Source organism: Salmo salar, chromosome ssa18 (assembly GCF_905237065.1).
Source record: "Salmo salar chromosome ssa18, Ssal_v3.1, whole genome shotgun sequence".
Lineage (NCBI taxonomy): Eukaryota > Metazoa > Chordata > Actinopteri > Salmoniformes > Salmonidae > Salmo > Salmo salar.
Window position 1 is genome coordinate 20329713 of NC_059459.1, and position 144179 is coordinate 20473891.

Genomic DNA, 144179 nt, shown 5'->3' on the forward strand with positions numbered 1-144179 from the left:
TATGATTTCAAAGCACATTGTTTGTTTGGTCTATTAAAAAACTAATTGTACATCCAAATATGCACAGATTTGTTGGATAAAAATAAACTGCAGTTTTTTTAAATTATTTTTTTCTTCAGTTAGACGTTTTCTGTAGCACAGTGATACACAGCAATGAAAGTTTTCCGTGACTCCACACCACCTCTGAAAAACAGCTAGACTGCCATGTTCTGAGTTGGTTTGAGCCGATGACAATACTGTCATTCTTGAATACTTCTTAACACAAGTCGTTCCTATTGTTTTCCTGGGATAATTCACCCAAAATAAACGTTTACATGATTTTCTACTCAATTTATGTTGCAGAGGCTTGGAAGGAACTTCCATGCTAGGATATACCCTGTTGAGAGCCATTTATTAGAGGTCCAAGGAAGCTAATGCCAGCCAGAGGCTGCTGAAATGAATGAAATAACCAAAATATGCACAACATTTAAACTGTCTAAGTCAAGGTTAGAAGAAAATCATGTACATTTGTATTTTGGGTGAACTCTTCCAAATGTAGGCCTAAATACACATACACAGAAAATTGGCAACATACTCTAGATGTTTCTTCCTTCAAATCTACAAAATATATCCAAAATGTGCCTATTATGTGCATATCCACATGGCTTATTGGTTGTCTATTAAAGCTGTACACTCACCTGTTCTGCAGGAGGAAATTCAATGGTAAAGATTGCCTATACTGAGATTCATGTTTTGTCGGATGAACCAATGACGCACTGGAGGAGGCTATTTTGAAACTCTCCAGTTGGCTGGGTAACTATTCCATATGGATTTGGCAAATAATGATACTGCCACTAATTCATGTTGATTAAAAATAAATAAACAAGTTTAGATATTTAATGCGTTTTTAACGTAATTCATGTCCTACACACCCCTCCAATTGCCACAATCACTTTCTGTCGGGCGCATGTTGTCTGCTGTGCAGCGCCTCCCAACTGGTTGTTGGTCACTTTGACAAATTCCTGGACGTGAGCAGATCAGCTTAAGCGACTCTTGATTGTAACGGTAACGCAGTGAATATTTCATAAGTTGATCAATCTACTACCACCGTCAAACGTATTTTTATTTTTAACATATTTGGCAACAGTGCGTTGAAAACCATGGTCGTCTCGGGGTCAGTTTGGTGTTGGGCTCTTTTGACTTGCATTTTAATCTCTTTTTACAATATGTTGACGGCATACGCTGAAATAAGTTGGCCAGCGAGTTCCACGACGACAAACGTTTGGTTTAACCGTAAGGATAAATTGCCTTTGGAGCTTCGCGCAAACCTAAAATCCACATGGGTCAAAGTCCCAAAGTATATCGACAAGGAATCCACATTTTCCAGAGCTTTTAGAATGGAAACAGTTGATGGAAAAGCCGCAGTTCCAAAAGGTGAGGAGAAATTGCCAAAGGACTTGGACGGAGTTATTGGGAAAGTGCCACCAGACGCTGTATCTACTGTCAGAGATAAAAAGGCGCCAAACCGTTCCAAGCATTTTACTGCTGACAGCAAAAAGTCTGACAGTTCCTTTGAAGGTAAAGACGCCACAATTGCTTCGAGTAACCGTACGAGGACAAAGCGAAGCACATCATTTGGCGAATATTCGGACAGGAGTCAAATTGGAGGTCCTGGTGACGCATTTTCAGCCGAGAAGCTTGTGGAGCCTTTACAAGGCGTTTACAGTCCGAGGACAGAATACCGACGAACTGGGGAGGACGCAAGAACTAGCCCGAGGCAAAGTGAGCCGCTTCTGGTTACCTCCACTTTCCCTCTGTCCGGAGACTCTGCGCACAACCAGGCAATGGGGCACTGGGTTGGAGAAAACAGCAGCGTGAGTTCAAATTAAAGTTAATAATGTACATAATCACTGTATTTCAAATGGTGTGCATTTCTAAAGACGATTTTTTACTCAAACTTTTAGTCTTTTACTCAATGCATAACCTGCAGTATATTTCAAAAGCCTAGCGTTCAAGCTGCGCATCATTACGCACAGCTTTCTCACCCCGCGCGAAATAATGCATGCTTTTATTGTCAATTAAACTCAGATGGAGCATTTATTAATGTATAACATGTCGGTCTCATGATTGAGGTTACTTTGCTTTATGGCTAATTAATTATTAGTGCACAAGGGCAGACAGTGACCTGTGAAACATAGTCCTCCTCCTTTTCTCTTTTCAGCAGCTCATGTCTAAGACAATACAACATGTAAAAACTCAGCTGGTGATACAGCTCACCACTATAACTGGGCCTCTGTTGCCTCCCTGTTGTGCAGTCTGTCTCTGCATCTTCTCTGCTGTCTGTCTGTTCTGTCTGTCTGTCTGCCTGCCTGCCTGCCTGCCTGTCTGTCTGTCTGTCTGTCCTTCTCCTTGTTCTCCTCTGTTGTCACTCTGTCTGTATGCTTCACCTTGTACTCTGTCTGTCACTCCTAAGTGTTAATGGCTATTACATATAGAGCCAACATATTAAGAAACTGGCAGTACATCTGTGTCTCTCTGTTTTCTTCCTACCTCCACTGCACTCACCTCTGAGCTGTCTCTGCTAAGCCTAGCATCCTTTCTCACATCACTGGTACCAGAAGACCAGGGGACCACACTGCCTGTACTGGGCCCAGCAACATCCGAGTTGTGAATTAATAAACACATTTATTAGATAAAGACAAACAATTACTAAATAAATGCCTAATAGATGACCATTGGCCCATAATACCTTAGGAAAGCATACCCCCCCCCTCCCATGCTAAGGGTTAATTACTATTACATATATAATATAGAGCCAAACTATCAATAAACTGGCAGGACATCTGTATCAGTGTGTGTGTTTCTCTCTCTGTTCTCCCTACCTCTACTACACATGACTGCTGCAGCAGCAGCTGAGATGTTTGTGCTGCTAAGCCTAGCATCACTGGGACCAGAAGACCAGGGGACAACACTGCCTGTGTGGTGCCCAGGAACATCCTAGGGTAACACTTTATTTTAAGGTCCATATTAAATCATTTATAAGGTATTATAAGGCATTTACAAACCGTTTGCTCATCATTCATTAATCATTGCTCGCACATTTGTAAATGTTAGTAAGCTAGTTATTCACACATGTATATATATTTCCTTAAACATCCTGTGTTTTGTGCTTATTCTTTTACCAAGTACTGCAGGAATGTCTACCAATGGCATGCACAGCTTTTTTGGGGAGAAATTACACTTGTCACTCAAAACAGTGAAAATAGCACTCACTTTAGATTAGGGACTGCAAAAATACTTTACTAATTATTAGTAAATTGTATATTAATGTGGTAGTAATGATGAATAAATGATGAACACACAATTTATAAATGCCTTATAAATGGTTTATTATGGACCCTTAAAATAATGTGTTACCCATCCTAGTTGTGAATGAATAAACACATATATTAGACAAAGAACAAAATCATTGAATGAATACCTTATAGATCACCATTGGCTTATTTAATACCTTATAACAGTATAAATACATATTTCAAATTAGTGCCTGATGTGTTCCCCCCTGCCTACTTTGCTAAGTGTTTAAATGTTAGGCTACATACATTCAATAGAAGAAAACAGCGAGAGCGAGAGAGACAGCCAGTTCCTTAATGCTTTGGCTGCAGCCAATGGCTACATTAAAGAACTGGCAGTCTCTCTCGCTCCCTCTTTATCTATTTTATTATATTGAATTCAATATAAAACCTTCTGTGTTTGTCATAGAATGATGCCGGAACTAGTTTATCCTCTATGGGCTAGGTGGGACGCTTGCGTCCCACCTACGTAACAGCCACTTGCAGCCTGTGGCGCGATTTTCAAAACCTTAAAAATCCTATTACTTCAATTTCTCAAACATATGACTATTTTACAGCTATTTAAAGACAAGACTCTCGTTAATCTAACCACACTGTCCGATTTCAAAAACGCTTTACAACGAAAGCAAAACATTAGATTATGTCAGCAGAGTACCAAGCCAGAAATAATCAGACACCCATTTTTCAAGCCAGCATATAATGTCACCAAAACCCAGAAGACAGCTAAATGCAGCACTCACCTTTGATGATCTTCATCAGATGACAACCCTAGGACATTATGTTATACAATACATGCATGTTTTGTTCAATCAAGTTCATATTTATATCAAAAACCAGCTTTTTACATTAGCATGTGACGTTCAGAACTAGCATACCCCCCCGCAAACTTCCGGGGAATTCGCTAACATTTTACTAAATTACTCACGATAAACGTTCACAAAAAGCATAACAATATTTTAAGAATTATAGATACAGACCTCCTCTATGCACTCGATATGTCCGATTTTAAAATAGCTTTTTGGTGAAAGCACATTTTGCAATATTCTAAGTACATAGCCCAGGCATCACGGGCTCGCTATTTAGACACCTAGTTTAGCACTCACCATAATCATATTTACTATTATAAAAGTTTGATTACCTTTTGTTGTCTTCGTCAGAATGCACACCCAGGACTGCTACTTCAATAACAAATGTTGGTTTGGTCCAAAATAATCCATCGTTATATCCGAATAGCGGCGTTTTGTTCGTGCGTTCCAGACACTATCCGAAATGGTAAAGAAGTGTCGTGCGCATGGCGCAATTCGTGACAATAAAATTCTAAATATTCCATTACCGTACTTTCGAAGCATGTCAACCGCTGTTTAAAATCAATTTTTACGCCATTTTTCTCGTAGAAAAGCGATAATATTCCGACAGGGAATCTCCTTTTCGGCAAACAGAGGAAAAAATCACAAAGGCGGGGCGGTCGGGTCACGCGCATAAGCCCAGAGTCCCTTGATCGGCCACTTGAGAAAGGCGATAATGTGTTTCAGCCTGGGGCTGGAATGACGACATTCTGTTTTTTCCCGGGCTCTGAGCGCCTATGGACGACGTGGGAAGTGTCACGTTAGAGCAGAGATCCTTAGTAAAAGATAGAGATGGAAAAGAAGTTCAAGAAATGGTCAGACAGGCCACTTCCTGTAAAGGAATCTCTCAGGTTTTGACCTGCCATTTGAGTTCTGTTATACTCACAGACACCATTCAAACAGTTTTAGAAACTTTAGGGTGTTTTCTATCCATATGTAATAAGTATATGCATATTCTAGTTACTGGGTAGGAGTGGTAACCAGATTAAATCGGGTATGTTTTTTATCCAGCCGTGTCAATACTGCCCCCTAGCCCTAACAGGTTTTTAGCGGATAGATTTCCCGTGTATGTCACGGTAGTCGTAAGGAGAGGACCAAAACGCAGCGGGAATATGTACACTCATCTTCTTTATTATGGACAAAGAAGGAAAAACCCCAAACAAACACGTATACAAAACACAACGACGAATAACAGGCCGGTAAGGCACAAAGCTATACACAGCACAATCTCCCACAAACTAACAGGTGAAAACAGGCGACCTAAGTATGACTCTCAATCAGCAACAACGATGTACAGCTGTTCCTGATTGAGAATCATACCAGGCCAACACAGAAATACAAAACTAGAACAGCCCCTTAGAAATACAAACACAAGAACATACCCAACACCCCGGAACACATAAATCAAATACCCCTCTGCATTACACACACACCCCAAACCACCTAAATCAACTACCCCCTCTACATCGACACTTACACCAATAAACTCCAGAAACAGAAAATATCCCTCTATCTAAACACATACACAAAACCATGAAAACAAATACCCTCTGCCACGTCCTGACCAAACTACAATAATAAATAGACTCCTTTGCTGGTCAGGATGTGACAGTGTATGCGTATCTTTCTGCAAGAAGTGACAGGCCTTTCAGCGAATGAAATAGGCTGGAAATATGCAGGACTTTCCAGCCTCCAGTGGCGGTGGCTATGTTCTGTAATTCAACAACAGAGTCACTTGTTACTACAGCTCCTAAACTAAGACCCACTCGCTGGCTGAAGAGACTGAGATTTAGAAGCGAATAAACTTTAATAAAACAATTCAATTACACAGATTGTCCTCGAATTGACCTTTAACAGAGGATTATTTAGCAATTATTGTGCATTAATTCAGTGTTTGATTGTAATACATAATGACTGGTATTTAATAAAAAGCAGTAGCACTGTATGTAATGTCTTACACAGTAGATGGCTATTGGGTTATGTGTTATAAAAGAAAGTCTAATGACTTTTTAAGTTATTGCAAGTTAGTGCCTGTCATATTTGTTTCCCGAATCCCCCATTCTCTAATTAGGCCTAAGTGTTAATTAGCCTACTATTTCATACAATATTCAGCCAAAATGTTAACTGATAGCACTAGGCTTAATCTGTGTCAGTGTGTGTCCTTCTCTGTTTTCTCCCTTCCTTGACTGCACTGTAGCAGCAGCTGATCTGTTGGCGCTAAGCATAGCATCATTTCTCATCACAGACACAGTCACAGCACTTGCGCCAGCAGAACCAGAACCTTTAGAAAATAAGTTAGTTAATTTCACACGTTTAGCAGCGTCTGCCTCAAATTACTTTTTTTGGTCTGTAATTTTTTCGGCACCACCTTTCTGTTTTATACAATCCAGGATCTGGGATGACTCATGACAGAAAGTCAGATCGGGTCTTTTTGCTAATGTGAATTTTTGCACGAGCTCAGCTTAGCCAATCAGAAAACCAGAATGGCCCATCTTGGTAGGGGGGGGCAGCCATTTCCCACTGATCAGGCAAATGCTCAAATATATTATTATGACAACAGAAAAATGGGCAACTTTTTTAATAAAAACTCTTAACAGGCCCATGGGCCGCCGGCTGTGTCCCTTTTTTTGTTGTTGTCAATTTTGACCAGCCCACCCAACAAAAAGATGGTTCGGCGCTTCTGGAATTTGCCAGTATTTCCAAATGGCCAATCCGACCATGTTAGTGCGTAATTATAGAAGAAGGGTTCAAATCAGCAAATGTGATCGTACCTGTTGGAGTGGACTAAATGGGTAGGCTTTTTGTAGGTGTTGTCTGTGAAGTATTGGTATTTCCATGAAAAAGGAATGAAGAAAATGTGTTGCAAGCATACAGTGAAATATTACTCCACACAACTAAAGCTCAGAATGAGCACTGCGCCTCCAAACAAATGACAAAGTAATCCGTTCTTGGCACTGATATGACTATTCTATCTCATTCCATTATAGAGAAAAACATATTCATAATAGATTAAATACTCTTATACACAACAATCTGCACAGACAACAAACAAACAAGGGAGAGATGGACTGGGACCAGAAATTGGTCCTGGCATTTCTAACACCCTGGCCTATTTTGTTTCCTTAAGGCCCACATTATTAGCCAGATAAGGATCATTTTATGCAAAGAAATCCAAGTTACACAGGCCCACTGGGCTAAAAATGAAGCAGCCCATCTGGCATTTTCCCAAAAAGCCAAATGACCAGTTCGCCCCTGGGCTGTAGGCTATCCAGGGTATACTCTGCGGAGCATTTTCAGCTTTTTACAATTAATTTAATACCTCCTTTGTCCATGGGATTTGGCCCACTGTTGTAAGTTCAAAATTAGTCCAAGTGCCAACATCAGTAAGGTATGGCAATAGTGGCAGTAATCATTGTGGTCTAATCTACACTGAGTGTATAAAACATGAATAACACCTGCTCTTTCCATGACATAGACTGACCAGGTGAATCCAGGTGAAACCTATGTTCCCATATTGATGTCACTTGTTAAATCCACTTCAATCAGTGTAGATGAAGGGGAGGAGACAGTTTAAAAGAAGGATTTTTAAGCCTTGAGACAATTGAGACATGAATTGTGTATGTGTGCCATTCAGAGAGTGAATGGGCAAGACAAAATATTTAAGTGCCTTTGAATGGGATATGGTAGTAGGTGCCTGGCGCACCTGTTTGTGTCAAGAACTGCAGCGCTGCTGGGTTTTTCATGCTCAATAGTTTCCCATGTGTATCAAGAATGGTCTACCACCCAAAGGACACCCTGCCAACTTGACACAACTGTGGGAAGTTGGAGTCAACATGGGCCAGCATCCCTGTGGAACACTTTTGACACCTTGTAAAGTTCATGCCCCGACGAATTGAGGCTGTTCTGAGGGCAAAAGGGGGGTGCAACTCAAAATTAGGAAGGTGTTCTTAAAACCAGTTAAATGTAACTAAATGTAATCAAAAATGTAATCTACATAGTCCCCCAAAGTAATTATTTATCTTGAGAGAGCCATAAACAATAACTAGCAATACAGCATACTCCAAGAAAGGTAAAAATTTCACCTTTCTGGTACATTTTTTTGGGGTGTAGTCACTTTTGAGGACACATGCTCAAATACACAGTAAAGATACGATAAAAATATGAAATATTTTATATGATGTCTTTCCTATACAATAAAACTGTATGATTAAGGCCTGAAATTACTTATAGGCTTTCTAAATATATCACCTTCCTTATAACTGTAAAATATATATTTGTATGTTTAGTGTTAGAGAAAATTTGCATATTTACTAAAGATCTCTCTTGATGAAAACGTCTGCCCCCAACACTGTGAACGACTCACATAGCTGTAGCTTGGCTTCCTGAACTTGTTAGGAACTCGCCTTTCATCACATATTAATATTGTCCCTCTATGACAAACAGAAAGTGTTTTTTGTTTAAAATATATGAATTATCTTAGATTACTGGCTATAAATTGATCTCTGAATGTGCTACTGCGACGAAACCACTCTCTCCTGCTACAATACTTTGCTAGTGGGCTCCCGAGTGGTGCAGCAGTCTAAGGCACTGCATCTCAGTGCTAGAGGCGTCACTACAGACCCTGGTTCGATTCCATGCTGTATCACAACCGGCCGTGATTGGGAGTCCCATAGGGCAGTGCACAATTGGCACAGCATCGTCCGGGTTAGGGTTTGACCGGGGTAGGCCATCATTGTAAATAAGAATTTGTTCTTAACTGACTTGCCTAGTTAAATAAAGGTTAAATAGAGCATGTGAGTAGTGTTCAGCCAGGAGTTGATGGACAGTCGGAAGAGAGCGAATGAAACGGTAGAAGGGACATCCCAGGTTCAAGTGGTGTCAGATTTCACATCCCGCTTCACACAGGCTAAATATACATACTCCTGTGTCCGTGAGAATCAGGGCTATCGCTCAATGCAATCCATTTAGATCTATGGCGATTTATAAGCAAAGATGCCGGTCGGAACCGGTACCAGAACCATGCAGGTTCCCAAAACGGGACATTACATCTAAGATGTTTTAATGTTTTTTTATTAACTGTGTGGTTCGAGCCCTTAATGCTGATTGGCTGACAGCCGTGGTATATCAGTATACCACGGGTATGACAAAACATTTATTTTTACTGCTCTTATTATGTTGGTAACCAGTTTATAATAGCAATAAGGCACCTTGGGGGTTTGTGGTATATGGCCAATATACCACAGTTAATGGCGTTGCGTCTTGCCTAAGAACAGCTCTTAGCGATGGTATATTGGACATATACTACACCCCCTCGTGCCTTATTGCATAAGTCTACTCAGTGTATAATAGGTTACCGCAGTATGTAAGTGTAGCAGTCATTGACACTGTAGTCCAAACTGTTTAGGGGTCTATTGGAACGTTTCACTTCCTGTAGTCTCATGCTTCTATGAGATCCGCTAATTCACTGTTGCTGATGGGGACTATGTGTAGCAGGTGTAGTTCAGTGAGCCACACCTTGCCTGGGTAACTTTGCCAGAGAGCTGAAGACTCATGTTAGAGCTCAGGGATATTGCTTAACCATAGCTCAGTGGGCTACCGTGGTACTGAGGCGCACATACAACCAGGGGTTGGATACCTGATTGATTACATTATACACCACCGTGGAAGGCTGTAATGAAGACCATGTTACTCTGTGAATGTTCCCCCACAATGTCTTAATGACATAGGATTATACGTATGTGGGGTTGATGACAGAATGCTTTGCGGTTATTGAATAGTGTTAGTTGAATTATTCCTGTCAGTACAGTGTAACAAATATTGTGATTACTCATTGTTATACTGCACTTGCCATGTGTTTAGGGTTAGAGTTAAGATTAGAGTTATGGTAAGGGTAAGGACAAGGGTAAGGATTACAGTTGTAAGTGCAGTGTAACAATTTGTAATTACAATACTTTTTACACTGTACTAACAGGAATACTTATACAGTAATAAGGGCACTTAGAGTTTTATCCTTCCACTCCTATAACTATATTTGTACTCCTCCCAATGACACTTCTATTTGCCTTTATCATGAATGATTTGTGTGAAGGGACCATAATGCAGAACATCACTGTGGGGCCTCAGCACTTCCACAGCACTCAGATTCATTTGGCTTCACAAAGTGCATTTAAAGTCAATGCTGCACTTCTGTTGCACGTACGCACGCAAACACACGCGCACACACACACACACACACACACACACACACACACACACACACACACACACACACACACACACACACACACACACGCACATGTACATGTACATGTACATGTACATAGGCACACACACACACACACATTATGTTATGGACTTAATCAGAGATGAAGCAGGCGGTGAATCAAATTTGACAAGCTTGCATATAATGAATTATGAATAACTGTCACAGCATAGTAATATTGAGGAGTATAGCCTGATTTGCTGTTATTGTTTATCTATTTATTTTAATTGGCGGGAGATATTATGATGTTCCCCATCTTTTTTTCACTCAAATCTCACCTTAAGTTAAATCATGATCCTTTCAACATAAAATTGCAGAGGTTTTGACATTATATAATCTCAAAATGCAACTGTTTGAATGTACAGGTACTGTATATATCCAGAGTTCTTGTACTGACACCTTGTGGATGCCAGAATCTACAGAACCTTGTTAACTAAAATATAATGTTGTCATGTGTCATCCCTTACAATGGTGCATGAGCCACACACAGGCACCTGCCTGAAGCGAAACAGATAATGGTACCATGTTCTAAGCTGAGCAAGGTGGTGAAACACTACTTAGCCGATGTCTCGTAGTGCCATTCAGACATCCATTATTTCTCAGGTGCTTGGAATGCAAAGGACTTATTACGGAGTAAGGAATCGTCATACACTTTGACGTTTTAAACATAGCAAGCATGGCTGTGTGGATTGGGGATAATGGAGTGTTGGCCTTCAGCAAGCGTTTAAAGACTAATGTTGTTCGCCAAGCTCAATCAATGCATGAGGGCTTTCGCCAGAGTTATGCTTGGATGAAATTGGTACTTCACAGAATAACTTGTCATCACTCACAAAGACAAATAATCAATTCAATCCATATTTGTGATTAGGAAAGACCAACCTCTTTCTATAGCTAAGCAATATATTTTTTGTTTGTCATTTGCTACTAAGAGTTTTTTTGTAGATGTCCTTTTGATTACAATCAAGATGGTGGGCTTTTAGCTAACTAAATGTAACCAATCAATATTTCACTGCAGGTGTTTGATGAAAATTATTTCTTAAGAATATATGAATACATTAATCCTTATTCATGAGAGCAAAACTTGTCACATATTGTTCTGTCATAAGTGTTTATCTTAGTGATTGCACAACTTGCTTTCACAGTCTGTTAGTAATGTGTGCCTGATTATTAGGTTACCACAAAATTCAAATCTCTGAAAAGTTTGAGGGGTGCCTCGAAACAGCGACAGTAATCAGAGTGAGCATCACCAAATGTGTTCAGCTAATGAAAATACAGCTTTCCTAAATTACTTATTTTCTGCATCTCTTTTTATGCTATTCCAATCCGAGAAGGCAATGTACCAGTTTTAACAATGAATCAACTTGAGATGTATTTCAGTGGCCTCTGAATTGCCTGTGCTTGCCAGTGCAGTGAAATGGGTTGCAATCTGGAGAGAACAACAGAGGCACAGTCACAGTCTTTCTTCTCCTGCTACCTGCCAGCTTTGTGCTGTTTGACAAGTCTTTCTCAGTGGCACTGCAGATCCAACTAGTGTGTTGTGCATCAGGGGCCCAATTAAATGAATGTGTTTGCCACAATGTCTAGACCAGGGCCCTCCTACCCTGTTCCCGCAGAACTACCGTCCTGTAGGTTTTCATTCCAACCCTAACCTAGCACAGCAGATCCTAATAATTAGCAGGTTGATAAGCTGAACCAGGTTAGTTACAACTGCAGTTGAGGTGAAAACCTACAGGAGGGTAGATCTCCCGTAGTGGAGGCTGCTAAGGGGAGGCTGGAATGGAGTGAAAGGAATGGTATCAAACGCATTCCATTTACTCCATTCTGACAATTATTTTGAGTTGTCCTCCCCTCAGCAGCCTCCTCTGCTCTCCAGGAACAAGGTTGGACACCCCTGGTCTAGACCTATGAGCCATATTTTTTTTCAATCTTTTGATGCATTCAGGCCCCTCCCTACCTCGTCTTTTAAGGAATCAGGTCACGACTCGCCTCTCTCACGATCAAGTCTTTTTTTCTTTAGTGGAGATGTTGATGGTTATAGCGTAAAGCGTAGTTTGGGGAAAATGCGGTGGTGTTTAAAACCTCGCCATTAGCTGGTGTACGTTAATGGATTGATTTAATTGTTAATGAATTAACCTATTACAGTTAAACAAGGCTATGCCTGCTGGGAAAGCTACTATATGTGAAATCAGGACATTTAGGCAATATACACCAGATAGTCTTTCAGTCCTTTTCAACATTTACTAACTTGGATATTTAAAGGTAATAAAGAAACAAATCAATAATTATTACCAGGAATGAATATACTAGAGGAGGTGGGTAAACACACACCCCGGTGGCCCAGTGGACTCTTTTTACTAGTGGAGTATGCTAATAGCGGTGGGTAAACACACAGCACGGTGGCCCAGTGGACTCTTTTCCTCCCAATATATGGCTTATGTATTTGTTATGATATGTGAAATCCTGTACATATTCATGAATATGCAGAGTAGCAGTACACTAGCTCATTTTAGGTTGATCTTTTCAGGGAACTTGAAAGGTAACTTACATGTGGTATTGCTTCTGAAGTGTTTTTTTTGTGAAGTATATTACAAATAACCTTCTGATAGTTGACTGATATTAACTGGGTGTCCCTGGAAGTTCATTTAAATTGTGTGTTTGGCCCCTCAGGATACTCTGAGTCCAACAGAAAAGTATCTGCAGTCTTCTATCACAGTGTTCCACATTTCTCATACAAAATGCCCTTTTTAAGATGAACGATCATATCGCTCCCCTACCTACCTACCCCATTAGAATGAAGTGATATTTGAGGGATGCAATCTTCTTACAGTACGGTCCAGTGGGAGAGAGAAGGATAAACTAAGTATGATTGGAGGCATGTAGTTGGAAAGCATGACAAGTCCTCTATGATCCTTAGGGAGTGAGAATGTCTAGGACCTGGATCTAACACTCATATTGTTTCTAGTTTTAATAAAATAGCAGGAAACAAGCTGTCCTCTCTACCTCTGTTACAGAAGCAGGATCATAATTTGAACCAGTTTGCTACAGCAGAATTGTTTTTATTATTTTGTGGATTGTAATTAATGGTAATTTTTGCGACAGTTGATAAATTCTTAGTAAGACAAAATCAAGTCTGAAATTGCAAAGTGGAAATTACAAACTTCTGAAGCCTTTTTAAATCTCAAATACACACAAAAGTTTAGTTCTCCTGCAACAGGATGCTCAAATTAAGATCCTGTATCTGTAAATGAAATAACCACTGGTGCAGTCCATGCTTGACTGCTGCTTGGCCAACTCTAGCTACATGAGTTACTCTTGACTTAACCTCATCCCTAGGATAATTGCTCTTGCACATACCAGTTCAACAGATAGAGAGCCAGCTGGTGGGCGGGAATACTATTGACCAGCATTTCTTCAATCAATCATTATGCCCCTGATTAGGTGTGTTAGTGCTGGGCTGGAACAAATCCCTGGGCATCCTTTAGATCTCCTGGACCAGGATGTTTCTCCATTAGCACTGAATGTAGTGATCCAAATCGTTTTAAAGGAAAGCGTCTGTCATAAAAACGCAAATACAAGTTAAGAGCCGATGTATCTGTAATCGGCCAATATGGAAATGTTCTGTTCTGTTTTTTTATGATGTGAAGTGTTGTAAGATGTAAGAAATCAGTGTATGGGCTGGGGTATTCTGTGAGACCAAATAATAATCTCAATTTGCCCTCTGCAGCTTTGTGTTGCCTCATCCAAACAAAGAGAACACTTTGAATTTCAGTTTCCGTCCTTGGCTGGAAACCAATAGTGATCTAGTAGCACAGAGAATTGATTTTGTCAGAAGTGTGCTTGTCCGTATGTGTGTGTGTGTGTGTGTGTGTGTGAGAGAGAGAGAGCAAGAGAGAGAGAGAGAGCGAGAGAGATGTGTCCAGCTGGTATCACAATGTATATCAAAATGAAATTATGTCTAGAACACCTCTGTTGCCATGGAGTCTGTCCATTCAAGCATCTCCAAAGAATCTAAATCTCTGCAAACAGCGCTTTCCTTTGGTATACCTTTTATCTCTCTATCTGCTTTCACGTTCCACAAAAGATACAGGATTGGAATTCATGGTTCCATAACAAAACCAGGCACTTGGATAAGCCAATTAAAACAAAACAAAAAACAGAATAGAATGTTAAGATAAAGGAATGACTGATCTCCACAGAGAGTGGGAGCCAATCTGAAAATGATTGGTTGACTTTCCTGGGGCAAAGTTCTCCCCACATCAATAAAACATAAACATTAATAAATGCACTGCTTTCGGCCTTTCCTGGGTCCTTACTTAATTTTATGTATGCAAGTGAGTGATGATATGCATTGAAATGTGTATTTACCTAGAAGGCTCAAAATAATTTTATTGCCATTATTGTTTGTTTGTTTTGGATATTTACATAAATGCAATAATGCATCATAAAAACTTGAATTTGGAATGTGCCTTTTGCGACATCAGTAGTCAAGCATTGCAGATACAGTATGTTAGAGGTTCATTGCTGCTCGGTCTCTGGTGGCTGCAGTATTTGCATGTATAGTAGTTGTTCTCGATTGACATGAGCTGCTGTTGTGCTGCCTACCAATAATGAGAGAGACGTAGGAACATTTTGTCTCCAATGATGTACCGTGATGAATCCACTTAGGGACAATTTCTCCTTCTAGTTATCTGCCTGGGCAGCATGCTGCCCTGCGGTGGATTGCTGTTGACCTAATTCTATGGGTCAGTATAGTTAACAGTCATGAAGCCAATGGGGAGAAACAACAGATATGTGGAAAATGCTCTCACAATTTAGACAGCATTGACTTGGTAATGGATGCTTAGCCTGAACCCAAATCTTGGCCTGACACTTGTGTTAGGGTCAATTACACCCAAATCAACAGATCATCTCACATGGAATTGTATGATTTGTTCTTCATTAGGCTAATGGTGGGTGAAATCATGAAACTTATGACAATGATGTCACAATGTAATTGTCACCACACATGCCTCTGGCATCACTAAAGCTGTGAAAATGAAGGACAACCAATGCCTTTTGGTGTGATATGATATGGCGTCATTATATTCCCTCCAGAAAGAGGTTTAGTTGGCAGTTGGAATCTTATTACAGACAGATGTAATTTACTATGCGAAGTATCAGGCTCCCTTGCCACTGATCCATCATAACCAGCAAAACATGAAGAAACAAATACTACACTCCTAGACTTTTTGGGATGAGGGTTGTTCGGTTGTCCCCATAGGAGAACCCTTTGAATAAGCCTTTTTGGTTCTAGGTAGAAAAAAGGGTTATCCTATAGGGACAGCCGAAGAACCCTTTTGGAACCTTTTTTTCAAAGAGTGTAGGCTACACTGTTTGGTGGACATTTTTTCATCGTCGTGTTTTTCAAAGAGGCAATTAGTTCGAACATCAGAGCCATTTAACTAAATCTATATTCCAAATTGATTCTGACTCTGGTGTTGGTCCTTGCAGACATGGCGCATTTAGTTATGCAAATGGTTATCTTTCTCCTTGATTGGTTAATTAACCTGGGATGGAGATAGTCCATGCCTAGCAGAGCCGTCGTTTGATGGGTAAATTGTGGGTCAATTGGGTTTTTAGCATTTTGGAGTCGGGCTGGAGGCATGGCATTGTTCTTTAACTCTTGTGTGGCTTCTTTGGTTTAATGACTCGTTCTACGGGTCCCATAAGGTTAATGTGTTTAAACTCACTGTAATTGAGCTTTCGACCTCTCTTTCAGTCCCCATTTTTTATTCATGATGCCACGGCACATTGTTGCTCCTCTCTTGATATTTATCTTCTACTCTCTCTATCTCTCTCTCTCTCTCTCTCTCGATCTCCCCCTTCACTCTCTCTCCCCTTCTCTCTGGATCCCCCTTCACTCCCTCTCTTTCTCTATCCCCCATTTTACCCTCTCTTCCTCTCTCTTCCTCCCTTCACTCTCTATCCCCCCTTCTCTCTCTGTCCCCCACTTCTCTCTCTCTCACTCACTCACTCACTCACTCACTCACTCACTCACTCACTCACTCACTCACTCACTCACTCACTCACTCACTCACTCACTCACTCACTCACCTATTTAGGGCTCCCGAGTGGCGCATCGGTCTAAGGTACTGCATCTCAGTGCTAGAGGCGTCATTACAGACCCTGGTTTGATCCTTCTCTCTCTGTAAGATCCACTTCCGGCCAAGTTTCAGCCTCCCGGTTTTTGACTCAAATGTCTTGGTACTTGGTAAATTTCATGATGCCGTTGGCAGTGGTGGAAAAAGTAACTAATTGTCATACTTGAGTAAAAGTAAAGATACCTTATTAGAAAATGACTCAAGTTAAAGTGAAAGTCACCCAGTAAAATACTACTTGAGTAAAAGTCAAAACGTATTTGGTTTTAAATATACTTAAGTATCAAAAGTACATGTAAATCATTGTAAATAAGAATTTGTTCTGAACTGACTTGCCTGGTTAAATTAAGGTTAAATAAAAAATGATTGCTAAAATATACTTAAGTATCAAAAGTAAAAGTGTTCCTTATATTAAGAAAACCAGACGATACCATTTGTTTGTGTTTTCAATTTACGGATCACCAGAGGCACACTCCAACACTCAGACATAACTTCCAAACAAAGCATTTGCGTTGGTGGGTCCGCCAGATCAGAGGCAGTAGGGCTGACCAAGGATGTTCTCTTGATAAGTGTCACAAGGGTCGTATGAAGGGGAACAAGGCGCAGCGAGTATAGTGCTCATATTCTTTCTTTATTTAGAGAGAACACTCAAACAAAATAAACAAACGATGAAACAGTTCCGTAAGGCGCACAGGCTATACAGAAAACAAACAGAGGATCGGTGGCAGCTAGTAGGCCGGCGACGACGACCGCCGAGCATCGCCCGGGCGAGGAGGGGCGCCACCTTCCGTCGATGTTGTGACAATAAGTGAGTGAATTGAACCATTTTACTGTCCTGCTAAGCATTCAAAATGTAACGTGTACTTTTGGGTGTCAGGGAAAATTTACGGGGTAAAAAGTAAACTATTTTCTTTAGGAATGTAGTGAAGTAAAAATAAAAGTAATCAAAAATATAAATAGTAAAGTACAGATACCCCCAAAAACTACTTAGTAGTACTTAAAGTATTTTTACTAAAGTACTTTATTTTTATTTATTTATTTTAAATTAAGGGGTGGATCAGCTTTAATATTGAGGATAGATTGTTGCTTCCATCCATGTAATTGTCTGCATCATTTACAATCCCCCCTTTTTTTGGGGGGGGGTAAATATATATATCCATATACCCACAGCTTTTTTAGAATATACCTTCACTTTTCCCTGCAAACCCTACCACCCCTCCCCCAATTGGAGTAAACTAATAAACAATAACACTTAGTCTTCTACCTTCAGTTTATACACATTTTACAGACACAGTCTATTTTGCAATAGTTATATTTTGTTTGTTTTTAGTCCTTCCTCTATTTCTGATGTCCATCCAGTTTGATTTATATTTGTAACTGTGCTATTTCACAAAATGTCTGAACCTATATACATTTTACATTGGTTATGTTGTTGTTATTAGTCCCACCCTTCAGCTCCATTCAACCCCTCCCATCTATCTCTTAACACCATCCATTTTGGATTTCTATTTGCCATATATTTTTCAACTGTGCTGTGATGCTTCACAAAAGTACTGAACCTTTCTATTCTCATAGCTTCTACAGATTGTAAATTAAAGATAAACATTTTTGCTAAAATAATTATTATATTATTGATTGATTGACTATGACTTTTCAAATCACCCAGTATTGCTATCTGCAAAGTTAGTTCAAGGTAAATGTTGCTATTCTTCAGCCATTCCTGGACCTGTGACCAAAAATGAGCTACATATGGACAGTACCAAAATAAATGATCTAATGACTCTGCCTCCTCGCAGCAAAATCTGCAGAGCTGGGAAGATTGTATCCCCCATATACACTATTGTTCAAAATTTTGGAGTCACTTTGAAATTTCCTTGTTTTTGAAAGAAAAGCACATTTTTGGTCCATTAAAATAACTTCAAATTGATCAGAAATACAGTGAATGTTGTAACTGACAATTTTTTTAATGGAATATCTACATAGGCGTACAGAGGCCCACTATTAGCAACCATCACTCCTGTGTTCCAATGGCACGTTGTGTTAGCTAATCCACATTTATAATTTTAAAAGTCTAATTGATCAGAAAACCCTTTTGCAATTATGTTAGCACAGCTGAAAACTGTTGTTCTGGTTAAAGAAGCAATAAAATTGGCCTTCTTTAGTCTAGTTGAGTATCATGAACATCAGCATTTATGGGTTCGATTACAGACTCAAAATGGCCAGAAACAAAGACCTTTCTTCTGAAACTCGTCAGTCTAGTCTTGTTCTGAGAAATTAAGGCTATTCCATACGAGAAATTGACAAGAAACTGAAGATCTTGTACAACGCTGTGTACTAATCCCTTCACAGAACAGCGCAAACTGGCTCTGTCACACCCTGATCTGTTTCACCTGTCCTCGTTATTGTATCCACCCCCTCCAGGTGTTGCTTGTTTTCCCCAGTGTATTTATCCCTGTGTTTCCTGTCTCTCTGTGCCAGTTCGTCTTGTATGTTCCAAGTCAACCAGCGGTTTTCCCGTTCACCTGCTTTTTGCTATTCTCCTTTTTCTAGTCCTCCCGGTTTTGACCCTTGCCTGTTTCTGGACTCTGTACCCGCCTGCCTGATCATTCTGCCTGCCTTGACCATGAGCGTGTCTGCCACTCTGTACCTCCTGGACTCTGATCTGGTTTTGACCTTTTGCCTGTCCACGACCGTTCTCTTGCCTATTCCTTTTAGATTAATAAACATTGTAAGACTCCAACCATCTGCCTCCTGTGTATGCATCTGGGTCTCGCCTTGTGCCTTGATAGTACGAACTGGCCCCCTAACCATCGATAGACGCCTAAGGGAATGCAGGAGTGAGAGGAGGTCTGGTCTCGGGCACGCTCATGCACTCGCTATGGCTCGTTCAACTTCGAGGGAATCCAGATGTTTCCGAAGGCAGCTTTTCCAAGAGGATTCGAAGCCACTCGAGCAGTGTCGTGAATCTACGACGGGTGATTTGGGAAGAGCTAGGTTATCAGTTGGGGAATGCTCACAGAGGATGAATAGTAACTGTTGTCTGTACTGTGGAGGGGCAGGACATTTTATAGCTACCTGCCCTATTAGGAAACCCTTGTCTCTAGTAGGTACCAATACTATGGTGAGTCAGACTGGGAGTTCCCTAATTCCCATCACCCGCACACCCTTTGTGCTTGTGCTGTGGGGAGACCAATCTAAGTCTCTCCGAGTGTTCATTGACTCTGAGGCTGATGAAAATCTTATGGATGCCATGATAGCTTCAGAGCTTGGTATTCCCACTCAGCCTCTCTCTGTTCCCATGGATGCTAGGGCAGTGGACAACCGCTCTATAGGGGAAGTCACCCATAATACTGTGCCCGTTCAATTACGTGTTTCTGGTAACCACAGTAAGACCATACAGTTCCTCCTCATTGCATCTCCCCATGTTCCGGTTGTTTTGGGATTTTCCTGGCTCCAAAAGCACAATCCTGAGTTTCACTGGACCACAAGCTCCATCCTGGGTTGGATCCCTTTTTGCCATTCCCACTGCCTTCAAGCAGCACAGCCTTCCCCAAGTTATCTTCCTCAGGATGTTAGCAAGACTGTGGATATCTCTACTATTCCCACTGAATACCATGTAAGGCACGTGCTACTTCCCTTCCCCCGCACCGTCCTTATGATTGTGTCATGTTTCTTCTCCCAGGCACTACACCACCTCGGGGTCGGTTATATTCTCTGTCCGGACCAGAGACCAAAGCTATGGAGGAGTACATAGAGGAGTCTCTGACCACTGGGACCATCCATCCATCTGCAACTCCTGCCGGCGCAGGGTTTTTCTTTGTGCACTGACTACCGGGGACTTAAGAGATTACTGTTAAAAATTGTTACCCCCCTACCTCTCCTTTCCTCAGCGTTTGAACCTCTCCAGGAGGCCACCATGTTTTCCAAGTTGGACCGTCGGAATGCCTACCACCTGGTTCGGATACCCGAGGGGGATGAGTGGAAGACAGCCTTCAACACAGCCAGTGGACATTATGAGTACCAGGTCATGCCATTTGGACTCACCAATGCCACCGCTGTTTTCCAGGCTTTGGTCAACGATGTGCTCCGGGACATGCTAAACCGTTTTGTGTTCGTTTACCTTGACGTCCTGTTTCTTTTCTCGATCTGCCCAAGAACATGTACTTCATGTTAGACAGGTCCTTCAGCGCCTCCTGGAGAACCAATTGTTCGCAAAAGCCGAGAATTGAGCTCCACCACTCTACTATCACCTTTATGGGATAAGTCATTGCTGAGGGCAATTGTCAGATGGATCCTGGAAAGGTGAAAGCCATGGTGGATTGGCCTCAACCAATGTCCAGGGTGTAGTTGCAATGGTTTTTGGTTTTGCCAACTTCTACCCGCCGTTTCATTCGGGATTACAGAACCCTGGCGGCCCCCTCTCGGCACTCACCTCTCCCAAGGTACCGTTCAAATGGTCTCCAGCTGTCGACAAAGCCTTTGTGGACCTGAAGCATCGGTTCACAACAGCACCCATCCTCATTGTTACACACACCTCTTGGAGGAGGGAACGCAACACCCTGCTACACTCAACTCCCCGTGGAGTGAAAGAGGTATGGGATTGCAGGTGCGGGTAAGGATGACAGAGGCCGAAAATGTTACCGTTAACAGGGAATTTAATCCTTCACACGGTAATGTGGGGAAAAGGGGCTGGACGGAACCAAAGCAAAGAAGGTCAAAGAGTCCCCTCTCCTACCTTACCTGCCTACACACCACTTACCTAACCTTATTGCCACCTGGAACACTAACCAAAATACAGGGGGTGGTCCACCCAGGTCTTACCTAGTGTGCATAGACAGAGTACATACTACGGGTATATGTATGCCCGCAGGCCTCTTGCCTAAGCACTCCCAAGGTGCCTTCCCCTTCCCCTCTGGGAACAAAAGCAGAATAATACTAATGTAACGTGAACAATTTCAATAATCAGAACACAGTCCTTGTGACAAAAACATACCTCAGCAGGACCGGCTACAAAATACCATACAAAAACTGTCTGAGCAACAACCCACACAGGACATCAAAGAAGATCTCTCTCTGTGCAACAACCAACACAGGACATACCAATAAGCTCTCTCTCTGAGCAAAGGAACACTGGCTTTTATACAGCTGGAGAAGGAGTCTGTAATTGAAGACAGCTGTATCCCTTAACAAGAGGGTGGGATCAGACCTCCAATCTGCAATGGGGGACCAATCAGCTGCTTGGGGGAATCCAGGAAGCCATTTCCTGAAATACATACACATACATACAAACCCACAACAACACAGAAACTGGGGAACGTAACACTCATCCATCCGGATCCCTCGCGTCAGTTTGTGGTGGAAGTTGATGCTTCGGATGTTGGAGTGGGGGCCATCCTGTTCCAGCGATCTGCCCAGGACTAAAAGCTTCATCCCTGTGCCTTCCTGTCCCATCGTCTCACTCCTGCGGAGAGGAACTACGATGTAGGCAACCGAGAACTCCTGGTGGTTAAGATGGCGTTGGAAGAGTGGAGGCACTGGCTGGAAGGAGCAGAACAGCCATTCTTGGTCTGCACTGACCATAACAACTTGGAATATCTCCGTATAGCCAAGCACCTCAACTCCATGCAGGCCCGGTGGGCCCTCTTGTTTACCAGATTCAATTCACCATTTCCTACCGCCCAGGGTCAAAACATTTTAAACCTGATGCTCTCTCCTGTCTATACAGTTCTTCTGCGACACCCTCGACCTCTGAAACCATTCTCCCTACCTCATGACTTGCTGCCACTGTGGATTGGGGTATTGTGAACCTGGTTCGCGAGGTGCAACGCTCCCAGCCTGGATCTGAAGGGGGCCCGACTAAATGTCTGTTTTGTCCGGTCCCGGGTCCTGGAATGGGCTCATTCCTCCAGGCTGACCTGTCATCCAGGGTCCCGTCGTACACTCGCCTCCCTCCAACAACGTTTCTAGTGGTCCACAATGGTTCCTGACGTCTCTGCCTTCATCGCATTGTGCTCAGAACAAGACTCTACGGCAAGCTCCTTCTGGCCTCCTTCAGCCACTACCGGTCCCTCATCGTCCCTGGTCTCATATCTCTGGACTTTGTCACTGGGCTCCATCTGATGGCAACACTGTCATTCTGACGGTAGAAGGCCAGCATTCCGGAGTCGCCTCTTCACTGTTGACATTTAGACTGGTGTTTTGCGGATACTATTTAATGAATCTGCCAGTTGAGGACTTGTGAGGCATCTGTCTCAAACTAGATACACTAATGTACTTGTCCTCTTGCTCAGTTGTGCACCGGGGCCTCCCACTCTTTCTATTCTGGTTCGAGATAGTTTGCACTGTCCGTAACAAGTTTCAATACATTTTGGTAGCATTTCTATGTTGAAGATAGAAAAAGAATTTGGCGCATTTTTACCCATATTCCATCCAGTTTGCTTTATTTGTATAATATTACACTGGATCTTGAATAAGTTCCTCCATTTATTTTAGTTTTCCCTCCTGACTTATTCTGTGCCTGTATGGTACAGATTTTATTGCTATCTAACTGGACTGTTAGTCCTTCAATTTCCTTTGTTAATATAGACTCTTTTGATCTAAATTGCTTTTGTTTTATAGATGAGTACTGAATTGCATGGCCTCTAAAGGCACATTTAAAAGTGTCCCATACAATAAGGGGATCTGTTGTACCTATGTTATGTCGGGAAAAAGTCAGTTATAAATTCTTCTGTCCTAGTTATAAACAAGTTATCATCCAGTGGGCTTTGATTAAATTTCCAATATCCTCTCCCACGTGGAAATTCTGTAAGAGTAATATATATGCCAATTATGTAATGATCCGACCGCATTCTGTCCCCTATCAACACTTTAACTTTTGGTGCCAGAGAGAATGACATAAGAAGGTAATCAAGACGACTAGCTTGATTAAGCCTCCGAGACGTATATCTCACTAGGTCAGGGTATTTAAGCCTCCATATATCCACTAATTCCAATATATCCATGACATTCCTGATTTCCTTAAGTGCCTTAGGGTGATAGTTTGTAGTGTGATTTCCTTTACGGTCCATAGAGGTATTAACATTCCCCACCATAGTGTAGAGTTGATAAATTCTTATATATACTTTCAAAGAAGCTTGGATCATCATTATTTGGACCGTATAGGTTAATAAGCCATATATGTCTATTGTCCAATGACGTATTTAAAATAATCCATCTACCTTGATGATCTGTTTGGACAATTTAAACATTTATCATCACCCCCCAACCCCCCCCCAGTCCTTTTTCCACTAAACTTAATCTAAAATTGTTGAATGAGTTTCCTGTAAACAATAGATATTATATTCCTTCTCTTTTAGCCAGGTAAATACTGATGTTTTTTCTTATTATCTGCTAAGCCATTACAATTATAACTGGCTACACTTATTTCACCACTTAGCATAATGAGACACAAGTTTCAATTATGTTTATCAAAATATATGTTTGTAAACGTACCATTAAAAAGTAACATGATGATTGAGTGTCTATAGCTGTACCATGATATTTGCATTGCTACTAAGTAAACCTCCAATTGGTCCCCACTATACCACCCGCTAAAAGCCCTCCTTATCCCGAGTTGGGTTGTCATCCCAATGCCCGGCAGACCACCCCGGATCCCATAGCCCCGGATAGACAGGGAAACATCATTTGAAAAGAGCACACAGTGCCACCCACAGAACAGAAGCAGATCAACCGCCAAATGCATTTCCATCGCCCTCACCTTGATTTGTATTACATACAGCCATTGAAAAATATATGTGTGTACTGTATATATATATATAATATATATATATATATATATATATATATATATGTGTGTATATTAAAAAAATCCTGTTTGTCTTATTTTCCATAATTAGCTATTAATATTTGTAGTAATGTGGACAATTTATGCAAAAGATTTTACCTCTCACCAGTCTTGCCATTACCAAAATTACATTATGGCAAGGAATTATTATATTAGCAAACAATTATTGTGAATCATTGTATATTGTCCCTAACATCTTTTACTCCCTTGCAACAATTGTGGCATACACACACACCCACACACTCATACACACTCAACCCTTTTCCCCCACACAACCATAGACTCAGATTCTCAACAGTTGCACCATCCCAGAGCCCAACTCAAGAAAAGTCTTGATTTACAAATGCATATACAGTTGCAGCTGTATGAGAAGGCCTGCAAAACCGAGCAAAAAAATGGGCAGAAATGGGGAGATTTGATTAACCATAGTCACCTCCTAGATTATGGAGGTCAGATATACAGTGGGGGGGAAAAGTATTTGATCCCCTGCTGATTTTGTACATTTGCCCACTGACAAAGAAAGGATCAGTCTATAATTTGAATAGTAGGTTTATTTGAACAGTGAGAGACAGAATAACAACAAAAAAATCCAGAAAAACGCATGTCAAAAATGTTATAAATTGATTTGCATTTTAATGAGGGAAATAAGTATATGACCCCCTCTCAATCAGAAAGATTTCTGGCTCCCAGGTGTCTTTTATATAGGTAACAAGCTGAGATTAGGAGCACACTCTTAAAGGGAGTGCTCCTAACCGCAGCTTGTTACCTGTAAAAAATACACCTGTCCACAGAAGCAATCAATCAATCAGATTCCAAACTCTCCACCATGGCCAAGACCAAAGAGCTCTCCAAGGATTTCAGGGACAAGATTGTAGACCTACACAAGGCTGGAATGGGCTACAAGACCATCGCCAAGCAGCTTGGTGAGAAGGTGACAACATTTTGTGCGATTATTCGCAAATGGAAGAAACACAAAAGAACTGTCAATCTCCCTCGGCCTGGGGCTCCATGCAAGATCTCATCTCTTGGAGTTGCAATGATCATGAGAACGGTGGGGAATAAGCCCAGAACTACACGGGAGGATCTTGTCAATGATCTCAAGGCAGCTGGGACCATAGTCACCAAGAAAACAATTGGTAGCACACTACGCCGTGAAGGACTGAAATCCTGCAGCGCCCGCAAGGTCCCCCTGCTCAAGAATACATACACAGGCCCGTCTGAAGTCTGCCAATGAATATCTGAATGACTCAGAGGACAACTGGTGAAAGTGTTGTGGTCAGATGAGACCAAAATGGAGCTCTTTGACATCAACTCAACTCGCCGTGTTTGGAAGAGGAGGAATGCTGCCTATGACCCCAAGAACACCATCTCCACCGTCAAACATGGAGGTGGAAACATTATGCTTTGGGGATGTTTTTCTGCTAAGGGGACAGGACAACTTCACCGCATCAAAGGGACGATGGACGGGGCCATGTACCGTCAAATTTTGGGTGAAAACCTCCTTCCCTCAGCCAGGGCATTGAAAATGGGTCGTGGATGGGTATTCCAGCATGACAATGACCCAAAACACACGGCCAAGGCAACAAAGGAGTGGCTAAAGAAGAAGCACATTAAGGTCCTGGAGTAGCCTAGCCAGTCTCCAGACCTTAATCCCATAGAAAATCTGTGGAGGGAGCTGAAGGTTTGAGTTGCCAAACGTCAGCCTCGAAACCTTAATGACTTGGAGAAGATCTGCAAAGAGGGGTGGGACAAAATCCCTCCTGAGATGTGTGCAAACCTGGTGGCCAACTACAAGAAACGTCTGACCTCTGTGATTGCCAACAAGGGTTTTGCCACCAAGTACTAAGTCATGTTTTGCAGAGGGGTCAAATACTTATTTCCCTCATTAAAATGCAAATTATTTTATAACATTTTTGACATGCGTTTTTCTGGATTTTTTTGTTGTTATTCTGTCTCTCACTGTTCAAATAAACCTACTATTAAAATTATAGACTGATCATTTATTTGTAAGTGGGCAAATGTACAAAATCAGCAGGGGATCAAATACTTTTTCCCCCCTACAGTACCCCTTCCCCTGAAACATCCACAACATTTACTTAAGTACTTTACACCATTGGCCGTTGGCCTATTTGACCATGCACACAAATGGTGGGTTTGGACATCGAAAGAACAATGCATATGCAGAAAATACTGGGGTGCCGGTGGAGCTTTGATGTTATTGGGCTATTTTTATTCCACTGATCCTGGGGCCCTTGTTAAGGTCAACTGCGTCATAGCCACCATTTGCCTTGATGACAGCTTTGCACACTCTTGGCATTCTCTCAACCAGCTTCACCTGGAATTATTTTCCAACAGTCTTGAAGGAGTTCCTACATATGCTGAGCACCTGTTGGCTGCTTTTCCTTCCCTCTGCAGTGCATCTCATCCCAAACCATCTCAATTGGGTTGAGGTCAGGTGATTGTGGAGGCCAGGTCATCTGATGCAGCACTCCATCACTCTCCTTCTTGGTCAAATAGTCCTTACACAGCCTGGAGGTGTGTTGGATCATTATCCTGTTGAAAAACAAATGATTGTACCACTAGGCACAAACCAGATGGGATGACGAATCACTGCAGAATGCTGTGGTAGCCATGCTGGTTAAGTGTGCCTTGAATTCTAAATAAATCACAGACAGTGTCACCAGCAAAGCACCTCCACAACATCACACCTCCTTTTCCATGCTTCGCGGTGGGAACCACACATGCAGAGATCATCCATTCACCTACTCTGCGTTTCACAAAGACACAGCGGTTGGAACCCAAAATCTCAAATTTGGACTCATCAGACCAAAGGACAGATTTCCACTGGTCTAAATCAAATCAAATCAAATCAAGTTTATTTGTCACTTGCACCGAATACAACAGGTGTAGACCTTACAGTGAAATGCTTACTTACAGGCTCTAACCAATAGTGCGAAAAAAAAGGTATGTGTGTGTGTGTGTGTGTGTGTGTGTGTGTGTGTGTGTGTGTGTGTGTGTGTGTGTGTGTGTGTGTGTGTGTGTGTGTGTGTGTGTGTGTGTGTGTAGGTAAGTAAGTAAAGAAATAAAACAACAGTAAAAAGACATTTGAAAATAACAGCAGCAAGGCTATATACAGAGACCGGTTAGTCATACTTATTGAGGTAGTATGTACATGTAGGTATGGTTAAAGTGACTATGCATATATGATGAACAGAGAGTAGCAGTAGTGTAAAAAGAGGGGTTGGCGGGTGGTGGGACACAATGCAGATAGCCCGGTTAGCCAATGTGCGGGAGCTCTGGTTGGTCGGGCCAATTGAGGTAGTATGGACATGAATGTATAGTTAAAGTGACTATGCATATATAATAAACAGAGAGTAGCAGCAGCGTAAAAGAGGGGTTGGTGGGGCACACAATGCAAATTGTCCGGGTAACCATTTGCTTAGCTGTTCAGGAGTCTTATGGCTTGGGGGTAAAAACTGTTGAGTAGCCTTTTTGTCCTAGACTTGGCACTCCGGTACCGCTCGTCATGCGTTAGTAGAGAGAACAGTCTATGACTGGGGTGGCTGGGGTCTTTGACAATTTTTAGTGCCTTCCTCTGACACCGCCTGGTGTAGAGGTCCTAGATGGCAGGCAGCTTTGCCCCAGTGACGTACTGGGCCGTACATCTGAAGTGCCTTGCGGTTGGAGGCCAAGCAATTGCCGTACCAGGCAGCGATGTAACCAGTCAGGATGCTCTCGATGTTGCAGCTGTTGAACCTTTTGAGGATCTCTCCTGAGGGGGAATAGGCTTTGTCATGCCCTCTTCACGACTATCTTGGTGTGTTTGGACCATTCTAGTTTGTTGTTGATGTGGACACCAAGGAACTTGAAGCTATCAACCTGCTCCACTACAGCCCTGTCGATGAGAATGGGGGCTTGCTCGGTGCTCCTTTTCCTGTAGTCCACAATCACCTCCTTAGTCTTGGTTACATTACATTTACATTTTAGTCATTTAGCAGACACTCTTATCCAGAGCGACTTACAGTAGTGAATGCATACATTTCATTTCATACATTTTTTTTCTGTGCTGGCCCCCCCGTGGGAATCGAACCCACAACCCTGGCGTTGCAAACACCATGCCCTACCAACTGAGCTACAGGGAAGGCCGGTTATATTGAGGGATAGGTTGTTATTCTGGCACCACCCGGCCAGGTCTCTGATCTCCTCCCTATAGGCTGTCTCGTCGTTGTCGGTGATCAGGCCTACCACTGTTGTGTCGTCTGCAGTCGTCCAGAACAGCTGATGCTCTCATGCATGCCTCAGTGTTGCTTGCCTCGAAGCGAGCATAGAAGTGATTTAGCTCGTCTGGTAGGCTCGTGTCACTGGTAGGCTCGTGTCACAAAGAACTCACTAGGCAAGTAGTGTGGCCTGCAATTTATCACAATATAGTCTACTTCAGGCGAGCAAAATCTAGAGACTTCCTTAGATTTTGTTCCCCACCTGTTGTTTACAAATATGCACAGACCGCCCCCCCCTCTTACCGGAGTGTGCTGTTCTATCCTGCCGGTGCAGCGTATATCCCGCTAGCTGAATATCCATGTCGTCATTCAGCCATGTCGTTTCTCTTTGATTATTTGAGCTGTTCTTGCCATAATATGGACTTTGTATTTTACCAAATAGGGCTGTCTTCTGTATACCACCACTAACTTGTCACAAAACAACTGATTGGCTCAAACGCATTAAGAAGGAATGAAATTCCACAAATTAACTTTTAACAAGGCACACCTGTTAATTGAAATAAATTCCAGGTGACTACCTCATGGTTGAGAGAATGCCAAGAGTGTGCAAAGCTATCAACAAGGCAAAGGGTGGCTCATTTGAAGAATCTCAAATACAGAATATATTTTGATTTGTGTAACACATTTTTGGTTACTTAAAAAAAATATATAATAATAATATTTAACTAGGCAAGTCAGTTAAGAACAAAATCTTATTTTCAATGACGGCCTATGAACAGTGGGTTAACTGCAGTACATCATTCCATGTGTGTTATTTCAATGTAGAAAATAGTACAAATAAAGAAAAATCCTGGAATGAGTAGGTATGTCCAAACTTTTGACTGGAACTACAATATAAATATTTATTTTGATTTATATAATATTCCTCTATTGAACATAAATATATATTTATTAAATATAATTTACCTTTATCAGAAAATGTTGAGACATCCATGCTTTTCTTAATCGGAAAATACTAAACACCATGACTTTTTACAGAAGGGGGGTCCTTAGAGGAGCCAATGATGTGCTTTGGTGAAGTCACATCACATGCAACTCCTCTGTGTGGCTCCCTTTCTCTCACATGCAGTATAGCTAGCTAAGAGCTAGCTACTTAAATGCTCAGAAAGTCATTAAATAATCTGTACATTTCTCCTTCAATAAAAAATGGAATCTCAATCTCTGGTAAATTAAGAGTTTTATTCAGCATTAAATCAAATGTTCATGGAATTAGTTTTTAGTAAATTGCTCAACTGTGAAACTACAATTCAAGTGGGAGGGACCTGAAAGTCATAGGCAAGAGACAATGAAGGCATAATTGTCTGTAATTTTCAAGTCCTTTTGGCATGACTACTAATATGATTCATTTAAATGTATTTTTGTAAAATGGCCAGAATGAATTCTTCTTTCAAGAAAACATAATTTCAGATACTGTTAAGTACTCAAAACAATATAATTTTAATTCAAACACCTCATTTCTAGTAGAAAACACGCGTTTTTATGATTTTAGTAATTGCCGTTGTATAGTCCTTCTTCTCTCTCCTGTCTGACCCCTCTATCATCTGTCATGCACTTTAAGCATTCCCAAAATAACTTTATAATGCCATTGGAGTGACAATAACGCATTTGAACACCATTTCACACTGCCCTCTGTGAATGTGTAGACATTTATGGCCCATATTTCCCTTCCCACAAACACTTTGTGTGCCCATCCACTGTGAAGACAAAACAACATAAGAGCAAAATAATGTACTTGTTGAGTGCAACCATAACTAGCACTACAGCAATTGAATGCTTGTAGAACTAGAAAACCTAAATCAACACATTATTGGTTGAATACTGACTGTTCACCTTTTTATGTTGCAGTCTGCACTATGAAAAGTTATCTGATTTTATATATTTGAAGGATAGAGAGAGAAGGAGAAAGAGAGGGGAGTTAGAGATTGAGTGAATGAGAGAAAGAAAGGTGGGAGGACTGGCTGTACTTCATTTTGTTGTTCACTGAACAATTTTCTGAATCCGCTGAGGGACTGTCACAAGACTTGACAGATTGCATGACTGTTCAGATCATTGCATCCAAGAGACTGGCAGATCTAGACAACTTGTGGATCATTTGTCATTGTGCTGTCTTACGAAGATCATATTTTATGGTAATGTAGCAATCATAGTGCATATTCCATGCTGTTAGACACAGGTAATACATGTTGTAAGTGAACTTGAATGCAGACGTACAGTAGATGTGCCTGCAAATGCATATGATTAAAGTGCTTTTTGTTGTTATTTTTAGGTGATCCTGACCTTGACGAAGCAGTATGACTTTAACTTGGGTGCTTTCACTGAGAGTTCTCTGTGGAGGTAAGACTTCATGAACATGTTGTAATTCATATGTGCTGAACCTACTGTAGGGCTATGTTCTAAAACAATTAGGGTTGCAAAGTTACTGGTAATGTACCAAAGTTACCGGAATCTTCTGTAATTTTGGTAATTAACATGTAATCTAGGGTAAAATTTGTAATTTATGCTTGAATAACTTTAAAAAATGTATTCACATATAATATTACAATTTTTTATATCTGTGTCCATATTGTCCATACTTTTTTAGTGGATAGACCATATGGTTCAAGATAAAGTAGTGTAATTAATAAAAAATGCATGTAATCATCAATGACATTATTTTCAATTAACTGCATCTCTTCCAACTATTTACTTTTTTCAGACCTGCCACCATTTTGGAGCCGAAACATTTACAAAAAAGACATACTGACATAGTAAAATAAATGAAAGTGTGTAAAAAAATAAATAAAGGATATTGTTTGCTGAAACCCTCATAATAAACACCAATGTTATTCACTAAGTTGATGGTTTATATTTAGGATAGTGTTTTACAGCTTTATCGTTCTATTTTTAAAATAATTTCATTTCAATTTATTATTTTATATATTTTACATGTGATAAGGCCACAAACCTATTGGAATAACCCTGGATTGTAAACTGTCATGGTCAAAACATATTCATGCTATGGTAGCTAAGATGGGTCTGTCTGTAATAAAGTGTTGCCCTGCTTTCTTGATATTGCTATCAACAAAACAAGTCCTACAGGCCCTAGTTTTGTTGCACCTGGACTACTGCCCAGTCATATGGTCAAGTGACACAAAGAGGAACATAGGCACATTATATTTGGCCCATAACAGAGCAGCACAGCTAGCCCTTAAATGTACACAGAGAGCTAACATCAATGACATGCATGCCAATCTCTCCTGCCTCAAAGTAGAGGAGAGATTGACTGCATCACTACTTGTCTTTGAGAGAGGTATTGACATGTTGAAAGTACCAAGCTGTCTGTTCAAACAACTAGCACACAGCTGGGTACCCGACCTTCCAGAATTCCCGGAGACAGTGGAACAATGGTTCTCCTGTGAGGCCCCGGGTTGCCTGGGAGTCCTACCAGAGAGTAGGAAACGAAGACACTGTTGGAGAGGGAGACAGGGGGAGGGGGGGGGGCTTAGTGAGATTGAGACACTGGGCGACCCGTCCTCCATTACTGAACATACTACTCGCCAATGTTTAATCTTTGGGAAATAAACTTGACGAACTCAGAGCGAGGATCTCCTTCCAGAGGGACATCAGATTCTTCAACATACTCTGTTTTTCAAAGAGCTGTCTTTCCTCCAACATCCAAATTAATTATATACAACCAGCTGGTTTTACAGTTCATCGAGCGGATAGGAAGAGGGCTCTCTGGCAAGAACAAAGGCGGGGGGCTCTGCTTTATGATCAATAACAAGTGGTGCGACGGGGGAAACATGCAGGAACCTGAGAGCTTCTGCTCTCCCGACATGGAATACTTGGTCATCAAATGTCGCCCTTTTTACCTTCCAAGAGAGCTCTCAGTATTATCGCCATGGCTGTGTACATCCCGCCACAAGCCTACAACAAAAATGCTCTTAAAGATCTTCTTTGGACCCTGAACAAACTGGAGACCGCGTACACGGAGGCAGTGTTCATTATTGTGGGGGACTTTAACAAAAGTAATTTAAGAACCGTGCTGTTACTGTCCAACTCGCAGAGATTCTATGCTGGTCCACTGCTGCATGCCTTTTTGACATGGGTATAATCTCCCATCCTCCTTTCAGCAAATCTGACCATGACTCCATTTTGCTTCTGCCTGCCTACAAACAAAGACTCAAGAGGGAATTTCCAGTGTTCAGGTCTGTACAATGCTGGTCTGACCAATCAGAATCCATGCTCCAAGACACACCATTGGGTGCACACTGCCTGCCCTCCAGGACACCTACACCATCAGGTGCTGCAGGAAAGCCAAGAAGATCATCAGGGACCTCCCAAGTCATGGCCAGTTCTCCCGGCTTCCATCACTCAGACGTGGGTGGTACAGGAGCATCATGCCTAAAACTAACAGACTAGCCAATAGCTTCTACCCCCAGACCATCAAGCTGCTGAATAGTCACCACTAGTCAGCTACCTGCTTTCACTGACCCCTCCTGACAGATTATGTAAATAAAGTATTTATGTTTTTATTTTTATTACATTTGCAAACATTTCTAAAAACCTGATTTTGCTTTTTCATTATGGGGTACTGTGTGTAGATTGATGAAGAAAACATTTAATTGAATACATTTTAGAATAAGGCTGTAACGTAACAAAATGTGGAGAAAGTAAAGCGGTCTGAATACTTTCCAAATGCACTGTACAAGTTTTGGAGAGGTGCGGAGGGCAGGGGGCTGCCACCCTGGGCGCCAGTGAAGCAGTGGTAATAAAATAGCTGGATAAACTGTGATCGCCAGTCCAGGTGAAAAAAGTAACTCTTCCTATTCTTTCAATGCATTTTTCCGCAAAAGGTGGATAAACTATTGGGGGGAAAAGTGGGTGAACTGTGTTTTGTGTTTACCCTCCACTACACCACTGTTGGACGCCCGGGAGCTGTTGTGGGGGGTTAAGTGCCTTCTTCAAGGGCACAACGGCATCAAGGATTAGATACCAGCAACCCTCCGGCTGCTAGCTCACTTCCCCTCAGATTTTTCCCATTGGATCCGGGATTCAAATCGACTCTCTAACCACCTGCTTTATCTTAACTACCTTGCTATTGGTCAATGTTGATTTTCCTCATCCAGGAAATTCCCTGATGTTGGTTTTGATTGAATAATGCCCCTAACCATTTGTTGCAGAGCCAATACACACAGTACATGCAATAACTGCAGGCCTACCAATCCATTCACCCTATATCGTATGTTGAGTTACTGTATGCTGTCACATTATAAATAAGAATGGAATTCATTAAGGATTATATGGAGGCTGATACGGTCTCTTGTATTTTTTCCTCTCACCTTTTCCTAAGCCCACAGGAAACTCATTTCATTTTGAAAATACACCTGACAAAAAGACCATCAGTTCACCAAGCAGAGAAACTCAAATTAATTTCTGTTTCACTAGAGGCACCGCTAAGATTTACACCCGACTTGACACGTTTTGAAGGCCCATATTGTGTACAGGTCTTCCATCATCAAGGTGTCTGGTTAACAATAGCACCGCCAGTAAATTAGACTGTACCTCAGGGGATGCGGCAAGGCTCTTAGTATGATATTAAAAAAGGAAAGCATTTGAATGTTATGAAAAGAAACAGAGTAAATGATACCTGTAATAATATGATAAAGGATTTATGGATATAGCCCGGGGCACTCTGGATGGCAATGGGAAGATCAATTGGTGCCTCACGAAAGGTATCTTAACAAGCATCTCCTGCAGTACATGTTTTAAAGTAATGACTGCTTCCCTTAGTGAAGGAACTTCCCACTGTAATAACGTCATTTACGATGTCGTCTTTCCAGCTACAGTTGAGGATATTTGTCAGCCGCAATGAGGAGCTCTAAGACACAAATACAAAAGAGTTGAGGAGGAAACCTTTGCAAATGATCTCAACAGCCAATGGAATGATCCAGCTTAATGCAAAAGCAGCGATAGCAGACCCTGGGTTTCTATCCAATTATGCAATGAAATTACATTTGGAGGCGCTCAGGTAGAACTGAGAGAGACGAGTGGGTTGTGTGTTTGGTGAGTGGTAATAGAACTATGTAGAATATAGAGGGAGGGAGACATATTTACCCTTGTTATGGAACAACACTGGGAGTTGTAGATAAGGGACAGAGAACGTTCAGAGAAGCAAATGTCTTTTAATGTCTTTCATTTGTTTGTTTCTGGGGGGCAATTCAGCATAGCCTACTGTGTGGACATAGAAGCTTAAATATGTTATCTCATAAAGCGCTTCAGGGATTTAGGTCAATCGTACACTCATTCAATTAAATAAATTACCAGACAAAATACACTTCATTCACCAAGTTGAAGCACAACAGAGTTTAACGGAATTCTGAAAGGTACTTCATTATATGAAAGAATGTAATGTAATCAAATGTAAAGAGACTGTCCTTACATCTTTTTTTGGCACAAAAGGCGCAATTTAGAAATTTGGTTATGCATCAGCAGTTGTTCTCTTGTTATTTCAGTCACTAGCTCGTCACATCCAATTGGCGACAGATTTTCATGCGAATATTATAAAATGTGCATGAAGAAAATATGCAAATTTTCCCACCAGAGGTGTGTTTCCACCAATCTGACTTGTTGCAGATAAAAATGACTGCGTGATGACTAATGCACACAAAATGTCTTTTTTTTGTGTACGTTTTCATGTACCGAACACAAATGTAAAGTTCAATGTGTTTCCATCGCATTTTCAACATTTACCAATAGCTTTGTCACAAAAACTGTTGCGTTAAATAGCAAATGTGCCTACTTTGGTCTTGGCATGTGCACTCAACAGCTCGCAGATATAGTAAAGGTAGGCTGTGTGGCTAGGCTACTCTACATTATGAGATTATTATGGATAATAATATATATGGAATATATATTTTTTGTCAGCAGCAGTCACGCATCGATAATCATGTCACCAGAATAAGACCTTCAATATGTATTGGAAAGGAGCATCAAGATCACTGTGCACTTTCACCACCCTGTGAAGTTCATCATAATAAAAATGTTCTTCAGCCTAATAAACCACATTGTTTCCCAAGTCGTTGTGGGAGGACCACACACCATATCCTCGCATAACTCCAAGTTTACTTCGATATGATGGTTATTATCAATATTTGCACATAAAGGCGTATTGTCCCATCACTGCAACTCCCATATGGACCTTCCTCTAACCCGGACGACGCTTGGCCAATTGTACGCCGCCTCATGGGTCCCCCGGTCGCTGCCGGCTGCAACAAGCCTGGGATCAAACCAGGATCTGTAGTGACCGCTGCGCCACTCCTGAGGCCTATCTGTCGGCTTTTATAAAATTGTACCGAAACTTCCCGTTTTCGTCACAGCTGTTGTGATTTATTTTCATATGCTATTACTTTATTCACATAAAACTGTGGACAGAAACCATGGCAAAATGAGTAGAATTGCATGAAATTTGTTATAAATTGCAAAATTTTATTTTGTTATAAATTGCAAAATCTTCTCTCCTCCCCATGGCAAAATGTGAAAAATTGCAGGAAATCAAATCCAAAATGTTTTTCTCTCTGCTGTCAAGAAGATGGCCGCTAAAATGGCTGCATGTGTGGGTATGCTGACCTTTTTTGTGGCCCCCATCAAAGTTGCCCATCCCTGATTTAGACAGCAGTGTAACAGAGGGGGAGACAGGTAAGTTGGAGAGAGAGTCAGAAGGGAAAATGCAGGGATTGAACTCTGGTGTCCGATGGGGGAAGTACAGTGCATTCGGAAAGTATTCAGATCCCTTGACTTTTTCCACATTTTGTTACATTACAGCCTTATTCTAAAATAGATTACATTTAAAAAACATCCTCATAAATATACACACAATACCCCATAATGACAAAGAAAAAATAGGTTTGTAGAAATATTTGCAAATGTATAAAAACAAAAACAGAAATACCTTATTTACATAAGTATTCAGACCCTTTGCTATGAGACTTGAAATTGAGCTCAGGTGCATCCTGTTTACATTGATCATCCTTGAGATGTTTCTACAACTTGATTAGAGTCCACCTGTGGTAAATTCAATTGATTGGACATGATTCAGAATGGCACACACCTGTCTATATAAGGCCCTTCAGTTGACAGTGCATGTCAGAGCAAAAACCAAGCCATGAGTTTGAAGGAATTGTACGTAGATCTCCGAGACAGGATTGTGTCGAGGCACAGATCTGGGGAAGGGTACTAAAAACATTTGCAACATTGAAGGTCCCCTAGAAAACAATGGCCTTCATCATTCTTAAATGGAAGAAGTTTGGAACCACCAAGGCTCTTCCTAGAGCTGGCCACCCGGCCAAACTGAGCATTTGGGGGAGAAGGGCCTTGGTCAGAGAGGTGACTAAGAACCCAATGGTCACTCTGACAGAGCTCCAGAGTTCTTCTGTGGAGATGGTAGAACCTTCCAGAAGGACAACCATCTCTGCAGCATTCTACCAATCAGGCCTTTATGGTAGAGTGGCCAGACGGAAGCCACTCCTCAGTAAAAGGCACATGACTGCCCACTTGGAGTTTACCAAAAGGCAACTAAAGACTCTCAGACCATGAGAAACATCTCTGGTATGATGGAAGCCACATTTTACTCTTTGGCCTGAATGCCAAGCATCATGCCTGGAGGAAACCTGGCACTATTCCTACGGTGAAGCATGGTGGTGGCAGCGTCATGCTGTGAGGATGTTTTTCAGCGGCAGGGACTGTGAGACTAGTCAGGATTGAGGAAAAAATGAAAGCAGCAAAGTACAGAGAGATCCTTGATGAAAACCTGCTCAGGACCTCAGATTGGGGTGAAGGTTCACCTTCCAACAGAACAACGGCCCTAAGCACACAGCCAAGACAACACAGGAGTGGCTTCGGGACAAGGCTTTGAATGTCCTTGAGTGGCCCAGCCAGAGCCCGGACTTGAACCCGATCTAATATCTCTGGAGAGACCTGAAAATAACTGGTGCAACAACGCTCCCCATCCAACATGACAGAGCTAGAGAGAATCTGCAGAGAAGAATTGGAGAAACTCACCAAATACAGGTCTGCCAAGCTTGTAGCGTCGTCCTCACAAGACTCGAGGCTGTAATCGCTGACAAAGGTGCTTCTACAAAGTACTTAGTAAAGAGTCTGAATACTTATGTAAATGTAGTATTTCAGTTTTTGTAAAAAAAAAAAAAAAGTTTTCGCTTTGTCATTGTGTGTAGATTGATGAGGGAAAAAAATATTTAATACATTTTTTGAATAAGACTGTAACATAACAAAATGTGGAAAAAGTCAAGGGGTCTGAATACTTTCTGAATGAACTGTATGTGGTAAGAGCAGCAGCCTGGCATGTTTCTGTTAAACCACAGGCTCTGCACTTAAAAAGATATCTAAGTATTAGACTTACTCCAGCCATATCAATGGAGAAAAACTCATACTGTGTTCCTTACATGGTCTTCTTTACTATTCACAGATCAGTGGACTATGGGAGCACTTATATAAAACTGAATAAAAAGGTTGGGTCAACCTTGGCTTGCCTATACGTCTGCCCAACCAACAAGAGAAAGGTTTGTATGACATCTCCATGGTGAAGGACTCCAGTGAAAACCAGAATGTTACATGTTTATTCAGCTGTTCCTTAGCCTGGGTCACTCTCTCTGCTTTAGTAAACTCCTTTGTTTGTTGTCTCAGTAGCGTTGGCTAAACCAGAAATACTCTGGCATCCAGTGAAATAAGTAAACTGATGGTGGCTTGTAGGACCATGTTAAAGTAAAGTTTATAGAGTATTGTTGAGTAAAGACTGAAGTTTCTTGAATGATGTTAGCTCCAGTTAGAGGGACCAGGACAAGGACTCCAAAGAATATTTCAACATTTATTATCAGCATCATTCTTGGTATATTTCAACATTGTCATTCTTGGTATATTCACATTGAAGAACACAGAACACCCAGGTTAGTTCCTAGTGCCAATCAATAATCCTACCCATACACCAGTTTATACATATTTCTGCTACCTCACCATACTAACTACCCCACACTCACACTATTCTACTATACCCCACACTACCCTACTATAACTACCCCACACTCACTACAACCCCACAATGACTAACTACCTCACTAAAACGACCATACTAAAAAACACTAAGATAGTTTACAACAAGCTGTGATGTTCTGTTCAGTTTATTATTGAAAAGGATGTTGGTACATCATGTCGCTTTTACTTTAATCAAAAATGCTTTAATACTGCTGTTTATTCCTAATGCTGCACAATGACATCATGCAATCATATCCTCCGTTGAGCACTATAATCTATACTCTGTTTCTCTTCCTTTTGTACTTTAGATAATGATGCTTAGCGACCCAGAGCTGGAGCAAAGTGTACTCATCAGCTCGGATGAAGGTGCCAACTTCGAGAAGTATCCCATTAACTTCTACATGGACGGTCTGCTGTTTCATCCAACTCAGGAAAACTGGCTGCTGGCTAGCAGTCCTGACAACAAGGTAGGCTAAGCAGCAGTACTTTTATTTCCATGTTGAATGGAAAATAAGTCTTTCAAGTTGAAAGAAGTCCAAAGTTGAAAGATAGAAATTCTGTTTTGTATTTTGCTCTTTCATCACTTGTTCTGCATAACATAATTGTAAAGGTTGAATATACAGACTTGATGTAACAATGTTTGATCAAATTCATGTTTTGTCAGGTGTACAGCACAATGGATTTTGGAAGAAAATGGCAGTTGGTTAGTGAGAATGTAACTCCTGGCCGGTTCTTCTGGTATGATTTCATTCCTGCCCATGTTTGTCAATATTCATTTAGAAACACTCCTTTCGGAAACACTCTTTTAGCATTTGTATCTTATATACAATCTCATATGCAAATTAGAAATGCTATCTAGCAGCTATCTTGAAAAATGTTATGTAAAGCACATTGTCTTTTAGCCCCGAATTGGTGAAGATAAAAACAGAAACTAAATCATAATGCAAATTAATGACCAACTTCAGTGTGTGGTCAGAAGTAATTTTCCTAATTAGTAAATGGAGGTTATGTATGGATCCCTACCGAACTCTGTCAGATGGATTTACTAGTGTCTGTCAAAACAGGTCTTGACAGATTATGACAACCAACCATAAAGTGTTGGCCTACAGTACTTGAACCCATATCACGTAGCCAGGAATAATGGACTCCTCTTTCCAAAGCCCAAGAATAACATGTTGTTTTTGCTAGTTGTCATTCTTTAATTTCAAGTGCACCTACACAAGGCATATTGATGTGATGCAGTTTATCCCAGTCAGTCACGTTATGTGTCAAACCCAAGTGCCTCTCAAGCTGAAAAAGAAAGGACATTGTTTGGAGGACACCCTCCCCACATGAACAGCAAAACAATTGATGAATAAGGACAGCATGAATGGACTAATAGCACCCCACACAAGACTATAATGTGTTTGGAAAATGTATGGTTTCACGGATGAATTGTTTAACTGCTTGTATTTACTGAATGCATTACATGTTTTTGCCTCTATATAATGTTTTTAGAATAGTAACATATAATAGAGTTTACCTTTCCTTTATGTCATGTTAAAAATGAGAGAGAGAGCGAGAGAGAAAGAGAGCACCACAAACCTGAGTAATTGTGTAGTGTGGAGGCTTTCCCGCTTCTGTCTCCCTTTGTTTACGCTATCACAAATTAAGATGAATTGCTGAGGCTGGCGCAAATTGGAAGTTGGCGTACAGGAAATGGAGATGTGTTGTCTGTGCTGTAGAGCGAAACACAGAATAAGACTGTCCATCACAGGCTACCACTGTCCTCTTAAGGCCATCCCCCTACTTCTAAATCGCTCGTCTGCCCCCTCCTCTTCCTCCTCCTCCTCCCCCTTCTCTTCCTCTTCCTCATCCTCTCCACCCCCTCTTCTTCCTAATCCTCCTCCCCTCCTCTTCCTCATCATCCTCCTCCTCTTCCCCCTCCTCTTCCTCCTCCTCCTCCTCTTCCTCCTCCCCTTCCCCATTCTCTTTTTCCTCCATCACCTCCACCCCCTCTTCCCCATCTTCTTCTTCTTATTATTCCTCCTCTAAATTGCTGTCCTCCTCTTCCCCCTTTTCATTCTCCTCCTCTACCTCCTCTTCCTCCACCTTTCACCTTCCTCCCCCACTCTTGTCCTCTTTCATCTCTTTTTTCCATCAACTCTCTCTCCTATGTTGCAGGGCACAAACTGGGCTAGACAGAGAGGCAGATGTGGTCCACATGGAGACCCACATCGCCAAAGGACGTGAGTGCTGCTCTGTAGCTTGCCTCCCTCCCTCGCAGTAGCAGGACCCCAAGGACCCCTTGCTTCCCATTTAGAGCGAGGTCACTGGAAGATAAGGCTCATTCTGGGCTGCAGGATAGGTCCCAGAAGCACTGTAAAGCAGAGTAGGAGTCTCTTGACAAATATAGAGCTTTATATAATAGATTGATAGAGGTTTTTTCCCTTTAATCAGTCCCTTGTGCCCCATATCAGAACCTTGATTCTCCAAAAACACTAACACTATAGACTTTATTCAATGAAACCAGTTACTGAGATTCCTGGGTGGGACAAAATAGTATTACTTGTGTGATGTGAGAGACAATGATTGAATTATCAACACTTTTTAGGTTTTTGTCACAGTGCAAGAGGAATGCCATTTTTATCCTGTGCCCAGAAGATTTAGAATTGGTTTGGAAAGAGTAGTGCCCACTAAAGATAGATGGAAGTCCATTCGTTTGTGATTTCTCTTCATTGGTTGTTTTTTCTAGGATTGTTACTGACAACTAATCTAGTTCTCTTCTGTGTTAGGTGCTCAGTATGTTAAGTGCAGAGCTCAACGATGCACAGAATCAAACAGACAATACCTGTTCCCGGGATTCATAGACAAAAATTCTCTGGTTGTTCAGGACAACTATGTGTTTGTTCAGGTGTGTACTGTATCTGTCTATTTCTTCGGTATATTTTATACGTTCACAAAAGGCTTGTGTTTTTCTGTGAACTCTGTTCTTCTGTTGCAGCCAATCAGTGTTGTACCGTTGAAGTCTACAAAATGGCTTTCTTTCCAAACACCTGCTACACTTAGATCTTGATTATCTATTGTCCAAGCTGCCTATGATGTTGAAGGATTCTGTGACTGCTGAAAAACGAAGTGTTTTTTTTCATCACATCTTCTGAAAGGCTTTTCTTATAATTGGGCAAGGAATCTGTATGGAGTTTGGGGTTGTTACTGCCAACTAGGTTGACATGACATTGGCTCGCATTAGGCAATGGCATTGAGTGTCATTATGACTGATTTGATTTCTACAGCCTCCTGTTGCCATTGATTTCCATTTACAGCTGAAGATGTCTGTCTTTCTCTGTCAGCTTTGCTCTTCCTCCATTTACACAGTTTTGCAGCACTAATGAGGGTTTAGGTTCACCTATTGTGTAACAGTATTTAATAATATGATGTAGAAATGGTTTGCTAAGACTTACACGACATACAGTAAGTGCTCTTCAAGTGTTCTCTTTTAGTTTAGAATAAGACAGATATGTAATGTGGGGTTTATGGTTATGTGGGGCTGCGTCTTGCCTATAAAAATCACCTTTGTGAGTATGTAGATAAATGGTAGGATTGTACCAATTAAGTAAGTAAGTTGATTTGTTTCAACTATGTCAATTCAGGGATTTAATTGAAAATGCGATTAATGAACTAAATAATTCTCATTCTAAATAATTAGTAACTGTCTGGGTCATAAATTATGATCCAATACAATGCCTGAATCGAATTGGAGTTGAGATGGGATTGACCCCATCATCATAGATTTTGGTGAAAATAGCCCAGTTGGACCCAGCTGGCTTGATGCAGGCAGCCTGGTCTCATAGACTAGGCGTAACATAGTAAATTTAATTCCGGACACTCAAATTTGTATGATATGTTATGCTGGGTATGGTTACATAAGACAGATGGTTACTTAAGGCAAAAACTAAAGTAGGTTGGTTGGTCGGGGTGGATGGTGGGTGTATAACGTGAATCTCATCACGGGCAACTTTAACCTCTCTAGGATAGGTGGCACCAAATCGTCCCACCTACGTAACAGCCAGTGTAATCCCGTGGCACGTTATTCAAAAACCTTAGAAATGCAAAAACTTCAATTTTTCAAACATATTACTATTTTACACCATTTTAAAGACAAGACTCTCGTTAATCTAACCACACTGTCCGATTTCAAAAAGGCTTTACAACGAAAGCAAAACATTAGATTATGTCAGCAGAGTACCCAGCCAGAAATAATCAGACACCCATTTTTCAAGCTAGCATATAATGTCACATAAACCCAAACCACAGCTAAATGCAGCACTAACCTTTGATGATCTTCATCAGATGACAACCCTATGTTATACAATACATGCATGTTTTGTTCAATCAAGTTCATATTTATATCAAAAACCAGCTTTTTACATTAGCATGTGACTAGCATGTGACTAGCATTCCCACCGAACACTGCCGGTGAATTTACTAAATTACTCACGATAAACGTTCACAAAAAGCATAACAATTATTTTAAGAATTATAGATACAGAACTCCTCTATGCACTCGATATGTCCGATTTTAAAATAGCTTTTCGGTGAAAGCACATTTTGCAATATTCTCAGTAGATAGCCCGGCATCACAGGGCTAGCTATTTAGACACCCAGCAAGTTTAGCACTCAGAAAAGTCACATTTACTATAAGAAAAATGTTATTACCTTTGCTGTCTTCGTCAGAATGCACTCCCAGGACTTCTACTTCAATAACAAATGTTGGTTTGGTTCAAAATAATCCATAGTTATATCCAAACAACGGCGTTTTGTTCGTGCGTTCAAGACACTATCCGAAAGGGTAAATAAGGGTGACGAGCATGGCGCAATTCGTGACAAAAAAAATCTAAATATTCCATTACCGTACTTCGAAGCATGTCAACCGCTGTTTAAAATCCATTTTATGCCATTTTTCTCGTAAAAAAGCGATAATATTCCGACCGGGAATCTGCATGTAGGTAAACAGAGGAAAGAAAATAAAGCATTCGGTCGACTCGGGCACGCGCCTAAGCCCACAGTACTCTGAGCGGCCACTTGCCAAACGCGATAATGTGTTTCAGCCAGAGCCTGCCTCGATATCCTTCAGCTTTTTCCCGGGCTCTGAGAGCCTATGGGAGCCGTAGGAAGTGTCACGTTATTGCAAAGATCCTAAATCTTCAATAAAAAGAGCCCAGATGAAACACAACTTGTCAGACAGGCCACTTCCTGCATGGAATCTTCTCAGGTTTTGGCCTGCCATATGAGTTCTGTTATACTCACAGACACCATTCAAACAGTTTTAGAAACTTTAGGGTGTTTTCTATCCAAAGCCAATAATTATATGCATATTCTAGTTACTAGGCAGGAGTAGTAACCAGATTAAATCGGGTACGTTTTTTATCCAGCCGTGTCAATACTGCCCCCTAGCCCTAACAGGTTAACATTTTAGCTAATTAGCAACTTTTCAATTGCTTACTACATTTTAGATACTTTGCAACTACTTAGCATGTTAGCTAACCCTTCCCCTAACCCGAAACCTAACCTCAACCTTTTAACCTAACTCCTAAACTTAACCCTAACCCCTAACCCCTAGCCTAGCTAACGTTAGCCACCTAGCCACCTAGCTAGAATTTGTAACTATCATACATTTAGCAAATTCGTAACATATAATTCTAATTGTAATTCGTAACATATCATACAAAATGGGTGATGGACATCCACAAAATAATACATACCATTCAAAATGTAACATATCATACTAAATGGAGTGTCTTGGATTTCTGTACAGAATAATATGAAATGCTCTGAGACCAGGTTGTGCAGGGAGCTGTGGCGGTACAGATGACTTTCTTGTGACTTTCATTGCTTTGGGCAGTTGGATTTAACTTGACAAAGAGTAATGAGGTTATCGATTGGGCTACAACGAAATAAGCAGTCTTCAACACCTCTCGAATGTCTCTTGGGGGAGAAGGAACAGCCAAGTGCAACATCCTCAGAAATCTGGCCTGTGAAAATGTAGCCCATTGATTTTCGATAGATTATTCCATTAGAGCTCTAATGTAGTCTGTTTGGAGACAATCGCCATCCCTCTAGTTGATTAGAAAATAAGAAATCAAGTGGTGTGGGCCATAGAGTGGAGGGGTGGTAGTGGTACATCTAAGACATGTACAGAAGGACAAAACCATTTCTTCAGTAACTGTAAATACAGTAGTATTTAATTGGGATGTTGGTGTATAAACTTGTATTGCCTACCGTGTTGTAGCATCAAGTCCCTAAATCATACAAAAACAATTCTGATTTTAAATGTATTTCCTCATTATAATTTTTGTAAATTCTTGTATTGAAATGGCTAAACTCGATTTACCAAAACTGGATTTAAGTTGTACCTAAATTTTCACTTCTAGAATACAGTTTCATTCCAATGGTGTAGGTTTGAAAAATAATCGAGTTCTTCTGTGGGGTAAGTCAGTCCTTCCATGACCTCAAGTCAAGGTGCAGTAAAAAATGAGTGTGTTAAAATCATTGACATTTCAAATTGATTCATTCTAATGAAGGCCAGCATGCCTGAAACATCGATGGGTTTAACATACTCAATAAAATATGAACTTGACAAGCTTGCGTTACGCTTATTAGCCCACAAGAGCTCTTGAAGCAAGACGTTTTTTTCTTCCACAGGTTACCAAGTCAGGGCAGGCGAGTTACTTTGTGTCCTATATGAGGGAATCATTTAAACGAATTCAGCTACCCAAGTACTGTCTTCCTAAGGTAAGCATCAAACTACCCAAATACACCTTGCTACAGATGCAGCTACAGTTTGAGGAACATGAGACAATTTTCATTTCTGAATCCTCCCTTTACTCAGACTGCTGTCATGTTGTGGAGACCGTTACCTGCTCATCTTGAAGCACACTTGTTATTTCGCTCTCTCTACAGTATATTTCTCTCCATCTATCTGTGTGTCTATCTATTTGTCTCTACCTACCTGCCCGTATGTTCATCCTTTCACCATCTCTCGCTCCTCTAACAGGACATGCACATCATCAGTACAAATGAGAAGCAGGTGTTTTCTGCTGTACAGGAGTGGAACCAGAATGACACCTACAGCCTGTATATCTCAGACTCTCCAGGGGTCTATTTCACTCTGTCTCTAGAGAACCTCCGGACCAGAAGAGAGCCGGGCGGAAATTTACTGGTCGACCTGTATAAGGTACATCTATTGTATGTATATGTAAGACACTCAGCCTGTGGAACAACCTCCATAAGGTGCTCTTAGGTGTACCATAATACTATGTTAAGTACTGTTTGTTTAGTACCTCTGAAAGGCACACTTCCTGTGTATGATTTCATCTCCACTGTAGTTTTGCACAGTGCAAGGAATTTTCATAACCATGAAGTATTGTTTAAAATAATGACATACACTCTCTCTCAATGCGATACCTCTTTTGTTTTATCCATTTGGCTTATTGTCATTCTAGGTAGAAGGAATAAATGGCATATTTCTAGCCAACAAATTGGTGGGCCATGAAGTGAAGACATTCATCACCTATAACAAGGGTCAGACCTGGGCCCTGCTGCAAGCCCCCAACACTGATGTGGCTGGAAACAGTCTGCACTGCATCCTGGTGAGTTGAAGTTATGGATGGTGTGGTGGATGATGAACAAATTCATTCGGCTTCTGAACAAATTCATTCATCAAATGTTCCAATCCAACCAAAGCTCATTGATTTAAGAGTTGGAGTTGTTCATGGCAGTTGCTAGTCCACAAAGTGTGTCAAAATCTCCATTAACCTCAACTATTTCAATTTGCCTCTAGTAATCACTGTGCAGATACATCACCCTAATGAAAGTTACATTACAGTTAATGGCAGTTAGTGGTGTTCTGGATTAGATATGTTTGATATTAATTTAAATGATACAATCATTTTGAATGTTAAAAGCGAGTTAACATAATATGCATATATTATGCATTTCGAAAAGAATGAGAGGAATTATTGATATAACACTGTTTTTGTCTGTGTCGTTCAAATGCCCATTGTGCTCTGGCCTCCCCTCTGGGTTTGTAAAAGCTTCTATTAATGTTTCACAAAGTGGTTGAATCAGAGAGATGAGTGATTCAGATTTATCAGTAAATGAAACAAGTTTGTCAGATTTATCTTTGCATCTTGAGGATTTTTTAATTACATGGCTTTAAAATGGAAATGCCAGCTCCAATGTCCTCTGCAGGCTGTTTCAATCTGTTGGTGGAAAAGATTAAAAAAGTGTATTTGTTCCATAAATGGTCTTTGTAAACGTCCTTTTTAAATAGAGATTAGTTTGCGCAGTTTGAATACAGAGTCAAATATAAATGAGTCAGATATGGATCCGAATAAGATGTTTGATTTGATGTCTTGGTTTAGGTCTATATCTAAATTGAATCCATTGTGTTTGTTTTGGCAGCCATTTTGTTCTCTGCATCTGCACCTGGATACGCCAGTGAATCCTTACCTGCCTGGACGCATCTTCAGCATGGACTCAGCACCTGGGATCATTGTAGCTACAGGTAGGACAGAAGTAGAAATAGGTTGATAATGCCTGTTTCTGTGTTCAACCAACAAATTAGTAAAGGTAGGCACAGCTGTTAAAATAAAACATTGTGCAAACTTTTACATGTGGTAGAAATGTAAAAAATCTGTAAATGGAATACAGATCAATAAACGTGTTTATAATGAGATCAGGTCCTTCAATTTATAAAAAAATAAAAGCTGCATAGCTGTGATGATGTTATGCAGGTTTGTTTTCTTTGAAAATATGTGTCTTTACTATGCAAATATATTGGTATATGAATTCATATATTTGTTTTTGTTTTCAGGCAACATTGGTACAGAGCTGTCCTCCACTAACCTTGGAATGTTTATAACATCTGATGCTGGAAATAGCTGGAGACAGGTGAGACCGATCTGTGCCTCAAATTGGGCTCCAACTTCAGGTAGTTTTGTCCAAAATTTGCATTTTGAATGTGAACAACTTCTGATGTAAATCATGTTTATTGTCTTCTACCTTCTTTAGATTTTTGAAGAAGAACTCGGTGTTTGGTTTCTTGACAATGGAGGTGCTTTAGTTGCAGTTTCTTTAATTGCAACAGTACCCATCCGGCACGTATGGTACGTTCACTGTAATTCTACTACAGCATATGGGAGTATAATAATGATATTAACTGTATGTAAAGATGCATTATACTGTAACTTACCAGTTGAATTCAGAAACTGGTGTGCAAAACGTTGAGACTAATGCTGAAGTGCCTATTTCAGGACACAATTCATTTCATTCTGATTTCAGTTTTGGTGTTGTTGTTGCATACGATTATATTTAGCCTTTGAAATGCTGATTGGCAAGGTACGTTTTCATGGGATGTCTATCTCCAGCAACTGCAACTGTTTCTCTCACCACATCAAAACTGTCAGAATCCTTTCAACAAAAAAATGGCTGTTACCGCTTTGTACTGTTCGTGGGTATTTTCGAGAGCTTTTATGCAAATGTAGCCAAGTACAGGTTTGAAGTATCGAGGCACTTTGTTGGCCTAGGTCCTTGTGTTGTTGGAACTCTGTCACACCAGATACTTTGATGTCCCCCGCACTGAAACAGTGTCACAATCAATTAAGATCTGTGAAAGGTGATTTAAGTCCCTCAATTGTTAGAGCGTGAGTCATATCCATTTTTTTATGTTTTGTTGCCTTCGACATTTATCTAGACCCGTGAAACATTAGTTCCATTGTTGAGAGTGTAGTTGGGATAATTTCCCACATAGAGAACAAGCTGATAAGGGTACTTCATTTTTCATCTACGTCATGGTGAGAATGTACCTTACTGTCTTAAGAACAGTAACACTAGGAATTTGGACACATTTTGTTGACCTCTGTTTGTAGAAATGGTTAGAAATATTTTCTCTTAAACTCTTTTCATTGTCACACCTTACAAAGATTACAAAGATGCCATAGAGTTACGTCTTTTGGAATTGTGGTGTACTTAAGCAATAAGGCCAGTGGAGGTGTGGTATATGGCCAATATACCACGGCTAAGGGCTGTTCTTAAGCACGACGCAACACGGAGTGCCTGGATATATTGGCCATATATCACAAACCCTCAAGGAGCCTTATTGCTATTATAAACTGGTCACCAACGTAATTAGAGCAGTGAAACTAAATGTTTTGTCATACACGTGGTATACGGTTTGATATACCATGGCTGTCAGCCAATCAGAATTCAGAGCTCAAACCACCCAGTTTATAATTGTAACTATACCATTACTAACATTTTCATTGTTTTGAGTTTGCAAGAAAAGCATTTCACTGTACTTGTGCATGTGACATTAAAACTTGAAACTAATAAACTACATTATGTATTCAATCAGATGTTAATAGTTGTTGTCCTGTGTTGTGAAACAGGGTAAGTCTGGACGAGGGTAAGAAATGGGATCGCCACAGTTTCTCTCTGGCTCCTTTGTTTCTGGATGGAGTTCTCATGCAGCCAGAGAATCACATCATCACGTAAGTGGAGTCGGGATTTGGCCAACATTAAGTAAACACAGGCGTCATATTCTAGATTCCAGCTCATCTGGTTATGAGAGTAAAATAGAGTTGTTATTATGCTTGAATGGGTAAATAGCGTTTACACTTAATATCTCAATTTATAATGTTTTGTTTGCCCAGAGGTGCGATACACGCAATTGTGTTTGCATATATATTATTTTTGTTTGTGTTTAGTTTGTGCGTCTCAGCCACAGCAGCAATATACTGGTCTGAGCAGTCCCAGCATCTTAATTTTACAAGCGACAAAGACAATAAGGCTAACAACTTACCTAATGTTTTGTTTTGTTGATTTAAGTTTCACTGGACACTTAAGCCGTGTTTCAGAATGGCAGCTGATAAAGATTGACTACAAAGCCATCTTTAGCAGGAGATGCATGGACGGAGATTATCAGACTTGGCACCTACATAACAAGGTAAAAGACATATTGAAAGTTATTGATTTGATGCCAACATCAAGATGGGCATGTTTGTTTATTGTAACTGTAAACACAGCACATGAATGCATACACACGCACGCACGCACACACACATACACACACGCACACACACACTCAGCTGAATCACATTGTATATTCATACAGTATAATTTCAGACTGTTGAGCACTAAAAAACATTGAATCAATGTAATGAAATTCCCCACAGGGAATGACATGTCATGTTGTTTGATAGGGAGAGCCCTGTGTGATGGGAGAGAAGCAGACCTTTATGAAACGGAGGCCGGGTAACCGCTGTATGCTGGCCCAGGACTACTCCCGAGTCATATCCTCAGAACCATGCATCTGCAGGACATATGATTTTGAATGGCAAGTTATGGTAGACTTCCTCATTTGTTACGTCAGTGAATAGGCAATGGCATTGTAAGTGTAACCCATCTCCCAACTCTCTGCTGGACATTAAATGGAATTGTTTCTTAATTATTGTAGCCTGACAGACTTAACAGCCCTCCTAATCACACATCTAACCACCACAAATATTAGTTTGCTCAACTTTATACCTCTTCAATTCCCAACATGTTCTCTAGTTTATTGCAAATAGCCACTGTTCATGCATACACACAATCCAATTATAGTTTGAAAATTGTGAATGTGACTAACAGGCTGGTCTAATTTACATAATGTCAAATGATTTATCATCATCCAATTAATAAGTAATTAATTGCTAAATTAATTCTAAATGTCTTATCTTTCTGTCTGAAATTCTCTTTGATCCTATATGTCTGACAATAGTCATGTCTTTAGTTAATACTAGCACTAAGTCTTACCCATCGTTCAACTGAAAATACTTTTTCGTGACAGATAGGGGAAAGGAGACTGAAATGTCTCATGTTTTACAGTGATTATGGGTATGAACGTCAAGCCGATGGAAAATGTACCCCTGCTTTTTGGTTCAACCCAAGCACGGTGACAAGAAGCTGTAGCACTAGCCATAACTACCTCAACAGCACAGGGTAGGTACCTTGTAGTACTGTCCCTAATTCCTTCCTTCCTTGGGCAAAATAACATTCTGTGCTGTGATTTGATAGGGCCCTTTGTTCAGCAAATTACTCTCTCTGCATTGTGAGATTACATTAAATCTAGTCTCACTATCCATTCTAAAATGACATCTATGCTGTGAATTCAGGTACAGAAAGGTTTTGTCCAATAATTGCAAAGAGGGAGGGAAGGATGTGTACTCCCCCAGGAAACAGCATTGTTCCCCCAGGCCTCCCAGAGGCCTCAGACTGACTACCAGCCAGGGAGAGCTCACCGCCACCGTGGGCAGTAATGTCACCTTCCTGGTGTATCTGGATGATGTGAGTTTCCTCTCCCACCACTAACTGAAACTGTGCCATTACTAGCCATATTATTATTATTTAATCATTAAACTGTGGATGTTTGTCCTGGATTATCTTGTGCTTTTGAAGTGTTGGTTGACGTGACGTCCCCAGAGCCTGAACTTTTCTCGTCTGGTTTTGGGATGAAAGCACTATGACTCACTACATTTGTCTGTGTCTGTTTGGCTTTCTATCTTTATCTCTCACTTTCTCGTCTCCAGGGCCCAATTTTTCAAAAGTTATCTGATCATATTTCGGCAATCGGATAGGACTAAATGTTAGAATTGGGTTTTTACAAAACTTAAAAAGGTGATTCTGATAGGGATACAGATTTGGTAATCCAATCTCACCTTTAATCAGGGTTGAATTAAGTGTTTGTGTTTTTCAAAACTCAAAAATAGTGATTGGGATAATTTTGATGCCCAAAATCTGGATTATCTTGACACCACATGAAGGTTGGATTCAGGGTGGATTTAGAAAGGTGAAAGCCTCTACAACCAAGAAATGTCAATGCAACTAAGGTGACAAGGTTTTTAAAAACGTTCTTACATCTGATAACCAAAGTTGAATTTTGTTTAATTGATCGCAGTATAGATATGTTGTTACATTGAGAAGTTTCAAATAAATGTACTGACTTATAAGTGATATGCAGGCTCCATTATTTGTAGTCTAGGTACATTTGTTCATGTAGTTTACTCATCTCTGTTTCCCTATGACAGTGTAGAAGTAGTCCCATAACCTGCCCAGTAGATGGCTAGGTGTAGGCCTGTTCAAAGCACTGAATATCCAGATTCTGTGATCTTGATATTCTGGTATCTGGATCAGAATGATCCTATTCGATTATTTTCTGAAAAAAATGGCAAAGAAATGACCAGATTGATCTGATCCTGGATAGCAAAAAAGAGGATTACAGAATCCGGCTAATTCTGATTCTGATTTAAAAGTTTATAAAAACTGGGCCCTGTACTTCTCCAATGTCTAATCTCAAATCTCATCCCAAGTATTCCCATAGACAGCTCTTCCCTGTGAAAGATAATGCAGTGTCATAACATAATCTGTTTTGACTAATGCCTGTATTACTTCTTGTCTCCAGGGAAACTCGTTGTGGACTTATATCCAGCTAGACTTTGGGGACGGCATCACGTTCATGTACAACCTGAGCCGGAGAGGCGATGGAATCAAACACAGCTATAGAGAAGATGGGATCTTCAGAGTGACAGCACATGCAGAGAACAGCCAGGGTTATGACATCAGCTCCATGTTCCTACACATCACTAGTATGTCAATGAGAAACACTGGTTCCCTTATGTCTAATGTGGTTTAATGACTTTTCCTACCCAAGCATGTTACCACAGTAAACTACTGACACCAGCATAGATTACGGATGATCACATGTCACCAACTATAGATTGACCTACAACAACCTTTAATGGATTGAATGTTAAGTGCTTATGAAGCTGTTTGATTTTGTTGTATTGGTCAACTAACCAATTTAGTGTTCCCAAAAAGACTGCTTTCAGTTTGTATTGGCCAATGTGGTTCTCTTGTGTGCTTTGGTGTGTCTCAGGCCCAGTGGAGCGTGTGTATCTCTCAGCTCCTATTGTTGCCATCAGGAAGAAAGAAGCTAACCTAACGGCTGTGGTCTGGCCTGTCCACCACAGAACACTCACCTTCTTCTGGTGGTTTGAAAACAGCTCCGAGGTGAGGTTCCTTCACCCAATTACTCTGACCTTGAGTTTATTTGCGGAAAGTTATTTTGGTCCTTTGTGTTTTCCATGTGTGCTGGAAAAGGCAAGGTTGTGCGGTTTTCTATGCCATTCTCTTTATCTTGCGAAACCCAGCCCTTAATAACCTTGGATGGAAGCATCTCGTACACGTTTTGGAAGGAGGGCATGAACAGGATCATGGTCCAAGTGTCTTCTGGGTGCAACATACTGCAGGATACCAAGATCATCATTGTCAAAGGTGAGTGGGAAGGAGTCCTTCGAATGTCTTTATTGGTAATATGAATGTAACGTAAGTATGCAACTTATCTTCCATATTCATGTAAACACTGCCTCCTTGTTAGTGACAATGTGGATGTCAGCTCTACTCCCAGCTAGTCACCTCTACTCCCAGCTAGTCACCTCTACTCCCAGCGAGTCACCTCTACTCCCAGCTAGTCACCTCTACTCCCAGCTAGTCACCTCTACTCCCAGCGAGTCACCTCTACTCCCAGCAAGTCACCTCTACTCCCAGCTAGTCACCTCTACTCCCAGCTAGTCACCTCTACTCCCAGCTAGTCACCTCTACTCCCAGGTAGTCACCTCTACTCCCAGCTAGTCACCTCTACTCCCAGCTAGTCACCTCTACTCCCAGCTAGTCACCTCTACTCCTAGCTAGTCACCTCTACTCCCAGGTAGTCACCTCTACTCCCAGCTAGTCACCTCTACTCCCAGCTAGTCACCTCTACTCCCAGCTAGTCACCTCTACTCCTAGCTAGTCACCTCTACTCCCAGGTAGTCACCTCTACTCCCAGGTAGTCACCTCTACTCCCAGCTAGTCACCTCTACTCCTAGCTAGTCACCTCTACTCCCAGGTAGTCACCTCTACTCCCAGGTAGTCACCTCTACTCCTAGCTAGTCATCTCTACTCCCAGGTAGTCACCTCTACTCCCAGGTAGTAACTTCTACTCCCAGCTAGTCACCTCTACTCCTAGCTAGTCACCTCTACTCCCAGGTAGTCACCTCTACTCCCAGGTAGTAACCTCTACTCCCAGCTAGTCACCTCCACTCCCAGCTAGTCACCTCTACTCCCAGCTAGTAACCTCTACTCCCAGGTAGTCACCTCTACTCCCAGCTAGTAACCTCTACTCCCAGGTAGTCACCTCTACTCCCAGGTAGTCACCTCTACTCCCAGGTAGTAACCTCTACTCCCAGGTAGTAACCTCTACTCCCAGGTAGTCACCTCTACTCCCAGGTAGTCACCTCTACTCCCAGGTAGTCACCTCTACTCCCAGGTAGTCACCTCTACTCCCAGCTAGTCACCTCTACTCCCAGGTAGTAACCTCTACTCCCAGCTAGTAACCTCTACTCCCAGCTAGTAACCTCTACTCCCAGCTAGTAAACTCTACTCCCAGCTAGTAAACCTCTACTCCCAGGTAGTAACCTCTACTCCCAGGTAGTAACCTCTACTCCCAACTAGTAAACTCTACTCCCAGCTAGTCTTCTCTACTCCCAGGTAGTCACCTCTTCTCCCAGCTAGTCAGCTCTTCTCCCAGCTAGTCACCTCTTCTCCCAGCTAGTCACCTCTACTCCCAGCTAGTCACCTCTTCTCCCAGCTAGTCACCTCTACTCCCAGCTAGTCACCTCTACTCCCAGCTAGTCACCTCTACTCCCAGCTAGTCACCTCTACTCCCAGCTAGTCACCTCTTCTCCCAGCTAGTCACCTCTACTCCTAGCTAGTCACCTCTACACCTAGCTAGTCACCTCTTCTCCCAACAGGTCACCTCTTCTCCCAGCTGTCACCTCTACTCCCAGCTAGTCATCTCCATGCCATGAGGAACAAGAAGAAATTGTAAAGTCATGTCAGATCAAAAGCAATTCTGAGCAAACTGAATAATTCTAAATGGTACATTGCCACACGGAAACACTTTGTGGGTTCATGGCAGCATCCTCCATGTATCACAGATTTCTTCAAATCCCTGCTGTTATCGTTCTCTCCGGCTTTGGACGAGCACAACCCTGACATCCCGGAGTGGAGAGAGGACGTGGGCCGCGTGGTGAGGACAGCTGTATCACAGGTACAGGAAGAAGTTCCCTCTGGGACGACAGTCGATATGAGGTTGTCACGCAATGGCTTTTATGGTCTTAACAATTTCAGAACATGAGACATGATGAGGATTACTTCATTCAATGTGACATATTAAGGAAATAAAGTAAACATAGATGTTTAGTATCATGGGTTTTCCCACAATAGCAGTGTGTATGTTTGACTGTAAGACTGTTATTACAGGTTTCTGGATTTCCAGAGGAACGGCTGTTGGTATCGTTGTTTCCAGGTGTTCCAACAACAGCAGAACTATTTATCCTGCCTGAGACACAGTTGCCTGAACATGGGAAGCAGAACAAAGAGGACTTAGTGAGTGTAAGCATATTTTGCTTGACTTCTTGCAAGAGTTTGTCTTTTTGGAAATCTTCTAGAACAGATCTAATCGTCTAATTCATCTGCTCAAAATCCACATTTGTATAAACAATGGGGTTTAACTGACTTAATTGGTTTTCCAAGATAATGTTATCATAAGCCTTTATTCAAATTTGAAAAAGAATAATCTTTGCAAATGCACATTTTGGGGTGCCAAGTAATTTGTCTATTATGTCAAACAGATATCAAACCTTGTTATAAATGCCCTGAACCAAGGATTGGTCCAGTTTGAGTTGAAAGCTGACACTCAAATAATTGTTTACATCACACAGCTAACTTTGGGTAAGTTGCAGTTTTTCTTTGTCTCTTTCACAGTATAAAGTGCAAAATAACAATACATAAACAATTCAAAATACTATAACAAGCACTGTACTGACACTCAATTCACCAGCCAATGTCAACTAATGTTAACAGCAGATATTGATGGACATTTTCCATTGAATCCCTTTTATAACTATCTTATTACAGTAGAGTGTCTTGGAGTCATTGCGATCAATAATACGATTAACAACGGGTATCTTTAGTATGCACCTTGGAAATCAGTGGGGTCATTTGAATATTAGCATATCACCAAAACGTGTCGATCAAACCCACATTACTTTACCCTTTTCATCCAGCGATTGATCTGTCTTCACTTGTGTCTGCATGGAAAGGTCTGAGAAGCCTTTAAAATGCTATGGAAAGGTCATCAACTTCACTGGTCTCATCTTGGAAGAGAGAAATATGGGTTGGGAGGGGTGGGCTAATACATACTCAGAATAATACGCCTCAGCACTTAAAGCCATGACTAAGCACAAACCTTTCAGATGCATGGGGAGATAGAGTGCGACCTCATGTATGGAGGCCCTTTGTATGCCGTCTTAAAATGGAACATGACAGATACCGCTCCTTCCGAACCGCTCAGACCTAATGGGCTCATACTACGTGAAAAAATGTGAATATTTGCTGGTTTCTCCCCTTTTTTTCTCCAACTCTTTTTTTGTGTGTTCGGCATGATTTTTTTTGTTTATTAGGATCCCTTATGCAGCAGCTACTCTTCCTGGGGTCCACGCAAAATGTCCATGACACAGTACAGAACAGTTATAGACAAGAGTAACACAAAGACAATACTACATTAAATAAATGATATCAACAAAGGAATTGGCTAAAGCAGAAACTGGTCTGTCTCTGTCTTTCCCCAGCACCTCTGGTTTACTCCAACCCTATTCACAGTAGCTCAGTCATGCTGATGTTGCTATCTGTGGCGTTTGTTGGTTTAGCTGTGTTCTTCATCTTCAAGTTGAAAAGGTATGTTCTCATTATAATAATTATTGGTTGGTTATAGTCAACCTATTTTGTCTTAGTGGCATTCTTGAAGCCACATTATACTCTAAACTATTAACAAATAAGTGAAGTTCTTACAGTACTGCAGGTTAAGTTTGCATGACGTCAGTCAAGTGGTGTCTGGCTTGTTAGGAAAATCCCTTGGATCCATGTCCAGGCTGAGGAGAACCAGGAAAAGGAGCCGGAGATGATTGGCACGGTCGGGCAGAACAATACCATGTCCAAGATGAAGCTCAGTGAGTTCCCCACAGAGAAGGAACTCATGGAGAAAGAATTGAAGACCAGGAGCAGAGGTAAGTTTGACTTAGCGTCTAGAACATTAACAGACCTGCCTATTGGACCAAGGCCTTCAGAGCCAGGCTCCCAAGAACATTATCACATGTCGTAGCCTACAGTACCAGTCAACGTTTGGACACACCTACTCATTCCATGGTTTTTCTTTATTTTTACTATTTTCTACATTATAGAATAATAGTGAAGACATCAACACTATGACAGAACACACATGGAATCATGAAGTAACCAAAAAAGTGTTAAGCAAAAAAGTGCTCTTTAAAGTAGCCACCCTTTGCACACTCTCGCTTCATGAGGTAGTCACCTGGAATGCTTTTCCAACAGTCTTGAAGGAGTTGCCACATATGCTGAGCACTTGTTGGCTGCTTTTCCTTCACTCTGTGGTCCAAGTCATCCCAAACCATCTCATTTGGGTTGAGGTCGGGTGATTGTGGAGGCCAGGTCATCTGATGCATTACTCCATCAGTCCCCTTCTTGGTCAAATAGCCCTCACACAGCCTGGAGGTGTTTTGGGTCATTGTCCTGTTGAAAAACAAATGATAGTCTCACTAAGCGCAACCAGATGGGATGGCGTATCGCTGCAGAATATTGTGGTAGCCATGCTGGTTAAGTGTGCCTTGAATTCTAAATAAAATAAATCATAGACAGTGTCACCAGCAAAGTGTCACCAGCAGAGTTGCAAAGAAAATGCCATATCTAAGACTGGCCAATAAAAAGAAAAGATTAAGATGGGCAAAATAACACAGACACTGGACAGAGGAACTCTAGAATGCCAGTATCTCGGAGTCGCCTCTTCACTGTTGACGTTGAGAGTGGTGTTTTGCGGGTACTATTTAATGAAGCTGTCAGTTGAGAACTTGTGAGGCGTCTGTTTCACAATCTAGATAGTCTAATGTGCTTGTCCTCTTGCTCAGTTGTGCACTGGGGCCTCCCACTCCTCTTCCTATTCTGGTTAGAGTCAGTTTGCGCTGTTCTGTGAAGGGAGTAGTACACAGCGTTGTACGAGATACTCCGTTTCTTGGAAATTTCTCGCATGGAATAGCCTTCATTTCTCAGAACAAGAATAGACGGATGAGTTTCAGAACAAGGTCTTTGTTTCTGGCCATTTTGAGCCTGTAATCGAACCCACAAATGCTGATGCTCCAGATACTCAACTAGTCTAAAGAAGGACAGTTTTATTGCTTATTTAAACAGAACAACAGTTTTGAGCTGTGCTAACATAATTGCAAAAGGGTTTTCTAATGATCAATTAGCCGTTTAAAATGATAGACTTGGATTAGCTAACACAACGTGCCATTGGAACACAGGTGTGATGGTTGCAGATAATTTTTTAATCACACATCTTCCATATTCATGTAAACACTGCCTCCTTGTTAGTGACAATGTGGATGTCACCTCTACTCCCAGCTAGTCACCTCTACTCCCAGCTAGTCACCTCTACTCCCAGCTAGTCACCTCTACTCCCAGCTAGTCACCTCTACTCCCAGGTAGTAACCTCTACTCCCAACTAGTAACCTCTACTCCCAGCTAGTCACCTCTACTCCCAGCTAGTCACCTCTACTCCCAGGTAGTCACCTCTACTCCCAGCGAGTCACCTCTACTCCCAGCTAGTCACCTCTACTCCCAGCGAGTCACCTCTACTCCCAGCGAGTCACCTCTACTCCCAGCTAGTCACCTCTACTCCCAGCTAGTCACCTCTACTCCCAGCGAGTCACCTCTACTCCCAGCTAGTCACCTCTACTCCCAGCTAGTCACCTCTACTCCCAGCTAGTCACCTCTACTCCCAGCTAGTCACCTCTACTCCCAGCGAGTCACCTCTACTCCCAGCGAGTCACCTACGCCTATGTAGATATTCCATAAAAAATCACCTGTTTCCAGCTACAATAGTCATTTACAACATTAAGAATGTATTTTTATAAGAAACAATGTGTTGAAAATACCAAATTGTTTGCATAGTCAACTTACACACAGCTCTGACACACACACTTATCCCACCAGACATGCCACCAGGGGTCTTTTCATACTCCCCAAAACCAGAACAAATTCAAGAAAATGTTCAGTATTATATAGAGCCCTTATTGCATGGAACTTCCTTCCATCTCATATTGCTCAAATAAACAGCAAACCTGGTTTCAAAAAACAGATAAAGCAACACCTCGTGGCACAACGCCTCTCCCCTATTTAACCTAGATAGTCTGTGTGTATGCATTGATATGTAGGCTACATGTGCCTTTTTAAAAATGTATGTAGTTCTGTCCTTGAGCTGTTCTTGTTTTATGATGTCCTGTATTATGTCATTCTGTATTATGTTTCATGTTTTGTGTGGACCCCAGGAAGAGTAGCTGCTGCTTTTGCAGCAGCTAATGGGGATCCTAATAAAATACCAAATACCAAGTCTACACTGTATTTCTGATCAATTTGATGTTATTTTAATGGACAAAAATGTTGCTTTTCTTTCAAAAACAAGGACATTTCTAAGTGACCCCAAACTTTTGAACGGTACTGTATGTTGATTTGTTTAACACTTTTTTGGTTACTACATGATTCCATATGTGTTATTTCATAGTTTTGATGTCTTCACTATTATTCTACAATGTGGAAAATAGTAAAAATAAAGACAAACCCTGGAATGAGTAGATGTGTCCAAACTTTTGACTGGTACTGTATGTAAATCAGCTGTCCACACATAACGTACAGAGCAGAAGACACATTTCCATTGTGCTATGTAACATATGGACAATAAAGTTGTATTGTAAAATGCCGTAATATACATCACGCTCGTTCGGGACCAGTCAAGCACGCAATTTTATCAATTAATCACGCTAAATTGGGTAAAACAAAAAGTATAATTGAAACATTGTAATATGTTTTCATCTATGCTTGGACAGCAAGTTAAAAAGCCATAATTAGTTAGTTAGCTAACTCACACATTTTCAAAGAAATGGCTAATGCATCAAGTGAGCTGCAATAAAAACCACAGTGAAGCACTCTTTAGAAATCCGTTTTACCTTATATTCTATTATAATAGGTTTGTGTCAGATATTATGAGTTCTGTCAGAATTATGGATTGCAATGGCAAGCAATGTGTCAATTTCAAGTGTCATGAAGGCATTATCATAAGCCACTACAAGATACAGTAAGATTTACGGTGTAGGCCTACTTTCCAATTCAATCTGCACCATAAGCTCCTGTAAGCATGAAGCATAAAGGTTGACATAGGGAAACCATTTTGGGTTGTTAAAGCAGGGGACTGCTAACTGTTTTTGACAATTGTGGCACTGCAGTGGTCCTGATAGACATTTGGGCTGGAGGCTTTTTGGGAGGTCAGCACTTTGGCCAATCTTCATCTCGCAGCAGGTCTCTCCTCCAGCAGACCTTAGTGATCTGAGACAGATTGATTTCTCTTCTGTTGCCTTCCAACTTTTTATTTTCAATGGGCAGAGCAATACAGGAAATGTTATTTGTACCATTAGATTCAATGAATTGACCACCTGTTGTCTGTCTGCTAAGATCCCATGATTACTCTGATGCCTGCAGTGGTTCCTATGCTAGTTTAGTTGGTAGACGACACAAAGTTCCACAAAATGCTGCCAACATCAAAACATTCTATTATTGGGGGGTTGGTGACAATAGTGTCTTTGGGGGCACTATTCATAATAATTATACTTTGATTTATGTATTCTATCACCAGGAGAATATAGAAGAAATGGGGAGAGAGTGATCACAAGAGAATTTCCTACTTGTACTAATGTCTAAGAAATGAGATTCTGAGTACTGTAAGTACAGATTGTGGTATTTCAATGTGCCAACTTAAGAAATCTTTGTTTTCACTATTTACTTTTGTCGCTGAGAACTGCTACTAAATACGTATTTCACAAGACTTTAGAAATCTACTATATAGCAGGAGAATATATTATTTGGTGTGTATACATTATTTCAGTATTGAAGAAGTGTAATTTGACATCTGTGGATGTTGTATTAGGCATTAGAAAATGCCATTGTTGAAAAAATATATTGTGTTCTTAAGTGCCAGATTGCATTGCTAATTAATTATTTAGCTCAACATGATTATCTCACGGATGTTCTCTTGATAATGACAACTGCATCTATTGTTCTATTGCACAGGGGAGGTGGAATGTAGGTAATAAGACAAAAGGCATACTATACTGAACAAAAATATAAATGCAACACACAACAGTTTCAAATCAAATGTTATTTGTCACATGCGCCAAATAGGTGAAATGCTTACTTACAAGCCCTTAACCAATAATGCAGTTCAATAAATTACAGTACATATAAGGAATTACAGTTCACATAAAGAGTTACAGTTCATGTAAGGAAATCAGTCAATTGAAAAGAATTAGGCCCTAATATTTTCACATGACTGGGCAGGGGTGCAGCCATGGGTGGGGCTGGGAGGGCATAGGCCAACCCGCTTGGCAACCAGGCCCACCCACTGGGGAGCCAGGCCCAGCCCATCAGAATTAGTTTTTCCCCACAAGGGCTTTATTCCAGACGTAAATACTTCTCAGCACAGGTGAAGATGCCGGATGTGGAGGTCCTGTGCTGGCATGGTTACAGGTAGTCTGCAGTTGTGAGGCCGGTTGGACAGACTGACAAATTCTCTAAACAATGTTGGCGGCAGCTTATGGTAGAGAAATGAACATTAAATTCTCTGGCAACAGCTCTGGTGGACATCCCTGCAGTCAGCATGCCAATTGCACGCTTCCTTTAAAAATTGAGACTGTGGCATTGTGTTGTGTGAAAAACTGCACGTTTTAAAGTGGCCTTTTATTGTCCCCAGCAGAAGGTGCACCTCTGTAATAATCAGGCTGTTTAATCATCTTCTTGATATGCCACACCTGTCAGGTGGATGGATTATCTTAGCAAAGGAGAAATGCTCAGTAACAGGAATATAAATAAATTTGTGCACAGAATGTGAGAGAAATAAGCATTTTGTGCTTATGGAACATTTCTGGGATCTTTTATTTCACCCCATGAAACATGGGACCAACACTTTACATGTTGTGTTTATATTTTTGTTCAGTGTACAAATCAGTGTGGCTGCTTGATAACTGTAGTCTAGAGATTGTTTGAGGCTGTTAGGATGTGTACAGGTGGATACAAAACATGTAGGTCTACATTTCTTCTTAAACTGACCATTCAAAAAGCTTGGTACATTGAACAGAGTTTGTATTATTTATTAGCCTTCTGCTCATTTTACAATAAGTACAATAATATTGTTCACCTTTTCTAGCATGTCATAATTCACTTTTTAGCAGTAACATGTAAGATAATACGAAGAAGTAAGCAAGTGTTGATTATGGTGATTTTAAGATTAGTCAAAGTATTAAACTGTTTATAAAACATTTGTCTGATGGTCTTGTTGAACATGTAGCAAACGTTGCTGTAGAGCATGAGCTGTACTGTATTGTTCATTTTGTTAGCTAAGCTAATATTTTAGTTTTTACTTCACATTTCTTACTGTAAACAAAATACAATTTTCAAATTGTTCCAAATAAATGTATTTTTCTATGAAAGTATGTTGTTGTTTTTTTTTTTTACATATATTGATGGAGATGAAAACAAATATTTAAAGGAAACTAACCTTAAGTTCCAAGCTTTACGTTCTCCATAAGCACAGATTCTAAGACTGAAGTGTCTGGGTTCGCAAGACTTTAACCAAACCAGCATAATTATCATGACCAATGCTTCATGTTATTCACCATGGTTCGGGGATAGTCTACCTTATAATAACTAATTGCCACAGAAGTGATTGAGAAACAAAGCTATTTCCATTAAATAATGTATGCATGTCCTCTGTCAGAGTAGTTGTCTGTCTGTACTGTCATGGGGACAGCCTCTAACACAAACACCCCCCAGCTTCCTGAACCTTTGTTTCACTATTACCCCCAAAGGTATTGCAGAGTGAATCCTGGCTAGAACACATATTCCTTATATCTGCCAACTAAGGCTAGACATGCACACACATGGACATGCACACACACACAAACACTTCCTTGTTATTCATCATAGGCCCTGAAGTTACCGCTTTTTGCCAGAAGTATGATCAGTTTGTGTGAGATTTCATTCCCCTGACATTGAAGTAATATTTGGCTCTGAACCAGTGCATTTCTTTCTCTCCCCCCACCCCCTGTCTGTATTTCTCTCTCTTGACTTTTTTGTGTCACTATTTCAACACCATGATGTCAGTCACCAACCTCCATCATTGCCAAACAGCTCCATGACCCTGGGAGCCTCACTCTACCTCAGTTTCTCATTCCAAATTATTGGCACTGCATTCCTGTAGCAGGGGCAGATACCATAATGCAGTACTCAATGAAAGGAAACACGCTCGTCAATTTTACACTGGGTCTAACACAATATTGCTGCTAGCTATTGTTGTGGGATATTTTCATTCAAGGCGCTATTCCACTTATGGAAATCCTGCTTGACTGTGTGTTGATATCCTGGAGAGGGGATAATTAATTTGTTGAGCAGCGGGGAAAATGTGAAACTAGTCCATTAGATACACTCCAGGCTTCATTGTCCTCCCAGTCGGCCTCCAAGTATATGCAAATGAAACCTTAGAACACATTGTATGCTAAATAACACTTGTTACAGTTAAAAACAGAACTGTGGATGGTTATCTTAAAGATCCTTATCATGAGCTAATCCCAGTCCGTTTTCTCCAAGATCGCTTCTCCTCCTACTCATCTTAATAAAAGCTCAGATCTACTGTAGCTAACTCAGGTTTATCAGCATCTAAATCAAACTGTTATCCAACCAACTGTTAGGGGCAGTTGGAATAATTATTTTCCTGAACTAATCAAACAGAATATCTATAGAAATAGGTCCCGCCTCTCGCTAAATAGTAGAAAGCAGATTATTCAGTCAGCATTCCTATCGGTCCTAGACAATTGCGACATCTTTATGAACGCAGCTGCCACTTCATTAAAACCGTTATATGCTCACTACGCTTTATTACGGGCGACAATTTTAGTACTCATCACTGCATTCTCTACCAGGAAGTTGGTTGGCCCTCTTTGACGTCACGTAAGTTGATGAATTGCTATGTTTTCATTTATAAACCCCTTTTACAAAATGTACCACTATACAGAACATCATTACTAAACTTTGGAAATTCCTTTGGTCTCTACTGAGTTAGGTAAATCAGCTTTAAGTTTTCTTGCACGTTATTTGTGTGACAGTCTTCAAAATGTTCTTAAATGTGATGTTCTGGTCTCTCTAGGGCAAGTTCAGAAAGCTGATGAATGTGTTTGTTTTTTATGACCGTGTTGTTCTTCCAGCTTACATTTAGTATTTATACTGATGTGTGCATTTTCTGTAAAAGAGACCTTGGTCTCACTATGACTCCCTGATAAAATAAAGGTTAAACAAATACAAATAAAAATATAGCTGCAGATATTCTTGAACCAAAAATGATCATGTTCAATATGTTTGACCCTCTAGATCTTAATATTGCCAGTATTTTTTACATGTATTCTTTCAACTCACATTGTCTGGTATGGAAGGATATCACCCCAAAACACATCTGAATTGATGAACCGTAAGTTCCGTTTATACTTGATTCTAACATGTGTCCTTTGTCATGATATTGTCCACATTCTGATTGTGCCCACATTTTTAAACAGGTGTAGTTGATTAAAAGAAACATTGTGATCTGATTGTGATCAGATCTTCCTGACCACCTCCGGAGGTAGTCTGAAATGCATTGTGTCTGGAAATCTTTCAAGCGTAGACGGATCTGGACTGTGAAATCATCACTATCCCACCCCCTAAAGTCCTTGACAGGTGACACCATTGACTTATGAAATCTATATGTGTCCTACAATAAGTAAATATTATTTTGAAAGAATATCTGTTAAATAATTTGCATACAGGGACAGACCAGGATATCTGGTCACAATAGGTACACAGCAAATGTGTACAAGACACATTTACTACCATGTTTAAATGCCATGGCGCAGCAGTCTAAGGCACTGCATCTCAGTGCTTGAGGCGTCACCACAGACACCTTGGTTCGATTCCAGGCTGTATCACAACCGCCCGTGATTGGGAGTCCAATTGGCCCAGCGTTGTCCGGGTTTGGCCAGTGTAGGCTGTCATTGTAAATAAGAATTTGTTCTTAACTGACTTGCCTAGTTAAATAAAGGTTACACAATGGCTACAATAAGGGCACAATCAGAATGTGGATAAGATCAGGACAAAGGACATATATTAGCACCAGGTATAAACGGGGCTGTAGAGGACTCACAACACCTACTGTAGCTATAGCCTGTTTGCAAATGGAAAGTACTTTACATTTCTCCAAATACATATTAGCTGTAACTCTATGTGAAGTGAAAAACAAATAACATGAAAACAAATATGTACAGTTTTCTTGCACAGTATGCTTAACAAAGCTTAACAAAGTGTTGTTTTAGAAATGCCAAGCTATGAATAAAAACGGAATTGCTGATGTATGGTTTGAGTTGTTGAGTTCATTTATGTGTTAGTCTGTATTGAAGGAGTGTGGAGGCAAGTGGATAGCTTCTAGTTAATTTGTCTAACTGACATGTTATGCTGACAATACATTAAAAGAGAGTTTGATTCAGAACTTCTGTGCCTCTCCCAACGAGACAGCCAACCAACCGAAAACTGTCAGTCATCTCAGTCTAGCAGACTGTCGACAAGAAGGAATATTCTTCCATTTCTCAGTCCCAATTCGGGAAACGAGGAGATTGGAAATGAATCTTTCCCCTATAGCATTTTGCCCAAGGAAAGAAGTTCCGATGGTAATGTGTGCAACAATACTGTAAGTTGAGTGGTAGCATCCAGAGTTAATACCATGGCACATATCCAGTGTGAGAATAAACGTAAAGAAAAAAAAGAGCATGCAGATACTGTATGTCCCTTTCTTATGTGCAAAACCTCTTCAGAAAATCCAAGCTTTGACAGACATGAAGTCTGCATGGTAAGTCCTGAACTATAACCTCATGCAAGCCCCTGGGGTCTACCCGTCTCTTTCTGCAAGGACTGCACTCCAATTTCAGTGTGCCCTCAACTTCTGATCCAGGCAGAATCCAGCAGAGCCAACCCACTGAGCACAGACTTTCAGTTCAACGTCTAGTTTGGATTTACATTTGGTTGAGTTGTCAACTAACATGAATTCAAAGTGAAATCAACAACAAATGACACCATATCATTGGATTTAGGTTCAAAGTTGGGTGAAATGCCCTTACGTTGGTGACCATCTGCAAATTCAATCAGTTTTCCACATTGATTCAACGTCATCACAATTATTTGGTTGAATTACGTAGAAACAACGTTGATTCAACCAGTTTTTGCCCAGTGGGAAAGATCTCGTCTGATATTGATATGTACAAAGTGAAAAATTCCATCCTCTTACAACCAGCAGATATAACATAAGTTCTGTCATAACGTTGTCATAAGAATGGCTTAACACAGTCATAGATATGAACTAGCGCATGCCTTATGGGCTGAACCCAAATTTGAGAAACAAGTGCAGAGTTTTGTGCATGAATCTCAAGTTAGAACTCAGGCCAATGTGATCAAACCAAACATTCAGACATTTCTCTCACATCTCATTCAAATACAGCATTTCCATGTAGTTAGCTACTAAGTACACTTCACTTACATATCCTCCACACACCTACCACTAGAGATGAACTATAAATGGAACACTCAAATTAAATAGATTACTGTACACTACTGTTTTATGTCTTGAGGTCATATACACGACTGTAACCATCTGAGTCAAATAATCTTTAGTTCAGCAATTCTGAATTTACACTATTTCCATAAACAACTTCAATGTTCTTGCAAAAATACAAGTATTTCGATCAAAAATTTCCTTTTTCAAGACGCATGTAAAAATCTGTACAGTCCCCCCCCCAGAGTCCAGGCAAAATAGTGTAAGCTGGTCTGTCCATGCATGAGTAGAAAACACCCGAGACCATCCATTGGTTCCATGACTTTAGAGTTTGCTGGAAGTAACTGACAAAAAGATGTATTACAAGTCGGCTGTAGACTCGGAGAATTAAAACACATGGGGAGTTTCATCTGAGAGTTTGATGTCTGTGAGAGATGGCAGGTATCCTAGCCAGAGAGAAGTGACACAAGAGACAGAGCAGAAATGATATATCAGCATTAGCACACTAGCATATCTATTTTTGCATGCAAGCATATCCATCTTCGATACCAACAAATCTTGCTTGACAATGGAAAGGAGTATATCAACCACTAGAGCTCTACAGAGTCGCTTATCACTGCACTGGTACATTATTCAGGACACTAATTTATTCATAAACACAAAAATAACTGCTGTACACAATTCAATTTAATGAGGTGTATTGGCATGGTAAGGCCATCTTACAGTACCAATGCAAACCTATGGGAACATATCGTAACTTAAATGATGAAAGTAAGAACATTTTCATTTCAATTAATTGATTTGATCTACCTGTGAAAACTTTATTTTTTTAAATCAGCCAAGCATTAAAAGGATAGTGCAACATGTTGGCAATTAAGGCCTTGTTTCTACTTCCTCAGAGTCAGATGAACTCATGGATACCATTGGTATGTCTCTGCGTGCAGTTTGAAGGAAGTTGAAGGTAGTTTCTTTTATCATGTTAGCTGTTAGCAATGGCTCCAGAAACTACCTTCAACTGAATTCAAACTCTAAGCAGAGATATAACAATGGTATCTATGAGTTCAGCTGACTCTGGGTAAGTAGAAAAAAAGGGCTTGATTGCCAAAATGTCGCACAATCCCTTTAATAAAGCAGTACACCACTATAGAAAAGGTAAAATATGTGAATTTATAGCAATATCTCATCAATAAGGCATGAGTTATTCTTGATTACTTATCAGTAATTGCCCTTTTATGAAGGATACCTTACCTATGCCACGTGCATCTGGCCCTGTGTCCAAGTGCTCCAAAGAGGTCACCATGTCTCCCTCAGGATTTGGGACAGCTATGGACGCCACCGTAGGGATCACTTCCTGTTGTTTCTCTGACCTCTCCTCTGTGTATATGTTGATGCCAGGGATCTTCCTATAGGAAATATACATTGTACAAAAGAGTTAAGAGGAACAGCAAAGGAATAGTGAATATATCGTTTTCTACTTAATCCCTTCTGTAATATATCTCATAAAATATACTGTATTTACCACCAATGAGGGAAAATGGAGTAACACTCCCTGTTAGATTTTCTGATCATTCTGGGTTTCATGGGGTAGTTACAGTACCTTTTCATTCTGGTGATAAATGTTAAACTATGAACTACCCTCATTATGTCTTGAAAAGTGACAGATTCACACACTTAACACTATGAGTAGTAGTAATAATTTTAAAGCTGCAATATTGAACTTTTTGGGTGACTCGACCAAATTCACATAGTTACATAGTGAGTTATAGATCTGTCATTGTCAATGAAAGCAAGTCTAAGAAGCTGTAGATCTGTTCTATGTGCGCTATTTCTATGCCTCCCGTTCTTAAGTTTTGTTTTTGGGTCTTTTACTTTCGGTTTAGCACACCAGCTTCAAACAGCTGAAAATACAATATTTTTGGCTATGGAAAATATATTTTACAGCGGTTTAGATGGCACAATGATTCTCTACCCAATGACTTCTTGTTTTGTCACATAAATTGAAATTAGGCGAGCTATTTGAATTTTAGGAAATGGCGGTGCGATTTCTGCATAATGCACCTTTAACTTGTGGGAGAGTGTGGTCTTTTGCAATGTAATGGAAGCAGAGGATACTATCCATTTCATATGGCATTGTATGTTGTCTCAGGTCTTAACTTTTCAGCCATTACTGCTGTTGAATGCCTCAACCTGACTGGCTCTATTTAGCATTTCAGAAAGGTCAACTTTCACATTGTCAGATAGATTAATATTGATAAACTGCAGAATACTGACACCCATTCAGAACTTAGAGAATTGTTTAAACTGTAATTCCCAGGAATATTCAAGAGGATAGGAAAGAGAAGTGGCTTCGAAGAAATTCAATTGATAGGATTACTCTAAAGATAGTTAATTATATTTTGGCTCGTTTTAGCTATTGGATTTGAGGAGTAAGATGTACAGCTGAATTTGCTTAAGGATTGGTGTGTGAGAATGGCCTGAATTGACAATATCACTCTCATTTGAATCAGCTTCATTAAAATGAAGTCCGGGATACCTTACCTTTTGAACTTGTAGATAACGAAAACTGCCAAACACACAAATACTACAGACACTAGCATAATGACTGCAGCACCATTGTGTCCACTCTCACTGGTGTCCACGAGAGGAGCTTGGAAAAGAATAAAGGAGAAAAAAGGATATAGACATCAGACAAAGAGAGACATACAGGGTTGAGTCTTTTACTTCTGGCATCAAACTCCCAGGTGCTGTGAGGCTTTTCACCAGGGGTGATATCTGGTCCAGGTTTTTTACATTTTCACCACCATAGTGTAACTGAATTTGACCTTAACGATCAAAACAACATGAGTTATGTCTTTCTTATATCGTTCTCATAAAGATGTTGTGGCACTAGACTTCTCTGGGTTGCTGGTTCAAATAACAGGTGCAATATCCTGCTGTATTGGCCTTGAGCAAAGCACTTAAAGATGCAGTCCAGGATGTTAAGCTCTCATGAATTCGTAGCATATCGTACGAATTAGAATTTGTAACATATCATATGAATTAGAATTCGTAACATATCATAAGAATTAGAATTCGTAACATATCATACAAATTGCGAAAAATAAATAAATGTAATTTTTTTGTGTGTGCAATTTGTAACATATCATACGAAGTGGATGACGTAGTACACAATTGTGCACAATTTTCAGGGACCCATTTTGGCTCGTGAGCACTACTTTCAAAACTACTGGCTGAAATTATACAAAACCTTTGGAGCATCACATGAAAGGGATACTTCAGGATTTTTTGGCAATGAGGTCTTTATATCTACTTCCCCAGAGTCAGATTAACTTTTGGATCTATATCTACTAGCATGCTAGCACAGAGAGTTCATCTGACTCTGGTGAAGTAGATAATGGGCCTCATTGCCAAAATCCTGAAGTATCCCTTTAACTTAAAGATTTGCTCAGGTGTATTGTTCTTTGGCTGACCCTGTGCTAACAACCTCTCAAGTATGTGTGTGTGTGTGTGTGTGTGTGTGTGTGTGTGTGTGTGTGTGTGTGTGTGTGTGTGTGTGTGTGTGTGTGTGTGTGTGTGTGTTGTCTTGGGGGTGTTGAGACTGTTTCAACAAATATGATTACCTACTGAATATTCTACTATTTTATTCTACTACATGATAGCATCATTCCAAAATGGCCAACATCCATAACTCTTAATTCTAATGACATAGTAGTACTGTAGATAGGACCTTATATCTGTAACTGTCCTATGACCAGACCTCAGACTATACTGTGAACACAGCAGCAGACTGGCTGACCTGGAGACAGTCGTGTGGGGTAAACGTTAACCTGAACCCCGGGCCGCAGAGTAAACTGGATGAGGTCTTGGTTCAGGGCACTTAGCAGGACCTGAGAAAGCTGTGGAGGAATAAAACACAGCTCTGGTTACCAGCACCATTTCACACTCATCAATATTTAAACTTCAGTCATGAATAGTAAATACTGCTTCGTTTTAAAGAAGGGCAAGTGCTGATATGACATGGAAAGGCCTACTGTAATTCAATTCCTGTCGAAAGGCTGACAGACCAATCATAGCAATTGAAATCTTATCAGGAAAAATTGCCTTATGAGGCAAGAGTGAGTGACATTTGAAAAATGTATACTGTACAGTATGTCGCTTTTCCAATATTTTTTTTGTTTTGGATATTTTTTCAGATTAATAATATGGCAGACCACAATAAAATACATTGCCTTAAGTAACCTTCTCCTCCTTTTCTTTCCAATACTCTATGATTTCCCCTGCTTTTCACACCTAGATGAAGCAGTCATTTAACAAGAGACCAGAAAGCCTTCCCAAAGCCCATGGCTCACTTATTCCATCTTGTTCTTTCTAAACTCTTCCCATTGGTTAAAATTAGACTGCTCTACTCTGTATGAATAATTACTTTTTATTCTAGTGGCGTATCAGGGTCAGTAAATCTATTACACATTTTAATAAGCTGCACCAGACATCACGCAAGAACTCATGCATACACACATGGACACACAAACATGCGCACACACGCCATGCCACTCACGACACAAGAAGACGTGCAACAGTGAACTAAGATGTATTACCCCATTGTCTGTAAGGTCTTGCCAGGTAATCAGACAGGCTGTAGATAAATACATCCCCCAAAATTCCCAACTCAGGGTGCCCCACCACTAGTCTCCTCTATACATGTGTTCTACTACATGATGCATCATTGTTAAATACCTATTAACTCATTTCAAGGCTAACTGATCCACTGGAATTGTGTTTACTTGTTGCAACATATGCAAATATGTCCTATACAAATACGTGGATCTGGGATTGTAACAGATGATGCAGAATAAAAGTGTCTGATGATGGACTGAAATGGATATCCATTTTACTATAAGCTTGAGCTGCTGAAATGCGGATGAAAACGTGGTGTGTTTTATCAGTTCTATAGTATGCCAAGAATTATAGAGCTGTTAAACAGAGCGCAGTGCCAACATCTTAGTCATTCTATTCATTGTGATTCTATTCGAAACAAACCCTTCGATATTGGAGTGAATGGTAAAGTATAGTACGTATTAGAACTATCCACTTCTCATGGTTAGAATTGAGTTATGTGAAATAAATTGTGATGCAGATTACAATGCTGTATTGAGATGAATGCAGGTTTTCAAGGCTGAGGTTCTATTATTTTGATGGGAAGACATTGCCCTCTAGTGGTGAGAATGTGTACTGAAATGTCATTTTGTTGCACTTATATTTCGAATAAAATAACAGCAGGCTCCATATGCACGTGTGATTAAAGCAGCAAAGAGAGAAAAACTCATTATGAGCAAATCATGAAGCCACCATGATATGAATAATATAATCAAGAGGAAATGTGTTTCTACTTTGTGCTGCTAGTGATGCTGTTATTACTTGCTTGTATTGAATGTTGAGGTTGGCCTAACTTTGGCATGATTCTAGTAATGGAACTATGTAAATGAGAATAACAATAATAATCAAAAATAACTAATTAAAAACTCCTCAAAATGTGGATGTGTTTGACTATGAAGCCTGGTGACACATTACCTGCTCTAAATGTGTCCCTTTTCTATTCATCGTCCCCTCTGTTGACCTTTTCTCTGGGACGATAAACAACTCTGCTGCCGTTGGCAACCCTGGGAGCACTGACACCAGAAGCTGCTCTCCATTGATCCCTGTGACCTTCAATTAAAAAGTAATGAAAAATAAATACAATTCTGAGATCTGTTTCTTCTTTATTTACGTAAGGTTGTGTTATACTGTATAGCATTGCACTGTAATTAAGCATGGAAAAGGCTAAATTCACCCAGTTTTCTGCTTTAGATCTCATCTGACTAAGTACCAGTCACTGTCAAGATATAATGCACAAATCAGCCCAAACATGCAAGTTCCATTTGACAGTCTTTGGTAAAGGGCAGGCCTTTTAAGTGCATTTGCGCTGTAACCAGAGGTCCCCTGTCACTTTCCTGGTATAAAACGTGGTAATATCTGACAAGACAGAAGGTCAAAGTGAATGTTTCCCACTGTGAGGGGTATATATAGCTCAGTGTCCGTTATGTAACCCAATGCTCTTCTTGACATCCTGAGAGAGACAAAGGGGACTGGAAGCACTTTCCCTATATGGTGCACTCTACCTGTTATTTACAATAGGCCAAATACTTATAGGGAAATAACCTGATTTGTGGCACTTAGAAATGGTATACTGCTAGTAATGATATCTTTCTTTAGTGAATTATGTGAGGGAAGCATCATGACGTACACTTAGGAGAACCCTTTTTGGTTCGAGGTGAAACATTTTTGGTTCAGAGTAGAATCCTTTTGAGTTCCATATAGAACCCTCTGTAGAAATGGTTCTACACGGAACCCAAAAGGTACTACCTGGAAGCAAAAGTGTTCTACCTGCAACCAAAAGGGGTTCTTCAAAGGGTTCTCCTATGGGGACAGCTGAAAAACCCTTTAAGGTTCTAGATTTGTATAAGAGTGTACCATTTGCTACCAAATTGTTCGCAATGCTGTTAAAATTACTTATGAATTAATCATCAGAGATCACCAATTAGTCACTGTAATCCCAGTAATTCACTGGTAAAAAGTGCAGTAGTAGCACTGTAGAATATTTAAAGAAGGACTCACTTGGACCATGGAGTCCTTGACCACCCTACTGATGTCCTGCCTCCATTCAGCCACAGCAGGATTGAAGGCATCCAGATTAGAGGAGAATGCTAAAACGTGTGACCAGAAATATTCTACAGGAAAATACAAGACATGTTAATTGCTAATGGATACTAGATAATAAGAAAGAAACTGTTACTAGATCATAAGAGATTATAAACTGGGTGGTTTGAGCTCTGAATTTGTACTGCTCTAATTACATTGGTAACCAGTTTATAATAGCAATAAGGCACCTCAGGGGTTTGTGGTATATGGCAAATATACCACGGCTAAGGCCTGTATCCAGGCACTCTGCATTGCATCGTGTTTTTGTTTTTTTACCTTTATTTAACTAGGCAAGTCAGTTAAGAACAAATTCTTATTTTCAATGATGGCCTAGGAACAGTGGGTTAACTGCCTTGTTCAGGGGCAGAATGACAGATTTGTAACTTGTCAGCTCAGGGATTTGAACTTGCAACCTTTCAGTTGCTAGTCCAAAACTCTAACCACTAGGCTACACTGCCACCCCATAAGAACAGCCCTTAACCCCCTCATGCCTTATTACTTAATTAAACATTAAACATCTAAATTATTATAATGATCAAGTGGATGAACATCACAATCAATATTTTATATCACAGATCATTTACCACCAGGTTGTTAGAAACCTAGCTATAACACCTCAGTAATACAGAGATGAGTCATTTCAAAGACCTCACCATAGACTGCAACAGTTATTTTGTCTTGAAGGACGGTGTTGCCTACTGACACTTGTACGGTGACCGTATGAGTTCCCTCCTTGTAGAAGGTGAAGGACATTCCTCCCACTAAAGTCACGACAGGCTTACAGACATAGAAATGGAATGCATACATTTTTAATACATTTCCATTTTAGTCATTCAGCAGATGTGTTTATCCGGAGCGACTTAGAATTAGTGCATTCATCTTAAGCTAGCTAGGTGAGACAACCACATATAACAATGGTAGCAAGTTAATTTTCCCTCACTAAAGTAGTTATCAGCAAAGTCAGTGGTAGGAGGAAAAGACAAGTGCATTTTATTTGTGTCATTTTTTTGGGGGGGGGTATAGTCTTTATATGTGTATAGATTATATTATCGATGATGCCTGTACCATGTTGACTATGTTCGTTTTGTTGTATCAAAACTCAATCTGTGTCACTATAGGTAGGTTTGTCCATACAACACACAATATTACAATTCACAGTGTACATGAGGTGAGTAGAGTTCTGTAAATCTAAAAGGTTGGAAGATATAGTGGAAATCTTGATTGACTGACCTCAGTGTGGTTGTTGAACCACCAGAAGTATGTGACCGTTCCAACGTAACTTGGCTTTAGGACTGTTGATAGATTCACTGCTTTATTCCTAACAACCACAGAAGGAGCTGAAAGCTGCACTTGCTCCAGTGTACCTACAACACCAAACAACAAAACATGTGTTTTCTTTCATGGAATTGTAGTCCTTTCCTACTGCAGACACATCATTCACAGAAAGTTATTTTCAGGTAGAAATGCTGCAAAGAGCACCTGTACTGTAACTCTACAGCAAAGTAATTATATCCGTCATTCATTTCTGTTTCACTTACAAGTAACATGTAGGTATAGTAAGACTCTCTCAGAGCCCAGGCTGTTGAGTGCCATGGCAGCCACTTGGTAAATGCCCACTTTACTGTAGGTATGTTTGACCCCATCCTCTATGGAGCTGATGTTAGCGTAGGATATGGCCGTCCCATCTCCAAAGTCCACTGTTATACTTGTTGTGGAGCCATCACCCTACCAATGGAAACACATGTTTATGCCGAGATACAGTGTGCATGTTCAACATAATAATTTAAATGCACTATTTACAGTATATTGATTTCTATACCCTACACATATTCTGCCTGTAGCAATACATTGTTATACAAATGTAGGATCTTAATTTCAGCCAGTTTGCTACAGCAGGAAAATATTCATGCAGCAACAGGAAATTGTTGTGGATCTTAATGTTTTTCCTCATAATCCTGGATTATCGGACCACCATTTTATTGCGTTTGCAATTGCAACAAATAATCTGCTCAGACCCCAACCAAGGAGCATTAAAAGTCGTGCTATAAATTCTCAGACAACCCAAAGATTCCTTGATGCCCTTCCAGACTCCCTCTGCCTATCCAAGGACATCAGAGGACAAAAATCAGTTAACCACCTAACCGAGGAACTCAATTTAACCTTGCGCAATACCCTAGATGCAGTTGCACCCCTACAAATTAAAAACATCTGTCATAAGAAACTAGCTCCCTGGTATACAGAAAATACACGAGCTCTGAAGCAAGCTTCCAGAAAATTGGAACGGAAATGGCGCCACACCAAACTGGAAGTCTTCCGACTAGCTTGGAAAGACAGTACCGTGCAGTATCGAAGAGCCCTCACTGCTGCTCGATCATCCTATTTTTCCAACTTAATTGAGGAAAATAAGAACAATCCGAAATTTATTTTTTATACTGTCGCAAAGCTAACTAAAAAGCAGCCTTCGCAAATGGAGGATGGCTTTCACTTCAGCAGTAATAAATTTATGAACTTCTTTGAGGAAAAGATCATGATCATTAGAAAGCAAATTACAGACTCCTCTTTAAATCTGGGTATTCCTCCAAAGCTCCATTGTCCTGAGTCTACACAACTCTGCCAGGACCTAGGATCAAGGGAGATACTAAAGTGTTTTAGTACTATATCTCTTGACACAATGATGAAAATAATCATGGCCTCCAAACCCTCAAGCTGCATACTGGACCCTATTCCAACTAAACTACTGAAAGAGCTGCTTCCTGTGCTTGGCCCTCCTATGTTGAACATAATAAACGGCTCTCTATCCACCGGATGTGTACCAAGCTCACTAAAAGTGGCAGTAATAAAGCCTCTCTTGAAAAAGCCGAATCTTGACCCAGAAATTATAAAAAACTATCGGCCTATATCGAATCTTCCATTCCTCTCAAAAATTTTAGAAAAAGCTGTTGCACAGCAACTCACTGCCTTCCTGAAGACAAACAATGTATACGAAACGCTTCAGTCTGGTTTTAGACCCCATCATAGCACTGAGACTGCACTTGTGAAGGTGGTAAATGACCTTTTAATGACATCAGACCGAGGCTCTGCATCTGTCCTCGTGCTCCTAGATCTTAGTGCCGCTTTTGATACCATCGATCACCACATTCTTTTGGAGAGATTGGAAACCCAAATTGGTCTACATGGACAAGTTCTGGCCTGGTTTAGATCTTATCTGTCGGAAAGATATCAGTTTGTCTCTGTGAATGGTTTGTCCTCTGACAAATCAATTGTACATTTCGGTGTTCCTCAAGGTTCCGTTTTAGGACCACTATTGTTTTTACTATATATTTTACCTCTTGGGGATGTCATTCGAAAACATAATGTTAAATTTCACTGCTATGCGGACGACACACAGCTGTACATTTCAATGAAACATGGTGAAGCCCCAAAATTGCCCTCGCTAGAAGCCTGTGTTTCAGACATAAAGAAGTGGATGGCTGCAAACGTTCTACTTTTAAACTCGGACAAAACAGAGATGCTTGTTCTAGGTCCCAAGAAACAAAGAGATCTTCTGTTGAATCTGACAATTAATCTGGATGGTTGTACAGTCGTCTCAAATAAAACTGTGAAGGACCTCGGCGTTACTCTGGACCCTGATCTCTCTTTTGAAGAACATATCAAGACTGTTTCAAGGACAGCTTTCTTCCATCTACGTAACATTGCAAAAATTAGAAACTTTCTGTCCAAAAATGATGCAGAAAAATTAATCCATGCTTTTGTTACTTCTAGGCAGGACTACTGCAATGCTCTACTTTCCGGCTACCCGGATAAAGCACTAAACAAACTTCAGTTAGTGCTAAATACGGCTGCTAGAATCCTGACTAGAACCAAAAAATTTGATCATATTACTCCAGTGCTAGCCTCCCTACACTGGCTTCCTGTTAAGTCAAGGGCTGATTTCAAGGTTTTACTGCTAACCGACAAAGCATTACATGGGCTTGCTCCTACCTATCTTTCCGATTTGGTCCTGCCGTACATACTTACACGTACGCTACGGTCACAAGATGCAGGCCTCCTAATTGTCCCTAGAATTTCTAAGCAAACGGCTGGAGGTAGGGCTTTCTCCTATAGAGCTCAATTTTTATGGAATGGTCTGCCTACCAGTGTGAGAGACGCAGACTCAGTCTCAACCTTTAAGTCTTTACTGAAGACTTATCTCTTCAGTAGGTCCTATGATTAAGTATAGTCTGGCCCAGGAGTGTGAAGGTGAACGGAAAGGCTGGAGCAACGAACCGCCCGTGCTGTCTCTGCCTTGCCAGTTCCCCTCTTTCCACTGGGATTCTCTGCCTCTAACCCTATTACAGGGGCTGAGTCACTGGCTTACTGGTGTTCTTCCTTGCCGTCCATGGGAGGGGTGCGTCACTTGAGTGGGTTGAGTCACTGACGTGGTCTTCCTGTCTGGGTTGGCGCCCCCCCTTGGGTTGTGCCATGGCGGAGATCGTTGTGGGCTATACTCGGCCTTGTCTTAGGACGGTAAGTTGGTGGTTGGAGACATCCCTCTAGTGGTGTGGGGGCTGTGCTTTGGCAAAGTGGGTGGGGTAATATCCTGCCTGTTTGGCCCTGTCCGGGGGTATCATCGGATGGGGCCACAGTGTCTTCTGATCCCTCCACTCAGCCTCGAGTATTTATGCTGCAGTAGTTTATGTGTCGGGGGGCTAGGGTCAGTCTGTTACATCTGGAGTATTTCTCTTGTCTTATCCGGTGTCCTGTGTGAATTTAAATATGCTCTCTCTAATTCTCTCTTTCTCTCTTTCTGTCTTTCTCTCGGAGGACCAGAGCCCTAGGACCATGCCTCAGGACTACCTTGCATGATGACTCCTTGCTGTCCCCAGTCCACCTGGCCGTGCTGCTGCTCCAGTTTCAACTGTTCTGCCTGCGGCTATGGAACCCTGACCTGTTCACCGGACGTGCTTGTTGCACCCTCGACAACTACTATGAATATTATTATTTGACCATGCTGGTCATTTATGAACATTTTAACATCTTGACCATGTTCTGTTATAATATCCACCCTGCACAGCCAGAAGAGGACTGGCCACCCCTCATAGCCTGGTTCCTCTCTAGGTTTCTTCCTAGGTTTTTGGCCTTTCTAGGGAGTTTTTCCTAGCCACCGTGCTTCTTTCACATGCATTGATTGCTGTTTGGGGTTTTAGGCTGGGTTTCTGTACAGCACTTTGAGATATCAGCTGATGTACGAAGGGCTATATAAATACATTTGATTTGATTTGATTTGATTTGAAATGTGAATTATTAGGTGGATCATAACTAATGGCCATTTTGGGGAAAATCGATATTGAAATTTCAAGGTGGAAATTACAAACTTCAGAATCCTTTTTAAACCTCAAATACATTACAAGTTTAAGTGTCCTGCATTGCAGGAAAGTTCTCCTGCAACAGACGGATCATATTAAGATCCTACATCTGTACGGTATGTAATAACTGTTGTATGACAATGGCTACAAGTGTTTGACAACAAACATCAAGGCTCTTAGATAAGGCCTATGAACCAACAAAATGTACAACATGATGCACTGCTGCTCATCTCAATCCATTGGTAGACGAATGAGTGTAGATCAATGTGTATGTAAATGTATTTTGTGCAAATGCAAATTTGTTTACAACCCTGTTAGTGAGCATTTGTCCTTTACCAAGATAATCCATCCACCTGACAGGTGTGGCATATCAAGAAGCTGATTAAACAGCATGATCATTACACAGGTGCACCTTGTGCTGGGGACATTAAAAGGCCACTCTAAAATGTGCAGTTTTGTTACACAACACAATGACACAGATGTTTCAAGTTTTGAGGGAGCGTGCAATTGGCATGCTGACAGCAGGAATGTCCACCAGAGCTGTTGCCAGAGAATTTAATGTACATTGCTCTACCATAAACCGCCTCCAACGTCGTTGTAGAGAATTTGGCAGTACGTTCAACCGGCCTCACTACCGCAGACCATCTTTATGGTGTCATGTGGGCGTGCAGTTTGCTGTTGTCAAAGTTGTGAGCACAGTGCCCCATGGTGGATGTGGGGTTATGGTACGGGTAGGCATAAACTACAGACAACGAACACAATCGCTGTTTATCGATGGCAGTTTGAATGCACAGAGATACCGTCACGAGATCCTGAGGCCCGTTGTCGTGCCATTCATCCGCCGCCATCACCTCATGTTTCAGCAGGATAATGCACAGCCCCATGTCGCAAGCATCTGTACACAATTCCTGGAAGCAGAAAATGTCCCAGTTCTTCCATGGCCTGCATACCCGCCAGACATGTCACCCATTGAGCACGTTTGGGATGCTCTGGATCGACATGTACGACAGTGTTTCCAGTTCCCGCCAATATCCAGCAACCTCGCACAGCCATTGAAGATGAGTGGGACAACATTCAACAGGCCACAAACAACAACGTGATCAACTCTAAGTGAAGGAGATGTATCGTGCTGCATGAGGCAAATGGTGGTCACACCAGACACTGACTGTTTTTGTGATCCACACGCCTACCTTTTTTTGTTACGGTATCTGTGACCAACAGATGCATATCTGTATTCCCAGTCATGTGAAATCCATAGATTAGGGCCTAATGAATTTATTTCAATTGACTGACTACCATATATGAACTGTAACTCAGTAACATTTTTGACATTGTTGCATGTTGCGTTTATATTTTTGTTCAGTATAGAACCTAAAAGGGTTCTTCAGCTGTCACCATAGGAGAACCATTTTTGTTTCCAGGTAGACACCTTTTGGGTTCCATGTAAAACCCATTCTACATGGAACCCAAAAGGGTTCTACCTGGAACCAAAAAGGGTTCTCCTATGGGGACAGCTGAAGAAGCCTCTTGGAACTTTTCTTCTATGGGTGTAGCTTTCAATAGTTTGATTAGATCTCTAAGAAATATGCCAGGCCATTACCTCCTCCAGAAACACCAGGAAGGTCACGTTGTCCCCCAGGGTGGCTGTGAGTGTTCCCTCACTGGTGACCAGCTGCAGACCTCTGGGGGCCTGGTGGGGACACCTCTGTCTCCTAAGGCGGTACTTCCCCAGGGTTCCCGCAGTGCAGTTATTGGACAGAGCCTTACGGTATCTACAACATACACAGATACAGACAGAAATAACTAGAAGAAATAAAACAAGGAAATACTCTGTCTACTTTACTGAATTACTTTAAATGGAGAAGGATTTACCATACCCTGTAGAGTTTAGGAAGCTGTCCCCGGTGGTGCAGTCTCTGGACACGGAGGATGGAACAAACCAGAAGGCAGCAGTGCATCCTCCATCACTCTGCCTCTCAAAGCCATAATCACTGTTTGGGGTGGGTGAGAAAAATCAATAAGCTACAGGTCGAGGTCAGTAATATGGATGAAGTATAGAAAGTGGATGTCTGTTTTCAAGGTTCATTTGTTTTATTTCCTTGATTTTTAACACCAATCATTACTTAGCTTGATATACTGTTATGTTTGACGTGTTCGACATCAATATCACCATAAGAAATTAAAATGTCTAAATACACTACATGACCAAGAGTTTGTGGACACAGTTGCTCGTCAAACATCTCATTTCAAAATCATGGGCATTAACATGGAGATGGTCCCCCCCTTTGCTGCTATAACAGCCTCCACTCTTCTGGGAAGACTCTCCACTAGATGTTGGAACATTGCCACGGGGATATGCTTCAATTCAGCCACAAGAGCATTAGTGAGGTCGGGCACTGATGTTGGGCGTTGAGGCCTGGCTCGCAATTGGCGTTCCAATTCATCCCAAATGTGTTCGATGGAGTTGATGTCAGGGCTCTGTGCAGGCCAGTCAAATTCTTCCACACCGTTCTCAACAAACCATTTATGTATGGACCTCGCTTTGTGCACGGGGGAATTGTAGTGTTCTATTGGCAACGCCAAACGCAGATTCGTCTGTCGGACTGCCAGATGGTGAAGCGTGACTCATCACTCCAGAGAACGCATTTCCACTGCTCCAGAGTCCAATGGCGGTGAGCTTTATACCACTCCAGCCGACACTTGGCATTGTGCATGGTGAGCTTAGGCTTGTGTGCGGCTGCTCGGCCATGGAAGCCCATTTCATGACGAACACTTGTTGCGCTGACTTTGCTTCCAGAGACAGTTTGGAAGTCAGCAGTGAGTGTTACAACCGAAGACAGATGATTTTTACATGCTACGCGCTACAGCACTCGGCGGTCCCGTTCTGTGAGCTTGTGTGGCCTACCACTTCGCGGCTGAGCCGTTGTTGCTCCTAGACATTTCCACTTCACAATATCAGCACTTACAGTTGGCAGCTCTAGCAGGGCAGTAATTTATGAATTGACCTGTTGGAAAGGTGGCATCCTATGACGGTGCACAAGTTGAAAGTCACTGAGTCACAGTAAGGCCATTCCACTGCCAATGTTTGTCTTTGGAGATTGCATGGCTGTGTGCTCGATTTTAGACACCTGTCAGCAACAGAGGTGGCTGAAATAGCCAAATCCACGATTTTTTGTACAGTATATATAGTGTATGTTTACTGGCTTTGGAACTCTGTAAGAAAATGTTATATAAACAAATATCGTATAAACTTGATTGATGGGCAGATGTCAGTGAACCTTTCAAAGTATGTTAGCAGGAATTAAAAGGTTTGCTCCAGTAAACAAATGACAGCATATTGATGAGTGGAGTGCAGACCCTTCATCAAGACCCACAAGCACACACACACAAAACACACACACATACAGCTCTTCAAATTCTGACATTCAAGCACACTCAACATCCTGAGACCTTTCTACATGCATAAGCCTCCCCTATTTTGTGGGTGGAATAGATTCTACTTTACTGAGTATGAGTTCACTGAGACCATCATCAGGTAATGACACAGGAGGTGCATTGTTTATACCTGAAAACCTGTTTATACCTGGAGCTAAACGCGTCCTTCATCCTGATCTTGTCCTTATCTTGTCTGTTTACACTTACACTGAGTGAACAAAACATTAAGAACACCTGCTATTTCCATGACAGACTGACCAGGTGAATCCAGGTGAAAGTTACATCAATATCTTATTGATGTAACTTCTTAAATATACACTTCAATCAATGTAGATGAAGGGGAAGAGACAGGTTAAAGAATCATTTTTAAGCCTTGAGACAATTGAGATATGGATTGTGTATGTGTGCCAATCAGAGGATAAATGGGCAAGAGAAAAGAATATGTCAAGAGTGTGTCAAGAACTGCAACGCTGCTGGGTTTTTCAAACTCAACAGCTTTCCATTTGTATCAAGATTGGTCCACCCCCCAAGGGACTTCTAGCCAACTTGACACAACTGTGGGAAGCATTGGAGTCAAAATGGGCCAACATCCCTGTGGAACGCTTTTGACACCTTGTAGAGTCCATGCCCCGATGAATTGAGGCACAATCAGAATGTGGACAAGATCAGGACTAAGGACGCATGGTAGCACATAGTGTAAACAGGGCTTCTGTACACATAAAGTGGTCCTCGACTCTCAGTCTACTCCCTTTTAGATTATACAGTTCCTTCAGAAAGTTTCAGACCCCTTGACTTTTTCAAAATGTTGTTACATTACAGCCTTATTCTATTTTCATCATCAATCTACACACAATACCCCATAATGACAAAGCAATAAATTGCACTATTCTCGAGGTAGGAATATCACAAAAATATGATCAATGGCTCATTCGAGAGAAGACAACCTCCCGAGTTATGACATTGGCCAGTATTGAAATCTGACATGTAAGATAGAAGTTTTCGCGACCTAAAAGTCGTATTCCTATTAACCTCCACTGTAGTGAGAGCGACTTTACCACAGTGCTACGTCATACCGACCAGATTTTTGTCTGCTTGAACGCCAATAACTCAGATACACATGAAAACATGACATGACCCAGGGAATCAATAGAACATCACTCAGAGATCCACAAAAACAATAGAACATTCAAAGTGGGTGAACCTTTCCTTTAAGGCCGAGTTCAAATGTCAACATCAAAATCAAAACAATTAGCGCACTGCCTAAACGGCCGACCGGCAAAGCAAACTGTTTGCACTGTCTCTGCTCTCTGCTTTCTTAAAGTAATAGAAAGGCACAGGCTTCTCTCCGAGCGATGCTCCGCATGGTCCTAAAGCCAGCTACCCAATACGCTAAACAGACATTGAATTTTGATCGGGATTGGAACAAATTTAAACTGCTTTTTTTGAAGTCTCCTTTTACATTTTTGGTCTTGAGTCGACTGCCATACCCTGCCATACTCAACTGATGCCCCTGTTTAGCTTCATCTTGCTAGCTATCTGTATCTCATTTGAGTCATTTGTATTATTGGGAACTGTTTATCTTGTCTGTTATTACTAATTAGTGTCTTATTCTAACCTGTCATGTATTGATACCATTCTTGTTTATTTTTTCCTGACACACAGTATGGATATGGAGCTTGTATAAATAAAACACAGTTTAATTGGATAATCATGGCTGAATGATATGGCAAAGACGTCTGAACATTTAAGTTAACCTGCAAGGTTATAGAGCTTTATTAACTGAGGAACTGCTAACGCTCTCTAACACAATCTACATATCTACAGATGTAGGATCTTAGTTTGATCCCTCTTTTGTTGCTGAGAATTTTCCTGCAAAGCAGGAAATGCAAACTTGTAGTGTATTTTATTTTTAAAAAGGCTTCTAAAGCTTGTAATTTACACTTTGACATTTCAGACTTGATTTACCCTTACAAAAAATGGATCAACCCCTACAAAAAAGTCCATTAAGTATAACCCACATAATAATTCACATGTCCTGTTGCCGCAGGATTATTTTCCTGCTGAATTAAAATTAAAATAATGATTCTACATCTGTACACGTACTCACACCAGTCATGATTTCCAGAGGCACCATCCTCTACTTCATGGTCCTTTAGAGCTGGATTGAGTAATCACGCAAAAATATGGAAGCAGCACGTATGGACACACCTGACCCATCTGTGCGGCCCTGTATTCTGAGAGAGAGACATTCCCCAGTACACCTGACTGACTACGCAGTTGAATACCTCGCTCACCAAGATCAATGCCTAGCCTCAACACAGGCACTGCTCTGACAAGGACGATGGAGTAGTTAAGCAGATATACTAACAAAGAGCAGTGTGCCCAGCTCCAGATCTAGTGCCCACTCGGTGAGCCAATTCCCAGGCCTTTCTAACCTCCAAGCAGCTATGTTGGAGGAGAAAATAAATCTCATGGAGCTTCAGCTAGATGAAAATTACAGTGCCAACATGGATTGTGAAGGTTTAGACTCCCAGGCCAGAAAAGCTCAGCAGTAAATGGAACAAAATCTGTGGCTCCAGGAGAAAGCATAAATAAAATAGAGAATGAGCTGGAGCTATTCAAGCTCGCCTCATCTTTCCTTAACGATGAAGAGGAAGATGATACCTCCAGGAGCACCTCTCCAGCACTATCTGACGGGTCCCTCCACACACCTTGTGACACCTTTGTGCCTTTCCCACCAGCAGAACAGGCACCACAGGCAGAACAGGCACCTCAGGCAGAACAGGCACCACAGGTAGCACAGCGAGACACCAACCTTGAGGAAATTTGAGCCTACGGTGAATCATATCCACTTCTCCCTGCCTATCCATGGTACCCTGGACCAGCAACTGGTTACTCACCCCGCTCCAGCATGGTTCCACCACCTGCCCCATGACCAGGTATGAAACAGCTAATTGCCTCATTATACAGCATCTCAAAGTCATCATTGCCCCATTTTGAGAGCGGAAGAGAGAGTGACTCAGAACAGCTACGAGCTGAGATTTGTTTCCCATGTCAACCCGCTCTTGAGCAAGATGCCACAGGACTACCAAGATTAATTTGTGGAGTACAGTTTTGACCACAGTATTGGACAGGCCAAATGTACGCCTTACCTGACTTGACAGCCAGGATCCAGAAGAAGTCCAAGGCTAAGCATATATCATCAAGCAGAGATGTGGCCCTCTACCAATGTGACAGTTAAGAATGACCAACATGCCTCCACTAGACCAAAGGAGAGAGCCGCTTCAATCCTTAACATCAGTGAATATCCAAGCTCCTAGGAGCCTGCTCAATCCAAGACCCCTTCCAAACCCTAGCCATTCTCTCATCACTGTGACAACACGTAACAAAATCTCAACTCATGTTCAGAGTTCAAGAAGTTGAACACAGGACAGATTGTTAAATGGATCAAGGATAAACGACGGTGCTGGAAATGTGGACAACCCCATAAACCTGATGCTTGCACCCTCGAACGACCCAGCCATGCAACTAGCAGCGCCTAACGATCTTTCACGATTCCTTCCAGCAAAACCAGAAGAGCGTTCTTATGGGGAGTGTCCCTACTACAAATATGTACCTAGACAGACCCAACAGATCACAGAAATGTATGATGAAGGTTGTGAAACTTCTCCTTCATAATGGAGATAAATGGTTACCAACAGTCTGCAATTGTGTTATTGTGCTCCAACGGCGCCTTTTTAAATTGCAGCTAAAAGGATTAATAAAGACTGTATGGAATTGAATTGAATGTTAAATAAGCGACAGTAGCAGGCAGTAGGCTCCTCACCACTCAAAGTCAGCCTCAGTGCATGGACAGGAGTCTGACATCTGGGAGATGTACTGATCTTTGGTTTTGACACATCTGGCGTCGGGCTTCAGATTCTGGAAGATTCTCTTCACTCCCATGATGCAGACTTTACCCTGTGAGAAATAATGCATTATTTGAATAATTAACTATTAACATTTCAGAATTGACTTCCTTTTTTATTTAACGGCTTCAAAGGAAAGACACTGATTGATGGAGTTAAAAAATTCATTATAGTACATGAAAATGTGTATAACTTATACTTTGTTATCTGGAAGTTAATACACAGAAAATAGCCATAATATTCAGACAAATTTGAGATAGACAATTGGGTGAGATAGGACATGTTTATCTTAATTCTGTCAATGTAGAAGAATAAGCTTGAGCAGATGTATTCCGTCGAACCAAGGTCCCCAAAGCCATTATAAATGTATCAAAATGGTTGCTCTTACGTCATTGTGTAACTGCCAGGTCTGATAGTCGTCTGTGGTGCACCTTCTGTTGAAGATGGGCCTGAAGTCAATCTTGACGAGCTGCCATTCAGAACGATGGCTGAAATGGCCAAATATTCTGCAAACACAAAAAGTCAGGCATGAGAAAAAAGGGAGGAAAAAAGGGTTATTAGCAACAACAACAAAAAAATTTGCATACAGTCGTGGCCAAAAGTTTGGAGAATGACACAAATATACATTTTAACAAAGTTTGCTGCTTCAGTGTCTTTAGATATTTTTGTCAGATGTTACTATGGAATACTGAAGTATAATTACAAGCATTTCATAAGTGTCAAAGGCTTTTATTGACAATTACATGAAGATGATGCAAAGAGTCAATATTTGCAGTGTTGACCCTTCTTTTTCAAGTCCTCTGCAATCCGCCCTGGCATGCTGTCAATTAACTTCTGGGCCACATCCTGACTGATGGCAGCCCATTCTTGCATAATCAATGCTTGGAGTTTGTCATAATTTGTGGGATTTTGTTTGTCCACCCGCCTCTTGAGGATTGACCACAAGTTCTCAATGGAATTAAGGTCTGGGGAGTTTCCTGGCCATGGACCCAAAATATCGATGTTTTGTTCCCCAAGCCACTTAGTTATCACTTTTGCCTTATGGCAAGGTGCTCCATCGTGCTGGAAAAGGCATTGTTCGTCACCAAACTGTTCCAGGATGGTTGGGAGAAGTTGCTCTCGGGGGATGTGTTGGTACCATTCTTTATTCATGGCTGTGTTCTTAGGCAAAATTGTGAGTGAGCCCACTCCCTTGGCTGAGAAGCAACCCCACACATGAATGGTCTCAGGATGCTTTACTGTTGGCATGACACAGGACTTATGGTGGCGCTCACCTTGTCTTCTCCGGACAAGCTTTTTTCCGGATGCCCCAAACAATCGGAAAGGGGATTCATCAGAGAAAATGACTTTACCCCAGTCCTCAGCAGTCCAATCCCTGTACCTTTTGCAGAATATCAGTCTGTCCCTGATATTTTTCCTGGAGAGAAGTGGCTTCTTTGCTGCCCTTCTTAACACCAGGCCATCCTCCCAAAGTCTTTGCCTCACTGTGTGTGTAGATACACTCACAACTGCCTGCTGCCATTCCTGAGCAAGCTCTGTACTGGTGGTGCCCCAATCCTGCAGCTGAATCAACTTTAGGAGACGGTCCTGGCGCTTGCTGGACTTTCTTGGGCGCCCTGAAGCCTTCTTCACAACAATTGAACCGCTCTCCTTGAAGTTCTCGATGATCCGATAAATGGTTGATTTAGGTGCAATCTTACTGGCAGCAATATCCTTGCCTGTGAAGCCCTTTTTAGAAAAGCAATGATGACGGCACGTGTTTCCTTGCAGGTAACCATGATTGACAGAGGAAGAACAATGATTCCAAGCACCACCCTTCTTTTGAAGCTTCTAGTCTGTTATTCGAACTCAATCAGCATGACAGGGTGATCTCCAGCCTTGTCCTCGTCAACACTCACACCTGTGTTAACGAGAGAATCACTGACATGATGTCAGCTGGTCCTTTTGTGGAAGGGCTGAAATGCAGTGGAAATGTTTTGGGGGGATTCAGTTCATTTGCATGGCAAAGAGGGACTTTGCAATTAATTGCAATTCATCTGATCACTCTTCATAACATTCTGGAGTATATGCAAATTGCCATCATACAAACTAAGGCAGCAGACATTGTGAAAATGTATATTTGTGTCATTCTCAAAACCTTTGGCCACGATTGTAGAAGTGCAAGAAAAAAAGGCTACCACAGCTGGGCACAAGGGATGTTTGCAACCACAAAGACAAAATAGAAACAAACTTTTTTTTTCTCCAAACATCCAATAATCTTTCAGTGCATTGCAAAGTACATACTATTTCCATATGGCATTTGTTTTGATTCTTACGTCATGATGAGGGTGTCCTCCCCTGGCTCTCCTAAGACTCCGTCTACATAGAGAGGAGAGGAGGTAAAGCTGAATTTGTTCCAGTGTCTTCCCTCATCAAAGCTCAACCTGGATGGAGAAACAACATGTTGTCTCTCATACATGTGGACCCCTCACTGTGCATAGAATAGATTGTACTGTAATTCATTTGATCACCCTGTTGCAGGAGAACATTTGTGCAATGCAGTGTATTTGAGGTTTAAAAAGGCTTCTGATGTTTGTAATTTCCATTTAGACATTTCTGACTTGATTTTCCCTTACGGAAAATGTATCAATCCCTACAAAAAAATGTCAGTTCAGTACAATCCACATAATAATTCACATTTCATGTTGCTGAAGGATTATTTTCCTGCTTTAGTAAACTGGCTCAAATTAAGATCCAACATCTGTACATAATAAAGTCCATAAAACATTTAAATAGACAAACGTAAATCAATGTTGATCATTTAACAGTGTGCACGAAGTTGAATGTTAAAGGAAAAAATACCAAATGTGTCTGATGGGGAGAGGTGTGTGTCGAATGGCCACTAGGGCACCGCCCTGGTTAAGAAAGAGGATGCTATACTCCTCCTCAAATACCTACAAACAGGGAAAGGATTTCATCACATTTTCACAGAGGTCAGAGATGTACATAACGTTCATGTATACTTTTGATGAGTAATAGAGCATAATATTTCATGACTATACTACTATTCTACTATATCATGCAACACAGTTACATAGCACATGAAACACAGCAACACAGCACATGCAACATATTATATATAAAAATACATTTAAGAGGGCTCATCAAATAAAACAGCTCCTAAGAAGCTGTATAGGAAAATAATAATAACTGCCCGTGGTGCATGATCAAGGGTAATGTCAATCTTTATCATGCATCATTCATTCAGAGTTTGCTCCCTCCTCCAAATGATTGAGTCATAAGCCGATAGAGGAAAAGATCAATGTGTCTGTCGTCTTGATTTTGTGTCACGCTTCAGTGGCGCCTGTCTCTTTCAATCACAGTACCTCTCTCCAAGTGTTGCCAGCATCTGAGGTGATGAAAATGCTGACATTATTGGCGGTCAGCTCAGGCCCAATGGTACCTTGATGTAGAAGGTATAGCATAGTTACAGTGTAAACACATTGAAAAATGATGAACTTTCATTTTATGCCTTCTCAACCCACATTACAATATGTTTAATGCACAATTAAATAAAAATAAAGATGCATACACACTGGATCAGGCTACAGCTCTCCTAAAAGGTGAGTATTTACTGAGACATTCAGACATTCCAATCTTTTCTTCAATATCTGTTTTTGTCAACCATCTGTGAGTATAGATGTGCAGGCATACTGTGATCAATTTCACAGTGCAAACAGATCTGACCAAATGGTTTTAAGGCAGAATGCCAGCAAAATAACATGGGTCTTTAACGGTGGAAAAAGAGCAAAGTGCAAGAGTTGTGTAAAAACTGCAAATTGGGAACCATAGGGGTATACTACAAAGCAGGATCAAGGAGTTAGCCAGTTAACTTGACTAATTATTTAATTATTTGGAAATAATATTATATTTTTTGGAAAGATAAGCTTGAAATGGGCATGGTCAAATTGACTCAACAACCTAAAATACATATCTAAGTTTATCTTTCTTAATGAACCAGAAAATCTATAGCTATTTCTGGTTGTTTATCAAAGTTAGCTGGCTAAGTAATTGATCCTGCTTTGTTCTATACCCCTCTGAGGGAGAGCAGAGGTCCTTGTGGGCATTGCTAAAAAAAAACAAAATGTATCAAATAGTGCTTACCTGATGCTATTATAATTCCTGGAGCTGATTCTTTGCTGACTATGTTTCCAGACGTGTACGGGTTGTCAGACACATGGAGATGCAGGTGCAATGAACAATAGGGCTAAAAAAATACCAAAACAAAAAGACATAAGGTGGTTTATAGACCAAAACTGTTACACGTTTTCAGATATTGCTCACTTGCAAATGCAAACTCACCTGTACACAGTAGAGTCTGGTACCGCTCAGATCAGTGGTAGGTGCATGTAGAAGACGCCAGTCTCGCCCCTTATTGTAAGTGATAAATGTTTTCACTTCGTTCTCGACAACTTTATTTGACAAGAACACCCCTTTTATCCCTGCTACCTAGGAACAGAGACATGAAAAAATATTGAGGGTCAAAAGCTTCAACTGTAAATGATTCAAACATAAGTAAAGCTGAAGCCTTAGTTTTGAGGTGGAACGCGATAGCATTTCTGACAGGGAGCACTACTTTGGACCATCTGTGGGTCTCTGCAGAGTGAAAACAACATATGGCGGAGCCCAAAGACATTTCTATTTCTTTGTATTTACAAACGGAGATGCATGCACTGCACTCACACAGCACTCACTCCAGTACATCCTGCTCCTCAATCCAGAGTGCACACATTTTGTATCAAGAAATGTCTATGACCGTTCGTAGCATTACTGGATAAGCCATCTCCTCTACATATTCAGAGTGCATTTACAAAAAGGGTTCACAGTCAGTGTGTTTGGTCCTGTGAGCTTCAACACGTATTCTCGTTTTAATGGAGACAATGAGCAATGAGTATAATCGTTGCTGATAGCTATCTAGGCTGTATGGTTGTATTAACGTAATTACATGAGTAGCTTTTACTGCTAGTTCAGAGGGAAGGTAATCAACGCTGATTACATGTGTGGGTAGGCATTGCTTTGTAAGGTTGTCAATAGTGCTATACCTAGCGGTCAGTGAAGACAGATATGGGTGCAGGTTCTACAGTAGCTGAAGTTGATATAGTAGAAGTGAATCAAGAATTATTGTGTGTAGACCTGTAAATGTGCTAACGTAACAATGCTACATACTGTACCTTATAAAATGAGATCATCTTGGTTACGCATGGACCTGCTAGTTAATGGCTAACAAAACTCTATACTTCATAGATGTAGATTATAATGATCTGATATTGTATGAGTGAATGTATGCTAATATATGCTAATAAAGCTGCATACTTGAATATGGCAGTTCTTCATGACTGATGTACAGTACGTGTTCGCTTAAGTTACTGACATATGAAATAACGGGGAACAGCCAGGATCGAGGCTTCAAAAAGATGCCCAGCTGTTACAGGGCAAGGGCACTCCAGTACCATCTGTGCCATAAAGGTTGAGACCTCTTGTCAGAAGTGGTAGTGTGCATACAAACAGGGATGGCATTCTAACTAAGCCATTGCTACATACCTCATAGAGGTCTATCATAACGTTGCCCTCTGGTCCCCCACTGCTCACTACGTTCTCCAGGGCCAGAGTGAAGAAGAGACCGCGGGCCTCTGACATGTACAAGTTGTAGGAGTCATTCTGGTGCCAATCCTGCACTGCTGCCACCACCTGGTTATCATCTGTGCTGATTATCTGCAAGTCCTGGAAATGAATTATTAGTTAGGATGCTATACCTAACAAAACAAACGTTATTTTCCTTGGGGATTTTGTTTCAGGACTGCAGTGGAACCCAATGACCACAAAATGGTTGAATAAACATTGTTTACATGTAATTTCATTTAGGAAATGCAATTTGATGATTTTGAATCAACGTTGAAAACTGATTGGATTTGCAAAACTTCATCAATTTAAGGGAATTTCTGTGATGTTTCTCTTTTTTTCACCCAACTTTTAACTTAAATCAAACGACATGGTTCTTTTTTTTAAAATTTAAGTTGAATTCCCGTTAGTGTCCAGTGGTGTAATTCTGCACACAACTGTAGGGGACAGTGGGGTAAGTTAAGCTATTTTTTACATTAAGCATCACTCCGTCAAGGGAAATATGGTATTCTTTCTAACAAACATGCAGTCTCTACATACAGTACCAGTCAAAGGTGGACACACCTACTCATTGAAGGGTTTTTATTTAATTTGACTATTTTCTACATTGTAGAATAATAGTGAAGACATCAGAAATAACACATATGGAATCATGTAGTAAACAAAAAAGTGTGAAACAAATCAAAATATATTTTAGATTTTAGATTCTTCAAAGTAGCCACCCTTTGCCTTGATGACAGCTTTGCAAACTCTTGGCATTCTCTCAACCAGCTTCATGAGGTAGTCACCTGGAATGCATTTCAATTAACAGGTGTGCCTTGTTAAAAGTTCATTTGTGGAATATATAAAATATATTTTGATATTTTGACTTTTTTGGTTACTACATGATTCCGTATGTGTTATGTCATAGTTTTGATGTCTTCAATATTCCAATATAGGCAAACTTTTGACTGGTACTGTATATTTCAGGATGTTATGTATCCCTGGAAATAATCAGAATTCATGTAAACATTACAGTTTTGAAAACATAGCTTGTCCAAAAAACGTGGTCTCTTGGCACAACTTACCCTGGGTACGGGGTAAGTTGAGCTGCGGGACAGGGTAAGTTAAGCCACCTACACATTTCTGTACTGAATGAAATATTACCACTACATTTTCAAAATGACAAAGCGAAAATAGGTTTTTAGACAGAAACAGAAATACCTTATTTACATAAGTATTCAGACCCTTTGCTATGAGACTTGAAATTGAGTTCAGGTGCATCCTGTCTCCATTGATCATCCTTGAGATGAGTCCACTTGTGGTCCACCTGTGGTAAATTCAATTGATTGGACATGATTTGGAAAAGCACACACCTGTCTATATAAGGTCCCACAGTTGACAATGCATGTCAGAGCAAAAACCAAGCCATGAGGTCGAAGGAATTGTCCGTAGAGCTCCGAGACAGGATTGTGTCGAGGCACAGATCTGGGGAAGGGTACCAAAACATTTCTGCAGCATTGAAGGTCCCCAAGAACACAGTAGCCTCCATCATTCTTAAATGGAAGAAGTTTGGAACCACCAAGACTTCCTAGAGCTGGCCGCCCGGCCAAACTGAGTAATGACTATTTGACCAAGAAGGAGAGTGATGGAGTGCTGCATCAGATGACCTGGCTTCCACAATCAGTCAACCTCCAATTGAGATGGTTTGGGATGAGTTGGACTGCAGAGTGAAGGAAAACAAGCCAACAAGTGCTCAGAATATGTGGGAACACCTTCAAGACTGTTGGAAAAGCATTCCTCATTAAGTTGGTTGAGGGAATGCCAAGAGTGTGCAAAGCTGTCATCAAGGCTAATTTTTTAAGAATCTAAAATATATTTGCTTAACACATTTATGGTTACTACATGAGTCCATATGTGTTATTTCTTAGTTTTGATGTCTTCAGCATTATTCTACAATGTAGAAAATAGTACAAATAAAGAAAAACCCTTGAATGAGTAGGTGTGTCCAAACTTTTGACTGGTGTATATATATATACACTGCTCAAAAAAATAAAGGGAACACTTAAACAACACAATGTAACTCAAAGTCAATCACACTTCTGTGAAATCAAACTGTCCACTTAGGAAGCAGCACTAATTGACAATAAATTGCACATGCTGTTGTGCAAATGGAATAGACAACAGGTGGAAATTAGAGGCAATTAGCAAGACACCCCCAATAAAGGAGTGGTTCTGCAGGTGGGGACCACAGACCACTTCTCAGTTCCTATGCTTCCTGGCTGATGTTTTGGTCACTTTTGAATGCTGGCGGTGCTTTCACTCTAGTGGTAGCATGAGACGGAGTCTACAACCCACACAAGTGGCTCAGGTAGTGCAGCTCATCCAGGATGGCACATCAATGCGAGCTGTGGCAAGAAGGTTTGCTGTGTCTGTCAGCGTAGTGTCCAGAGCATGGAGGCGCTACCAGGAGACAGGCCAGTACATCAGGAGACGTGGAGGAGGCCGTAGGAGGGCAACAACCCAGCAGCAGGACCGCTACCTCCGCCTTTGTGCAAGGAGGAGCAGGAGAAGCACTGCCAGAGCCCTGCAAAATGACCTCCAGTAGGCCACAAATGTGCATGTGTCTGCTCAAATGGTCAGAAACAGACGCCATGAGGGTGGTATGAGGGCCCGACGTCCACAGGTGGGGGTTGTGCTTACAGCCCAACACCGTGCAGGACGTTTGGCATTTGCCAGAGAACACCAAGATTGGCAAATTCGCCACTGGCGCCCTGTGCTCTTCACAGATGAAAGCAGGTTCACACTGAGCACGTGACAGACGTGACAGAGTCTGGAGACGCCGTGGAGAACGTTCTGCTGCCTGCAACATCCTCCAGCATGACCGGTTTGGCGGTGGGTCGGTCATGGTGTGGGGTGGCATTTCTTTGGGGGCCGCACAGCCCTCCATGTGCTCGCCAGAGGTAGCCTGACTGCCATTAGGTACCGAGATGAGATCCTCAGACCCCTTGTGAGACCATATGCTGGTGCGGTTGGCCCTGGGTTCCTCCTAATGCAAGACAATGCTAGACCTCATGTGGCTGGAGTGTGTCAGCAGTTCCTGCAAGAGGAAGGCATTGATGCTATGGACTGGCCCGCCCGTTCCCCAAACCTGAATCCAATTGAGCACATCTGGGACATCATGTTTCGCTCCATCCACCAACGCCACGTTGCACCACAGACTGTCCAGGAGTTGGTGGATGCTTTAGTCCAGGTCTGGGAGGGGATCCCTCAGGAGACCATCCGCCACCTCATCAGGAGCATGCCCAGGCGTTGTAGGGAGGTCATACAGGCACGTGGAGGCCACACACACTACTGAGCCTCATTTTGACTTGTTTTAAGGACATTACATCAAAGTTGGATCAGCCTGTAGTGTGGTTTTCCACTTTAATTTTGAGTGTGACTCCAAATCCAGACCTCCATGGGTTGATAAATTGGATTTCCATTGATTCTTTTTGTGTGATTTTGTTGTCAGCACATTCAACTATGTAAAGAAAAAGTATTTAATAAGATTATTTATTTCATTCAGATCTAGGATGTGTTGTTTAAGTGTTCCCTTTATTTTTTGAGCCGTATATATACACACTGAGTATACTAAACATTAGGAAAATCCTCCTAATATTGTGTTGCAACCCCCCTTTTGCCCTCTGAACAGCCTCAATTTGTCGGAGCATGGAGGTGTCGAAAGTGATCCATAGGGATACTGGCCCATGTTGACTCCAATGCTTCCCACAGTTGTGTCAAGTTGGTTGGATGTCCTTTGGGTGGTGGACCATTGTTGATACACACGGGAAACTGATGTGCGTGAAAAACCCAGCAGTGTTGCCGTTCTTGACATAAACCGGTGCATCTGGCACCTACTACCATACCCCTTTAAAATGCACTTCAATATTTTGTCTTGCGCATTCACCCTCCAAATGGCACACATTCACAATCCATATCTCAATTCTCTCAAGGCTTAAAAATCCTTCTTTAATCTATCTCCTCCCCTTCATCTACACTGATTGTTAAAACGGTCAGCTTTAGTCGGCTGATTATTGCCTTCCCTTCAAGTTAGTTCTAGTCGGTCAGCTTAGTCTCCTATTCAGACGACCCCCATTTTTGTTAATTTCTTATTGGTCAAGGTCACACTAAAAACGTATCACCACATCTCGTTCAGCCTATCAATAGCCTTGGTTCCCATGACTTCAGATTCAGTTAGTCTATGACCGCAGCATGCTGTGTGGTCAGAAAGGTGCTTTTCCTATCCTGATGAGCTCTTCCACAGTTTCCCTCCTGCTGAACTTTTCCTCCTGTGGACTGGATACCTGTATGTGTGATGTTTATTGTGCGTGCATCTGTGTCATATTATGTGGAGCTAAGTTTCTTGGTCTATTGTGCATAATTACTGTGTGTTGAGTTGTTAGCTAGTTGTTAGCTAACTCGCGCTCCCGCTAGCGTCAGCACTACTGTTAGCATTTTGCATTGGAATGCATGAGCATTTTGTTATGACTGTTAGCAATTAGCTGTTTATTAGTATTACTCATTTATGGTGTTAGGCTATTTTCTATTATATAAGGCTACTGGCCTTAAGTCAGCACCTAAGGTTTCTTATTACATTCATGGTCCTTCAATTCTCCCCAACCCTTCCCCTATTTTTCACTGATTGAAATGGATTTAACAAGTGACATCAGTAAGGGATCATTGCTTTCACCTGGTCAGTCTACGTTCTTAAAGTTTTGTATACTAAGAAAATAAAACAAAAATATAAATACAACATGCAACAATTTAAAAGATTTGAATGAGTTACAGTTCATATAAGGAAATCATTGAATTTAAATAAATTCATTAGGCACTAATCCATGGATTTCACATGACTGGGAATACAGATATGCATCCGCTGGTCCCAGATACCTTAAAAAACAGGTAGGGGCGTGGATGAGAAAATCAGTCAGTATCTGGTGTGACCACCATTTGCTTCATGCAGCACAACACATCTCCTTCACATAGATCAGGCTGTTCATTGTGGCCTTGTGGAATGTTGTCCCATTCCTGTTCAATGGCTGTTCGAAGTTGCTGGATATTGGTGGGAACTGGAACACGCTGTCTTACACGTCAATCCAGACTACCCAAACATGCTCAATGGGTGACATGTCTGGTGAGTATGCAGGCCATGGAAGAACACGGACATTATCATCTTCCAGGAATTGTGTACAGATCATTGCGACATGGGGCTGTGCATTATCATGCTGAAACATGAGGTGATGGCGGCAGATGAATGGCACGACAACGGGCCTCATGTTTCATTCAAACTGCCATCGATAAAATGCAATTGAGTTCACTGTCTATAGCTTATGCCTGCACATTCAATAACCGCACCGCCACCATTGAGCACTCTGTTCACAACGTTGACATCAGCAAACCGCTCACCGACACGACGCCATACACATGGTCTGTGGTTGTAAGGCTGGTTGGACGTACTGACAAATTTAAAAAAATGATTTTCGAGGTGGCTTATGGTAGAGAAACTAACATTCAATTCTCTGGCAACAACTCTGGTGGACAATCCTGCAGTCAGTATGCCAATTGCACGCTCCCTCAAAACATCTGTAGCATTGTGTTGTGTTGTGTGCACATTTTTGAGTGGCTTTTTATTGTCCCCAGCACAAGGCACACCTGTGTAATGATCATGCTGTTTAATCAGCTTCTTGATATGCCACACCTGTCAGGTGGATGGATTATCTGGGCAAAGGAGAAATGCTCACTAATAGGGATGTAACCAAATTTGAGCACCAAATTTTAGAGAAATACGCTTTTTGTGCGTATGGAACATTTTTTATTTTAGCTCATGAAACAAGGGACCAACGCTTTACATGTTGCATTATATTTTCTTTCAGTGTATATATACTTTCTATTCAATCTTTTTCTGATTATTTCATTGAAGTTGGTCTTGGGAAAGCAAAAGCAACAACATGTTTTATCAGTGTTGTGATATCAAAACTGTTCAAAAGGGTAAGAAACTGTTGCTCACTGGATTCATAACAGGATAGTAGTAATACAAGTATTGTCATCTCAAAGTAATATTTCCAACCCACCTTTGGAAATGTGTACTTAGGCAGCTTCATGGGGAAGAAAGCATTTCTTTTGTATGACACATAATGGACAGGCCGGCCACCCATTGGTACCTAGAGAAACAAGACTACTAATTATGTAACAGTCTTAGTTTTACGTTTTTACACCATTCTCTGTTGGTTTATGGTCATTATTCCTTACAAGGTTACTGTACATTAAGATAGTATTTCACACAACAGGTTTAGTGCCTTTCTATTACTTCAGAAACGTTCAAAATTCCCACCTGAATGAATACATACTGGTCCTGAACCACCAGGGAATCCAGGCTGATAAACCCAGGGAAAGGCCTGCCTTTGTTGGCCTCTGTGCAGTTCTGCAGCTTACATGTTATATACTGGGATCCTATAACAGAAGTTAAATAATTGCTACAATGTAACAGGAGAAAAGAAGTGCTCTGTGACTATTCAATCAGAGTCTAGCATTTAATTTCATTGATAGTAGAAAGCAGAAGAGCAGGGAGGCCAATTTCTATTTCCACAATTAACAGAGTTGGAATGTGTCCCTCTGTTAGCTCTAGCCAAATGAGCCATTCTCCTCAGGGACACGACATTAACACTGGAGCCCTTATGGAACAGACATTCTAAACACTCCGTCCAACTTAAGAGCCCAGTCAGACCAACTGCCCCTTAGTAAATTAATAAACTTAATTGTAAAGTAGCGAGTGTGTCTAGATGCAGCCAATTTGCATGGGTGAGAGTTCCAATTTGCATGGGTGAGAGTTATGTGTACTTGAAGATCAGTTTCCTCTCAACATGATGACTATTGTATAAAAGAGGACTGCTTAGGGCTTTGCACCCCCTTGTAAGTAAATACTGCTGCTACCGCTGTTTATTATCTATGCATAGTCACTTTACCCCTACTTATATGTACAAATTACCTCAACTAACCTGTACCCCCACACATTGACTCGGTACCGGTACCGCCTGTATATAGCCTTGTTATTTTATTACGTTACTTCATATTTTATTTTTTACTTTAGTTTATTTTTAAATATTGTCTTACCTCTATTTCTTGAACTGCATTGTTGGTTAGGGCTTGTAAGTAAGCATTTCACGGTAAGGTCTACACCTGATGTATTCGGTGCATGTGACAAATACATTTTGATTTAACTTGATAAGTGTAAATATAGATAAGAGTGTTTTATGCTTTGTTTTTTTGGTATTCTATTCCCTTCTGAAAATAGTACCTGCAAACTTATGCTGCAGTAACAGCTGCAGTATTCCAAACTCATTTTGTGTTAAGTTCCCTCCTGTCTGTTTGAAATACAATGGTTATAGGTAAGGTCTCTGCAATTTTGCACCCTGTAAAGGCTGTTTCGCAGATGGAAGATGTCTCTTGTGTGTGTAAAGGATCCCTAGCTTCCCAATAATAAAATCCCTGAATTTGATGTCCTAGATGTGATGATGACTCACGTCTGTCAGAAATACTTGTCTCCAAGTGAATCATTCCTGGTTCTTTGTCCAAACCCAGTTTTGACCTGTGGGGAGAGGAGAGACATCTGAGGAACATTGCAAGTCAGAACATCTTTTCAAATATGATATGTGCATTATATGGTAAATACCTTATGTTTGGATTTATAATAGCATCAATTAATTAATGATAGAATCTCAACATTTTCATCAATGACATGTACATTTAGCTCATGATCTAGATATGATTGGTTCATTGAAGAGTATAGGTGTGCCTAAATAAATAATCAGTTCAACAAGATGAAGAAAGGCACGCTGACATCACACTGTACGGGAAACATGAATAATCATTCTGTTGGTTCTCATCTATTCCAAAAGGATCCTGTGAACAAAAACAGTACTTCACAGTCATAAAAAGTGAGAGACAGAGAAATGAATCAAAAACAGAACTCAGAACAGAGATATTCATTTACAGATGTCAACCCCTCTGTTCAATCATGCTAGTTCTACCTTTCTATTAAAACGCCAGCTTCCTTGAGAGGACAAAGTCATGTCGGAAGACATTTGAAGGATGACAATATTTGAGATTTCCATTTTGATTCAATTATATTATAATAGGGAGTCTAGCTGCTTGAAATGGTTGAAAAAAAATAACAGCGACAACAAAAATGTCCCGTAAACATGGCCCTGTCAATCACTTGGCCTGTGGGGTAATTCAGAGGGAAGGTGCCTCGGAGCCATTTCATCCTTTTTCAATAGAGCCTCAACTGGGAGGCAGCGGTTAAGTGCCGAGTGACAAGAGTGACCACTTGTTGTATAAATAGCAGCTATTGTGGAAGAAAATGGGTTTCTCCTCATTTTCTATACTGTGTCAGTGTCTGAGCCATAATAAAAAACGGCCCATCCTGCTTCCCTCAGCACTCTGTAATTGCCTTGCTGCTCCATCTATTTTAATGGACTTTCTGTCAAATACTTCATCCTCTTCCATTGGAGAACAGCAGCCCCATGTCCTTAAACAGGTTCCTTATATGTTCCTCTATCACTATGGACTGTATGGACTACATGCTTGCATTGTGTGATCTATAAGGCTTGTTAACAGGTTGATGGTGTAAATCTGCCAAGGCGAGTCTACTGTTAACAGTAGATAAACTGCCGTTATGTGGAGCAGCAAAACATATGAAAAGCAAAATGAACTGAAGATATGAGCTGTATTTTCTAGAGAATAGGGGGGCCATTTCAGACCAAACAAACACAATGCTTGGTTATTATCACTTAATCTTATTATATTCCTATGTAATATTCCTACCACAAACAAAACAAATATATGTTTGGTAGGAGGGTATACACCTTTGTTTGCCTCAGACAGGACAGTATTATAATTGATGGCAATAATAGCAGGATCATAGAAATTGTAAACAACAAAGAAATATAGAATAGATACGTAAACCCAAGCCATCTAAAGTAAACCTCTAAATCAAATATTTCATCAATAATATAAAAAGGAGCGCCTCCCGAGTGGCGCAGTGGTCTAAGGCTCTGCATCGCAGTACTAGCTGTGCCACTAGAGATGCTGGTTTGAGTCCAGGCTCTGTCGCAGCCGGCCGTGACCGGGAGACCCATGGGGCGGCTCACAATTGGCCCGCCGTCATCCGGGTTAGGGGAGGGTTTGGCCAGCAGGGATGTTCTTGTCCCATCGCGCACTAGCGACTCCTGTGGTGGGCCAGGCGCAATGCATGGTGACAAGGTCGCCAGGTGTACAGTGTTTCCTCCGACACATTGGTGCGGCTGGCTTCCGGGTAAAGCGGGCATTGTGTCAAGAAGCAGTGCGGCTTGGCTGGGTTGTGTTTCGGAGGACAGACGGCTCTCAACCTTCGCCTCTCCTGAGTCCGTACGGGAGTTGCAGCGATGGAACAAGGCTATAACTACCAATTGGATAACAATTTTTTTTTAAATAAATGAATGGAATTGAAAGCAACTATTTTCTAAATAATCCATACAGTAGGCCAATACACAACCTGTACAGAAACCTCCATGCAAACTAGTATCAATTGATCGTATACCTGTAACTAATTAAAAATCTAATGTGTTACTCAATATTGCATCCAGCTCTACTCTGGTATCAACTGCATCAGGAAATCTTAGGGCAAATATATGAACTGTTCAGAACAAGAGACCAATAATGGCTTTACTTCAATGATACATTGCTTCCCCCTTTCTTTGGCTCCTGTCTTGGGCTAAAAAGCACTTGATCATCATTTGTTACCAAGTGATATAGTTTGTGAAAAAAGTTTTTGTCAAATTTTGGCCCAATATTAGTAAATGTGAAATATGATCTAATTCATGTATTTTAATTGACTCATCCACTTTAAGAGATGACGTTGTCCTAATGGCATTATTTATCAAAATGTTAAAAGCTGCCCGATCACCCAATAAGTACTGATCTCCCTTGCCCACTTGTAAATATAAATAATTTTGTGATTACACGTATTCATAGTATCATTATCTGGCAACAGGGACTACTGCAATAAGATACTGTATGTCATGGCAAATAATGTAGATTAGTGACAAGTACTAAATACAGTATTTCTTAAGCACAACTGTTGGACCTTAATAAAAGAGTGTAAGAATATCTATTTCAACTATTCATGTGTTCATCAGGACCATAATTGTACATACTATGTGCCATGTATTGAGTTCAACTCAGGTACCGGCAGAAGACTAAATTCAATACGACAATTCTGATAGGCTATCAGTTCAGAATACTGTCCGTAGAGGAAAGAATGGTACTTTTTATGAAATTGTAGTACTACTACTTGAAGTATGTGGTCAAAGATGGTGGAAAAGGCTGATTTATACTCTCACCAGTAAAATCTGTTGGGGACCACACTGTCATGTACGAGCTGCCATCGTCTTCCAAATTCAACAGAGACGTAGAGCTGAAAGAAAAGAACATCCCAGAGTTTGAGAAAATCTGAGGAGAAAAAATTAAATAATATTCCAGAGTTCAAACTAAGAGTTAAAACGAAGAAAATGTCAGACCTGGAGAATTCTCTTTCCCTCTATTTTAGGGACTGTCATGTAAGTCTAATGGAGGCCCATACAAAATGTTAATTATATTGACATGTTTTTTTCCCCCCTTTTTGCACTTTAGAGCACTTTGTTTGAATGTTTTTGTTGAGTGCTGTACAGTTGAAGCTTTAAAGAAGATTTGAAAATAGTACTTTATATTTGAAATACACTTTCAAAGAGTTTCTATTATGACAGGCTCGTCTGGATCAGCTTCTCCCAGTGGTACCTCTCTACCTCCATAGGATTTGTTCCTAATTGACAGCGACAGACTTAACCATCAGTATAATCCCTTTGCATTATGCTATTGAGCTCCCTCTTTTAGCAGAGCAGGGCTGTTATCCAAGCTCTCGAAAGACATGTCATCCATCCTGTTATAACAGTCAACTCTTTTTAGAGTTCAGCCTAATTCATAATGATAAGATTTTTACATCATCTGAGAGCACATCACACATAGGGAACTATTTTACAATACAATCATATTCTACAGTACTATTGCACTGTACAATACAGCAAACAACTACATGTATATAAAAATAGAAAGAGGTGCTTTCCCCTCTGGGAGAAAGTGATGCTAATGCAAGAACAAGCATACATGTAGAGCACACAGCTACCATTGAAGTAAACATCTTGTTAAAGTCAATAGACTCACTGACATTAACAAGACCCATGGCTCAATCAATCAATTTGTGTGTGTTCTTTCTCCCCACTCCTCAGTTCTAATTGACAGGAGTCTCTTACCTTCTGGTCGTGGCTGTAAGCCAGGATCCAGTCCTCCTGCTCGGGGTGGAAGAGGAGGCTGAGGATGTCGAAGGCTAAGTGGTACCTCTGATAGGATGCGCCCTCGTCAAAGCTAATGAGCAGGCTGCTCTCCACCTCCGGGTCGGTCAGTAACATGATCTGAGATGAGAGAGGACAGGTCAGGAGAGGAGAGGAGGGAGAGTTATCCTCCTGCTATGACAGCATCCACAAGGCATTAGGTGTGCTGTCTATTAGGTCTGCTGTATATTCTGAGGGCGCAGACCATTTTATATAAACGGAGATGATATTAGTAGTAATTCAAATAAAAATGCTGCCACACGAGAGAGTATGAATAAGATTGACATTAGCTCCAAAATCTAACAGACATGTATGTGTTTTATAAATCACAACATTTAGCAAAGATGATTATTATTATCCATTCATGTTGGTAATGATTCAACTTGATAATTCTACTATTGTTAAGAGTTTTAAGGACATGACAGATATGGTTATGGTAAGGTACATGTATGAGGACGTACCTTTCGTTTGTTATTCGGACTCACGTACAAGTAGCTTAGTATGGTTTTTGGCCCGACCTTTTCATCAAGTTTCTCATACGTGGTTCCATAGTCTGTTGACCTAGAATTCAATTAGGGGATTAACTAAATGAGTTATTCTACTGTTAAATCGTGAGTCTGAGAGCACAGAGCAATATCAATAATAATACCTATGGTTTAGTACAGTGTCATTAGGCTTTCGCAGGCAAGCAGAAAATTGCAACTGGAACGACGCAATTTGCTAGTTGAATGGAGAATTGTTCAATTATAAGAATAAACATGGATATATGTATGACAGACTATGCAAGGGAATTAAATGATTTGTAGTTCATCTAAAACATGCGTCCTAAAACATTGACACCTCAATCTACATTACAAATGTCTACCCTGTTTCTCACTAACATTCAAAACCAAGCTTGATAACAACTGTGTTGGAGTTGGAGACAGTTCCGTAATAATATTAGAAAAGCTACTCCAGAAGCATGTGTATTTCACATTGCCCTCTGGTATATTCTGGATGTCAGAAATATTTCAAGTTTAACCCTCCTGTTGTGTTCGTTTCATGTTAATTTATTCTGTGTTCCCAGTCCAAAATGACCGCCCCATTATAGCTGATTATAAATCCATAATAATACATATATTATCACCTAATGTTATGTTAGATCTTTTTATCAACTTATGTTCTTGTGAACATTACACGTTTTAATCTTCTATTTGATATTTATGGCCTGAAGGCCTCATTGACCTGAGCTCATACAACTTGTTTTTGAGTTAAAAAAAGCATAATGTATGGATTATTTTGACTATAACAAATACTCAGATGAAACATATTGTGCTATTTATCACAGACTACTTTGTGTCAAAGTTTAACAAGGACTCTCTCCTCCTCAACAGTGTCATGATCAAAGATATGATCAAGAGCCTCACATACAGTATATCGTTTGGTCATTGTGCTGCCACAGAATGAATTGTGAGCAAGGTCTCAAAAAAGCTTTATATACCAGAGCTGCGAGAAAAATTCTTTATATTATTGAAAAAATGTCGCTATTGTTTGTGAGATTGCCAACAGGTGTGGTTCCCGTGGGGGAAAGATTCTATTGGGGAAAGGTTTCCGTGGGGGTTGCCATGGAAGCCAAGAACGGGAGTGAGGTGTGTGTGTGTGTGTGTGTGTGTGTGTGTGTGTGTGTGTGTGTGTGTGTGTGTGTGTGTGTGTGTGTGTGTGTGTGTGTGTGTGTGTGTGTGTGTGTGAGTGTGTGTGTGCTCAAACACACATGCATGTGGGGGTCTGGGAGAGGAAGTGTGTCCATCTGATGAATGGGCATGTGCCTGAACTCAATTGTATACACTAATTATAGTCTTACCCATTCATTTCTAATGACCGGTCATTTTTGACCGGGAACAACACAGGTGTACAAAAGTTAAATAAAACACCCAAAATTGAATGAAAATCATCAAAATGTTCAGATGTCCTGTGTGGACAAAGTCATGGAACCTTATGACAATCAGATTAAATGAACTACATTTTTCAGAGAGAAAACTTGTAAATCGGTCCAATTCGACCGGAACACAGCAGAAGGGTTAATATGCTACATTAGGGAACATACAGTAGAACACTAGTTTGCAATATTTGAACACAATGTTCCCAGTGTACTGGCTCTGTTTCTTATCTCCCTGCTTCCCAGTCTCTTATACACTTGTATAACCAACATGCAACATTTAAATGGGCCATTAGTTTTTCCTAAGCATGTGATAGGCAATCACTCGGGCCCATGGTCACATGATCAAGAACAACTCTTAGTCCTGAACATGAACACCGAAGCCAGACCGAAATCCACTGAGATTAATTGAACCCCTCCTTACCTCCATAAAGAGCTCTCTGTGACACTGCCAAGGCTGAAGTCAAAGTACTTAGTCAGCATTAGAATCACCTACAAAACAGGACAAAGTTCCCATCTCAGCGTACAGTTTTAGAAAATACTAGTAATAGACAACCCTCTGTTAAGGTAACACTTCCGTGCATCATTTCATCTGGCACTATGGTGGCACTTGAAGTAATGAGTGAATGGGCACACACTGGCTAAATCCACGTTGTTTCCACATTATTTCAATGAAATTACATTGAGGCAACATGGAATAAACGTTGAATTGACATCTGTGCCAAGTGGGGAGATGCCTATTTTGCATTCTTTCCCTATTGAGGTGGTAAATAAGCCTAAAATACTAAATAAGGGAGAAAATAAACTTTTGACAACCTCATTTTTAAACTTACAACTGTTGTTATTTTAATCATTGGAAGCGGTTTGAGCAGGATGGCCTTAGGAGGAGTGTATCATACATTTTACAACAGCAGCTAGCAACACATCAGCCTTAATATGGACGCTTGTGTCAACAGCCACACACATAAACAAATCCCAAACAAACTTCTGAGGACTTGTCAAGGCATAATTTTGCATGAGGATGGTGCATCTTCTGTACAAAGGTAAATCAGGGAAAATGCGCTATGTTGTGCTTTTTAAGGGCTCAGCAGGTTTCTTCCATGGCAAACACTACCGACGGTGGTCTATAAATAAATGAATAAATAAGTAAACAATGCATCTATCGTTCATCCTAGGCACAGCAAGGCTCTCCTCATAAATATCATGGACATCATTTCTGAGGAGATCGTAAAGAACACCATTGTTATATGGCTATTATACAAGCCTTTACTTAATAGGTATTAAGACACATAAATTGCGAAGTGTCACGTAAATTGTTCCAGATGTTCATGCATGGCTCTCTGTGGACAGGTCTATTTTTCCCATTGTGATTTGAAAGGAGAAACTATTTTCCTATTCAGCGTTTGTTTGAACCTAAATCAAAGTCTGTGTATCACTTCATTAATATTATATAAGCCAACGTTAACAGATTGATATTTCTCTTTCCCTCCGCACTAGATACTTGAAGACAATATGGAAAAATACTATTTGAAAACATGCAAAATTATGCAACGCTCTCAGTGGTTCACTGCTTAAGAAACCAGTGTAAAGGTCTTCTACTCCTTGGAGACGACCTCTCTTCTGGGACCATTTTTCTTCCCAATTGTACCCATTTATTTTCTTTGTTATTTGGCCTTTTAGTTGATACAATGAATCAAGAAATGTGGTTATTTTCATAAAAACGTGTATATATTGTGGTTGGCCAAAGTGTGGTGAAGAATAATCTCAGTGTCTTGTAAACACAGCAGCAATATAGAACCCTGCGGATTGGGAAGTAGAGATTAATGGTCTACCAATAACATGGCCTTTATAACTTCCAAAAGTCCCAATCTGTTGGACATTGTCATACAAAATAAAATGACCTAGAGCAGTTTGGAAAGTAGAGCCAGATACTTCCTGTCTCCTGGATAGTCATTCATTTAACCATTTACTTGAGAAGGTCCAGTGGAAGTCTCAAATCATTTGCACCCCCTCAAGTGCCAGCTGTAAAACTTGAGGTGTTAGGCTAGTGTTGAAAGTACAAGCTGAAGCTCTCTAAATGATGTCAATATTTAATGTACCAGGCATCAATATACATAGATACTTAATTTTGTAGATTGTTCTGTGTTAAACAGGGGGTATGGGCTGGGTACTTACTTGCTATCTTACTGTAGCCATAAACATTAGTGTTAGAGGGAGTCATGAAGAAACTCTGAACACCCAAGAGCAATAGAAACCTATTAAAATCACCAATGCTCTGAAGCTAAAATGTGTAGATGAGGGATTTGGTTGGGGTAAAGATACATTACAAATTCCTAGATAACAAAGGGCATGGCAGGAATGATACTTTTAACAGTTTGCTAAATAAGTGCACAGATCCACCCCTTCCACATCTTGACAAAGATGAGATGTTAGAAAGCTTTTAACATGTCGAACACTCATCATGCCATGTTAGCGACCAATGTCTCCCAAAAAATCATGTGACATAGGAGCATAAGAAAAATGATTTCCAAGCCCTGTGTAAATCTCAACCCTCGGAGAGTGAATTCATTGGTATGAATCTGATCATTATTGAGGCATGAAAGGGGTTTTATAGTGAATTAAAAGAGCTTAGTATGAGGAGATTACCGCGGTGAAACGAAGGCATTGTATTAAGACAGTTGGAGGGATGAGGGATAGAGGGTGGAGGTGGGAACTTTCTATTAGTGAAGGATGAGGAGCACCTGAAAGAGACAAATTAAATGCAAGACAGACTATACATTACGATTCATTCCCAGACTCAGTGACTCCCTGATCCAGCCTTATCAGCTTCAGGAATTAAGTTACATCATCAATAAAACTGTCGACATATTTACCCACTGCAATTAAATAGATGGATGACTCCATAAAAGCAATTGTTACCCAAGTAACTGATCAGAATATGAATAGGGTAGTTTTCTATTTGTACCCTTTAAATGGAAAAGCACAACTAACACATTACCCTTTTTGGCTTTTAAGAGTTTATCTCACAAACTATTTCCACTACCTCAACACTAATGATGCTGATGAAACAAGCCAGCTCAAGTCTCTCCCTCATGTTAACCCTTATTGTACAGATGTGAATTGTTACACTGCAGTCACAATACAATTTAGTGTTTAATCGCAATTGAGTAGACACACGCATTCTTAGAAATGTACAGTACATTTTGGCAAATTAATATAGGTGTTAACTTTCAAACAGATGTTTCTGTTGGTTCATAATGATATTAACATCAAAAGCTATGAATTTTGAAAGTATAGAGTTTCGTATCGTCAGCTATTTAACATATATATGTTAAAATCTGACTTATTTCCTGTGTTTTACTGGGTGAACGTCCTTTTGAAAGAATAAAATACATAAACAATGCTTTCTGTTTCCAGCTATGTCTGTTGGTACAAGCAAAAGCACGTGAAGCTCAGTGCTCTCAACCACACAACTGCAACATGTAATATTGGCTTGCTTTTGTCTGCCACATCAATTTATATCTCTTTATTCACACAGACATTGTTTCCTGGTAGACCAGATGTTAGCTAGGGCTGGATTGTTTGACGTCAGAGCTATTTGCTCTCCCATGGATAACAGGTCAACTGGATCATGAATTATAAGGTGACATCACATTGGTATATTGCAAAGATAAATGATTTAATGTCCTCGCATGACTCTCATAACCACCAGGATTTACAAAGCATGCTGAATGACTGCTTAAGGTAACAACAGAATACTCTAGATCACGGTCATATCTACCTCCTCCAACCATATTAGTATCTTCTGACATTCACTACTGTCAACTGTGAGCTTTACCATGAACAAAAGGATATTTGAATATCTGTAAATATGAGAGTAGATACTCAGGATACAGTAAAACACTCTGGATTTCTGACATTAACATATTTATTCAGCACATACATGTAAAACTCCTTCAAACCGGTCTTAACATAAAAAGAAAACGTCTACCCTAAACATGTATTACATGTAACAATAATGTTGCACACCAAAATCCAAATGACCGATCATTACATTGGTAACCACTACAGATGTAGGATCTTCATTTGAACCAGGTTGCCACAGCAGGAACATAATCCTGCAGCAACAGGAAATGTGAAGTATTATGTGGATTTTAATGGACTTTTGTGTTCATGAGGGAAAATCAAGTCTGAAATGTCAAAGTGTAAATTACAAAATTCAGAAGCCTTTTTAAACCTCAAATACACAACAAGTTTTCAATTTCCTGCATTGTAGGAAAGTTCTCCCGCAACACGGTGATCAAATTAACATCCTGCATCTGCAATGGAATATCCATTTTGATCTATGTTTCCCTGAATCTCAGTGAACCATATAAAGTTAATTGGGTACCAAGAATATATAGTTAGCCACCATGTTAGGGATATGCTGATGCTATCATACTATTAAGAAAATACAAAATTAAAGAGGCATTACAAACACCCCTATGGCGGACATTTTTGTTGTTGTTGATTCTTGACGTGATAAATCATCAGAAGCCCCTCACTTCTTCTTTGAATGTATGCTTTTACCGTAGTAACGCCTCCTTAAAAAGAACGAAGCGTAGCTGTATCTCCAGCCAGACTATGGCAGCCTGCTGAGCCTAGAAACTTCATCGTGCATGAGGGAACTCTGATCAATGCTGGCAAGATTAGACATCGAGTGGGTTTGTTTTTCTACCCAGCCCAAAAGTAGCACCCGCTGAGCGGAGGATGCCTTAAAAAAAAACTTTTAACTCATATAAATTCCTTCTGAAATGTGGATGCTCAAAGATAAAGGTGCAGGGTTGTGTGTGTTCTGTTGACAAATTCTAAGTTACATCACCAGCAATGACATTGTCTAACTTTGATATAATTCATGCTAATTGCATGCACACTTTGTTAGCGCTGCAACCAAAGCAAATGTCCATGAAATACCTCTGCTATAAATCTACTTCAGTAATTTGTTTTGAGGTTGGGACGTGAGCCATGACCATAGACATTAAAACCAGTAGACAGTGATACAGTAGCATCCATGTATTCCGATGGAAAACTCCCGATAGCGCATCAAGCCGTAAGTATTTGAATTGAAAGTACGCCATATTGCTGAATGGGGCTGAATGGCACCAAAAGAATCGTTAAGGATCATGGTGAAAGTGGTCGTAACTAGCAATGGATCATGGTTGACGTAGTCGTTTTCATCTTGCCTGAGAGAGTCAACCTTAAGTCAACCTTAACCTCAGAGCCTGCCAGCCTGTGAAAACTCTGTTTCAGCACGTGGTCCTGTGTGACGACAAATGTAGTAGTCAGAATGACTCTTGTGTAATGTCCTCAATTTTGCAGCCCTACTAGTGACCCTTAGGCGACATGCTGAGGTCTAAAAGCCTGTGTTCCCTCTCTGCAGCACACTCAGTGCAGGACTGAGGTCCAACAGAAGTCTCCAAAATATGAGTCACAGTAATACATTGAAGATGTCAACTGAACAACTCTGGTGTTGCTAATGTAACGTAGATGAGATGAGACTGGTAGATTGATGTTGCAAGAGAAAAGGCAAGAATGAGTGCTGATGCAGGTTGGTAATGTAATAATGGTTATGACTTATAATAGCTAATATAAAGAGGATGATGCATCTAATGCAAAGGTGAAAGTAAAGACTGATGGAAAAAACATAAAAAGGTGCAAATGTTGCCCTCGCTTCTGACAATATAATATCCCATATAATATCCCATTTACACCTTGAAATGCATTTTGGGATCACACCTAATGCCATACCCCTTTTTGAGCGTTGGACCTGTAACTGAAAGGTTGCTGGTTCGAATCCCTGAGCTGACTAGGTTAAAAATCTGTCGATGTGCCCTTGAGCAAAGCACCTACCCCGAATTGTTCCTTTAAGTCGCTCTGGATAAGACCGTCTGCTAAATGACTAAAATGTCAAATATATATGACAGCCATCTGTTCGTGATCAGATCTGGTGAACAAGCAAAGCTTGCATAGCCTCCCTTGTAAAGTGATGCATTGGTTGTAACATCCACATGACAATTAAGGAAAGTTGATGGGAGGTAGATTATGATCTCACTCATTCTGTATGATCCTAATCCAATGCTAAATGAAGATGAAAAGCATACACATATTAGAACAATAAAGTATGTACAAAATTCTCCAAAATAGAAATGATATAAATGAGATGTGTACTGAATTATATAACACACCCAGGGCCACAGCACTGCTTCAGTTCTAGCATCACCTTAAGAAATAGACTGTTCCACTACAAATGCGGTCTTTGAAGAGAAATCCACAATGGTCTGCTGCATCTGATGCCAATCTAATGAGGGATTAACTCCCATTAGCCTGATATTTTGAGGATACAGGTCCGGGTTGCTGATAAGCATTTCTTTTGACAAATGGATTTGTGAGAAGTGTCATGTAAATAGGCTAACAATGGATTGCTTGAACATGTACAGCAGAGGTAAAATAACAAAAATCATCGGACCATGCCTTAATCCTCACATCTACCCTTAATTCCTGGGTCACGCAAAACCTCCACCCACACAAAGATAGACAGACTAAAAGAAACACACTGATCGTGAGTGAGAGTGTTTGTGTGTGTGTGTGTGTGTGTGTGTGTGTGTGTGTGTGTGTGTGTGTGTGTGTGTGTGTGTGTGTGTGTGTGTGTGTGTGTGTGTTTCCAATTTCGACAATCTAGCTCTTCAGCATCCTCTCATTGAACCGCCTGGTGCACTGGTCTGCACTGCCCACTGCTCTCCCAATGCCTCCCAATGTTTTCCAAGTGACAGGATTTACACTAGAGGCCTACACACAACTAATTAATTACATATCAGACCCTTCAGAAGACCAAGTCCACCACCTAAAATGAAATTTTAAGAGGCAGAAACATTATAGGCTAAATGTTATACATTCCAAATGATTATGCCATGCGCTATAATGCAAGGATGCATTCATCATTGCCAAGTTTCACTTACGCTGCTATTTTGGCCGGACCAATGCACCATGGCTTGGTTATGAGCTGAATCACCCGTGAGTGCGAATGTAGAACTACTGAGTTTCAACTCATGTTGCACGGAGGTAGACGCATCTTCACCGTTCCATCGGAATCCGGACCAAGATGTTCTGCTCTCCGCCGTCTGGAAGCTGCGCTTTCGTCGACGGCGAAGGTTCCTCAAACTTGCCCCAGCCTTCTTTTTTGATAACGCATGTCGTTTAAGTCTATTTTCTCTTCCAAAACTATTAATTGTATTATGTCTAGTGTTATTGACGGTTACTTTATTGAGGGTGGCAGGTGGAGACATAGGCCTATCTGTGAGTTTGGAGGTGATGCCCGAGCCACTTTGATGTTGATAGAGCACTTCAGAACTATCCACAAGCCGACGTTCTTCTAATCCACGGCTGTATGATTTATTTACAAACGGATGCTCGGATTCGGGGACTGAACTTCTTGCCTCGCCATCACCGGAGACGCGCGCTAAATATTCCGCAACATTTACTTTTTTACAGCTGCTTTTAAAGGGGTGACAACCTGGTGACTTCTCTGCCACCCCAACAACTTCATCCTCTGGTCCCTTTCCAAATGGATCAAATCCCACTTTAGAGAGTTCCCGGGGAGCCGGCTTGATAACAGAGAGTTGGCTTGATGGAATGCACCTTATATCTGTTTTTGTCATGTCCAGGGTGGAAGTTAAGGTAAAAAGACACATCCACATAGCAATGAGCCAATGAGGGCAGCAGCCGACGGTTGTTTCCATCCCTCGTTTAGGTTAGTCCGATTTGAATTGTAACCTGAAGATAATTCGACTACTTTTTAGGGTTTGATTATTATCTGCTGAATCGCTTCGGGAACGGAGGTTGCTACAGTGTGCGAAGAAGCGCTCACAGAAGTAGTGATGCAAACGATGCACCGGAGGAGGAGCTGGCGGTTGGATTCGGTCATGATAGGAGAGAGGATAGCCAGAATCCGACTAGACGTTCATTTGGAGAGAGGAGAAAAGGGGAGCTATCCCCTGTACTTTAACATGATAGCAACCCTGCTATTAAAGTGGTCTTACTGTTTAGGGGAAGTTATTCTCTGGATAACATGGAAAATGACACATTGAGTATTATTTCAGTCATATTTTCAGTAAGGAGTAGCCTATAAAACATACTGATATATGCATTGTAAATAATGCCCTCAATAGGACCAATTTGATGCACATAGGCTGAATGAATGTTGCCCACATTTTCAAAGCAATTTTTGAATATATTTTTGCACATTTCAGTCTTTGGGACCTTAACTATGTCCATAATGAGTAACACTTTATACTGTCATTAATTAGTCAATAATATATCAATTATAAGGCATGTGTTCATGATTTCGTATTTATTATTAGCCCATTACATTTTCAAACGCAAGTAATCTATAAAAAAAACGGGTAAGAGTTATAACATATAATTTATAAGGCATATCTTAATTAACAGTATATCATTTATAAATAATAACGATATTCACATGACATATTAATACTGCTGTTGAACGTCATTCTTTCAAATCCAATCACAAATCATTAGCACGGGTCTCGAGCCAACGTCTGTAGCAACGCATTTTGCACAACGATGCAGTGTCTTAGACCGCTGAGTCACTAGGGAGGATCAAGCAACAAGTTTTTAATGGTTATCAATTGCCTTGCACAAAGTATCAAAATTCTAAAATACTACACAGGACGCTTTAAGAATTTAATTTAAATGTTAATTGTATTTTTTGCTCACAGAAACAATGAGAAAATATAGAAAAATAAATAATGAAATGTTAATTTTATAAAGTAGCCCATATAATCATCTGCCAGAGAGTCCCCAGTAGGTGGGTCCAGGCCCACCTGTCACGTCCTGGCCAGTATAAGGTTAATTGTTTTTGTAGTTTGGTCAGGACGTGGCAGAGGGTATTTGTTTTATGTGGTTCGGGGTGGTGTGTTTGTGTAAAGGGTGTTTGATTTAGTATTTCCGGGTTTTTGGTTGATGGTCTATGTGTTTGTATTCTATGGTTAGTCTGGTGTGTGTGTTTCTATGTTTGGTTAATTGGGGTTGGGACTCTCAGTTGAAGGCAGGTGTTGTCTATCTGCCTTTGATTGAGAGTCCCATATATTAGGGTGTGTTTGTGTGTGTGATTTGTGGGTGATTGTTCTGTGTTGAGCTTTGCCTTGCCAGACTGTTTGTTAGTTGTTCGTTTTTCGGTTTTGTTATTTTGTATGTTCATTTTTGAAGATAATTAAAAATCAAGATGAGCATTCACGTACCTGCTGCGTTTTGGTCCTCATTCACCGACAACAACCGTGACAGAATCACCCACCACTCAAGGACCAAGCAGCAGAAGAAGGAGCAGAGGGAATTCGAGTTGGACTGGCGGGAGAAATGGACCTGGGAGGAAGTTCTGGACGGGGCCGAACCTTGGCACCAGGCTGGGGATTATCGACGCCCGCAGTGGGAAATTGAGGCAGCCAAGGCAGAGAGGCGGTGGTATGAGGCCAAGTACGCGCTGAAGGAGAAGCACGAGAGGCACCCCCAAGAAAATGTTGGGGGGGGGCACAATGGGTAGTTTGACTAGGCGTAAGAAGAGCCGGAAGCCAGCTACCCGTGGTTATATGGAGGAGCGTATGGGGTGGAGAGCTCTATGTTTCGCTGAGGAGCGCACTATCTCACCCATACGCACGCACAGTCCAGTGCGCGTTATTCCAGCCCCTCGCAGGTGCCGTGCTAGAGCGGGCATCCAGCCTGGTAGGAGGATGCCTGCGCAGCGCATCTGGTCGCCGGTACGCCTCCGAGGACCAGGCTACCCAACTCCCGCTCTACGCACGGCTACCATCAGGCCCCTGCACAGCCCAGTCTGCCCTGTACGAGCACCCCGCTCGTACAGGGCTACTAGTTCCATCCAGCCAAGGCGGGTTGTGCAGGAGGTAAGATCTAGACCGGCTGTGCGCCTCCATAGCCCTGGGTTTCTAGCTCCTGTCTCTCGTGCGGACCCGGAGGTGCGTCAACCCAGTCCGACTCGTCCTGTTCCCGCTCCCCGCACTAGCCTGGAGGTGCGTGTACATAATCTGGTAAGCCCAGTACCAGCACCACGCACCAGGCTACAAGTGCGTCAACCCAGCCACGCCAGTCAACAGTCACCAGAGCTGCCCGCCAGTCAACAGTCGTCACCAGAGCTGCCCGCCAGTCAACAGTCGTCACCAGAGCTGCCCGCCAGTCAACAGTCGTCACCAGAGCTGCCCGCCAGTCAACAGTCGTCACCAGAGCTGCCCGCCAGTCAACAGTCGTCACCAGAGCTGCCCGCCAGTCAACAGTCGTCACCAGAGCTGCCCGCCAGTCAACAGTCGTCACCAGAGCTGCCCGCCAGTCAACAGTCGTCACCAGAGCTGCCCGCCAGTCAACAGTCGTCACCAGAGCTGCCCGCCAGTCAACAGTCGTCACCAGAGCTGCCCGCCAGTCAACAGTCGTCACCAGAGCTGCCCGCCAGTCAACAGTCGTCACCAGAGCTGCCCGCCAGTCAACAGTCGTCACCAGAGCTGCCCGCCAGTCAACAGTCGTCACCAGAGCTGCCCGCCAGTCAACAGTCGTCACCAGAGCTGCCCGCCAGTCAACAGTCGTCACCAGAGCTGCCCGCCAGTCAGTCGTCCCCAGAGCTGCCCGCCAGTCAGTCGTCACCAGAGCTGCCCGCCAGTCAACAGTCGTCACCAGAGCTGCCCGCCAGTCAACAGTCGTCACCAGAGCTGCCCGCCAGTCAACAGTCGTCACCAGAGCTGCCCGCCAGTCAACAGTCGTCAGAGCTGCCCGCCAGTCAACAGTCGCCAGAGAGGTCAGACTGCGCCGAACTGCCGGAGTGGCCAGACTGCGCCGAACTGCCGGAGTGGCCAGACTGCGCCGAACTGCCGGAGTGGCCAGACTGCCCCGAACTGCCGGAGTGGCCAGACTGCGCCGAACTGCCGGAGTGGCCAGACTGCGCCGAACTGCCGGAGTGGCGAGACTGCCCCGAGTGGCCAGACTGGCCCGAACTGCCCCGAGTGGCCAGACTGGCCCGAACTGCCCCGAGTGGCCAGACTGGCCCGAACTGCCCCGAGTGGCCAGACTGGCCCGAACTGCCCCGAGTGGCCAGACTGGCCCGAACTGCCCCGAGTGGCCAGACTGGCCCGAACTGCCCCGAGTGGCCAGACTGGCCCGAACTGCCCCGAGTGGCCAGACTGTCCCGACCTGCCAGACTGCCCAGACTGTCCCCCGGCGATGCCAGACTGGCCCGACTGCCCCTCGGCGATGCCAGACTGGCCCGACTGCCCCTCGGCGATGCCAGACTGGCCCGACTGCCCCTCGGCGATGCCAGAGTGGCCCGACAGCCTGGAACGGCCGGAACCAGAGCCACCTCCAGAAATAGGTGGGTTGGGGAGGGGGGGTGTAGCACAGTGCCGTCGTTGACGGCAGCCACCCTCCCTTCCCTCCCTTTAGAAAAAGGGGATTTTTTTTGGTGTTGCTTGGGGTTATTTTTTAAGGTGCTTCTGGGGTAGCACCTTTGAGGGGGGTACTGTCACGTCCTGGCCAGTATAAGGTTAATTGTTTTTGTAGTTTGGTCAGGACGTGGCAGAGGGTATTTGTTTTATGTGGTTCGGGGTGGTGTGTTTGTGTAAAGGGTGTTTGATTTAGTATTTCCGGGTTTTTGGTTGATGGTCTATGTGTTTGTATTCTATGGTTAGTCTGGTGTGTGTGTTTCTATGTTTGGTTAATTGGGGTTGGGACTCTCAGTTGAAGGCAGGTGTTGTCTATCTGCCTTTGATTGAGAGTCCCATATATTAGGGTGTGTTTGTGTGTGTGATTTGTGGGTGATTGTTCTGTGTTGAGCTTTGCCTTGCCAGACTGTTTGTTAGTTGTTCGTTTTTCGGTTTTGTTATTTTGTATGTTCATTTTTGAAGATAATTAAAAATCAAGATGAGCATTCACGTACCTGCTGCGTTTTGGTCCTCATTCACCGACAACAACCGTGACACCACCCAGGCACACCCGTGACTAAGCGCCTGAGTTAACTTAGAGCAAAGAGCATCAGATATTCAGCAGCAACATTCCTTCAGACAGTCATAGTAGATCATGACTCTGGGACATTATCCTGCCCTCACCATGACATTTTCTCTGAACCTTCACCTTAGTTATTGCCATCAGGAATTACAGGTTTGAAATATTGCTGTCAAATACAGTGGGGAGCTCACAGAAAAGTGTGTTTGTTGTGTTGCCATTTCAAAATTGGCCCATGACCTGTTGTCATCTTTGGAAAATGTCCCTTTTGCCAATCTAATTGAGTGTCCAGGGACCTACAACCATGCACTGTCAGTGTGCTAACACAGCTAAAATAATGAGCAGGTCAGACTCTAAGAACCTTCATGCTGTGAGTTGCAATTGTCTAACGGTGTGGGGTGCTAATATTATAATCTTTTCTTCAGGCTGGCATTGGTATTCACCTGAATCTCACTGGGTTGCAATGGAGGTGTGGCCAATCATTTTGCCAGCCTCCTATTCTGGGAAAGTAATACAACATCATTCACTTTATTAGCAGAATAGTAACGCATGAAGTTGCTGAAAATATGCTGAATTATGGCAATGCATTGGCCATAGCATACAATATATGAAATCCTTCATACTGTGCAATTGGCTACTTGGATTGAATGCAACATTGGTGCAAACCATTAGAACTCCATTAGATGTGGAAGCCATCCTCACCATGCTAGCTATTTGCTTCTATTCCTGGGTAACATTTAGTCAATAGGAGGAGGTTGGTCTTGACTGATGCCTTAGAGAGTCTCTATATTGATCTGTCCTCCCCATCGCTTTGCTTGAGCCGGGACGTGTTCCTGTTACATGGAGGGGTCAGCAGCACAGGGCCGTCTTTCATTCAGAGCCATTAGCAATGCAGTGTGCACTAGCTCTCTCAATCTGTTTCAGTTATCCTGCATCAGACAAGAAGGAAACCTGCCTAATGCAGATGAATGGTTGACTGGGAATTTCAATCACGCTTAGGCCTCTGTGTGTATACAAAACACTTTTGATCCACTGCTAAAAGTTTTTTTTTAATATTACTATTTTTGGGGCGGAAATATACCACACAACATTAATCAGTGTATTAAAGGTTTCATATGTGTTTAAGTATTTTTAAATGTATGATAAAAAGTGAAATAATGTAGACTGGCAGTATTTATAGAAGAATACATAATAGGAGATTAAATGTTATGTTCCAAGGACAGTTGAAGGGAACATGAAAAGAAACATGAATTTAACTGCGATCTCGGTTTATCGTGTTTCATTATCATATATGGATGTAAGCTTTAATAACTGCTTACATATTAGGCCTATCTGTGGGTGTGCACACACCATGGCAAAATGTATGACTGTCTTTCAAGAGAGAGGATCGCTCTAGCTTTGGCTGGCTTTCTGTCACACACACAGACTGAATACAAACTGCATAATTCTCCCTGGCATTGTGGGTAGCATTGAGGAGTTTACCACATCAGTCTCCAGCTTCATTAATAAGTGCATCTACGACGTCATCCCCACAGTGACCGTATGTACATATCCCAACCAGAAGCAATGGATTACAGGCAATATCTGCACTAAAGGCCAGAGTTGCCTGATTTCAAGGAGCGGGATACTATTTTATTTATTTATTTCACCTTTATTTTACCAGGTAGGCCAGTTGAGAACAAGTTCTCATTTACAACTGCGACCTGGCCAAGATAAAGTAAAGCAGTGCGACAAAAACAACAACACAGAGTTACACATGGGATAAACAAACGTACAGTCAATAACACAATAGAAAATCTGTATACAGTGTGTGCAAATGGAGTAAGGAGGTAAGGCAATAAATAGGCCATAGTGTGCGAAGTAATTACAATTAATCCGGACACCTATAAGAAATCCTGCTTCGACCTCCGACAAGCCATGAAACAGGCAAAGCATCAATGCAGAACTAAGATGGAGTCCTATTACGCCGGTGCTGATGCTCTTCGGATGTGGCAGGGCTTGCAAACTATCATGAATTGCAAAGGGAAACCCAGCCGTGAGCTGCCCAGTGACGCAAACCTACCAGACAAGCTAAATGCCTTCTATGCTTGCTTCGAGGCAAGCAACACTGGACAATGCATGAGAGTACCATCTGTCCCAGACAGCTGTGTGATCATGCTCTCCGCAGCCAATGTGAGTAAGCCCTTTAAACAGGTTAACATTCACAAGGCCTGATTACAAGGATGTGTACTCAGAGCATGTGCTGACCAGCTGGCAAGTGTCTTCACTGACATTATCGAACTCTCCCTGAACCAGTCTGTAATACCTACATGTTTCAAGCAGACCACCATAGTCCCTGTGCCCAAGAACATCAAGGTAACCTGTCTAAATGACTATCGCCCCATATCATGAATTAAATGTTCTCCACACTGGTGCCCCTCAGGGGTGTGTGCTTAGTCCCCTCCTGTACTCCATGTTCACCCACGACTGCATGGCCGCACACTACTACAACACCATTATTAAGTTTTCCGACCACCGAAACCGGTGAGACAGCCTATAGGGAGGAGGTCAGAGACCTTGCAGTGTGGTGCCAGGAAAACTACCTCTCCCTCAATGTCAGCAATACAAAGGAGCGGATTGTGTACTACAGAAAATGGCGGGCCGAGCACACCTCCATTCACATTGACAGGGCTGTAATGGAACGGGTCAAGAGCTTCAAGTTCCTCGGTGTCCACATCACTAAGGGTCTATCATGGTCCACACACACCAACACAGCCATGAAGAGGGCACAACCACGCCTCTTTCCCCCTCAGGAGGATGAAAAGATTTGGCCTGGGCATACATATCCTCAAAAGGTTATTCAGCTGCACCATTGAGAACATTTTGACTGGCTGCATGACTGCTTGGTATGTCAACTGCTTGGCATCCAACCGCAAGGCACTACAGAGGGTAATGCGTACAACCCAGTACATTACTGGGGTCGAGCTCACTGATATCCAGTACCTCTATACCAGGCGGTGTCAGAGGAATTATCTATCCTGTTGCCTAGTCACTCTATGCCTCCTAGTTATATGTACATATCAGTGGAGGCTGCTGAGGGGAGAACGGCTTACTTTTCTATTATTTCTCCATTTTCTTTCTCTCTGCCTTGTTGGAAAAGCCAGTAAGTAAGCATTTTACTGTTAGTCTACACCTGTTGTTTGTGAAGCATATGACTAACACTATTTTATTTTATTTTATCTTAAATTGTTAATTTACAGACTTGTGAGCATGCCCTGCAGAATGCACTCTTAGGAGAAAAGATAGATCCTAGCTGTTGATTTCCCCTGTTAGTTAAATTGAACAGACCTTGAAATCCTTTGTAGAATTGTAGCCTATTTTCAAGGTCTCTTCCTCTGTCTAGAAATAGCTTCAATTGTTAGCTTCCCTCTTACACCTTTCTGTAACAAAGGTGATGCAAAAGAGGAGAAAACAAACATAGCATTCGTCCAAACAGAAGATGACGAGACAAAAAGGCAATGAAGGATGAAATGCCAGGGCATTAGTTATGCACAGTGTCCACCCCCCCTCCCCTCTGCTCCAACAAACATCTGCCTTTACTGCAGTAGGATCTGTGGCAATGGATCAGACTCAGCATCACCTCCAAAACTCACAGATATCACTCCCATAGGAAGATAATCCTTTTGATCGCAGATTATTACTTATCTAATCCTGTCTTTTCTGTTAGAGGATTGAAAACGAAATGAAAGTCGATCTGCTGTGTGGGTTTGGTCAGCCGTGCACTGTACTACTATCAGTGTTGCGTTGATGTGTCACGTCCTGACCATAGAAAGCTGTTATTTTCTATGGTAGAGTAGGTCAGGGCGTGACAGGGGGGTTTTCTTGTTTAGTTTTTCTATGTTGTTATGTTCTCGTTTTGTATTTCTATGTTGGGTTTTGTTTGGGATGATCTCCAATTAGAGGTCATCGTTGTCTCTAATTGGAGATCATACTTAAGTAGGTGTTTTTCCCACCTGGGTTTGTGGGAGATTGTTTTGAGTTAGTGTATGTTTCACCTCTGTGTCACGGTTTGTTGTTTTTTATGTGTATGTGTTGCATAGTTTCACAGTGAAAATAAAATGTGGAAAGACACACACACGCTGCACTTTGGTCCGCTCCTTCCTACGACAACCGTGGCATGATGGGTTTTTTCAGCTAGCTCATTTTAGTGATGGACGCTTGAGACTTACACTTCAATTAGTACCCAGCACACCTCTGGGGCAGCTGAAGAGACGATCGCCTTTTCAACTAATAATTCCAAATACATTACTAAGAGATAAATTGCAAGACAATACAGGCAGCGGGTTAAGTGTTTTGACCCTTGTGAAATGCTATAGGCCATATCTATTGATGGCACAAATCCTCTGGTCTATTTAGCAGAAGAAGAAGGATATACAATGCAAGCCTTTCAGGTTCAGTGGCTGCTATGATGTTGGTATCACAAACCAGAGAGACTAAGAGCTATATTAATTATAAATGTGTTGATATACAGTTTGTACAGATATAAACGTCAATGTCGAACCAGTTTAGGATCAATAGATAACAGACAGGTGGATGAATTTCACAGCACATACAGTAATATTTAAAAGGGAATATGATATGAACTTCTGAGAAGCTTATTTTAGAGCTAGTGTAATGCAAGAAAAACTAACAGTCTCATTGTGGCCTTTTGCACATATGCTGTCTTCGAGTGTTTGGTCTGTTGCCTTCACGCAGATTCTTTCTGGGTAGAACACAGTCACTCTCTCCCCTCCCTCTCAGTGTCCCAGTAGTAGCAGCTGTGGGAGTTCAATATGATGATAGTCTGATGTACGCTAGCCTCTGCTCTCTCTGGGTCCCATTCTTTAAATCAACAGCCACGGGGCTTGTGTTGCTGTTGCTCTGTCTATTCTACTATGGTGGGGGCTTCTTGTGGAGCTGAAGTAATTCTAGCCTGGCCTAGAATCAGGTTTACGGTAGTCTCAGTGTTTTGTGTAGGTCCGGTGTAAGAAGGTTCCTAATGGCTAAGTTGAGATTTCCAGACTTTTTTGCCTGCCTAATTAGTCATGACGAGACATATAAACAATGAGAAGGTCACTCTTGTTGTTTCTTCTGTAAAAGTCCTGCAGGTTGCTAGCTCCATATGCTAGACCTCTAATGAGGTAATACCAGTTTATCCTGAGCAGTCTAAAGGCCATGGCAACAGTTAAACCACTGAGGTTTGCACAAGTGGAAAACTCCCACACAATGCATCAGTCATTCACAAAGGAAAATATTTCATCTTCCAGGAGACCCCTGAAATTTTCAGGACTGTCGTTTTTTAGCCTTGTGAACAGGGCTTGAGAGAAACATCCTCCTATTCATAAATTATTAAACAAAGCATATATCACAACCTTTGAGATCAAAACAGCATGCTTGTAAGATACAGGGGGGCAACTCTGATATTTAGCACTGCGAAGTACAAAACAAATCTAAAATGGAAAGGTTAGATGTTTGAAATCTGACACAAGCACAGAGCCTTTGTAATTTCCCTGACAGGTACACAATATGGCAGAGGAGCACTGTAGGGTATATGAATCTATCTTTGTACCTCTCCAAGAGGCTGAGGATTTTGCACCAACACAGAGAATAGGATTCCTGTGAAAATGAATATTTGATGATATTGCTAGCAGGCTATGATTGGAAGCATGAGCGGATTAGCATTCATAACCGCCTCTTGAGCAGAACTTTCATCATTATCAACCTTTAAGTTTAACAGCCAGTGTTAATGCCTACGCTGCTCCTAGGGGCTGTAGAATAGCATGTTAGTGTCTTCCAGGGGTTGCAAACGACAAGGCAGGTAAAAAATATTGACCCTCTTTTACAGTTTTTCAATCGCTTTGGCAAATTTCTTGAAACAGTCTTAACATTCCCTAAACTGTAAGTGCAATTGTCACAACTGTTTTATGGGACATCACACCTCTACTGCATGTCCGCAAAATGTAGTAACTCACCCAAAACATATAATTCATGCTTCAAAACCTAGTTATTGTGTCAGTAAATTGGCCAATGCCACCAAAAGGAAACGTTTTTTTTGTCATCGTGTGAGCCGTACTGGTCAAAATGTTAAGATGTTTTTTCACCGTGTCAGTCAACCCTGGTAATGTTTGTTATATACAAATGTCAGTTTTGTTCTACTTTTTTGTTGACACTGACTGCTTACTGTACTATACCAGAATGTCAGTTGTGTCGAGCTGAATGCTATTGTGTATCCCACAGAGCTTTTTAGATCCCGATTTCAACAGTAGGTAAAGGTTTACTGGGAAAAGTCAATACTGTACAATACTGTAGTACACAGTTAAAGGATATGCACATTTGTATGTATACAGTACATTTATTTTTGTAGCAATGTGTTGCATGTAAACAGAAAATTCACATTTGCATGTTCATTTTTACATATTTCTTACATGTAAAGTCATATATAGTGAAGAGAAAATTTGCCACAAAATGACATCCTTGCAAAAAAAGAAGAAAAAACGCAACAATGAAAAAACCTGCGGTAGTTCTGTAAAAAAACTATAAATTGTACCTTCTCACAGTACGTAACATTACAAGTTCCCATCGTCTTGGTGGACATCCTGTCACTATTGTTGGTCTGGCCAGAGATTTTCCTCAACATCACATCTGATGTTTTTCCCTTGAGATGCACCAGGGGGAAAAAAATCTCCTTGTGTGGCGCAACCATCCCCTGCAATGATCGCCTGAGATGTCCTCACAAGCAGCATTCATGGCATCTAACAGAGACATCTGATCTCGTGCCTGATAGTCATATACTTTCCACCTCCATGCTGAACAAACCTCTTCTATCAGATTCAGGAATAGGGAGGATGGTGGAAGGAACTCCATTGTTATCCTTTCATGCGAAAGGTTTGCTGCAAGCTGACATTATCCCACACAATTACATAATTTGGCAAATCTGGTCTAACTAAACCTCTTTCGTGTTCTGGTATTAGATCTCTGTAAAGTGTATTTAGGAAGACCAGGAGAAGTTGGGTGTTATAGGGCCCAATGTGTGGAACATGTGTGCTCACACCATTCTCAGAAATGGCACCACACATTGTAATATTGCCCCCACGTTGGCCTGGTGTGCCAATTGTGGCTCGGTGTCCAATGAGATTGCGGCCACGCCTCCTGCCTTTGGTCAGATTGAACCCAGCATAGTCCACAAAAACAAGACTGTGGGTCATTTCATGTCCTTCCAGCTCCATTATTCTCTATACAGTAACACAGAAACAAAATATAAAGTCAGTTTTACATAGCCTGTCCTAGAATCAAACAGTTTAGTAAAGTAGACATCTTTTATGTTCTTACGGGTATCTACAACTTCAAGAAGTATATACAGGCATCATTGAAGTACAGTAAAACTCCCTGTACAATATACCATGTGCATACCAATGGTTTCCCTGGTCATACTGGTACCACAGCTCCTTCCCTCTGTCACTATTCCTCTCAAATGCACCTTGTAGAGTTGTTTCAGAGTCATTTGATTTTTTTCCCCCGAACTCTGTCTATAGTGGAAATGCTGAGAGAATTGATATTTACAAAGATATTGTTGTCATTTATGATATCACTTTGGATCTCCCTTAACCTGATGGAATTGTTGGCTATGACCATGTTGCAATTGTCTTGTTCTTGCTGATGGCTGAATACTGCTGCTCTGCCACCAGCATGAGGTTGTTGTGCAGTCCTATATATGGCATGTACTGTAGAATTCACTAACAGATCATGTTACAGGTTATATTCAAATTGTGCTGTGATACTGTATATTCCTAATACATATCTTACAGTATATTGTGATTTTCAGACTTGCATTAACCTTTACAATAGTTGTTGTATTGTTGTGAATGAAATGCTGTAACAAAAGTAAAGAACGAGTACATATTTACCTGTTTTCCCTATGGAATGTTTGCACAATTGATGACACTGTGGACCTGCACTCTCCGACCAGCCTCTTCCATTGTAAGACCATGGGGACTCTTATTCTTTGTCTTCTACCTCTTCCTCTATTATGTCTTCCCCTAACACCACCACCACCACACATTCTTACACACCTTCTTATTTCTCTTCCATGAGTATGTAGCTGCTGTTCAGGGATGTGATGTTCCTCCATGTTCAAAAATGGTAGTGATTGTGCTGTGGGCAAGCTCCATATACACTACCGTTCAAAAGTTTGGGGTTACTTAGAAATGTCCTTGTTTTTGAAAGAAAAACACTTTTTTTTGTCCATTAAAATAACAACAAATGTATCAGAACTACAGTGTTAATGTTGTAAATGACTATTGTAGCTGGAAACGGCAGATTTTTATGGAATATCTACATAGGCGTACAGAGGCCCATTATCAGCAACCATCACTCCTGTGTTCCAATGGCACGTTGTGTTAGCTAATCCAAGTTTATCATTTTAAAAGGCTAATTGATAATTAGAAAACACTTTTGCAATTATGTTAGCACAGCTGAAAACTGTTGTACTGATTAAAGAAGCAATAAAACTGTCCTTCTTTAGACTAGTTGAGTATCTGGAGCATCAGCATTTGTGGGTTCGATTACAGGCTCAAAATGGGCAGAAACAAAGACATTTCTTCTGAAACTCGTCAGTCTATTCTTGTTAATTTATGCTTAACAGAATGATTAAATAAACATCCAATGTAACTCCCTGTGATTAAGTATTGGCTACCATCCACAGCTAGTGATGCTGTCTCTTATATTTTTGGTCCATGTTGCGATAAGCATGGTTTTTGTTTAGACTCCAAATGTTGTAGCGAAAGGAATAATGCAGATTATGTACCTTGCTCTTAGAGGTATGTGAGCTGTTTCAGTATCCTATGTTTAATATGTTGAGTGAACTTCAGTAGGTCGTGGGGGAACAGGGCTTTCCAAAACAATGAACCAATTCAAACAATTGTAGAATTCTCTTGCTCCTTGAAATGTCTCATGGAAATCTGAAAATGAATAGCCTATTCTTCAAAACCGTGCATAGATCAAACTGCTCCTTTTGTCTGGCTTCTACCTCACAATGCCTGCTCCACCAAGATCCAAGGAACCGTCACTTCCCACCCTGTGACACAAACACCGCTGCAGGCGCCCACGGTACTCTATTCTGTTTTGCATTTTATGTCAGGTTCTTTGGTCCGATGCCAGTAAGAGGATAAAAAGCCTTGGCCCCATGATATGATGGGGGTCCTGATTGAAAATCTAGTCAGAGTGGCTACTCTCTTTATAGGAGCTCATTAGTCGGAGAGACCTGTGTGCATTGTTCCAAGTCTGCAGAGTCAGCAAGGGAGCCACTCATCACTCCACCCAATCCAGTCTCCTGCACATCTGGTCTGGCAGCTCCAGGGTGACCTGTGCACGCACAAGCACACGCACACGCACACGCACACACACACATGCTAAAGTAAGTGTGCATACACACATACAAAGTTACGCGTACAGGTCCATACCTACTCACACATACACATAATGTAGAATACACAAAGCTGCATACACACCAAGGAAGTGCCTCCCCACATACACAGAGAAACCAATGCACACACATATTCATATAATCTTCTGTGATTTACAGCTAACACAGAAATACACAGACACACAAACAGACAGACACACACACACCCCTGTGATTTACGGCCCACTTTACACACAGCTCAGGTGGCCATCTCCAGCTCTGACCCTGTACTGCAGCTCAGGGACAGAGACTCAGCAGTAGGCTGCAAGGATGCCAGAATACACCACTGCCAATAGCCAGTGAGGGCTAAGTGTCAATCTTCAGTTATGAAGGTATTAAACGCTTTATTGTTGAAAGATTTGTTTTACACAACAGAGCTACTTTTAGACTGTGGTCACCCTCCATTAGTATGAATGTTACACTGAATATATAATATATAAAATAACATATATAATATGTAGCTATGTGCTTGTATCTATCAGAATACTTCATTGCCTTTATCAGAATACAGCAGGATCAAGTAAACAAGTTGTCTTTCTTGAGTCTTGAGTGAAACAGAGAAAAGAAGATGGGACAGTTTTAATCCCATACTGAGAGAGAAAGGACGTGATAGTATTGAAAACATGTCACTGTACATTCATCTGACGGACATTCAGGCAGTGTTCCATTGGCGTCACTCAGACAGAACGAAAAAAACTAGTATAAAACCTGGAACAGTGGCAGAAGCTATCAAATTGACTGAGAGTTTCCGCATAGATGAAAAGCACGAGCTGCTGTTTCAAAAGCCGGAATGAATCAATGGAGTCCGTTGGTATAGCCTCAACATAATGGCTCTCATATAGGGAAGTCCTTTCAGATTAAAGCTACTATAAGAAATCAATACTTATTTTTCTACCAACGCCACTGGCTGTGAGGTACAATGAATTACTTTTTATTTAGGGCCCTATTCAATCAAAACTGGTGTCCTGAGGTTTCTGGATGAGATAAAAGTAAACGATTCCTTCACAGTGTGACTCATATTGATTTACGGTAATCAATAAACTGATGCTGAATATGTGAAACTGAAGGGAACTCAACTGGATGACTCATACTGTACAGAAATACGTTTTTTTAATGTACTTGGTAGGCTGATTCGTTCTTTCTGCCGAGTGCACATGTTTGAACACCAAAATCCTGGAAGCCGCAGCTTTGGAGAGTACCACTTTCACTTCACCTCTCCATACCCCCATCCGACCAGCCCACTGCCAAGCTGGAGAGGTTTTCGCCCAGCCTCCGATGGCCACCTGTGTTTCATGACTGCAACACATCCCTGGCACCATGGCAACCATTTCAGCTGAGTTTCCACTGTGCTGTGGACAGATGCTCTCACTAGATGAGGCCACCTTTGACCCGCCAATGTCACCTCAATCATCACTTCTGCTTACCTCAAATTGAGTGGATTATAATTCGGCACACTAATAATTTAGCAGTGACTTAATAGTCAATAATTTAGCAGTGAATTGTAAACTGTATTCTGTTGCTGTCACAAAAGCCCTCCTGAATTGGAAGGTCTTTGCTTGTTTTGAGGAGGGAGAGAGAGAGAGAGAGAGAGAGAGAGAGAGAGAAAAGAGAGAGAGAGAGAGAGCTAAGAGTTGCTTCTCCTTAGATAATTGTTGTTGTGAAAAGTACTGTATATAAAGGAGCTTAGATTCCTATTAGCTTTTTTGGCCTCTGGAAAAAATACAGTTGTCAAGGCAATGAGAATATAGCAGTCTAAAACCTTGCATATGATTCGAATTAGCTCTATGATTTGTGTCATCCACAGACATTATTGTTACAATATAATGAATATAGCATCTCTATTTGCCCAGGATTTAATCAGGTCACAACAGAAGAGATACAAATGAAGATAAAAGCATTGATATAATGTATACTTAAAACATTGTTTCTGAGATATTGATTATGAGTCATAGCCTCAGCTATTTCCTATGATGGCACACTAAAACAGAGGAAGTATAGAGAGTCTTAATCTATGTTGTACATTTTAGATGTGACTGCATTGGAATTATTGCTAACATCAAAGGTAACACTTTTTTAAATGTCTTTTTGTAAAGATCAAAACCAAAATCTAATACCATTCATTTCAGACTCCAGAAAGTGACAACTTGGAAACTCTGATTGAGGAAAATACGATATGCAAAAAATATATGCTTGTCATGGTGCGACAATAATGAGGTACCACTTAAATAACATGTCCCTGATGCTGTGGGATGAGATTTAAATAAGAAATGTTTTCATTTGATGTATAATTCAAATAATTCCTATCAGCTTTATACCTTACTAGTCACCTTTTAAACTAGTGGATATTCTGATATGAATATTAAGACAGATTCATGATCATTTCTGAGAGAACGTTATCAGTAGTGCCAACCACAAATGTTTCTGACTACACACCGGTCCATTTTTGCCCCTGATGTTTAAACACTGAGATGTTTTTTCTATGTGAAATGTGAAGATAATAGTTCCTATAAGCAAAGTTTCTGAAGCTGCTGGCATATTGAAAGACACAGGGATTCTCTCCCTTTAGCTACCTAGGATGCTGTCCAAAAATATGTCAGGTAGGAGTCTTGCAGAGGCAAACCAGTCAGACCAGGTTAGTTAAGACAAACCGTCTCTTAGCTCATATATTTAATAAATGGAGATAAAGGTCAGTGGAGTGCACCATAAAAATCAATTTCTGGGAAACAAAGTGCATTTTTCCCAAACTTCCGAGGTGAAATGAAATAATTAAAAACAACATGCCTGAACTCTTCTTTCTGAGAGGAGCTGGTAAATCTTTCATGAGCGCCATCCACCCATTGAGCATACAAGCTCTAGCCTTCTCTGTGGCACACTTTCCAGACTTATGAATAAAATATGACCCTCACATGGGTCTGCTTAAACAACAAAAAGAGAAGCTGTCAATGATTTAAAACGGAGCTTTAGTTGAGGATAATTTTTCTATTTTAATAAATGCAAACAGCTAAATTCTCACATGATTACATTAGCTAGAGTGGTCAAGACTTCCTCATGAAATTGCTCTGACATCAATCAAAAGTGAAGTTTCTGAGATGACTGTCTGTTTGGCCATCAGAAGCGCTGTGAATTGGATGCCTAATGACTTGATTTAAGCTATAATGCAGTCAGAATTCATTTCTCTGTTTGCTAGATAGGTCTGTAATTGATAAAGCCATCCAAAGCTGGTGGGCATGTCATTAATTATTTTCATAAAAATGTCACAATTATGGCAATATTGAAATGGATATCCAACCGCTGCTAATGCTATGCAAATGAAATGTGTCATAAACGAAGTACTGAGTTTAGCAAAACAAGTTTGCTCTCATCAGAAATCTGCTAACTGCTTTTAAAACTTCCTGAATGATCTTAAAATGGCATGTAATTGCCTGTGTGATATACTTAAGCAATAAGGCCTGAGGAGGTGTGGTATATAGTCAATATACCACGGCTAAGGGCTGTTCTTAGGCTACCAGCTAATCAGCATTCAGGGCTCAAACTAGCCAGTTTATTATATACCATAGACTCAGTTCACTTAAATCAGATGCAAAACAAAAAGGGACAAATCAATAATTACCATGATGAATTGCATGTCTACAGCTCCTGTCATCAGATCTCAATCACATCTCATCCACCCTCAATGGGAGGCTCTCATTAGGATGATTGAAGGCAGCCATTTTGTGTCAAAGGGCTAAAGTACTATCATTAAATGGCCCAGGGATGACGGTTGTATGGGATAGGTAGCCAAGACACTGAGGTTGCATCCCCTTATATCTCAAATTGGGTCCTGTGTGGCTCAGCCAGTAGAGCACAGTGTTTGCAATGCTAAGGTTGTGGGTTTGAGTCCCACAGGAAACCAGTAAGAAAATGTATGCACTACTATAAGTTGTTCTGGATAAGAGTGTCTGCTAAAATTACACCTTGTTGATGTCATTGAGTAGCATGCTTTGAATCAGAGTTGTGAAAATCTCTCTGCTGAGTGTCTGGTTTTTACTTTCAATTAAGACCTAGACAACCAGGTGAGGGGAGTTCCTTAGTAATTAGTGACCTTAATTCATCAACCAAGTACAAGGGAGGAGCAAAATCCCGCAGACACTCGTCCCTCCGTGGAATGAGTTTGACATGTGCTTTGAATCAAGTGTTAAAATAAAGTGTTACAATGACCCTACAAACACTTCCCAATAAAGTTCAACAATCTAGTGCATTGTCTTGAGAAGAATGGAGAGAAAGCCATTTTAAACTATTGCGATGCAACCCTTGAGTACGTCACAACCTATCTAGGGCACAGAAAGAGAGAATAGATTTGGCAATATCATACCCTCAGGTAACTCCAAAACAACATTAGCAGACACACTTGAATAGAAACCCACAGGGCAAGAGAAGGCTTGGCTATGAGACAAATAACTCATTAGAGAAAAGAAGGAAACCTGGACAGAATATGAATCCTGTTTGCAACAAGGCACTAAAGTAATACTGTAAAACATGTGGCAAAGCAATTCACTTTTTATCCTGATTACAAAGTGTTATGTTTGAGGAAAATCCAATACATTACTGAGTACCACTCTTCATATTTTCAAAAATAGTGGTTGCTACATCATGTTATGGGTATGCTTGTAATAGTTAAGGACTGGGGAGTTTTTCAGGATAAAAAATAAATGGAATGGAGCTAAGCACAGGAAGAATCCTAGAGGAATACCTGGTTCAGTCTGCTTTCCATCAGACACTGGGAGATTAATTCACCTTTCAGCAGGACAATAACCTAAAACACAAGGCAAAATCTACACCAGAGTTGCTTACCAAAATGACATTGAATGTTCCTAAGTGGCCTAGTTACAGTTTTGACTTAAATCAGCTTGAAAATCTTATTGAAATATTCAGTAAAAGTTTTAAGGAACTTATTCAAAAACCTCCAAATACCCTATAATTTCTGTTCTCAGAGCGCTAATAAAACCTCCCAGGAAAACTTTAAAGGAAGCAGAGTAAAACGTTTTCAGAACATCCCTGCAACCTAAAAATAAATGTTTGCAGAACAAGCAACATTTTCACGTCCGTTCTCAGAACATTTAAAAAACGTTCCCTTTTACCGTTCAGAAACGTATGGCTTCGTTCCAACAACTAATGTGAAGCCAAAAACATGCATTCCCACAACTTCCAAGGAACCAAATGTGCTAGCTGGGATGTTCTGTCCATGGACAACTTAACTGCAACAACAATTGCCTGTTAAATAATGCATGTATCCAGAATCTTCACATTGGATTAACACTTGACTAGACAATCCTTTCATAGCCCAAAAGTCATTAAGGCTATTTTCTAGTTCACCCTGGGTGTGTGCGGAACTATATTGCCAAAAATAACTTGTTTCTGTGCATCCAAATCATCTGCAGCGGCCAAAGTTAAGTGTAGTTCAAACTCAGGAGACTGATGTTTGCCACACAGTTTTCATTGGCTTCATTTTTCAAACCGAAGGTCATTGACTCCCTCTCAGGTTTGTCAACTTTCATTTTTAATGGTTCAAGGGCCGTAACCAGGATTTGAGTTTTAGTGAGGTCCAGGATTTGTTTTATATTGAAGCTCATTTCTGCATTTCTATATAATAAAAAAAAACTTTAAAATGCTATTTGGAGATCAGCAAAAACAGGCAAAAATGACCCCATCCATGATCACCTTGGCTGCTGTAGATTCATTCACCTCAGTCGATCTACAAACACATAGCTAATATCTATACAATTGTAATGTTATACCCCTGAACGGAGGGAAATATGAGAAATGATTCACACTGACACGTAGCATCAGTGACTGTGATTTGCTTAAAATCATGAACTCTTTACATAAAAAGGTATTGTTTCAAATTATATAGCGTTCATATTGGTATTCTTAGGCATTACTAATCAAGCTCTGCACAAACAGACATCGATGGAGGCCACAGATGATTGTATTATCACATTCACATCAATTATTAGAATACGACTCACTATTCCGTATTAAAATCAGTGATGTAGTGGTAAAAAAAAAGTAGGTAATTGGTCAAATATAAACTCCAGTGGGCGATCGAGATAAAACAAAGAAACTACGATATAAACAACAACTATTACATTTTCAGAACTGTATTGTTAGCATTTTGATTACATTTTAATATTGGCCCAGGCATATAGGGAAGGTAGACCATGTGGAGATGTTCATCTTGAAACATATCAGTAGGGTTAAATCTGTCAAACTGTTTTTCACACCTCATGATTTATGAGGGGGGCTTGGCAGGAGGTAATAGAATGTGTTTTTTTCATCCACGTGGTTTCCCCATGGTTGTAAACATCCAGTTTGTGGGGGACTGATGTCGGGGGTTTGTAATTAGGTAGGGATATGTTCTCCTGTGGCTGTGGGCTTTAATTATGTTCATTAAGACTCTATAATTTAGAGTGAATGAGATGTGTGTGGGGGTTGTCTGTCATTGATATCTGTTTATGACAAATTATGCAGTGTCAGGTAGAAACTGACCCGGGAGTTATGACATAAGACCACAGATCTGTGTCCGTGGACAACTAATTCAAAATAAAAACCGTAATACCTTATTTACATAAGAATTCAGACCCTTTGGTTGAGACTCGAAATTGAGCTCTTCAACTTGGTTGGAGTCCACCTGTGGTCATTTCAATTGATTGGACATGATTTGGAAAGGCACACTCCTGTCTATTTTATATAAGGTCCCACAGTTGACAGTGCATGTCAGAGCAAAAACCAAGCCATGAGGTCAAAGGAATTGTCCGTAGTGCTCCAAGACAGGATTGTGTTGAGACACAGATCTGGGGAAGGGTACCAAAACATTTCTGCAGCATTGAAGGTCCAGAAGAACACAGTGGCCTCCATCATTCTTAAATAGAAGAAGTTTGGAACCACCAAGATTTCCTTGAGCTGGACGCCCGACCAAACTGAGCAATTGGGGGAGAAGGGCCTTGGTCAGGGAGGTGACCAAGATCCCAATGGTCACTCTGACAGAGCTCCAGATTTCCTCTGTGGAGATGGGAGAGCCTTCCAGAAAGACAACCATCTCTGCAGCACTCCACCAATAGGGCCTTTACGGTAGAGTGGCCACTCCTCAGTAAAAGGCACATGACAGGCCACTTGTTTCCCAAAAGGCACCCAAAGGACTCTCAGACCATGAGAAACAAGATTCTCTGGTCTGATGAAGCCAAGATTGAACTCTTTGACCTGAATTCCAAGCATCACGTCTGGAGGAAACCAGGCATCGCTCATCACCTGGCCAATACCGTCCTACGGTGAAGCATGGTGGTGGCAGCATCATGCTGTGGAGATGTTTTTCACTGACAGGGACTGGAAGACTAGTCAGGATAAAGGGAAAGATGAACGGAGCAAAGTACAGAGAGATCTTTGATGAAAACCTGCTTCAGAGCTCTCAGGGCCTGAGACTGGGGCGATGGTTCACCTTCCAAACGGGATAACAACCCTAAGCACACCGCCAAGACAACACAGGAGTGGCTTCGGGACAAGTCTCTGAATGTCCTTGAGTGGCCCAGCCAGAGCCGGACTTTAACCCAATCGAATATCTCTGAAGAGACCATAAAATAGCTGTGCAGCGACACTCCCCATCCAACCAGACAGAGCTTGAGAGGACCTGCAGAGAAGAATGGGAGAAACTCCCCAAATACAGGTGTGCCAAGCTTGTAGCATCATACCCAAGAAAACACGAGGCTGTAATCAATGCCAAATGTTCTTCAACAAAGTCTGAATACTTCTGTAAATGTTATATTTCATTTTTTATATATATATTTGATTTTATATATATATTTTTATATATATACACTTGCAAACATTTCTAAAAATCTGTTTTTGCTTTTTCATTATGGGGTATTGTGTGTAGACTGATGAGGGCAAAAAAAGATTTAATACATTTTAGAACAAGGTTGTAACGTAACAAAATGAAAAATCCCAAAAAACTTCACAGATCTTCATTGTAAAGGGTTTAAACACTGTTTCCCATGCTTGTTCAATGAACCATAAACAATTAATGAACATGCACCTGTGGAACGGTCGTTAAGACACCAAAAGCTTACAGACGGTAGGCAATTAAGATCACAGTTATGAAAACGTAGGACACTAAAGAGGCCTTTCTACTGACTCTGAAAAACACCAAAAGAAAGATGCCCAGGGTCCCTGCTCATCTGCGTGAACGTGCCTAAGGCATGCTGCAAGGAGGCATGAGGACTGCAGATGTGGCCAGTGCAATAAGTTCAAAATTCTGTACTGTGAGACGCCTAAGACAGCGCTACAGGGAGACAGGATGGACAGCTGATCGTCCTCGCAGTGGCAGACCACGTGTAACAACTGCACAGGATCGGTACATCCGAACATCACACCTGCAGGACAGGTACAGGATGGCAACAACAACTGCCCGAGTTACACCAGGAACGCACAATCCCTCCATCAGTGCTCAGACTGTCCTCGTTAGGCTGAGAGAGGCTGGACTGAGGGCTTGTAGGCCAGTTGTAAGGCAAGTCCTCACCAGACATCACTGGCACAATGTCGCCTATGGGCACAAACCCACCGTCGCTGGGCCAGACAGGACTGGCAAAAAGTGCTCTTCACTGACGAGGCGGGGTTTTGTCTCACCAGGGGTGATGGTCGGATTCGTGTTTATCGTCGAAGGAATGAGCATTACACCGAGGCCTGTACTCTGGAGCGGGATCGATTTGGAGGTGGAGGGTCCGTCATGGTCTGGGGCGGTGTGTCACAGCATCATCGGACTGAGCTTGTTGTCATTGCAGGCAATCTCAACGCTGTGCGTTACAGGGAGACATCCTCCTCCCTCATGTGGTATCCTTCCTGCAGGCTCATCCTGACATGACCCTCCAGCATGACAATTCCACCAGCCATACTGCTCATTCTGTGTGTGATTTCCTGCAAGACAGGAATGTCAGTGTTCTGCCATGGCCAGCGAAGAGCCCGGATCTCAGTCCCATTGAGCACGTCTGGGACCTGTTGGATCGGAGGGGGAGAGCTATGGCCATTCCACCCATAAATGCCTGGGAACTTGCAGGTGCCTTGGAAGAGTGGGGTAACATCTCACGGCAAGAACTGGCAAATCTGATGCAGTCCATGAGGAGGAGATGCACTGCAGTACTTAATGCAGCTGGTGGCCACACCAGATACCGACTGTTACTTTTGATTTTGAACCCCCCTTTGTTCAGGGACACATTATTCCATTTCTGTTAGTCACATGTCTGTGGAACTTGTTCAGTTTATGTCTCAGTTGTTGAATCTTGTTATGTTCATACAAATATTTACACACGTTAAGTTTGCTGAAAATAAATGCAGTTGACGTTTATTTTTTTACTGAGTTTGTCAGGTTGAAGAGAAAGTGGACTTTGAACAGTTCATCAAATGCACACAGACCACTAGTTGCCTGGCAGGGAACTAGCCTCTTGTCCACCACAATGTAGTAGTTGTCAATCTTGCTCTGTCTTCTTCCGACGGCAAGGAAGTATGGCTGTCGACCATGGCTCCCATCAAGATGGTCTTCAATGCTGGAGCATGACTGCAACACACAAAGGGTCTTAAGTCACTCTCCACATGTTAAGACAATGAAGAGACAACCCAATAAAGAAATTACACAACAATTACTGTATCATCTTACCTTATGAAAGTGCACTAGACTGCCCACATGATCACTGGCACTGAGCTTGGTCCTCTTCCCTCCTGCTGATGGTGGGAGGAGATGAATCAGCAGCAGGGAGGACACATCATTGTCCCAGTCTGAGGGATAGAAAAAGCAAACCCCAAATCACATAAAACAATACGCTGAATTTGAAATATTGCACTACCCACGAGGGAATCCACTAACTGGTTTCGCTGTCATTCTCCGGCAGTTTTTCTGCAGACTTCAGGAGCGGTGGTAGTCAGGGATTTTGCCAGTTTGATGACTTTAGGCTTCAATACTGTGTCCCACTTTTCATGGAGCTTAGAGGATGTTTCATCTTCAAACATCAGCAAAAAGTCCTGATTCACCTAAAACAAAGTGGATCAACTCAACTTTATGACCAACACAAAATCCTGTTCTCAATCAGACAAATAGCCTGTAGTTCTGATTCCAAGACATACTACATAACTCACCAATCCTATGATTCCCAGAAACCTGGGAAAGACTGAGGACATCTGTGCTTTTGTCTGGACTATAAACTAGCTCCTGGAGACACTGGAATACCTCCTACATCTTCTGATAAATTAGTTTTCATTGGCCGAGTGAACAAGGAATGATATGGCCTCCTTGCAAGCATCACCAACAAGCTGGTGGTCCAGGTCAGTTTTCCACCTATGGGTTGGGCCTCCTGAATTCCAAGAGCATAACATTCTCTCTGTTGATGAGTGGGAAGCCTCCTACTCAAAAACAATAGAGCATACTCACAGCAAATATGTTTAACCTTAGTTTTGTTGATGAATGTACTGTATCTTTCTACAGTCTCATAATGATGCCAAATAACATGAATGTATAGATTGATTGTTTTGATCCATTGTTTGTGGCCAGATTGGCTAATGAGAAGCTTACTCATGCATCTCTTTCATGTGGCTGACTAAGATGGCAATCATCTCTCTCCTGGTTCTGTGGTGCAATGTTTTGGTTGTCTGGTACCCTTCGAATATGTCTTGCCCGCCAGGTCTACTAGTCAGGGCATCTTGGAACATCTGTTAAAACAAGAGAAAAGTAAAATAATTTAGGGTTGGTTTATGCTGTCAGAATCTCCATGAAGAGCAAACACGGAAATGGGATTATCAACCTCCAATATCAGTTGTAACTATACCTCTTTTTCTGCTGCGGAGTCGATGGCCTCATCTCCTAATGTTGTGTGGGCCTTTTTAGACAGTCTTTCTGGAGATCTCAGGTCTAAGTCACTTGACGAGAGGGATAATGTGTCTGTGCACGAACTAGGTGTCGAACAGCCTGTAGGAGAAAAGTCTGAGCACAAAAAATGGATCAAAGCAATCAATCTATACATCATGTTATTTGATATCATTATGTGAGACTGTAGAAAGATACCTTCATCAAGATCTTTGATTGTGAGGCACAGGTCTGGATTGGCCTCAATCAGGTCCAGCAGGACATCCTCCACCTCCGTTTGGGAATCATCAAATTGTGTATTTGTGCTGCAAAGGGCAGTCCAAACCTATTTTGGTCTACAAAAACAGAGACTAATCAGAATACAAGGAGATAAGCCACCTAGGGGGCTACAGAATGGGTCTGACCCAAATCAAGCCCAAGGGTTCAATTAAGAACACATCAGACAGTTCATATATTCAACTTGATTGATGAAATCTCCATAAGAGAACCCAGGCTGCAACTTCATGAACTTCTTACATTTTTGGTATTGGACCTTCAACATGTTACACCGCAATTACACACAATGTCATATTTAAGTAAAATTTGGTTGCAAACATTTTATGGTGTAGCTGTAGATATAGAAACAATCACACAAAATGCCCCATTATACCCTCTCCCCCTTGTCTTCCCTGCAGGGGATCAACCATTTGTTCCGAATGCCACTTTAATGATGCCTGCCTGCAGAACCGGGGCTTGGCAAGGCAATATTCCAGTGAAATCAACCAACCAACCAAACTAGCAAGCTAACGCTTGCGTCCCACCTACTCAACAGCCAGTGTAATCCCGTGGTGCGATATTCAAATACCTTAGAAATGCTATTACTTCAATTTCTCAAACATATGACTATTTTACACCATTTTAAAGACAAGACTCTCGTTAATTTAACCACACTGTCCGATTTCAAAAAGGCTTTACAACGAAAGCAAAACATTAGATTATGTCAGCAGAGTACCCAGCCAGAAATAATCAGACACCCATTTTTCAAGCTAGCATATAATGTCACATAAACCCAAACCACAGCTAAATGCAGCACTAACCTTTGATGATCTTCATCAGATGACAATCCTAGGACATTATGTTATACAATACATGCATGTTTTGTTCAATCAAGTTCATATTTATATCAAAAAACAGCTTTTTACATTAGCATGTGACTAGCATGTGACTAGCATTCCCACCAAACACTTCCGGTGAGTTTACTAAATTACTCACAATAAACGTTCACAAAAAACATAACAATTATTTTAAGAATTATAGATACAGAACTCCTTTATGCACTCGCTATGTCCGATTTTAAAATAGCTTTTCGGTGAAAGCACATTTTGCAATATTCTGAGTAGATAGCCCGGCCATCACAGGCTAGCTATTTTGACACCCACCAAGTGTGGTACTCACCAAACTCCGATTTACTATTAGAAAAGTTTGATTACCTTTGCTGTTCTTCGTCAGAATGCACTCCCAGGACTTCTACTTCAATAACAAATGTTGGTTTGGTCCCAAATAATCCATAGTTATATCCAAATAGTGGCGTTTTGTTCGTGCGTTCAAGATACTATCCGAAGGGTAAAGAAGGGTGACGCGCCCGACGCGTTTCGTGACAAAAAAATTCTAAATATTCCATTACCGTACTTCGAAGCATGTCAACCGCTGTTTAAAATCAATTTTTATGCTATTTTTCTCTTAAAAAAGCGATAATATTCCGACCGGGAGTCGTTGTTTTCGTTCAAAGAGAGAGAAAGTAAACATGGTGTCGGCTCGTGCACGCGCCTCCAGTCTCATTGTCCTCAGATCGACCATTATCCACCATTCATCTTTCTGGCGCCTTCTGAGAGCCTATGGGAGCGTTAGAAAATGTCACGTTATGCCAGAGATCCCCTGTTTTGGTTAGAGATGATCAAGAAGGCCATGAAATGGTCAGAGAGAGCGCTTCCTGTTTGGAATCTTCTCAGGTTTTGGCCTGCCAAATGAGTTCTGTTATACTCACAGACACCATTCAAACAGTTTTAGAAACTTTAGGGTGTTTTCTATCCAGATCAAATAATTATATGCATATTCTAGTTACTGGGCAGGAGTAGTAACCAGATTAAATTGGGTACGTTTTTTATCCGGCCGTGCAAATACTGCCCCCTATCCCCAACAGGTTTTAAGAACAAATTCTTATTTTCAATGACGGCCGAGGAACAGTGGGGCAGAACAACAGATTTGTACCTTGTCAGCTCGGGGATTAACTTGCAACCTTTCGGTTACTAGTCCAATGCTCTAACCACTAGGCTACCCTGCCGCCCCTATATATAGGAAAGAAACTGGCCAATACATTTCAAGCCGTATTGTCTTCAACACAATGTCTGAGCTGTGATTAAGAACAAGCACACACCATAGACATGTTCATCTAAAAGACCGAGGACAACCCTATCACGTCTGGCCATGTGCGTTAGCTAGCTAACGTTAGCACTAATTTACAAGATGTTGAGTTTGATGTTGTAGCTAGATATAGCTAGCTAGATGTCTAGCCATTTTTGGCCAGACAAACATCCTTATGTATATGCGTTTTCAAGAACAAATTAGCAGATATTAGCCATGTTGTTTCCTTCACTTCCAGGCTAGCTACATGCTGCACCAAACAAGGCTCAAATTTATCACACCATGCTCCTGCTGCACCACTACTGTTAGTTGGCCTCACTCATGAACTCAACATGCACATGATTGAAATCACCTACAGTAACTGTACAGCCTTACTCTGATCCTTTTGGATTTCGAATTCATTTTCTTAAATCGAATAGTTTGCTAATTTTAGAGAACTAATGAAGTTGAGACAAAGTTCCCGCTAACATTTAGCTAGATAGCTAATTAATCTAGCGCAAATGTTAACTAACCACATTAGCTAGTCATCAACTTTCTAAATCTAAACTTCGCAGATGTAGACAAATTTACAAACAAAGATTTTGACCATTAACTTAGCCGATATAACAAGTTTGGCCACCAGCTAACTTATTAAAAAATATATTAAAACATGAACATATCACTTACCTTTCACACTTCACAATTCCAGCTGCCCTTGCACCATCGGCAATTAGATGAAAAGGAAGTTTCAAGTTAAAACCGAAAGCTCAATCAACACTGCTCAGTGCCACTGCCCAACCTCTGTACAGTAACTCTCAACTGGGAGTTATATTAGCACAGAGGGTGTAAAAACAACTCTTACATCAACACCTCTTAACACAAAAAAATGTAACACCAAGAAAATGAACACTTGTTTATACTGGCCAATTTGACCTGGTCTAATTAATAAAGTAAAGTTATTCTAATAAAATGCTCATTCTCGTTGGTTAATTTAAAAAGTGTGGGTCGGGTTGAGGCGCAAAGGGATAAATGCTGCCCTCTTCTCTCAGCTTAGGGTTGAACATCATTTTACGATGTGCTCCATAGCAGTTTGTTTGTTGTGTCCTGTTTGTTCAGGCAGTTTATTTAGACTGTTCTGGTAGACTCTCTTTAGTACCAGTAAGGGTAGAGTAAGGTTCTGTTTAGAGCTGGAAAAGGGGTAATCCCTAGTTATGCTGTTTAGCATTTAGGCCTAGTCTTAGCTGAGGTATGAACCCTCTTGAGGAGCTGAGCTTTAGACTCACCGTCATCTGTCGTTTTTGTGAGTATGGACAACTGTTTTTTGAGACAAGCCATGTATCCTGCATCTGTAATAACTTCAAGTAATGTTTTTGTACAATCATGGGTCCTCCTCATTCCCACCTATCACCTCATTTGGCTACTCTGGATCTGATATTCTACAGTATCTTGTACACTGAACAAAAATATACAATTGAAGTCGCAAGTTTACATACACTTAGGTTGGAGTCATAAAAACTTGTTTTTCAACCACTCCGCAAATGTCTTGTTAAGAAACTATAGTTTTTGCAAGTTGGTTAGGACATCCGCTTTGTGCATGACACAAGTAATTTTTTCCAACAACTGTTAACAGACAGATTATTTCACTTATAATTCATTGAATCACAATTCCAGTGGGTCAGAAGTTTACATACACTAAATGGAATGTGCATCATGAGGAAGGAAAATTATTTGGATGTATTGAAGCAACATCTCAAGACATCAGTCAGGAAGTTAAAGCTTGGTCGCAAATGGGTCTTCCAAATGGACAATGACTCCAAGCATACTTCCAAAGTTGTGGCAAAATGGCTTAAGGACAACAAAGTCAAGGTATTTGAGTGGCCATCACAAAGCCCTGACCTCAATCCTATAGAAAATTGGTGGGCAGAACTGAAAAAGCATGTGCGAGCAAGAAGGCCTGTAAAACCTGATTCAGTTACACCAGCTCTGTCAGGAGGAATGGGCCAAAATCCACCCAACTTATTGTGGGAAGCTTGTGGAAGGCTACCCAAAACGTTTGACTCAAGTTAAACAATTTAAAGGCAATGCTACCAAATACTAATTGAGTGTATGCAAACGTCTGACCCACTGGGAATGTGATGAAAGAAATAAAAGCTGAAATAAATAATTCTCTCTACTATTATTCTGACATTTCACATTCTTAAAATAAAGTGGTGATCCTAACTGACCTAAGACAGGGACTTTTTATTTGGATTAAATGTCAGGAATTGTGAAACACTGAGAGAGAGTTTAAATGTATTTGGCTAAGGTGTATGTTAACTTCCGACTTCAACTCTAGGTATCATATATTTTACTGGTAAAATATAAATCCTGCAGTAGCCCTCTCTTGTTGTGGCTGGCTAGCTTGCTACTATAGAATCAGACACAAGTCAGTAGAATCAGACCATGACCACTTCATGAAAAAGCACTACAGTGCAGTCGGAAAGTATTCAGATCCCCTGACTTTTTCCACATTTTGTTACGTTACAGCCTTATTCTAAATTTGATTAAATAGTTTTTTCCCCCCTCATCAATCTACACACAATACTCCATAATGACAAAGCAAAAACAGGTTTTTACAATTTTTTTCTCATTTAAATAACAAACAAAAAACTGAAATATAACATTTACATATTCAGACCCTTTACTCAGTTCTTTTTTGAAGGGTCTTTGGCAGTGACTACAGCAAGTCTTCTTTGGCACACCTGTATTTGGGTAGTTTCTCCCATTCCTCTCCCATCCTCTCAAGCTCTGTCAGGTTGGATGGGGAGCGTCGCTGCACAGTTATTTTCAGGTCTCTACAGTGATGTTTGATTGGGTTCAAGTCCGGGCTCTGGCATGGCTGCTCAAGGACATTCAGAGACTTGTTCCGAAGCCACTCCTGCATTGTCTTGGCTGTGTGCTTAGGGTTGTTGCCCTGGTGGAAGGTGAATCTTCGCCCCTGTCTGAGGTCCTGAGCGCTCTGGAGCAAGTTTTCATCAAGTTTGGCCGGGCGGCCAGCTCTAGGAAGAGTCTTGGTGGTTCCAAACTTCTTCTATTTAAGAATGATGGAGTCCATTGTGTTTTTGGGGACCTTCAATGCTACAGACATTTTTTCTACCCCAGATCTGTGTCTCGACACAATCTTGTCTCGGAGCTCTACAGACAATTCCTTCGACCTCATGGCTTGTTTTTTTCTCTGACATGCACTGTAAACTGTGGGACCTTATATAGACAGGTGTGTACCTTTCCAAATCATGTCCAATCAATTGAATTTACCACAGCTGGACTCCAATCAAGTTGTAGAAAAATCTCGAGGATGATCAATGGAAACAGGATGCACCTGAGCTCAATTTCCAGTCATAGGAAAGGGTCTGAATACTTATGTAAATACGTTTTTTTTTTATACATTTGCAAACATTTACATAAACCAGCTTTTGCTTTGTCATTATGGGGTATTGTGTGTAGATTGCTGAGAATTTTGATTTATTTAATACATTTTAGAATAAGGCTGTAACTTAACAAAATGTGTAAGAAGTCAAGGGGTCTCAATACTTTGCAAATGTACTATATATATATATATATGTATATATATATATATATATATATATATATATATATATATATATATATATATATATATATAAATATATATATATATATATATAAATAATATATATATTTTTGTTATTATTTTTTTACAGACACAGTATATTTTACATTAGTTATCTTGCTGTTTTTAGTCCCTTCAGCTCCACTCAACCCCTCCCATCTATCTTTGAACATCATCCTGATTTCCAACTGTGCTGTGATGTTTCACAAATGTTCTATTCTCATAGTTTCCACAGATTCTAAATTAAAGATGCCTTTTTTTTACTAAGATTATTATATTACTGATCAATTGACAATTAATTTTTAAATCACACAGCAGTACTATTTGCAGAGTTCCAGATAAATGTTCCAATTCTTCAGCCATTCCTGAACCTGTGACCAAAAACAAGCTACATATGGACAGTATCAAAACAAATGATCAAATGATTCTGTCTCTTCGTAGCAAAATCTGCAGAGCTGGGATGGTTGTATCCCCAAAATACAGTGGGGAGAACAAGTATTTGATACACTGCCGATTTTGCAGGTTTTCATACTTACAAAGCATGTAGAGGTCTGTAATTTTTATCATAGGTAGACTTCAACTGTGAGAGACGGAATCTACAACAAAAATCCAGAAAATCACATTGTATGATTTTTAAGTAATTCATTTGCATTTTATTGCATGACATAAGTATTTGATCACCTACCAACCAGTAAGAATTCCGGCTCTCACAGACCTGTTAGTTTTTCTTTAAGAAGCCCTCCTGTTCTCCACTCATTACCTGT

General features: G+C 41.1%; 2 protein-coding genes across 4 annotated transcripts; one reads left to right on the plus strand and one right to left on the minus strand.

The window, feature by feature from the left end:
• The first annotated feature begins 706 nt into the window (after positions 1–706).
• On the plus strand, positions 707–62445 carry LOC106577020 (VPS10 domain-containing receptor SorCS3). 3 transcript variants are annotated; one of them, XM_014154665.2, is made up of 27 exons: positions 707–1853; positions 30963–31030; positions 38160–38253; positions 39031–39189; positions 39387–39460; positions 40886–40950; positions 41497–41615; positions 45404–45493; positions 45756–45935; positions 46204–46350; positions 47165–47267; positions 47577–47653; positions 47774–47868; positions 49150–49251; positions 49589–49706; positions 49963–50096; positions 50627–50740; positions 50914–51085; positions 52200–52383; positions 52674–52807; positions 52948–53071; positions 54775–54887; positions 55100–55225; positions 55471–55570; positions 56470–56575; positions 56744–56904; positions 60597–62445. In XM_014154665.2, exons 1-27 carry the CDS (start codon positions 1140–1142, stop codon positions 60659–60661), a joined length of 3738 nt encoding a protein of 1245 aa, XP_014010140.2. In that variant the 5' UTR covers positions 707–1139; the 3' UTR covers positions 60662–62445. The 3 variants fall into 3 exon arrangements, with proteins under 3 accessions (XP_014010140.2, XP_045556811.1, XP_014010139.2); XM_014154664.2 differs by having other exon boundaries at positions 708–1853; positions 55100–55231; XM_045700855.1 differs by lacking the exons at positions 56470–56575; positions 56744–56904; positions 60597–62445 and having other exon boundaries at positions 55100–55231; positions 55471–56461.
• Positions 62091–112951, minus strand: LOC106577075 (VPS10 domain-containing receptor SorCS1). Its single transcript, XM_045700854.1, has 27 exons — positions 111996–112951; positions 105425–105492; positions 103547–103646; positions 103008–103166; positions 102063–102136; positions 99204–99268; positions 98015–98133; positions 97755–97844; positions 91585–91764; positions 90346–90492; positions 90148–90250; positions 89370–89446; positions 88846–88937; positions 88320–88427; positions 86393–86510; positions 85923–86056; positions 80539–80652; positions 80262–80433; positions 74855–75041; positions 74547–74680; positions 73970–74093; positions 73233–73345; positions 72150–72284; positions 70378–70477; positions 69120–69228; positions 67830–67984; positions 62091–67027 (listed from the first exon to the last, which is right to left on the minus strand). Exons 1-27 carry the CDS (start codon positions 112773–112775, stop codon positions 66969–66971), a joined length of 3816 nt encoding a protein of 1271 aa, XP_045556810.1. The 5' UTR covers positions 112776–112951; the 3' UTR covers positions 62091–66968.
• Positions 112952–144179: the final 31228 nt, after the last annotated feature.

Bases quoted from the DNA above. Each gene is read 5' to 3' on its own strand.
- LOC106577020 (XM_014154664.2), top strand. From the start codon at position 1,140: ATGGTCGTCTCGGGGTCAGTTTGGTGTTGGGCTCTTTTGACTTGCATT. The intron at 50,741-50,913 runs GTAGGTACCTTG...CTGTGAATTCAG, and splicing joins AACTACCTCAACAGCACAGG to GTACAGAAAGGTTTTGTCCA. The intron at 56,576-56,743 runs GTATGTTCTCAT...CTGGCTTGTTAG, and splicing joins TTCATCTTCAAGTTGAAAAG to GAAAATCCCTTGGATCCATG.
- LOC106577075 (XM_045700854.1), bottom strand. From the start codon at position 112,775: ATGGAAACAACCGTCGGCTGCTGCCCTCATTGGCTCATTGCTATGTGG. The intron at 102,137-103,007 runs GTAAGAGACTCC...CTTTTCTTTCAG, and splicing joins CTTACAGCCACGACCAGAAG to CTCTACGTCTCTGTTGAATT. The intron at 88,428-88,845 runs GTATTTTTTCCT...TTCTCCATCCAG, and splicing joins CTCCCCATCAGACACATTTG to GTTGAGCTTTGATGAGGGAA.